Genomic DNA, 141513 nt, shown 5'->3' on the forward strand with positions numbered 1-141513 from the left:
CCAACAAAGAAAGCTCATTATTTGAGAGGACTGCTGTTGGAAAAAGAACTAATAGTGATACAGTGACGTCAAAACAGCAGAGAGCTCCGGCAATATTTCCCTGCCACTTTAAAGTTATGCCACAAAAATTTTTTTTTACCAAAAAAAAGGAATAAATTATGTTATCCAATCAGAAACTTTTGTTCCCCTTGTACTTTTCCTCACTTGTTCACATTGAAACTCCATAGTGAGGCCAGATTTAAGAAGTGCATGATTAGTTGCTGTTCTTTAGGCTTCCTGAGCTGTACATCGCTGCAACTTCTCGTTAATCACCATGGGCTTCAGGCCTGCTTTTCTGATTGATACGCTCTTTTCTCCAGTTTTTCAATTCATCTTTTCAATGTCCCAAATGTTTTAGCTCGGACATTTTTTTCACTTGAAGATGGTTGACTGAACAGTGGTGTTGTTTTATAAACCTGCTCTAAACCTCTCCACAACTTTCTTCCCGATCTGTCTGCTGTTATTTCTTAGTCTTCGTGATCCTGGATGTTCGCTGCCGTTCACTGACGAACCTCTTCGACATCTGAATTTATACTGAGGCTGCAAACAGATGGACTATTAAATGATCTGGTTACTTCTGAAGGTAACAAATGTATTGGTCTTATTCAGGGAAAAGGGACTTGGATACAAATGCAGGCTGCTCTTCTTGTTTTCTAATAAAGTAAATAAATAAAAACCATATCTACTTTTTACTTGATTTTACAATTATTTGCTGTTTTCTGTTGGTTTATCTCATAAAAACCCAATAAAATACATCCAAGTACGCGGTTTGCAATGTGACATAAAACCTCAATGGTAAGTAGGCGTAAGTGGTGGATTTTCCCAAGGAAACTTTCTAACTGTAAACTGATATTTATAAATAGCAAACCACGCAAAAACACATTCTAATAATCAAATTAAGCGATTACTAAAGATGTGAGCTATAGGTTTCACTAGTAACACAACTGTACAAAAGATTTTAGACTTTGCTCAGAACCAGGGGCTAGTTATGATGCACGCTGCAGCACAGCCACACACACAAACCCCCATTTCTGTTTCTTTCTTTCTGTTATCATGGCCTGCTGTGAGGCTAAAACATGAAATCCATTGCAGTATGTTACATAAATTCCCCATTCTAAGCCCACTGTTATTGCTATGCCCTAGAGCTGCTGCTAAAGCTGAAACTGCAGCTGGATAAAGTTGGAAAAAATACTTCCAATTCATATAAACGAAATCATGTGTTTGGCCTTAAATTAGAAACATTACTGCATATTTTGGGGAGCAAAGGAGAAACTCTGCAGCTACATGGGAAATAAGTATAAAACCTGAGGCAATTAACATTCCAACACAATATTTAATTTTATTTATTTATTTATTTGTTTTTGTAAAGGAGTCTGTTTTGCTCAGCTCTGTACCTCAGCCATCTCAGCACTTTCTATGACATTTTACAGCTGCAACCATTTTCTGATTCTGCAAGATATATACGTGTTTCCGGAGAGAAGACGACCAAGTAGCCATCTCCCAATTCACTGGATGAGAAGCCAACTTGAGCAAATTTAAACCACAGGATCTTACAAGGAATATTGTTGTTTCTAAACGTTATAGAACTTACATGCTAAAAAATGTAGAAACATAGCCTGGAAAGTAAGTAATTTTAATATGTAAAATACTTATTTTGTCGTATTAGAACCTTCTGGTATGTTATCTTCGGTTTTCGAGTGGTGACCACATCACAAAGCAGCACTGAATGGGGAAGAAGCTTATAGATTTTACCCATTAATAAAAATCTGCAAAAACTGGTATGATTATTATTCAGCCCTCTTTCTACAAAACTTATGGAAAAACATTAGTTTCAGCCAATTGCCGTCAGAACTTACCTATTTGGCTGTTTGTGATAACTCTCAGTATAAATCCAGCTGTTCTGTGCAGATGTTGTGTTAGAAAACATCAGTGAACAGAAAGAATTGGGAGCACACAATCCCCTCTGGAAAACACGGTGGTGGCAGTATCATGCTTTCCTTTAGCAAGTATCAAAAAGCTGGTCAAAGTTGTTGGAAAGAGGCTAAATACAGGGCGGGCCTAGCAGAAAATATCTTACATTAGTCCAATTGAAAAGCTGTGGCAAAAACTGAACATGTTTCCTGAAACTCTGCATCCAACCTGCCAGATCTTCAGCTATTTTGCAAGAGAGAATGGGCAAAAAAATAAATAAGTTTCTAGATGTAAAAAGTCATTAGAAATGGATTCTACAGAAAAATGCTCAGAATAAATAGCTAATCTATGAGCATCTCTGCCATGTTTTTTACTTAGTACAGCCACAAAAAATTTAAATTACACTTAATGTTTTCATCTTTTAGTCTCAAACTCCTAATGTTGAACTCAATAGTCGACCACCCCACAAGCTTCTTCTGGGAGAAAACATCTATATGTTTCCCCTATCATCATTTTTTATTTTCCTCACACTGGCAGCTTCTACAACTCCAGTGTGGGATTTTTACTGGGACGCAGCTAATCAATACTGAGGAATGTGACACTGTAAAAAGGCCCGGTGATGCTGGTGTCTACAGATTTACAGCAATACAAGGTCAGCTGCTCAGATTGAGTTCAGAAAATATTCTGCTTTCTGGCAACATGCATTTTCTCTTAGGTCACTGCAAAAAAAAGTTCACAGTGGTTTTCAAATGTGAAACGTTAAGGATTTTTTTTTAAATGTGACAAATAATGGTACATTCGAGCAAACCAATGGGGTCAGCAATGAGCCGTCACAGGACCCGTAATTCAACCAGCGCCGGTTTCATAGTGATGCGACACTGAGCAGTGATTATAGTCGACTTTTATCTTTACATACCCTCAAGACTTTCATAGTTCAGAGGAGGAAATTGTGTTTTAAGGCTGGAAGTCTCTCTGTAGTCAAACATGGTTTTGATTTGTCTTTCTTTTTTTTTTTTTTTTTTTTTTTAGCAATTCTGTTAGGAGTTCAGAAATGCCTCTTGTCTCCTGGAACTCAACTGACTTTTCTAAACCACTTTAAAATCTTTCTACAATATTCAGCAGCTTTCATTGCATTAATTATTTGCATTTCCATGGATGCCTAAACGAGCCCAAGGCTGCTCACTGTTGGACCGTGGAAGTTTTATTAAAATGGTTACCTCATTAGTAAAGGAGTTTATAACATTTGGCCATTAATAGCCATTACCAAAGGATGCGCTCTCTTTAACAACTACATGTCTAACATAGCCACCAACACTCAAACTATAAACAATGGAAGAATATATTCGACCTTTTTTCTCATGTAAGTTTTAAACTGACACTGTCTTAACCTCCTTTATCGGCTGATGCATTGCAAGTTCAATACATTCAACTTGCAATAAACTGTACTGTACAACAGACAACCACAAGCTCAATAAATCCATGTAAACAAACTGGGAGGAGTTCAGACCCTGAGGAGCAAAGTCAATCACCGGTCAGCAGTAATGTCTCCCTAAAAGTCCACATCAGTGCTACGACCGGATGAAACCACAAAGTGTGGATCAGCTTTGCAGACCTCCGTTCCAGTTTGCCACACGCGCTGGCGTTCTTTTTACGGGTGAAAACTTCATCTGGAAATGTTTCAGGGTGAAGAATCCGCAGCAGCTTTCCTGGTGAGGAAGGGTGAGATTCAATCGCTTCTATTTTTACAGACTAATATGGCGGATTGCCCTTCATAACCTTCCTTGCAATACCTTCAGTCTGCTTGTATCCCACAAGACGTTAAAATAAACAGTCTAGAGGTCACTGCTTGTTTTAGATTTTACCCTGCTTCCCAAAGACTAATACTTTTTTTTTCCCCTTATCCTTCCTGGCCAATTCTGTGCTTTTATTACTCAGGCACTTACACTCAGATCCCACCTACTTAATGACAGCAAATCCCCCAGCCTACTTCTTTGTAACGCTTGCTGCAGTTTGGGAAACTCACAGTGCAGCGTGGGGAAAAAATAAATAAAAAATCCTCATAAATCTGTCACTCTCTCGTCTTACTACATCCGTCCCCTGTCCCCCTCCCACAGGCATCTGGATGCTCTGGCAGTCAATTATACCCCCTCACCTTCACAATGAGCCGTGCTCCATCACTGCACGGGAGGCAGCACAAACCCGTATCTGTATCTGATCTTTATCCTTTGTCAGCAGCATGAAGGGTGGAGCTGTCAACTCGCAGCTCCTGTTAGCAGGGTGAGTGGAGTGGACGGTCCTAAAGCACTTTAGTAACACACCGTTTGACTTAACATATCAATATGGACTGTTCAGACTGAGTAATACATTACCCTGATTTCTTCTTCTAATATGTGCTGCTGTGTAAGTGAGTCCACTCGACAGTCGTATCCACCAGTAGTCAGGCCAATGCAAGGATTCCCACCAACATCCTCTTGACCCAATTATTCAGCTCCAACTCCAAGCAAATTCTCTAGATTGTCGGCGTGTGTTAAAGTAACCATCATCCTGTGGCATGGAGGGTGCCAGAGGGGGTACTGGCCCTCGTTGAAGTATCATGGGCCACAGTGACTTTCTTCTTTCATCAACAGTGGGTGGAATTTTAATGCTGCAATCAGACCAAACGCGTTTTGCACATCTGACACTGCGCGTTTTCAGATTTCGAGCGTTCGGCTTGTGTCCGGTGGAATGTCAACCAGTCGGAGAGACTCCACTATGCAGCCTGCAGTTGGAGCACTGTCAAGAGATGCAGGCACCGATACGGTCAGCAGGTTGTCAAACTTGGCCTTAAGGAGATTAAAGTTGCGCTGAAAGCTACCTTCGTCACCGCGCATCTCCTCTAGGTAGTGGAAATCATCAAACTCAGAACGCCTCTGAATTATCTTAATTGCTAAATACCCAAAATATTTGGTCATGCATTCTTGTTTTTGTTATTTTAGTCATTGCCAGCAGTTTATAAACCTCCACTGCGAACTTGAGATGAACCGAACACACAAACAGAATTCTCAATATTTATCTGCTCCTTTCCTCCTTTATTTTTCAGAGATCTGGGTTTACCAAACATAAGTCGTCTGAAGGTCTGTGCAGCATTACTGCAACCGGCGTTGTGCCAGTTTTAGAGAAACATTTTCTGCCTTGTCCCCTCCCCGTCCCTCTGAGTCATCCACTTTACTCCGTTAGTGTCCCAAGCACACGCCTCCTCAGGAGGTCCATTTTGTCATTGGCCAAAGCTTCTCTGACTGCCCTGAAGAAGCTGTGGTAGTGGCTTGTGTTGTGCATCATGAGGAGGACTCCAGCCAGCAGCTCATTGGTCACCAGCAGGTGGTGCACGTACGCCCTCTGGTGGTTCCTGCAGCAGTAGCAGCCACACCCTTCCACCAGGGGCCTGAAGTCGTCCTGGTGCCTGGACAGAAGTTCATCGAAAGCTCGAGCCGAGTCGAATTTTACAAGCAATGAGCGTAAATGTAGATCAAACACATCAAAGCGGAGAGTGTGTGAAACCCTGTGGGGTTCTCGCAAATCCCTCTACAAACCTTTTGTCTTTGAGATCCATCTCGAAGCGCGTCATGTGTGTTTGATCGTCACAATTAAGATCTCCGTTCGGCTGCATCTCCCCCGCTGCGTGATGCTCTTCATCAGCCACTGCCAAAACACACATGCACCTTATTAATTCCAACAGAAGCCATTCAAGCTATAATCTTACCCTGTGGCAGAAAATAATTCCCTATGCACACAACCACCAGCCTAAATAAATGCCAATTACGCTCTGACCTACAGTGAGGCCACGCTGAGCCTTTTATTTTCTCCCCTCTCCACATTAGAAATGCTAACTGGTTATGTTGTGCATACTAAACTTTGCTTTATGCAGATAGGTTCTCCCTTTGGGTTTACTCCAACTGAGTGAGACGGACTGAAGAAGAGCTCGAGGGATGGTGAGACAAAGGAAGAATGAGGAAAAGTTAAGCACAGGATTACAAACTGAAATCTACAGTCAATACAGCTGCAAAATGGATTCAAGTTGAACATGAAATAAGCAAAAAAGGTTAAACAAACAAAAAAAAAATCATATAATTGGGTCTGTCTGCGAAATACAGCTGGTGAGGTAATAACCATGAGAACAAAACTCAAGCAACGATAGCAAAATGCAAAGCAGGGAGATGTCACCTGTGCTGAGGATAAGTCATGCATTACAAATATGGAGAACAGCAGCAGATTCAGAAACCAACGGGGGGAACATGACGAGTCTGAAGACTTGAAATCAAATAAAGACGACTTATTTTTGGGGGGGGGTTTTTTGCTTTGTGCCAGAAAACCGAGAAGTGAGCATCATCTTTCCATCCATCCTCTACGATTAAGCTGGCTATGAAACATAATAAGAAGTAAACACTTGGAAACAAAGAGATAGGAGCTACACTTTCTCTCACAAATTTGAATACTTTGTCTTTATCATACCTTTAATGACAACCGACTTCTTGTTCAGTTAAATTTGTATTTGTAGCATCCCATCAAGGGTGAAGTGTGACGCTATCTGCAGAAAATAAACCAAGGTTGCCGTTTTAAGCTGCAGTGCTGTCACGCCAAGTCTTCCGGTTGTTGGTTTAGAGACGGTGAGTGTCAAAGCTCGCAGATGTCCAGCAGACAGCTGACCCAACAAGCCAGCTGCTTTGTAGCACAGAACCATCTGGAGAGTCCCCAGCAGATACTGCGCGCTTGGCAGAAGTTTATACACCGATTCTGCACTAAATGAAACACCTGTCACTGTCATAAGCAAATTTTACCTAATCATGTCAAAGAAGCATTTAAAACAGAGTCAGGAACTGTAATTGTAACTAAATACATTCAATTTAAATGTTTGCATTTGGGCCAAAAACTGCAAATGTTAAGTTATCCATTAGGTTTTTTTCTTCTTAAATAGATTAATTTTATTTTTCCCAAAAAATTGATTGTAAAAGTTTGAAATTAAGGAAGCATTTTCAAATAAAACTAATTTTGGAACTGGATACAGAAACTGAATAAGTGCGCGCTTGAACACCTGAAGTTGTGAGGGTTTGCAAACTTAACAGGTTGTAGCAGATTTTTTATCTTCTTTCTTCTCAAATACTTTTTTTTATGTTCAGGATAAATTATACATTTTTGCATTAAAACAAATCTGACATTTTAACAGGGCTGTGTAAACTTTCGAGAGCCACTGTAGCTCTAATACAGCTCTATCTTTTTTTAATAATTTCTCTGAGCACTGCATGATCTGACCTTTGGCTGAATCTGTAGGGACAGACACTCCTGGGAAGTTTGTAAAAGTAAAAAAAAAAGTCTTAAATGTCTTCCTCTTTTGAATATTCATTCTTGTTGCAGAACAAGGACAGGATGTCTAGACCTGGCCTTACAATCCTTCAGAGATTGATACACAGCAACAAATGTTTCCCTAAGTGGCTTTCATGGGGTGATTTAATTGGCTTCGCCTGACTGCTGCTTTCCTACTTAGTCCTATACAAATACGTTAGTTTTTAACTTTCTCTCTTGACTTTTGCTCAATGAAAACATTTAGACCAATAAAAATCAAGGAACTCCGTGCATCTTCTAACAAACAAAACAGGTATAGTGCAGCTGAAGGAGCTCACTAATAATTTTTCAGCTTTGTTGTGCAAACTTTACGGAGATTACCGTTTCGGAATCAACATCACAACATCTCGGATGACGACACAAAGCATTAATCGCAAAGTTTGCACAACAAGGCTGGAGAATGATCAGAGAGGTTCAGCAACAATTAGTTGCAACAATGACTATATGCGTAATGATAAACAAAAGTTAGAGTTAGTTCATTCAACAGAAGCTAACTAATAAAAAGTGGACACAATATATTTCACTGGACATTTGCTTGGATTTGTGTTTTTTATCAATAAAAGATAAGCAGCTGTAGCCACTGGCTGACAGGCAGGCAGGTGGACAGAAGATTCAGTAGAACCACTTGAACATGGTCAATGTTGTCGTCTAGGAACGTTTTACAATTTTTTTTTTTTTGTGAGTGCAAGAAAGAAAAAAAGATAGACAATAAAAGAGGAAGTTCGGAAAATTGAGAATAACCCATGAAAACCAGAAGAGGGTCGAAAAGGAAGCAAGGGGTAAACGAGTAAAAGATTGGACGTGTCAGGAGGATCCTGGCAGGAGGGTGAGCACGTATTCACCCCTTCCCAGGCGGCGTCATAATTGGCTGAGGGAGGGGAGTCACAGTTTCTCCTTGGAGTCGACACTATTACCACTCTCACCTCAACTGAACTCCATTATGCACCGTGTACAGAATCGATTACTCTCTTTTTGACACTACATGCCAAACTCTGTCAGGGGAGTTTAACGCAACTTTTTAATTAACCACAAAGTCGAGAGTCAGACCAGTTCAGCGCAGCTCTTCAAGCACGGCTCCTTCTGCTCCACTTCTTCACTTCCTCAACAAGGACAACAATCACTGTGACAGGGTCGCGCCTAATTGTTACCTCGCTTGAAGTCGTTCAGGAGATATATTATTGATTTTTTTTTTCTCCCCACCTGCTCTATCTCCCCATTATCCACTGAGTTAACTAATCTAACACTGATTTCCACACACTGCTGTGCATGCATAATTTTAGGGCCATTATGTGGATCTGATCACTAAATCCACTCATCAGGAGGAAAAACGGCTGTCGGATGAGGCTGTGCTCTTCACCAGACTGAGACTAAATGAGGGGCTGTTTGTGTACCGACAACCCTCTGCAGGGCCTTTAAACTAAACCACTTAGGTCTAATTGAACATGGTGTAATTCCCTGCTCAGAGGCGTGAGAAGAATGTTTCTTTGCATTTCCGTAAGAACCAAGAGTGTTCACCCTCTGCTTTTTTTTTTTATTAAACACCAGAGGCTCCTCCTATGGAAATTAAAGAAACCCTGCTAGGTTCATGAATCCATCATGAGTTTAGTTTTATCAGCTCAGTGCAACTTTGTGCAATTAAAAACATCAAAGCTGATTACTGTGCTTTTAAATGTGCCAACATCACCAATATTTCCTTGTATATTAGCATATTTCCTTACTGCAATCTCATCTCGGCTCTCCATTTGCATGTCTTTTATGAATTAAATTAAAGCTAAATAAACCATTTTATTTTATGCAGGAGGAATTAAATTTCCCATGACATCCAAATTCCATTAAAGAGTCATTGTAATCAGAGAAATGGGGAAAAGTTCAAACTTTTCAATGACCTCAGTTTGCTCCAGGCACATACTATCACAAGCTGCTGACATCAAATGCCAGCATTTTTGCATCTTTCCAGCAGTCTCACTTTCCCGATCCTAGTTTCATTAAAAAAAAGTGTCACCTTTTTGCTTTGGGCAAGGTGTTTTTAACCTGAAAAAGATCATTAGCATATAGAAAAGAACAACTAAGAAAATAAAAAAATAAAAACTATAAATGCAGCAGAGTTTGAAAACATCTTAAAGTGAGTGGCATTTACAGTGCGCTGCTTAATGAGTACAAGACAGCAGCTGTGTGGGAAATCTGAGTCCTGCAGGGGATGAAACGAGACTTTTACAACAGAGGTTAATGGAAATTAGATGAAAATCATACACTAAACACTCAAAAGTGTGCATTCTTTTCCATTTTGTAACACAAAAAGTTTTGAATTATTATTATGAAGAAGGAAAAAATATATAGCTTTGACAACTTTTACTCACAAAAATTTTAAAATTATATAGTCCGTTTGTTTTCAGTTCCTAATAAAAATCCACCACAGCTAACTGCAAAGGACAATCTAAGTAGTAAGTAAGAGGCGCATTGCAAAACGAAGGAACACAGGTGTCCTTCGTCCTCCACCTAATTTAAAAATTAAAAATAAAAATGACTTTGTAAAAATAAAACTGTTGAAGGCTGGAGTGAAGGTTTAACCTTCCAGCAGGACAATAATCCCAAACATACAACCAGAGCTACAGTAAGGGTTTAGTTTGACACATATTAATGTGTTAAAATGGTCTACTTAAAGTCCAGGTTAAAATTAGAACTTTTAAATTATCATTCGCAGAAGCTCCCTCACAGATACTTATGCAGCTTGAAACAAATTCTCACCAGTGAAAGGATGAATATTTCAGACTCTAGATTTTCAGCTTGTAGGGCTTTCCAGCTAAAAAAAAAAAAAAGTAAAGACTACATGGGCTGACCTCATACACATAAAGCATTCTTATTTTTATTTGTAAGAAGTTGTGAAAACATCCTTCTACGTTAGGATAATATGCTACTTAGTGTTGGCTTACGCCATAAAATTCAATAAAACACACTTAAGTTTGTCAAGGTGACAAAATGTGGAAAAGATCTATTTTACACACAACATGTTTCTTGATCTCCACTGACAAAGATGATCATGGTGCATTACTGAAGTGAATAAACATCTAAAAAGTTTTTTTTTTTTTTTTTTTTTTTACTAATAGGAATTAATCAAGGGTAATAAATAGAGGAAGTCTGCAAAACAAAGAGATAAAACTTTGAGTCTGTCGCAGAGTTAAAGTTTGACAGATTTTCACCACACCTGTCAGGCGGGCTCTACCTGCGCTCTCCGGGTCCGGTGTGACGTCGAAGCGGAAGCAGAGAGCGCAGCCCCGCTCCGTCGCCTGGAAAGGGAAGAAGCCCTCGAAAAGGTCTACGCCTGCTTCGACGCACGCCAGCACCTCGTCGGGTCGCCCCACGCCCTGCAGCAACCTGAGTCACATGCAAACACAGAGACCACAAACACGGAGACACAAAAACAGCAGCAAGTGTTAAAACATTAATGCAACACGTCTGAGAAACAAAGGCGAGTGACGTGCCACAAACATCTGCAGGATTCCTTTCACCACATCAGCCTGCGCTCCTCTTGTGTGTTTTGAGCTCTCCGTAAAACCGGCTGCCTCTCACTCTCTGCCTTGCAGGCATCAAGGTCAAGCCCAATTTAGCATCCGATAATGACTCCACTCCACTTTCTGGCTGGAAGCTGCACCTGCCTCCAGCATGAAGAACCAGCAGGGGGGATGCCCCATGGTGTTCCAGATCAGCCAATGAAGCAGAGCTCTCAGGGAGCCCCTGGTGACAGATTATTGTTGCTCGCAGCTCTGCCGCAACGCTCAGGGCCTCTAGCAGCAAGCACAACTCCTCCACGACTTCCAGAGCTCACGTGAAACCGACTTCTTCAGAGGCAGGGAAGTTTCCAACATGCTAATTTGGTCCAGAACACAACTGTTTCCAAACAAAGTTTTGTCCTCGTGTCGTCGAAAGGCACAGCAGTCTATTTGAATATCTTCAAAAGAATCTGGTTTTTTTTTTTGTTGTTTTTTTTTTTTAAACAAAAGGCAGCTAGTAAAATGATCATCATGTCAAAGTTTCTTTTTTATCACAACATCCATCTGGTAGCTGTGGTTTGCTGACTCATGGCTGATTTATGGTTGCACATTTGCATCTGTCGGCGCAGCTCTATGACCTTGCGGAGTGAAGGATTAAAGGAGGTTTGTCCAAAGCAAAGGCTACCGAGAGAGAGGCGCGATGACAGTCCATCAACAAACTAACAGCACGTAGCCTCTGGCTGGATCAGCCAATATTCTGGGCCTTCTGCAGCAGCCGGGTCAAACTCAGGCAATTTCCAGCATCTATGAATGCTTAAGGCGATGCAAATCGTTGGAGAAACAAGAGAGTACTTTTAAGAGTGGCATATGTAGAAAAAAAAAACAAAACACTTTTCTGTGTTTGAGAACATACATTTGAAAGTTAGAATCCCTTAGCAATTCATAATTAAAGCCAAATGCTGCCACTTTTTAAAGCCTCTAGGTTTGGAAACATCCCACACAGTGAAGAAGTTCAAATTTGAGCTGGAAAAATGCAGAAAAAGAAGACCTGTGCCATCGTTTCACTTCCAACCATGCCAGACTGACACCCCTGCCTAGGTAAGGATGTTTAAAAAAGACTCAGAATAAATTTGCATTTCATTCCAGCGGCATAATCTCACTCTGAGGAAATCTAGGAAAATACAACCTTTAATTGGTGTAAAACTTTGCAATTTAACTTTTTCAAGTTTAACATCTTTGTAACAAGTTTATGCTCTCTTCAAAACGGGGAGGAAAAATATAACTGGATATGTGAATACAACTATAACAAGGATCTAGTATATTTATTTTTGCCACTATGCATAATGGGAGAAACAGCATGCAGTAAAGTAAATTTCAAAAACTTTTTATTAGACAAGTGACTTTTTTTTTTAGTGCCAAATTTGAAACTGCAAAACAACGAAGACGTAAGCTATTGTGCCGCTCCAACAGGCAGGATTGCCACTAATTGTGAAAATCTGTGACGCCGGTCACAGATTTTGTCTTCCATAATGAGGATGGAAATTAAGATTCCACGAAGGTTCTGCTGGAGAGCATTTGGACACTATCTAGCGAGTACGCTAAATCACATTTGAGGTGATGGAAATGGAAAGAGAGACAAAGAAAGTAAGAGATAATGGAGAATGTGGAGATAAATCGTGAAAAGCACAGCTGTGCTTATTGTGACAAGCTTTTCAAACAGGCTGGGCCCATTGTTATGAGAAATAGGTTGAATCTGCAGGAGATTCTTGACGAGAAGTGAACCAAAGACCCCCACTTTCTTGGTTAATTGTTTAGTTGTTTCAATAGTTTGATGATGTTGAAATTTAGTTGTCTATAAAAATGTAAAAAAAAAAAAAAGTTTTTTTGTTTATTTCAGGTCATTTCATCTCTGGTTCCAGAATACATTTACATGCATGTGAGAATTAAAAAAACAAAACAAAACAAAAAAAACCCGCATAAAGCCTTTTTATCAACATTAGTTTGTGTTATTTCAAAGTTAGTGAAGTTTTGCTACAGCTCCAGAACAAATATTAGCCACAGCACAGCAAGCAGGAATCATTTTGTGGAGGAATGCAACTTCCTTTTCATCACATTGAAGCACCACAGTTATAATACGATCCTCTGCAGATAGCAAGATGTACTTTGATGCGAATGCTGGTGATAAACTCTCTGCATAGGGATCTAACTGAATACATATCCTTCAGATGATGCTGCCACACAGAAATATTCCACTTTATCAAATGTCAAAGCATGAATCTTCTACAGTCTTTCAAGCAAAGTGGATTTCAATGGAGAAATGCGGTGTGGTGTAAGATCATAAGATCATTCCTTATATAAAGAAAAGAGAGTCAAATTGCATAAATATCTGAATGTTAGGCTTAAAATCTTAGAAAAAATAAGTGAAAGGAGCTGTGGTGTAATATTTAAATTTATTTCAACAAGAATGAGGCTTACAGTTGGATTTCCACTGAAAAGCTGAAATGTAGATGCAGCTGTGTGATTTTGGTTTGCTTTGTGATGTAATGATGGGAGTTTTGCAAGTCAGCCAGATTTTTCACAACAGATCTTATTCTGCAATTATTCCTTCATTGCCTTTTCCATCAAAAAGCTTCCTTCTGGGACAAATTTCAGAAACATTTAATCTTCCCTATCTTTGGATTCTGTTCCTAAAACTGATTTATTGTGTGTTCAATATGTTCTTGTTACCCTTTTCCACTGTCAGTTCCTTCATTGTAGGCCAGAGTATGTTGAACAAGGAACTGGAATTTCAATAGCTAGCTGAAATCCATCATCAGTACCTAAAACTCTGTTATAAAAGGAAGTGAGGGGTAAAAGCATAATTTAAGAGCTCAGTAAATAAGTTAAGTTAAATTTAAATTATTTGGTACATTATTGTTCATTATTAAAGTATGTCTTAAATCTACACCACAACTGACTCGAAGAAGGTCTTGAATCTAATTTGCTGAAACTTGTAAAAAACCTTTTCAGTGGTGTTGGATTAGAAAAATCTTGTGCATCCAAACGCCTCCAAATTCCCACAACGACTACACCCCCAAAATGATTATAGATAAGCCATATGAGAGTGCCTCCATGCTGTAATCCTGCTGTTTGGTCTGAACCACGCCACCTGTTTCTTTAAAAACTCACAAGATGTTATTAACCTTTGAACAAGCTCTGTATGTGATACGTTTGCTTTAAGACTGAGCTGTGACACCTGACAGGCTGAAGGAGCAGGATGACGCCGAAGCTGAGCCGCCGGGTTCCATTTAGAATCGATAAAAGCAGGAGATTAGCTGACAGGGCGAGATCAGCCAACTGGGAGTCGCATTGTGAAAAACCTTATTAGTTTAAACAAAATAATCAGAAAAAATAAACTCCGTGAAAAAAAGATATTTGATGTAAGAGTCACTATCAAAACTTTAAACCAGAGTTTGAATGACTTAAGTATTAAATGATTTGTAATCTGGTAAAGTAAGAAACGTTCCATATTTTGCCAGATCAAATCCACAAATCTAAATGAATTTTATTTGGATTTTCTGTGATAGAAAATCGACACACGGCAGCAGATCTTTGTGGGGTGGAAGTAAAATTATTTATACATTATTTATATGTTATTTTCAATATAAAAAAAACATCTGAAAAGTGTGGTGTGCTTTTTAATGCAGCCATTTTTAAATTCCCTTAAATTAAATCTGATGAAAACCAAATGACTTTTTAAATAAACTAACTGTGATTGCTTTAACCTCAGTAATAAACAATCTGTTCTGTGATGGCTTTGAAGATTTGTCAGGAAATATTAATTAAATAACTATGTGATGACGGCCAGGTAACACAGTGACAGCAGACAGCTCAGGAAGAATGACATAACATTTAAATCAGAATTAGTTATAAAACAATATGTCAAGAACATAATAAAAGGACTAATCCTTTTAAGAGGTTATCTTAAATTGTAATGTCTATTTAACTAAACATTTTTAGCCATCCTTTTATGTTTGACTAAACCATTTTTTTCAAGAATAAAACAAACGCAACAACACATAAACACATACTACACTGAAAAAGATAACACATGCCAATACTTTCTCTGGTTGCAAGGGGCTGTGCCCATCTCAGACCTTTTCAATCCCTCATCTAAAAGTCCAAACTTAAATTTCTCAATCTGAGAAAATCTTTAAACTTTATGCTCACAAACACTCAAAATCAAATCTTGACTGAGGATGAGCTATTGTGAGAAGAAAAATTGCCAACAACGTTATTCTCTAGCATACCCCCAAAGGCTTGCATCTGTAAACACAATGGATGTAGGTTCTTTCAAAGCATTAATCCCAGGGGAGCTAACTACAAAAAAAACTCTCTGCATCTTTTCATTTGTGAACATTTTGAAAATCACTTATTTTGCTTTAGCTTTCTGTCGGCCTGCCAAATAAAATCTCAATAAAACCACATTGAGGTTTCTGGTTCAAGTTCATGGGGCATAAATACTCTAAGGCACTATAGGAAAATTGTTGGTTTGTTGTTACATACAGACAACACAAAATCATCCCCAGCACTTTTCAGGGCACGTTTTTATGTTGCTTTCTTTTTTTTTCTTAGGTGAGTTTTACAGTTTTCAATCAATTATTTTTACTTAAACCCTAAAAACTTGTTAAGATTTCCTGGGGAAATAAGAACCTGGTATCAAGAGTTTCACCTGGGTTTGTCCTCAGGCAGCTCCTCAGTGACAGCAGCGATGAGCTGGCTCCTCAGGGCCTGATCCATGGCACCGGTCTGGAAGCCATCCAGGCAGAATCCCGCTACGGGCCTTTTGGCCGTCTCCCTGGCCGAGCACAGCCTCTCTTCCAAGATGTCTCCTCCCTCCACTACCCCAAACACACTGACTCCATCCAACTCCTGACAAGAAGAAAGACACACTTGTGATCACACGCTGAGACGAGATTCAGAGAGACAGAGGAAGAGAAAGAAAATATAAGAGGAAAAACACTAATTGTTTTTTAACCAATGAGCATGATGCATGAAAAACTTGAAGGTAAAATTATTTTTTTCTTCTTAAGGGGGAAAAAATAAAGAGGTTTTTCTCTGCCAGACTCCATTTCGATTTTGATTACTCAACAAGCAGTTGCACATCACGAGGAGAACAGACACACTGGAGGGTTTGGGAAATTTGGCAGCAATCTCACAGCTCACTGGGTATACGCAAGATAAAAAATTACCTGCAGTAACTCAGTTCTCTTTGCTCGACATGATTTCTCACTTTATTGTGTCAAGGAACATTTGCTTGGCAGTCAGGAAAAAAAACAAGATAAAGATGGAAAAACTTTGAAAAATGACATTAAAACAGACAAAAATGGAAAAGCTTTGGTAAACATGGAGATCGGAGAGAATCTCCATTTATTAGGAGGAAAAAGTAGAATCTGATCAGTCGCTCTTAGTGTTGCAGGCTCGCACATCTGCTGACAATGTATTCACCCTAATCTTGCCTGTTTCTCCAGCAGAAGCTCGGCTGCGAGGCTGTGCCAAGCGACAGCCACCGAACAATCAATCCATGTCTGATGTTTTTAACTTCGCGCTTGACTGACTCCAAAAGATAGCGTGCGTCAGTTGAATGTGTTTGTGTACCTGTGATTTCTGATGCACCAGCAGACACTCGTCCAAATGAGCGAGAGATCGGTCCACCGACTTTCGAACCCTTTTCCGCGAGGTGCCGGTCTGCCAGGTCTCCCCGTCTGCCATCGCCTGGTACCAGTCTGGCTGCACCATCCTCTGGAGGGCCATGAACTTAGCCACTGTCAGCTCTATCCGCCCACCGCTGCCCCAAACCGACACCGTCTAATGGTGGATAATTACATTCAAAGCCCGAACGTGTTTCTGTTTGGCACCTCAGTGAGATACAACCTCTTCCGGGAGACGCAGCTCACCTTGTTGGTGGTGTGGCCTGTCGGGCGGTGGGCTGCAGAGTCGTGGAGTGAGCAGTACAACACTGTATCATGGAGACCTAAAGAAAAACAGCAGAACCATAGAAGTAACTCAATGAGGACAAACTTCAAATCCCACAGCCTGCGGCGGCTGAGCCCGGAGCAAGCTGGCGAAGGGACGTGCTCCATTAGCGCATGTTAATGTGACGACTTGTACAGCTATCAGCAGAGCCAGCTGCAGCAGAAGATCAGAAGGTGAGAAAACAAAAGGGCTCTAATTATTATTTCTAGTAATTAAATCAGTACTCTTCCTTTCTGCAGCTTTAGAGACAACACCAAAGTAATCCCTGACAGTTTATATTAAACGAAGCAGTGATTACGTTTCTAATTTTAAATGTGGATGTCAGGGTGCGGATTGAGCTCAGCGCCATGGCGACGGAGGAGCCACAACGTCAAATAGGGTCACACTTCTAGCAGATTTAAGGCAAAGTATTAATGAGAAATTAACTACTTTTAGTCAAACTTAAAAGAGTTAATTAGATTGCAAATGTTCCACTCAGATAATTTGTTAGAGGCATCAGATATGAGGTTTCTATGAGGTTTTGTCATATTTTATATGTACAAATTTAACACTTCTTGGTCTTTTTATAATACAAGGAAGGAAGATGGAAGGAAGAACAGAATGAATTGACGTAGGACACAAGGAAGTAATGAAGGAAGGAACAACAAAATAAAGGAATGAAATAAGGACAAGCAAAGAAAGATGGATGGACAGAAAGAAAGAGACATGGAGAAGGCATGGAAGGTTGGTAGAGAGAACAAACAGAAGGAAAGACACATGCAACATAAATGAGGACATGTGGAAGGAAAGACAGAGGTGAATGAGAGTAAGGATGGAACAGGGGGCACAAGGAGGAATGAAAGGAATAAAAAAGGAATGAAGGAAGGAAGGTTTAAGAAAGAGAGACAGGTTAGGCAAATGGACACAATGGGAAAGGGTGCATAAGGACAGAGGAAATTGTTGATTACATTAGGTCTAACAAGGTAGAGAAGGACTTGTGTAGAAGGTTATTTGACAGCCTCAATAAAGTTGAACCATCCTTCCATCCTTCTACATCAGAACAAAGTTGTTTTTCCCACAACAAGACAAATGCAGTAAACAAGAACATATAAATTGAAATGCCTCTGCTTATGCCTTGCAGGACTGTGAGGGGCTGGTGCCTATCTCAAGCATCAGATGAGGATAATTAATTCACACTACATTTCATATCGCATATTAATCACATGAAGCCAGATGAGGAAAGTGTTCTCCCCAACCACAAGTGTGCTTTGGGTAAAGCATATACCTTCCGACATGTGGGAAAGTCTCCGGGTTATTCCCTGAACACCTACCAAAATGTCCTGTTGTTACTGTTTTTTGTCAACATATGTAAAAACTCAAAAGTGGAAAAATATACATGGAAAGCTAAATAAAATCAATTCAGTCTCATAAATTCAGTTTCTTGGCCCTCCTCTCCGGTTTTTTTGTTTGTTTTTTTTAAAAATAAAACCCAGTTTAATTTCCTGATTACCTCCAATGGTATAACCATTAGTAAAGGCAGTAATGAAAACAAAATTAAATGTGATTTGTACCTGCAAACGTCTTAAATCCGCCTTTAAACTCATCCAGCACTTCTTGGTGCTCTGCACTGAAGAGAGATGATGATCAGCTTTAAGGAAGCAATCGGGATGCGAAATGGAGAGTGTGTGTGGGTTCCAGCTTACATGTTGGATAGAGTGACCTGAGTGACAGTGGGGAGGCTGCTGAGAGTGTGCAGGGTGTCCTGGGTGAGGTGCGGAACTGTGCCAAGGTGCGTGTACAGAAGACATCCTGGAATGTCCAGACTGTGCTGCCCCATCCTTCCTATCTCCTTCAATTGACCTAAACGACATCTTCCCTGAACCACTTTGGACAACTCCAACTTCATCCTGCTGCCAGCCATCACTAGCAGCTCCTGAAAAAAAGCATGTAAAAATATTTCACGGAGCAACACTAGCACTTTGACACCACTGCCAAAGCATGGGGTTTAGCCACGTAGCTAGTTAGCTTTATCACACAAAAGTTACGACGCGAGAAACCCTTTTACTTACTTAATATGTTTAATTTAGCGGAATAGCGCGTTATAGTAGACAACATGCACACATAGTTATGCTCAAAGTACTATTATTTGCTTAATTTATAGACATATTTTCGGCTTACCGCTAAAAACTCGTGGGAACTACAAGTCGGGGAAATATAACGTCAGAAGAAATTATACGTCAGTACTTCCGCCATATTGTGAGTGGCATGTTCTCCTTGGAAATTGGGTTTTCTGAGTAAAAGAAACACTTTGCTTTGAGGTAGTTGTAAAAAAATCAGTTTTGTACCCAATTACGTGTATTCACTTTATTAGTAATAAAGGGCTAAAGTTTAACACAATGTGCAGAAAAAGTACTAGGATTTCTTTCAATTTTCCTATATGAAAATAAAAGAAAAACTAAATTAAATTGTGTTTTACTTATAAAAACTAAACATTATTCAGTTAATCTAATCTGTTTTGGTGCACGAGAGGTTCTTTAAAGTCAATGTTATAGATGTTAAATTTACCAAAGTCTCGTTAAATACTTTATTGATAGCATCCTTGCAAGTTTGCTGTAGTTTTGGTTTTCAGTATTTATATTATTTAATCAAAGTCTATTTATGGTGATCATTTGTGCTTCCTGCAGAAAGCAAATACTATAGCTTCCATCTTGTGACAGACTGGTGATCTGTTCAGAATATACTTGTATGTAAGATAATAAAAACACCTATACAGGTGTATAATTAGTACGAATAAATAGTTAAGCCTATTTATTCGTACTAATTAATTCCTCTAGCCACACGTAAAACACAGATTTAAAAATGCTTTATTTTCTTTACGTTTTCATAGGCGAACATCGTTGTCATGGGAACTTGTCAACGCCTCGAAAGCTTACTGGGACACGTAGTTTCGAACGTATTTGTGGTCACGACATTCAGCAAAAAATGATAAGTAGATGCACTCCATTACCCAGAATCCTTTGCCGTCCAAGTTTGTGTTAGTTATATTGACACGTTTACGGCGTTCGTGTTTTACTCTGTGGTAACTTTTCTGCTAATTTTTTGGCTTACCCAAATTTGGTATCGTACACGGTGGAAATAATAGACAAGTCCATAGTGGGATTTAGGATTATATCGTAATTTTATGCAGATGCATAAATAGTTGAGATGGCATCATCAGGGTTCAATTATCACCTGTTCAGGTGGAAAACACTCGGGTCTCCCAACAAGGTAAGCTTGACTTACACTTAAAGAGAGAGTACACATCTCCAAGATAAATATAGAAATTATTCTTAACAAAAATAAATCAAAAGTAGTGACTTAATATTTTTTTAAATATCAAATGACCAAGTAAAATAAACGTGTTTTCTTAATTTCAGATCTTTTACATCAGGCATAAAGATACAGTGCAGTGATACGGTTGAATATTCATAGTATGGGGATGCTTTAGTAGAGAGAAAGCTGGTGGGTATTAACTGGAAGATGGATGGAGCAAAATAAGAGGCAATCCCGATTGGAAACCAGTTAGATGCTTTTAAAAACTTTAGACTGCGGAAGAGTTTCCATTTCCAGCAGGACAATGACACTAAAAAAAACTGCAGAAACTACAATGGAATGGTTTTGTAGTTGTGCTCTGACCAAATATGAAAAAGCTGTAGGGGTAAGAATAGTTAGCAAGCCATTTTATGAAGATAAATGATACATGAAGGGTACACACATAGAGTATATGCATAGATGTGGCTTCTTCTAAGTGAATGGTAAATATCATCCAGGTCTGTTGTCAGATATTCACTCGCTTGCAGCTGTACACCCTTGCAGGTGGAGACTGAGATAGCTGAATTGCTACTGGTAAACCGCTCACCTTTTGAAGTCTGGGAAATGATTCCCGGGGTAATCTGCGGATTTAAGGCAATAGCTGAGCTTTCCTGTGAAATAATCTGCAGACATCAGGCCCTCGCCTCAGCCCACAATTTGCACACTGCATCAGTAGCTCAAGGTCCCACTGAGGGGATTTTCACAAAGGCAAAAGTGACAATGTGACGTGCATCTTTCCGTTCTGATTTTACCCAAAGGTATATCTTTATGTCCTTTAATAACAGAAACCTGTGAAGAAGGATGACATTAATGAATGGAGAAAGGTGAGACTTTACCATCTCTGGTAATATAAAGCAATTTGCTCTTAATGATATTTTAGACTTTCTTTATTTTTAGCTACATTAATGTGTCTTATTGCCCTTGTCTCTGTCCTCAGCGAGTGGAGATGGCCTCCGAGTTAGCCGTGTCTGAAGTCTTCTCCCACAGGAAACCTCAATCAGCAATAAATAGAGTGGCTGTACCTTTGGAAAGCTCTGAACAGTTGAGGGATCATGATGATGCTTACAGTGAAGGTAGGTCACCTCACTGAAAAAGATACCTTCTACTTTTAGGTTACTAACGTAAAATGTTTCTTTGTTTTCAATCAGGTGTAATCATTAAGTAATGTGGATGCTGACAGATGAACTCTTTTACTGCACCTTTCTATCTTTTTATGATATCTATTAATAATGTAGAATAAACACAAAAGCTTCACAATTCTTAGATTAATGCCAGACTGTAACTTGAAAGTAATTCTCACAAATTTCACCTTTACTTTTTGTCCATAAATTTTGGTTACGGTTATGTTTAGGCAAATAGGAATCTTATGGAGAGCAATCTAATTTTTCAACATACATTTCTTACTTGATTTGCATGTTTTCTTGTGTTTTCCAAATTCAGATTGACCAGGAAAACAGGAAGTCATTCAGTCAGATTGGATTCAGTTCAGCTCATGGCCGCAGAAAGCCATTGGATACTACTTAAAATTGAAGCACTTTGAACAATTCTAAAACTAAAATAGAAATAAAAAAATTATTCAGTTACATTTAATTATTAAAATACGCTAAGGGTGTTGTTAAATATGGAAAAAGGAGACAAAGAGTCTTTTTGAAGAATACAAATTTATAAATGTGCCTCCTAGAGTTAAATTATACTATGCAGTATAATATTTAATTTGAATGCTTCTTAAAAATATATTATTATGGACAAGAGTTGTGAGGACTTAAATATAATTAAAGTTGTTGATGAAAACCCATGAATAACCTTAAAAAGAAGGATAAAAAAAGACTTTGGATTCCACTAAATATAGTTTCTTGTTTACAAACTAGAGAAAATTGGAGATAATTTCTACCCACTTAGGAATGTTGTAATAATAAAAAACATCTTATTATCCCAGCTTTTTCATTTTACATTGTGGCAGTTGAATCCTAAAGTAAGTTTCCATTTAGGAAAACCTGGTATAATCTTAGTTACAGCAGTCATGTGAACTGTTCACCAGTACACCAACAACATTACTAATTCCATCAATTTTTAAAAATCCAAGTGTCAGAAAGTTTGTCATTTCACTTGGCTCACAATCTGCTCTTTCTTGCAGCTCAGGCTCTTCTAGATGACTGGCTGAGTGATAAGTTACGGAAAGAGCTGGACATGGAGGATGACGATGAATTGAAGGACCGTGTTGGAAACGCACAACCTCCTGCCGCAGCTAGTGCCCAGCCTACTTACATCGATTACGAAAAGTTTGACGGTATTTTTTTAAAATTCTTATTCAGCAGGTCTAAAGATATAAATGTTACATTGTCGCCATACTGCAGCTATTAACTGGCACCAAGTGGATGGAAATCCTTTTCATTAGCTGAAAAGGGTAAGTTGTGAAAAGGTGAAGCTCATCTCTCAATCTTATTTCAGATCTTTATGACTGTCTGGTCGAAGAAGAAGAACAATTGGCTGTTGAGAGCTTCCTCCAAGATCTAATGAAGCAAGAGCTGCTGGACGGTGGATTGATGGCGGAGTTGACTTGCGATGATCGAGAAAAGCAGAAGAAGTTTAGAAATCCAGCAATCACCATGGAAGCGCGACATCAACAGGTTTGTGCCTGTGCATACGTTGCTGTGCACAAGTATTACTGATCCAGTGAACAGATTCACATTTTGTCACATCAGCCTATGTATTTCAATGGGATTTTATTTAAAAGGCTGGCACAGGGCGGTGCATAAATACTCCACTTCATAAACATGAAGTGGAAGGAGAAGAATATTTATGGTAATAGGGAAATGTGCATAGTTTGAAATTGGTATAATTGAAGCTGTTCTATAAGGGCCTTAGTGGTTTGTTAGAGGACATTAGTAGACAAGCAGCGTCATGAAGGTGGACAGGTCAGTGGGAAAATGTGTGGAGAGGTTTAGAGCAGGATTTGGTTATAAAACAATGTAACATCTGAAAATTGAAAAAAAAAATGATCAGAGGGAGCGTTAATCAGAAGTTTTAGTCATGAACTCCACAAATATGGCGATTATGAGAAAGTGACGAGAACAAAGTGTTGAAGGAAAGTAAGCTAAATTACGATTACGTTGAGACAAGAACTACAAATTCATGTTCAGAGTCGTTCTCTATCAAATCTGATAGCACTTGAGCTGTTTTGCAAAGAATAATAGGTAAAAAAGACATATTCTGGAGATGCATATTGAAAAAGACATGCAACTTTAACTTCGTGTTAAAGCTGCATCACAGATATACACAGACATGGACTCACGGACATGCACCTCTTTGTGTAAGTACAAATAAATGATTGTCGTTGCAACATAAAGTGTGAAAAGGTTCTAGTACTTTTCCATGGCACTGTAGGTTCAGTTCCTCAGCTTGAATTGCAGATATGCATGCTTTGAGTTGGATTGTGGCCACAAAGCCGCTGCTTGTTTCTGCTCAAGGTGCGAGAGAACAGGGCACGAAGGGAGGCTGAGAAACAGAGGAAGAGGAGAGAGAAGGAAGCTCAGCGGGACGCCTGGGAGGAGGCGAAGAAGAAGGAGCAAGAGGAGGAGAAGAGGAAGAATCAGCTGAAGCGCAGAGAGGAGGAGATGGTGCAGCAGGAGATGGCGAGACTGAGGCGACTGATGGAGGAAAAGAAGGCCTTGGAACATGCAGCTTGTCAGAAGTAGGTCATTACCTGATTGGATAATCTGTTTTGACTCTAATCCATTCTTATTAGCCATAACATAACATTCATGTATTAAAAATCCTTCCTGATTGATCTGATGTATTATTCAAATATCTCTGAAACTGAATTAAGGGTTTTCATTACCTGTAAGGCTTAATAATTAAACTTAACAGAGATAATTAGAAATAAATATCACTCTGTATGGAATGAATGTGTATGGGTTTTTATATTTTTGAACTGAAATTGGGTCCCCAAATTAAATTCTGCTTACATTTTTTTACTCTTTCCAATTTGAAAAAAAAAAATATTTACATGACCTTTTTATTCTGTGTTTTTGTTTTAAAATGTCATAGTGGAAAAAACTGAGCTTAACCTAATCACTTTCCAGAGCTGCTGCCTCTAAAGCTATGTTGTTTTAAAATTGCACAGCTTTGGATATTTCTAAATGAAATAGAATAAAACCTGTAGTAGAAAATTCCAGATTTTGCTGTAACTGAGAGTGGTGAGTATCTCTGTTTTATTTAATGTTCTGACAAATTCACATTTCTGCAACAAACTCTCGTTAAAAAATGAGTCTTTGGTCTCCATTTGGTTTCTAGAGAGAAAGAGAAACGGGTGCAGAGAGCAGTCAGAAGCCTTGAGCCAACCCCTGCACTTCCCTCAAAGCAGCTGCTGAAGGAGTTTAATCGACTGCAACAAGAACAGAAGATTCAGGCAAAGATTAACATGAGCAACCTCCAGGTTGGTGCATGCACTATGCAGTAGATGAGCTCACTGACCAGTCTGGGGTTTCGGATTGTAATTTCACCTGCAGACGTTAATTAGTCCAATTGTTGCAGTGTCTGCACAAGCATCTGTCTGGATGGCACTCAGTGGTGTTAAGGCGAAAGTTGCATGTGAGTAAGGCGGTGGCCCTCTGTGATTGGAGGACGCAGCTGAGAGCGTGGCGAGCGTGGCGAGCCGTGGTGTGGGCGGAGCGCAGTCGGCGAGAGGTGGCGAGAACAGAGGAGCAACTGCGAATAGAAAACAGGCAAGGAATGCTTAATGTCAAGGTTAAAGGATCTGTATTAACTTTTAATGTACCGATAAGTTGCACGATATACAGCTCTTTGCAAAAGTATTTTGGCCTCTTGAGCTTTTTTGTATTTTTTTTTTTTTTTAGATTCGGTTTTTTCATGTGTTTAAATTGATTTTAAAGTAAAGTGATACAAAGTGCACCTGCATTTTTGCTTCCTTTTGCTGTAATATCCACAAAACAAACAGCAACAAAGCAGATAACTTCCTAAACTTTTAGATACCTTGATTTAATAGTTTTAAAGATAAAATATGAGCAACTCTTCATGATCCTTCAGGCAATTCCAGCTGGCTGTGGAAAACGACCAGAGACGTTTGCTACGGCGATGTCTGAGTGAGTGGCAGCTCTGGAGCCAGAGGGCGAAGTCACAACGGGACCTTTTGGCCCGGCAGCAGGAAACCAAAGCTAAGATGGCTGCCTTGATCAATGCTGCAGCCACAGGCAAACTCACAGCCATAGAAACTCCTGCCAATTTACCAATATGTTTGGCCCAGGAGCCGCCGAGTAAAGAGGATACAGATGCCGAGGTGAGGGATGCAGCCTCCTTTATGGACTCAAAAACTACACGTTTAGAATAGAATAGAATAGAATTCAACTTTATTGTCATTGCACGTCACAAGTACAAAGCAACGAAATGTAGTTTGCATCTATCCAAAAGTGCTATACAGGGTATAAATATGTATTTACAGGTGTACAAAGGTGGTTATAAAAATAAAATGTTCAGTATAAATATAATATAATATAGATAAATATATGGGAGCTATATGCACATATACAGATTATGCAGATTATACAGAATATACAGAAATGTTAGGAATGGATTGTATATGTATTAGTAGATTTACAATACAAGATAGATACTGGCAAATAAGATTTACAGATTATGTATGAATGTGAGGACAGTCCGTATGTTATTGTTGTATGGGGGGATGGGGGGGGGTACAGTCCTTATAGTTGTTTCAGGAGGCATTCAGGAGCCTAACAACTGTAGGAAAGAAGCTGTTCCGATGCCTGGTGGTTCCGGTCCGTAGGCTTCTATAACGCCTCCCAGAGGGCAGGAGGGAGAAGAGTGTATGTGTGGGGTGAGTGAGGTCCTTGGTGATTTTCCCAGCCCTTTTCAGACACCTCTTCCTGAAGATGTCCTTGATGGCAGGGAGCGGTGCCCCGGCGATGTGCTGGGCAGTTTTCACCACCCTCTGCAGTGCCTTCCGGTCGGAGACAGAGCAGTTCCCATACCAAACTGTAATACAGTTGGTGAGGATGCTCTCGATGGTGCAGCGGTAAAAGTTTGTGATAATCTCTGAGGACAGATGGTTCTTCCTCAGGGTCCTCATGAAGAAGAGGCGCTGGTGCGCCTTCTTGATGAGTTTGGAGCAGCTGGTCGTCCAGGTCAGGTCCTCGGAGATGTGGACCCCCAGGAACTTAAAGCTGTCCACACACTCCACCTCTGTCCCCTTGATGTGGATGGGTGGGTGTAGGTCAGCGTTCCTCCTGAAGTCCACGATGAGCTCCTTGGTCTTCTCTGTGTTCAGCTGCAGGTTGTTTTTGTCGCACCACTCAGCCAGACAGTCCACCTCCTCCCTGTAGGCGGCCTCATCGTTGTCTCTGATGATGCCGGTCACCGTGGTGTCATCTGCAAACTTGATGATGGCGTTTGAGCCATGGACAGGTCTGCAGTCGTAGGTGAGGATGGAGTAGAGGAAGGGACAGCACAGCCTTGTGGCACTCCGGTGTTTATGATGATGGTGGATGAGAAGTGATTATCCAGCCGGACATGTTGGGGTCGACTGGTCAGGAAGTCGAGCAGCCAGTTCCACATGAGTGAACTGATGCCTAGGTCTGTGAGTTTGGTAACGAGTTGTGATGGAATGACAGTGTTAAATGCTGAACTAAAGTCTAAGAACAGCATTCTGGTGTAAGTGTTCTTGCTCTCCAGATGAGAAAGGACAGAGTGCAGCGCTATGGAGACTATGTCCTCTGTGCTCCTGTTCTACCTGTATGCAAATTGGTGGGGGTCCAGTGTGGGGGGGGAGACAAGATCTAAGGAGTGCTAGGACCAGCTGCTCCAAGCACTTGGTGATAATGGGGGTGAGGGCTACCGGGCGGTGGTCACTGAGTCTGGTTGGGTTGGAATTCTTGGGAATTGGGACGATGGAGGTAGACTTGAAGCAGGTCGGTACCACAGCGTACATCTTTGATGCTTTCCACTAAAAAGTACTCTATGATTTATTGTTGTTAAAAATGACTGTAGGATCACAAACATGACTAAAACATAAGCTGATCCCCAATGAGGCAACGCTGAAAGTCTTAAAAAAAAAAAGAGAGCGAAAAAAAAAGCAGGAAAATTTGTTTGTTTTTAAGACAAACTTCTGGGAAATAAACAAAGTAACAATATTACTCTGGAATATTTCTCTGCACATTTAGAACATGAAGCTTTCTAGCCACTGAAAAGAAATAAATCTCTGTAGCTGAAATATTTACTGCTCTCAATAGAGGATAGAGAATCAAATTAGCAGCAACAGAATAAAGTACAGCATTACTGTCTAATAAATAAAACAATAAGTTCTAATCCACAAAGACCAGAGACTTAACTTAAGATTGTCTTTTGCTCAAAGACGTTTGTTTTATCTAATAATGTAGATTTGTAATGGCAGTAAACCATCATTGTTGAATTTAACATAAATAAATGTCTTAAATGTCTCATTTTCTGTGAAGCAAACCTATATAAGTGCTTTACTTTGAACTGGAACTTAGACCATTTTTAGTCGATGGTTTCTGCATGTCTAACCTTGCCTTCGTTTGTCCATCATATATTCAATAGAAGGGCCGCCATGCAGCAGAGATTGAGGTCCTAGAAGCTTCTACGGGACATCAGAGTAAAAACTCTGTGGGTGACGCGGGCCAGCCTCTTCGGCCTTGGCAGGTGACCAGACGCCACACTGCGCCCACTGCAGAAGAGCTACACGACGCACGGCAAAGGGTGGCGGACAACAGGGTTCTCGGTAACAAACGCACGGCATCACCAGCTGGCAGGTTCGAAAACAGACACGCCGTCCAGAAGCAAATCATCACACAGCAGAGGAAACTCCTGAAGGAGCAGCAGGAGCAAATCACCCGGCTGAAGGAAAAGCAGATCTTTACGGGGTTGGAGTTAGAAATGGAGAAGGCTGCGCAGATTACTCAGCTGTCAGCGCTACAGGAAGCGAGGAGATGCAGCTTTGCCCCCGGGGAACACAGGTTGGCTCACTGAACATCATTAAAAATTTAAGCGACCTGAGATCACTTTCAAAGCCACACCAGTAAAGAGATTTCTACTGGCTTATGGTCAGTATAGAAACCCTTTAAAAGTGATTTTTAAACCATTTATACACAACTTTATAAGTTGACGGTTTTCTTAGGCATTGATAAATATCTGTACTTGTATGGTAGTGATTAAATCAACAAGAAGAAATCCAGAAACTCTCAGTGCTCCAGGACTGAGAAGGTGTTGATCAATAAAGAACACATTTTCAAGAAAGACCTCAATTTTGTGGCTCTCTAGATGAGCCAGATGTCCTCTGTAGTAAATGTTTAAGATCAGAGGACACCAAAGTTAAGCAAGCTGACCATAAGGAGAAATCAAAATGCAGATGGAATAAAGAATGATGCCAAATTCTTCAACTTCACTTCAAAAATTAACAGCTAGATGGTTGAACATATGTTTCACATGGAGAAGCAGCATTCAGTTTTTTAATGCTCCACTAATCTGGAACAAACTTTCTATAAATCACCTGAAATGCTGAGTTCCTGTAAGTCAAGGTTAGTAATCCACCTGTTTGTAATTGTCTTTGATTAATAACATCTGGAACATTTTTAGTTTTAGTCAAGATTGCAACTTTTCATCACTTCTCCATATTTTACCACTGCAATGTAATGTTTTGTTGTTGTTGTTTATTTACTGTGTTATGTTTTTGTCATGTAAAGCACTTTGAATTGCCTCGTTGATGAAATGTGCTAACCAGACACACTTGATGATTAAGATGATGACGAGTTGTATGCGACACAAAATATTGATGTGGATGTTTGCATCTCAGTCATTAAGCACGAGATAAATATTTGGGCTCAAAATGCGTAAATAACTTTGATTTTTAACATAGATACAATGTTTTAAACCTTTACAGATAAATCTGAGTTGGGTCTTGTTTTTTTGTTGTTTCAGTTTTTTTTTTTTTTTTTGAGAATTTAATGTGAAAAGAAACAAAGTATATTTTGTGAGATAAAACCTGTCGGTAGTTTCAGATTTATGGGCCAGTCTGGCAATTACTTCTCGCCGCTGGAACATTCCCTCCGCCGTCTGAAATTTGTCAAGCAACTATCAGAAAGATGTGAGCATGCAAACAAAAGTTGTGACAGGCTTTCTTTCTTCTGGCTGTTATCATCCCAGCTGCAGCGCTTCAAAGGCTACAGGGGAGCCGGATAGTCAGAACGCACCTTGCAGGAAACCTGTCAGGAAGCAGACGTGCGCCCATCCCCTCATCACAGGTCAGCCTGAAAGCTTAACAACAGGGAATGTTCACAGATGCGTTCAGTGTAAGGAGACGCAGGCAGTACAGTATATCTTGATCCAATCATTCTTTTCTCTTTTTCTGAAATTACAGTGATAAAATATATTTAGTATCGCAAAATATATGTTTTTTTTTTTTGTTTTTTCAGTTTTACTAAGTGTGTAAAGCTGCAAAACAAACGGTAACAACAAAGAAAATGTGCATTTTCACTTTGCTACTGGAAACTTAATTTCCACAAAGCTTTTTTGTCCTCTGGTTGCTTATTGTGTGCTTTTTGACTTTGTCGAAAATCTTGAATTACCAGTTAATGACGTAACCGCTAGCTGTACAACAGCACTGTTTGTTACTGTTTGGAATATATAACATTCAAACTTATCCATGGAGCTTCAGTAAGCTGAGAGGATGGGGTTAAAGAGTGGTAGGACAGTTTAACATTAATCCCAGATTGTTTCGTTGAGGCTATCGTTCAAAAGTCTAAAACTTTCTTGGCATTTTTAGAGAATTTAAGTCAATGGCTTCACTTAGCTGATTTTTTTTTTTCTTTTTTAAACACATACTTGAATGTAAAGACGTGCTATGCAACATGAACTACTTAGTCTGCATGTTTTTTTTTATCCAATAAAAAAACACTTAGACCCCACCTACTACAAATCTTCACCCTGAAGGTTCAGGATTTGAGTTTAAAAGTTTTTCCGCCTACCAGTGCCATCTGGGTTAGACTTCTACCCTGATAATCTTTTTTTCTTTTTTTTTTCCCCTGGTCGCTGCGGTTAAATCAAAGGAGACCCAGAAAAAAAAAATACCCCCGTTCTCTAAAAAGATTCCTGAAATAGAAAAACACCTAAATATACATACAAACTGATATATAGGGAGACTTAATGGTTCAACCTCAATAATGCTAGTTGCACCTTGATCGCGGTGAAAGTCAAAAGGAAAACCCCACAGGATCATTGCACCTTGCCTGTCACTGTTTGCGTTCTGCATACTTAAACCCAGTTTCGCTCTATTAATAGATAACATTCAAAAAGACGCAGATTGATGGAAAAACACCCACTCTCCTTTAATGGCACCATTTTTAATGTCACGCTGTTACTCTGTTGGAATCGTTCTCATCTCTAAATTTAACAGCATATGTTTTTAATTGGAGACAGAGAGGGGGGGGGATGAATCTAAATAACTAAGCACATCAAATGCAGAACCAAAAATGTTTAACGTAATGTTACCGCAAACTCTTCTTCCACCAGCTTCAGCACTTTTGACGCCAAACAAGATGGATCTTGCCTCATTTAAAAGTCCATCTTGTGACCAGATTCAGCAGATTGCTTTTATAGATTATAGATTCGTACCCTGATGGAAAATAAATGACCTTCACTTGAAGCTGCCTTGGTCTTCTCCCACTGCTGTCTGGCACCCGTCCGTGTCCCCTCTTAAGAGGATTAACCTTCCCAGGATGTCTATTGTGCAGCAGCTGACCTCCGAACTTCTCATGTCTTCATGCGTCTCATCCCAAGCACTGCTACTGTCTGCACACACAGTTGAAATGAAACGGAACAAAGAGAGCCTGTTTTATAAACACGCAGCAGGACAATACTATTTTATTACCAACAGACAGACTTTAAAAATGAAGGAGGGTTTCCTGAAAATTACCTTTTGGGGACCAAAACTATTAACTATTCTCCCTTTCACTAAAAAAAAAAAATCTATGTTCAAGTTGGTGGATTTACAAAAACATCAGGCTGTGCAACCTTGTCATATTAGGGTAACACTTTATTTGAAGGGGAGTGAATAAGACTGACATGACACTGTCATAAACATGACAACACCTGTCATGAACATGAATAAGCCTTCATGAATATTTATGACTGTTGTCATAAAGCGTCATTCTGTAAATTATGACACTTTTAATACAAAGTTGACATTATTCGAAATGTCTTTGTTATGACAACTTGACATTAACCAAGAAATCATTACTGATATAAATTTGTTATAAAAGTATTACTGATTGCACTTTAAAAATTAGGTAACTTTATGTTATTAAAGGTAAAGTTTAAACAGTAATGATTTCCTGGTTAATGTCAAGTTGTCATAACAAAGACATTTCGAATGATGTCAACTTTGTATTAAAAGTGTCATAATTTGCCGAATGACGCTTTATGACAACAGTCATAAATATTCATGAAGGCTTATTCATGTTCATGACAGGTGTTATGTCATGTTTATGAAAGTGTCATGACAGTCTTATTCAACCCCCTTCAAATAAAGTGTTACCCATATGAGTAATTATTTCTTGTCCAATAATTTCCTTTTAACACACTGTCTATCCTACTGCTTCTGATGTCAGATTACAACACAAAAACTCATAAACTACTCACACCATTTTCTTTCAGAGGTTGGAAAAATAAAGAAGAGATACCAGTAAATCATTGGATTGAAACAAGTAAATAAAAAAAATCTTCATTTGGCTCAAAAAGGATAAAAAACCAAGAAACTGATGTTTTTCCATGACACCTGCTCTCTCTCTCTCTCTCTCTCTCTCTCTCTCTCTCTCTCTCTCTCTCTCTCTCTCTCCAGTTGGTATAGTAGAGTCGCTTTCTCTTTCATTATTCCACATCTTTACTCAACTGCTGTGACTAAGTTTCAGACACAAACATACAATTATATGCATATTAATCTTGCAAACCCACACACACACACACACAACTGTTTATCTCCACTATGTGAAATGCCCTTGATACAATTTTTTCTTTTCTTCATTTTCTTGCTTAAAGTGATGTCATGCCTTCCTAAGAACCTCTATTGCTTTCAAGGTCTTTGCTGACCTACAGAATTCAGATTTTTCTTTTTACAAAAAAAAAAAAAAAGGATTTCCTTGGCCTTAAAAAACTGGAAACTCTCTTTTCCCTCTCCCGAGCCATGGAAGCCCGTGCTCGACAGCGTGCCGAACGAAGGCAGGAGATCGAGGAAATCAAGAGAAGGAAAGAAGAGGAAAAGTTGGTGAGACTGACAATCCTTCCAGAGTAACCATATTTCCATGCATTAATTGCACATATTTTAATGACTGAACCTTCAGGCTGAGATGAAAGCTGCCGAGGAACAAAGGCAGAGGGAGGAACAGGAGGAGAAACGCAAGGCAGCCGAAAAGAAGAGGGAGGAGAAGAGGCTGGAACGAGAGGTGAGAAGTATTTTTTTTGTTTTATTCACCTGATGCAAGTTTGTACAAGTTGCACACAAGATGTAAGTATTGCTTCCCTGCGTCCATCCAGAGAGAAGCAGAAAGACAAAGACAATTAAAAAGGCGTCAGGAGCTCATGAGACTGGCCCGTCAACACCATAACAAAACCTTGTTGTCGCATCGAGGCCTGGCGCCATGGAAACGCCTCATGCAGTTAAGACGTGAAAACATGGAGGTAACGTCTTGTGCAGTGCGGTGACGTTCAAAGCCAGCCTGTCTCAAACTCACAAACATAATAAACACAGAAAACACTTCATTCTGGCTCAGAGGAAGATTATACTTATCAGGCGGAATTTGTGACAGCAGAATGACAACAAAGCATAATATTAGCCATTTATTTAAATATTAAAAGGCCCATCTTGCTGTGGACATGTTAAAATACCTAATACTCTTGCATCATCCTGTATGTTCATAACATACAAGTAGAAGCAAAACGAGTGACTTTCAAACCCATCCATACTCTGAGCATCCACATTTTGTCACGTTGCCGTCACAAGTTGCCGTCTAGTGTTTTGGGATTTGATGTAATTAACCATCACTAAGTAGTGCATAATTGCCACACAGAAGTGAAATTACTTTGTTTTATTTTATGCAATATAATAAATGAAAGCACAGAATGTATTTGTATTCATTCCCCTTATAGTTCAATTGTAAGCCGTTCTATTTATTTTGGACAAAAAAGAACACATGCAGGGTTTTGTTTGTAGATGTGCAACGACGGTTAGAGGCACACCTTTAAAAGACGAGCAGCTGTAATTGAAGCCAAATGTAATTTCAAAAGGTATTGATTTACAAGGCTTAATACAAAAGTGCAGCCTTCTTTTCAGATCTCTGGTTGCGCAAAAAAAGTATTTAGCAAGAGAAAACACTTCATGATTATGTACTGCTCAGTATTAGTGTATCACATAAAATCCTAATAAAATGCTCTAAGGTTTGCTGTAAAGGGACAAAAATTTCTGGATTTGAATACTTTTGTAATTCACTGTGGTGATCATACAGTGCTCCAGCATCTTAACCTCTCCTATGTTGCTTAGATAAGCTCAGACGTGTCTGAGTACATCAATCTGTATGAGAAACATAACCACACAGTTTAATTTATGTAAATATTTTTAATGCAATAAACATTAATCGTAAAGGAACAACAATCTGTCCTATATTGCTTTGTTTCGGAAATTATAGGGTATCACTAATTTATCTCCGCTCATTTTTTTCCCAGCTGGCCGAGAGTCATCACAACCTCTTCCTGCTGAAGCAGTGCACCCTGGGATGGCTACAGTATGCAAGAGACACCCAGCGTGAGAGGGTGGCCTGTGCTGACCAACTGCAGAAGCATTTTTTGCTGCGTTGGAGTTTAAACTGCTGGAAAAGAGTGAGTATACTCCTTTTATGAACGGTATACATTACCGGTATGCATAGCCTATAAACTTGCAACCAAAATTTATTTTATTTAGATCCAACCTGGCAGAGCAGCAGTTTCGAGATAAAAAAGCAAGTAAAAATTCAAATGAAAGCATAAGTTCAGCTGTTTTGTGACGCTTTCAGGGGAGAACATTTGTGAACAAACAGCACTAGGAAGGAGCACACCAGACATCAGAAGAAAAGTCATGAGAAATCCAGTTTACATTTTGCCACAATCCGTCTTATATACTCTCGAGCTTACAAAAATCGGTTTGCAAACTCTATTGCTGCATATATGATGGATAGAATAACGGGTAAACGGGATTTACCTGCTTTTTATTACCTCATCAGTCACAACATCCCTTATCTTGGTTTCAGCTGGTCGACCTGCGGATGATTCAGGAAGAGCGAGCCAAGCGTTTTTATCGGAGACGGACTCTGAGAAGGTTCCTGCTTGCGCTGCAGGACTATGTGACCCTGCAGAGGCTGGCGGAGTGGGACCGTCGAAAACTGGCTCAGGAACACCGGGACAGGTCTGCCTCGCCCGACGCTGCGTTTTGTTCTGATGTAGCCCCGATAAAAACGAACTCTTTGCTGCGTTTCTTTCGTGGGACAAAATGTATCAGCAATATCTAAAAACTTCTCCTTTAAACTGAAGTATATCTACTATTTTAAGACCTCTCACAATCTAAATGCATACTTAAAAACATATTCTATGAAATGTTTGATACTTTAGAGTTTTCTTCCTTTTTGTTTTTTAGTTGTTGTTTTTTTGGTTAGTAGATTATAGATAAAACAGAGTTTTTAGAACGTGCAGGCTTACAAAACCTTCGAGAACATGAAGACAATGCATTTCTTTGTCCTGGTGTCCCCCAGTGTTTATAGGTAGACTAGTAAATAAGAAAACATAAAAAGTGTTTTCATTGAATCTCTTTACACAAAGAAAGCTGCAGACATCTGAAATGAAATGTGGACTTGCCTGACAGAGCATGAAACACAAGAGAGAGAGGGTGTGATTGTAGAGGAGGCACTTTTCCTGGTAGAAACCAGTGTTTTTCCTCCGCAGCCTGCCAACAGGAGCGGATGAGGCCTCTTCAGGACAATGGGTTTTTTTTTTCTCAGCATATGTATTAAAGGTATATACAATGTCACTGAGGAAGACAGGCAAGGTCATATAAAACTGAGTCAAGCTGTAAAGACCTACAGTCACTTCCAGCTCTAAAAGCCTGGACGCATTTTTCTGGTTTCAGGTGAGTTGATGGATTTTTCTGTACTGCACAAACTAGAATCGTTTGATCAGGTGTCTAGAAAAGCTCTTCTCAATCTCAAATATTTTTCCAACTTTCCTGATGACCTTCTTAACTTACAACCATCCAACAACGTTCTGATAGCAGCTGCTGCTCTCCGAGAGAAGAAAGATGCAGCCTCTTATTTGTACTTTGCAAAAGTATTCACACTTGAACTTATTATGTTTTGTCACAAACATAAATCCATTTTTCTGAGATATTCTGGCAGACTAAGAATATTGATGGTAATCATTGCATAGTCTACATGAACCAATGGTGTGTTAAAATATTAACTGAAAGCAAAATATGTTTTTGATCCTCGTTTTTACAGATGTAAAAACGGATCTATGTAATATCTTTGTCAACCTCAAGGAATATTTTTAAGCGTCAGCTGCCTGGTCTGGGTTCTGCTAAATGACCGCAGGCTACAGGTGAAGCCCCAACAGCTGCCTAGCTGCCAAGCACCATGTGAAGACTAATTACATGTTGTCTAGCCAGCGGTCCCTCTGATCCACTTCGTTAATGCTCACTTGCTCCGTGTTCGTCTGTCCTTCCATCTGCTTGTGTTTTAGGCGCGTCCTGCAGAGGTGTTTCCAGGGCTGGAGGCAGTTTCCCACCACGCTGCGGAGGGAAAGGGAGAGAGAGGTGCGACGGCAGAAGCTGAGCAGGAAAGTGGCAGAGCTTCTGCCGGACTTCTGCTCCCGTCCATTAGGAGCGTCTGAGAGAGAAACCGTCTGAAGGCGACGAGCTGCAAATCCGGACAAAACCATCAAAGCGTTACTCCAGCAGTGTCGGGTGATAAAGAAAAGGCTCGGTCATTTCTCACTTTCATTTAATAAAATAAATAAAATCCATTCAAAATCCGCAGATGTACAACAGAGAAATTATTTAAATACAAAAGAGTTTATATTTTATTAGAAACTAAAGCGTAGTAAAAGTGGAAAGTTACCAAAAAAAAAAAAAAAAACTTCCCCAGACTCAAGCTGACAGTTGTGCATTTGATCGAATACATTATAGTGCTTTCATGTGGAAGTGCGACAACGTAATACAAAGCAGCTTAAATTATACAAATGCAATCATCTACCACAGTACCTAAATTAGCCTTGTGCCAAGACATTTCATTTGTCTGATATGAAAACCTAAGATGCAATTTGCAAGGCAAAGTGGAGACGAGTGGCGTCAGTCTTTGAGAAAGATAAATGAGGTTTGCAGAGTCTCACAAAGATGATTAAAGTTTTTCAAGTGGTTATGTTAGAAAATTCCTAAACTTCAAAGTATAGGATTAGGATTTTATGTAATAAACAAACACCTGCTATATAATTGTGAAATGGAAGAAAAATGATACATGATCAGTTATACAAACTGAATGCAGTTCTGAACTTTGGCTGGGCCATTGTGGCTCATGATTATGCTTTGACTGAAACCATCTCACTGTGGTTAAGGTAGCTGTCCTGCTGGAAGATGAACGCTGCCCCCGGACCCTAACAAACTTTCTTCTAGGATTGCCCTGAGCTGCCCCTGCACTGTAACACGAACAGCATTTTGGATGTAGAAAAAAAAAAGATTTAATTATGATCTCATCAGAAGTGCCCATTTTTCCACATTTTGAATCTTGATCTATAAAATAAGATCCAGAGTAATCTTTCTGAAAATGTCCTATTTCTTTGTTAGAGTTTAACTTTCTCCCAGTTGTCTGCCAAGGCACTGCAATGTAGCTGAGAGTCCGAGTCTGAAGGAAAACATTCGCAGTGATAGCTGTGTGTGTGAGACTAAGATGCCGTGGGTGGATTCGGCTGCATAGATGAGGTCCCGGTTGTCAGTCATTGTAACGGTGGTGAATTCACAGCATTGAGATGTGAAGTAGTTATCGCTAAATGTCAAAGAGCAACTCCAGAGCTGCAGAAACACCTTTGAGCAATGCTGACTGCTCGAGACCGAGAGCAAAACTACTGCCAGATGAAGTGGCAATGCTGCCACCCAGTGGTCAGAAGCTGTTTCTACCACCCTTATATTGTGTCTCACACCAGGTCTGTTGGAGACGAAAGCTTCAGTTTGTCTCCCATGGACATGAACTCAGTCCAGTTGCTCCAAAGACCTCGAGAGTGAACGCCGGTGTCCACGACGAGTCCCCAGCAGGCGCTGCGGGCGGTTTTCTCCCTCAGTGCGACTCGGGCTTCCCGCTCCGTCACGTTGTAGCTGATATTTATAACTTGCACTAGAAGGAGATGCAGGAGACCGCCGGTCACAATGCTGCAGTACCATGCGCAGGTGAAGCAGAGAGCAGAGCTAGAGAAAACAGGACAAAGCAGATATCTTAAGGTAAACCCAACACAGAAAACAAGACTGAGGGCCATAGAGTATTCTCTGTGCTAAATTTAGTGCACAAGGCATTCCACAGCCAAGTAAAGTGCAAAATATCCAAGATCTAACATTCAGAATAGGTGATTTAGCATTTATGTACCTGGTGATTGAAAGTGTCCCAGAAAACTAAGACTTTATTTTAACCGATAAAAACAGGGATAACTTGATTCTGAGAAATAATAAACAATAAAGAGAGAATTTAACAGGCTCATTAGTAGCTATGGAGTTTTACATTTTGGGAACGAAATAGGACAATGTTAATATTTGTTCTACAATCTCCAATCATCTACTGCATTAACTGAGAAAGCTGCAGTTTTTTAAATCCATTAGTACGACTGGAACTCCAGAAGAATGTCTTTTTGACCGATTTCAACCAAAATCAAGGTTAACACAGAACTGTTGCAATCTGTTGTTAACATTAAGAATCCTACACATTGGTTGGCTGTAATACAAGTGAAATTTCAGTGTACTGTTGTATATCACGTAAAATCCAGATACAATACACAAATGTTTCTGATTGTAAAGTGACACTATGTTCAAAAGGTATGAATATTTTTGCCTGCTATTATATATAAGTTCTGGCAAAACCTGTAACTCAAAATGGCAGTATATCACATAGATGAGATTTTAAAAAAATAAAATAAAATAAAATAGGGCCAAGTGTAACCTGTACTGGGTGTAAACTCCAGGGCAGTAGAGTAAGGCAGTGAGGACGTTCTGCTGGGGACACACACTCCGCAGCACCAGGCCGATGCCGTACAGGGACGTCAGCAGGAAGAAGACGAGAGTGAGCAGGAAGCTTACGTGATTGGCCTGGCCCACACAGTTGTTTATCCTGCCCCCCGGGGCAAACACAAGTACAGTAAAGACACACAGACAAATGAGCAATGAATGCAATATGAGCAGAAACACTAACTGGAGTGGGCTGGTGACTGTAAGGAAATGCTTTCCTTGGACTATTTCTAACTTAATAATAATGGGACTGAACAAATAGCAAGAAAACTAATTATACATTCAAATCATGTGTGCAATAATTCTACAATATACAGCTTTAGATGTTTCTGGAGGCAAAAATTGCATAAAATTATTGTGTAAAAATTGAATCTTTTCTTGGCAGAATCAATAGACCTCAATGAACATGGGTGATTTCTTGGTATCGAGCTTTTTTCTTTTTTTTTTTTCTTCTTCTTCTTAAGCAACATTTACAAATGTTCAACAGATTTGAGATCAGAAGCCAAACTGTATTAATGTAGGAACAACCAATTGTGTAACATTTCTCGCATCTGAAGCACACTGTTCCTATTAGAGGTAAGAAATTAAGTTGGGCTGTTCAAGAACAAGGCCCTTCTCCAAAACTTTTAGGTGAAACAGAAGTTTTCTGCTGCCTCCAGGAAGAAGCCAGATGCCTTATCAAAGATCTGGAGAGAGAGATCCAAGCCTTCATGCCATCACTGTGGGATTATTATAATTACTCAATTGCAGCAGCCTGTCTTTACACTGGTAAGCAAAGGCGTGACCACATATCATACTAGTTTCACTTCACTGGCTTCCAGTGTGCTATTTTTTTCTACTTGGTTCCTAAATATCTAGAGAGACTGGTACGCCAGTACTTCCTCGAATTGCTATTTTTCTTATAATCCCAACAGAAAGCTCAGATGAGCAAATTACTGCTGAAAATCTCTGAATTTTGGCTGAAGACTGGAAGTGAGAGAGCCTTCAGGGCTGCTGCTCCTGGACTCTGGAACAGCCTGATGATGTACATTAGACCATCTTCAACCCTTGAGAGTTTTACATCTGTTGTAAAGACTCATTATTTCTCCTTGGCTTTTCATTTACTTTAAGCATGACTCCTACAGTCTTTTTATTTATGTACTTTAGTATATACTATGCAGAGATTCTAGATGTATGCTGACTGGATGTGAACTTTGTACATTTGAGATTTGGGACAAACTGACTGACACCCACCAGACACAGTGGTGGTCCAGACGAAGCACACAGACGCCACAGATCCGACAATGTCCCGCCCTCGGCGGCTGCACAACCCTGCACACTGAACACCAGTTCCTGCGGCCACTTTCCTTCAACTCCAGCCCCTCTTGCTCCGAGGATCCGATCCGCTGGACTGCCGTCATTGATGCCTCCTGCATCCCCCCATTGAAGGAAGAGTCTTTGTCTGGCGGGGCGCTGTAATATGTCACCGTGCTGTGGACGGCCTGTTGATCCAGCCGAACGATGCCAGGATCTCTCTTGGTGTAGATAAGAGTCAGCAGGGTGAGGCCGACCCCTATGCTCACAGCCGCCAGCTCGCCCTCACCAACATCCCCACGTGGAAACACCTCTGAGACGAACAGGTAATACATGTACCCCAAGGAGAAGAGGGCCAGGCTGAGGAAGAAGAGTGTTCGTCCCTTCTTACGGTGGGTGAAGAAGTAGTACCACAACACAAGGCCGGGCAGAGCCGTCAGAACCAGCACACCGAGCAGGAAGTGGAAAGCAGCGAGGTGAAGCAGGGCAGGAAGGAGGACGAGAGGAGGAACGATGGACAGATCCAGTTTACGGGCTCCGCCCCAAAACCAGGGTACACGGATCCGGTCGGAGACGACTGCAGCCACATGCGACAACGATTCCGGTTTCTGAGGCTCTCTCTTTAGAAACCTAAAGAAACAAACAAAAACAAAGGGTAAAGTAACTTTTTTTACAGCCTCCATTAGGCTTGAATTTATCACAAATGGTTCAACATGTTTCCAAAAGAGTTAACAGCTCCAGCTTTTTTATTTGGCACACATCAATACATTCCTTTTCCTCCACTTCCTAACAAGTCTTCATGGACTTTTGGGCAAGAGATAAAGAAGAACGTGTAGCCATTTTGTTTGTCTGATTTCCTACAAACATTTCTGTAAAAGGGGTTTCCTTTTACAGAACCCACGGTTGGGTTGTGAGACCTTAAAGTATATCTTGGTATTTGTATGAAATGTTTTATGTTCTCAGATTTAAAACCTCTCAAGTTCTTACAGTAAAGAAATCACAACACAAATACTCTATCTTCAGTCCCGAGTAGCTTTTCTTCACATTTATCTCCTCCCACCTGTCACAGGCGTCGTCCAGGTCCTCGCAGTCGCAGCAGCAGGCTGCGACGTGGCTGCGCTCCCCGTGTCTGTTCACATATTCGCAGCAGCACAACACTTCCTCCTTCTCCTCCTCCTCTTTCAGCGCCCTCTTTGCTCGCTTCTTCATAGCCAGCGGCACTGCAACCTGTAGGATGTTTCAAAACGAAAAAAATATATATATTTACGGGTGTGTTGTTTTTGTCAGCAATGAGGGTATGTGTTGCCCCTTGAACTTATCCACATGTCTCTTTGCAAAATCAAACTTTAGTATGTTTTATTATTATAGTATGTTTCTACATAAATTGAGACACAGAAATCTTCAGCTCAGAGGGTGTAAAAGCTTCTTCCAGGCACTGTAGATGAAATCAGCAGTTATACTACGTGGAAAGTGGAAGATGAGCAACAGGAAGGGAAACACAATAAGTAAAAATGACTCCAAGCCCACTTTGCTGAAATAATCTCTTAATGCACCAGATTATCAAACACTTGCACATGTTTTAGACGATGAAGTGCTTCTGATCCCGTTTTTTTTTTTCTCTCTCCCCCCCACACATTGCTGCAAAGCCTCTGCTCAGTTGACCCGACCCGATCCATCTGATTTCCGCACATCTGCGACACATCTGTCATGTTTTAATGATGAGCCCTCCTCCCACCCTCTTCAGCCTCGTTTATAGTCCAGACGAATTTAAGCTGAGGTGTCGTGAGCATCTATAACAATCCCACAAGTGTGCAGCTAGATGGGATTAATCATCTGGATGAGTCTAACCTTTCCCTAAAGCGGGAGGTCCGGCTCTGTTGAGGAGGTCTGAATGAGCCTCTGAATGTGGGCAAAAACAATTAATAATCCGACCAACATGTCTAAAGGGGGTGCTGAAGTGAACTACTGAGCCTACAAGCATCTCCCTGCAAGCTCACAGGAAGGGTACTAAAAGAGGACAAGCTGGCTTACGCCCACTGATTAGTGGACCCGAGGCAGCATCAAACACCACATCTGCTCTCGTCTGCCAACAACGAAAGGATGACTAATGCAACAATTCATAGCATTACTGAGGCACACAGCAGTTGTCAGCCTGTCCTGCTGTGCTCTGACAGCTGCGGTTCTTTGAGTGCCTCTGCAGGTGGGATTAAGATTAGGAATCTCTGCAGTTGATAACACCCACGAATCTGCTGACTGTGTAACCATGAGACTCCCAACTCTGCAGCTGGGATCCTTCTGGTACCTTTTTAGTAAGTCAAAAACTCTTTATCTCTGAATGTAAAGCATGAGTCTTTAAGGATTACTGTCTCCAGCGGCCGTTGGGCGAGAGGCAGGGCACATTGTGGACAGTCCATCACAGAGCAAGACAGAGACGCATAACTATGCACACACTCTTACCAAAGGGAAAGTCAAAGAGGTTTACATGCATGACTTTATACTGTGGGAGGAGACTGGAGTTCCCAGTGAGAACCCGCTCTTGAAAGGGGGCAACACGCAAATGCCTTCTCGCCCCAAAGCAACAGTGCTAACCACTGCGACACCAAGCAGTGATCAAAAGAGCAACCTGTATCTTGACAATTAAACATCTGTATTTGTCATCAAGCCATAAACAAGCAAGTATTGAACAGATAAATTAACTCCCACATTTTAAAAGTGGCAATACTGCTAGCTCACCTGCTGCTTCATTATTACCATACTTAATTCCAGTCTCAAACATAGATGGGATGTAAAAGCTAAGTGTAAAATGATTAATTTTCCAAAATTTGTGTTTTCTATACTGTTTTATCTTTCAAGAGTTACACATCTCATTTCCTACAGAAATACATAGTAATCTTAGTGTATATAAACTTCTAAATGTGAAGAAAGCAGTAACTAAGAAAAAGAAAATGACGTGTGATCAATTTTTCAGTTTTGCTGGCCTTGCCAAGTAAAGATAATTTTGGTCTGACTTAACGTAGGACGGTATCAAAATTTATCTACGAGGAATTCACCTTTTTTTTTTTTCATGGCAACATGCTGTTTTAACCAGAGGCGGTTGTCAATGGGGCCTTCCCTGCTTCATCTGACCATCCCAACCGATTAAGGTTAGAAAATGAAATGTAGTGGGTTCAAACACCACAGCACATTGGTAGCTTTATATTCAACAGCAAACAGGGGATGCTAACTCTCCCCTCATGAACTCATGCATAAAACCAATACAATCCCTCTCTCCTTCTAATGCTACCCTAGGCAAATAACCACATCACTGGCTTTAACCATTAGAATGAAACTACTAGACCGTTTCATGACAGAAAAAGGAGAAAAATAAATAAGTCATTTTTACTTTGTTTCCCACAAAAGATTTTGTCAATAAATATGTCAAATTTGATATAGGTTGTCTGTTTTCTTTTATAGAAGAAAAAATGAGAAAGAAAGACAAGCTTATATTTCTAAACTTTTTAAATACTGTTTAAAAAAAGTTAAATTTAATTATTGCTCTTCAAACACATCACCCACGCAAGCTGACTTTACTTCATAAACATTATATGAAGTAAAGTCATATAAGTCTCATCATTCAAGACGATGACACTTGAATGTTGTGTTAGTGAATATGTAATGTATAAACACATTAAGGACGCCATAAAGTTTTATTAAGTCACTAAGTTACCTTAAAAGCAAAAATGAGACACTTCAAATGCAGTTTGCAGAGCTCAATAATGCCGAGAGCTTTATTTATTTAACTATTCTCATCATATAATGCAGCTTGTACGCACCAGCAAGTCTGTCCACCTGTATGCCCGAATAGAAACAGAAACGGGGGTAACACAGACATGAACACCGACCTGCTACATGCTGGTTTTTCCTTCCACCTCCATGGGAACATCGGCTCGGTCCTCCTCAGCGGAAGCCTCGGTGCTGGCAGCCGCGGTTCGTATCCGGTGTTTATTTCCGCTACACGAGACTCGGTGTGCGGCGCAGGGTACCAGGACACCGGTCCCTATTGAAGGTATTAAAGTGTCAGAGTCCACAAAGAGCTTCCATGGGGTTCTGCTTCCTGGTTCTGGCTTAGCTTTTGAGCGAAGTCCCCGGTGTGTGTGTGCAGCAGAGAGATGTTTCCTTTTCCTTCCTGGTGTCGAATGGAGCACTTTTCCCCGCCCAGAACTTCTACAGCCACATAATTACATATTACAGGCGGCATTTAGCTACATCGAACGTTTTTCTTTGCACACTTCAGCGTCTTGCATGTTTTGAAATTAGGTCTTGCATGTTTTGTTTCGAATTTAGTTCGAGAATACACCACCAGTGGCGGTTCTTATGTGAATACTGCCATGGGCTATTCCCTTTCTATCCAGCCACCTAATAAATCTGTTTGTGGAAATAATCTTTTCATGTTTAATTTGCTTTTGTTTAAATTTGTATAGACAGACAATTAGTTCAACTGTTTTAAGGAATCTATCTTGGAAATGTGCATTTAACAACAAAAAAACACAAATAGAATTGTCTGGAGACTGGGCATATTCAGCAAATTAGAATATTATTGAAAAGGCTAATTTATTAAAATTTTCTGAGTGAAAAACAATTACATATGCAGGGACTGATTTTCAAGCCTTTACTTCTGTTTATGATGATTTTCAGTTTAGAGACATGTTCAATAGTATATTTAACATCTGCTTAAAGTTTATTTTCAAAAGGTGCTTTAATCCAAATTTGTTTGATGAAACATTTTTGAATTTACTCCAGACTTCCAGTCATACTGGACTTGGCTAGTTGGTGGCATTCAGTGATTTGACACAAAAAAGCCCAATGAAGCTGCAGCACCCAGAAACTGCTTTCCACTATAGAGATCAATATGTGTGAAAAGACTTGTTATCCAGGTTCTATCATGCATCAATAAGTTTAGACATGTGGCTTTATACTGTAGTAGTATACCGTTATCTGCAAAATAGGGGTAAAACTGATTGCTTCTAGATTCAAAAGCATTTTGCTGCCATCTATTGCCTGATGCAGCCAAAGCATGTTATTCAAATAAAATACAAAAACTCTACTTAAATAAGACTATAACCATTTTCTTCTTTCACGACTGTAAATAAATTCCGGCAATGGGCTAAAGTCTGCCAAAAATATACATTTGTGACAATCTCAGCTAAGTTAAGCCTAAAAGCTTTTGCTCAACAAAAAGAATGTAAAAAAAAAAAAAACTAAATGCATTTATGCAGTCCATCTGAAAAAGTTTATTTTAATAAATGCACTTTTACTCATGTTTGCAATTCCCCTTCATGAGGGTGAACAATAAGCCTCAATCCACATTCTAGTAAAGATAATACATTTAACTGGCTTAATGGGAATATGCTGTAATTCAATCCTACTGTAGATGCCTTATTGTACTCTATTGTGTTTAGTCAAAAGGACTAAACACAAGGAGCAATATGTACTTTAGCCAAGAGGACACAGGCTTCTGGTCAATAATTAAAGACTCTCAGCTGTGTGTTGGTTCCGTGAAATGGAAAAAGATATCACGTTCCGTTTCATTGAATCATTTATTCTTTCCCATTTTAAGAACAATATGAAGTCCACCTAGCATCCAAGAATACCAGAGTCCAAAAAGAGTCCTTTCACTTTGAACACTTAACATCTGCAAATGAAGGGATAACTATACAAGACAGAGGAAAAAAATAAATCCTTTCAATATAAAAAGCAAAGATAGTTTAATATAAATACAGCCTGTGAAGGAGCAGATTGACACTGTGCTGTTCCTTTAACATTCAGGATAAAAACATTGTAAACAATAAACCTGGCTCAATTGTATTGTGCATCACCAACAACTGATTAAAAAAAAAAAAAAAAACAGAAAATAAATCTAAATTATACACAGTGATGAGCCTTGAAATATAAATTAAATGTATACAATAAACCAAACACCAGAGCCAAACTTTAATTTATGTTTACTAAAATTAAAATAAAACCTTCAAGTTTGGATGACAACAGTTTTGAGTTAAAGATTCAGAGATATTCACAAGACTTGTGCAAAAATTAAAATTCTTAAATAGTAATGCACGTACCAATACTAAAAACAAAAGTAAAATAAATATTTACACTCGTGGTACATTTCTGGGTAAAATGGAGGAATAATATGCCACTTAAAAAAAAAAAAAAAAAAAAACCCTGAAGAAGTTTGCACAATCTTTCCCCTCAATAGCAGCTGAGTTAAAAAAAAATAAAAATCATCCCGCGGTGCTGGCTTGCAACTCTGGCAACGCATGGCATGTCTGGAGTCTGGGGACGCCAGTGGAGCAACAAAGCTGTGGATACCAAGCCTCCTCTGAGGGAGTCTGCAGCAGCAGTCTGTTGCTCTTTTAGCACGGATGTGAACGCAGCTTCTTTCAGTGCAGTTGGGACGAGGATGAGGTCACTGCTGAGTTGCCGTTTGATTGGCCATAGCAAAATTCTGCTGGAGCACAACTAGAGAGGTACGGAGCTGTGGAGGAAAACATACGACCAAGTTTGTGAAGAAGGGGCTTCTTGTTTTTACGTCGATGTAGAGACAAGTAGATATACATAGAGACAGGAAAGCCAGTTGTTTGAGATGGGAAGATGGACCCATGTACAAAGCGATTCTAAAAACGATTGCAAAAAGACTTGAGATCGACCCGCCAGCAGAACACTAAACATACAGCCATTGAGAGCCAGGGAAGTTGATCTAAATTTTTTTAGATTTTATAACAATGTGAATCTGCCGACTTCTACAATGGGAAAATATATAGCACTAAATTCTTCGAAGCTATGACTCATTTATATTACTTTTAAAAACCCTTGTACCATTGGTTTCCTTCTGTTGATGTTCTATGCTGATGTTGCAAAATTGCTAACACCACAACGTCATATTCCCTTTAAAAATTAAAAATGTCTTACTTCGTTTTGTAAGTCACAATGGAGGGGCCAAAAAGGCTCTGGAGCATATTTATCTAGCAGAATGGCCTAGTCCAACTCCAGACCTAAATACAATTCATAATCTGTTGCAAGATTTGAAAACAGGGGTTTACAGAGATTCCCAATTTAATCTGACTGATTTTAAGGTCGAAAAAAATGCCAGAAAAAAAAATGCCTTGGCTGCTTTAGATTTGATTTCTGCACAACATTTTCTCTTTAAAAACAAAAACCTTTACATTATTTCACTTTCAATTACAGTAAACACATCTGCATCAGTCTACCACCCAACATCTCAATGCAATTTGTGGTTAGTTTTATGTTACACATTAGCAGTTCATATCTTACTTGTTCTAGGAGAAGAATGGAGTCCTGCAGGACAGTTTTTAGCAGCTGCATGTCCTCATTGGTCCTGAACCCTGGCAATGGCTTGGGACCATACTGTGGTCCAAAGCTGTCAGAAAGGGACCATTATTTTCCTGCATGCAATAATGAGGTGCACTCACTGAATGCAAACTCAACAGCATGTAACTTTAGACGAGAGCTGATGCAACACCTGTTGTTCAACCATATTCACTGAGACAGCATCTACATAGACTTAGTGCAGGGAACTGAGGTGAGCTGCTTATGCAGGAAAAGAACGCTGATGTTTTCCTGCATAAGCATCACATTCACAAACAACACTTCTCAGTTTTAGTCAACTATTGATTGTCCAACTATCCACAGAAATATGTCGATTAAAAGAAGACTGGTTATCAAACCTGGTTTCCATCCGCTCCCTGAGCCGATGCTTTGTCGTGAGGTACATGCGGTGAGCCACGTCCTCCATGGCCCACAGCTTGAAAAACAAGCCCAGATTGAGCACCATCAGGATCAGCAGACTGAAACCAGGAGAAAACACAGTTTATGTCACAAGAACAAAAGACTGTGGTATCAGATGATCGACGCAGAAACAAAAGGTTGTGACATTCGCAGGTTTGACAAGAATTGACTTTGCATGCTCGAGTTGGAAAGACGCAAATCCTCCCAAACAAAATAGAAAAGTCACAATATTCAGCTGCCTCTTTGGTTTATCAACTTACATTACACTCATGCTAACAACTATTGCAGTAGTGCTCCATCTCTGCAGGCCTGTGGTATCCATGGGGCCTGAAAGAACAAGATTTAAATAGGCTTAATTTTTTTGGCATACAGACATAAGTAGAATTTTGAATTAATAAGAAAACTTTGCACTGGTTTAATGTAACAGGATATGCTCTACTAAGGACAGGAAACGTTTTGCAACAGAACCGTGAGATAAATGTTGCCCCATTCTTCTGCTACAATGATGCAATGTCTTTTACATTTTTTCAAATTGGCTTCCCTCTTCAGAAACTGTATGCAAATGGCATCTGTTTGCCACCAACTTTGTCATGCAAAACACTACATGGTTATACCAACCTATATGGTAAAGAAAGTACAGTTGGGTAACTTTATTTTATGTCTAAAATATTTCAGTACCCATGTTTCCATCTCTGTGCTCAGAATCCTGTCCTGACTGCTTGCCGGGCTTTCCATGATCCAGTAGAGTCCGGCTGAACGTTCGCCTCCTCCTGCGGACCCCAGCTTTTCCAGACTCTCCGACTGCTTGGTTCATCTCTGACTCCTCTTCCAGCAGTTCAGCTTCTGTATCGCCACGAAGAACATATAGAAAAGGAAAGTTGGGCTAAGAAGTTATTTAAAAAGAACTACCCACTGTATTGTGAGCTAGTTTCTTGTTCAAGTTTTTTGCAGACTGTAGGCAAAATTCCCGTTAAACAACTCTGAATAATAACCATCCACAGATTCAAGAAGTTTTATCTGCAACTGTTAGTTTTTTTATGTTCATAATCATTAGCTTCATCCATCTTTTGCATGGATTTATAACATCAAACATACACTTTTTCACGTTACAACCACAAACTTCATATAAGAATTCTATGACGAAGAGCAACACAAAGAGACACACGTGTAATAAAAATTGTGTCATGTATTAGTCATCCACATTAACTCAGATATGGATGGGGAAAAGGCAGAGCAACAAACTGCCTAGAAGTTAATCAATAATAGCTGTAAATTACAGGGGACACAGCAAACATGTACAAGAACAAATGAAAGGAATAAAACCCATTACGGACAGCAACCGGCTTCAGATTGAGACAGGACATCAGCAGTAAATATAGAGCAAGGGTTGCAAATCAAAAGGTTTAGATCAAATTGTATTAATGTGTTAAAATGGTTAAATCAAAGTACAGACCCAAATCTAAATGAAAATTTAAAAAAAAAATTGAAGACGATCAGTGAACATGAATTTTCAATCTGAATCAGCTTGTGCAACTAAACAAGAATTTTCAAAGGAGAAAAAAAAACAAAAACATCTTCCGTCGACTATTAAGTACAGCTGTGTGTCGTTTTAGGCTGTTTTGCAACAAAATTACCCCAAAAAAATGTGTCTGCATGTGAAAACCATGCATCTCCTCTGCACCCCCATTCACAGTTGCACCATTTTGTGTTTATCTATTCCACAAAAACATAAAGCCGAGATTGCACAGCACACTGTGTTGTTCCTATTGCTAGATCGTTTTTAATTCTCCATAGCGATATGACTAATTCACACACAATAAATGATAATGAAGGTTTGCCGCTCCAGCTTTGTGTGACGTGCATTTAGAGCAGCTGATAAGAGTAACTGCAATATCAGCCCTGATATTCTTTGCCCTTCCTGCAGACACAGCAGTAATATGATTCAGCAGTGCTATATGTGTGCCGGAAGAAACTGTTCTCATCAGATAAAACATAAGATAAATCACGGAGTGACAACAAAAAGTAAAAAAGGACAAGCCCTTTTCTGCCTTTGCATCGTCCCAAAAAACTCACCCAGTTGTCTAAAATAATCTTCAATGCCAGTCCAGGAGTTTTTTGTAATGAAGGTTTTGATTAGACCAAATGTTGGTTTGCTGTACTTCACATCAGAGTACACCCTAACAAAACAAACAAACAAAAAGAAACAAAACAGAGACTTTTAGTTCAAATCCATTAACATTTAAATAAATGGTCTGCACATTAATTCATCACCTTAGTCGACACTTCCGTTTGGAGACTCGTATGATATAGTAGCGGTTCTGTGTGTAGAAGTGATCATGGTAGGGGACGTCATGAGTGTGCACCACGGCATCCACCCGGTAATACTGACCCTCCCTGGATTCTTTGGACAGAGTCTGGCGAGGTAAATGAAGCTCAAATAAGCCAAACAAAAAACATGTTTACACGTCTAGTCAACCATTCACACGGACAGAACCACACCTGGTTCTCTGTGGCGGTGGAGAACTTCCCAATCAGGGGGTTATTGATGGCTATAGTGTAGCTCAAAACCCGCTTGTCATTTCCTGAGTCGTCCTTCTGCCAAGCAGTAGAGCTCGGATCTGAAGACACAAAATGGGAAAACTTTATTAAAAAGCTTCCATGAACACGTTTTAATACGGGAGAAATTGATGTAAGGTCCTACTCGTTATGCTGCGGATTTCCATAAACCTTTGAGTGAAGCTGGAGTCTGTGAAGAGCAGCTCAAACAATTTGCTTGCGCTCATGTGGAAAACCTTGTTGAGGTACAGTCGCCCCGGTTCCTCGGATTTATCAATTCGATCCTCCACTGGTGGAGGCAAACACGAGAGCAACATAATGAACAAAAAAAAAAAAAAATAAACAATCCGCATCCCCATTATCCTCTTACCTTCTTCACTTGTTTCTGAGCCGCTTTGCTCCAACAAGTTCTCGTTGGCGTTGAGATCAAGGGACTGAGTGGAACGCTTGGAGAGCCTTTCTGCGGGATGACGCGCCAATGGAAGAGTCGGACTTCGGTGTAGGGACGGGGAGTTATGAGACTCAACCTGCAGGAAATGAATAGCATTCTAAGAGGATAATTTGAGTAAAGAAAATATTGAGTAATGTAGGAAAAGAAGATGATACCGTGTTGGTTGTCCTTGGTGAGCTCATGGGTGAAGGCATCTCCTCTCCTTGAGGTGTGGAGCTCTGCAACGGGACATGCTCCACCACTGGGAGATGGAGGCTGTTGGGCCGCTCTGGTCTCCCGAGACCTTCATCAGCGGCACTGATGAACTTCTGCTGCAGGCTAAAAAGAAGCAAACAAAAACAAAACATAAAAGATTAAAGCTGGCACCAAACTTTTCTGTAGAATCAACCTTCCTTTTTAGAACATGCTGCCATGGTCATGATTTCTATTTTATTTTATTTTTTTGCCATTCCCTTGTAAATTATCAATAAAGATATAAGCTATGCCTTCCCCAAAAACAGTTTATGCTCGTATTTGCCTCTTGTGACATCTTATGTCACAGGGACATTATAAGATGAAGACCTAAATCAGAGACATAGGTCTTCATCTTCTTTTCCCCTCTTTGCAATCAAATGGTTGCTGGTTATTTTGCTCCTTCGCCCTTTACAAGATAAATTCAGAGTAATATACAAATTCGTACTAGTAAAATTTTTGAAGGCAATCGCCACCATCTTCACCGTTTTTCTTCAGCTTCGTCAAACTCTGCCTTAAACATACGGTGCTAAACCCCGAACTACTGAGATGAAACTCGACTGCTTCAGAGTCCTGAAATCAGTGAAAGATCACTATAATATATTAAGCTGATCAGTTGGGCTTGGTTGATTCTTTTGCCTCTTGTGATGTCACACAGACATGCACAATGCAGGTTTATATCTTTTTATGCTTTTTTATTTATTTAATTTTTATCGTTTTTAAGGGAGTTATTTTGAAATCTATACCCCAAAATGTGCTTTAAAGGTCATCGTTTGTTGGCCAAAGAAAGAATGAAACCCTGTGGCATCTTTAAAGTCAGGGGAAAAAAAACCCAAAACAAACACGGTCAAGGTCCCAAGAGCTGAGGCCAAGTTACCTGGTCTGCCCAGTTGATTCTGTTAACACCTGTAAATTCTCCATCTCCTCATTGTTCAGGCCCAGATCATAGCCATAGTGCTGTTTGATCATCTGCCACAGCTCCGGGCACGTCAAAGTCTAAAATAAAGATAAATAAACATAAATTAGAAGCATGCAGAGGTCTCCTCCTCCTGCATTCTCTTGGTACCAGAAGGTGAGCACAAAAACAAGCAATTATGCAGCGGGTGTATAGCCTGGAGAACTCCATAAGGAATAATTTACAGTCTTATCTCCATGGGTGACAACCTACAAACACAATCATCCGTCAACTAGGTCAGTCAGGTTGCACTACTGTGTTCTCACTGCAAAAGCAGCTCGGATTACCCAATATCGTTTGGGGGGAAAAAGCCAAAAACAAACTTCAAACGTGAGGAGCTAGAAATGGACACAAATCTGCTCATTCAGCCTGATAAAGGAAAAAATAATTCCTTTATTTTAGCGTAGGCGTTAAAAACAAGCACAAAGTTCCAGTAAACCGGTTCGTCGGGGTTCTCCTACCTGTCAGAGAACATATCCCCCTGCCGCTGTGCGCTCCGACCGGGTTTTGAATGGCGTGTGACCTGAACGCACCAGCGCACATTCAGGAAGTCCGTAAAGACGCGCCGCCCAAACACCAGTTAGATATTTAATAGAAACCCTCCTCTTCTGCGCAGAGAGAGAAACCGAGATCCGAGCAGTAAGTCTTTGACGCCGAGCTGCGGCGAAGTCCGTTTAGTTGTCGACACAAATCTCTTGGCCACACCCAGATGGGGTCAATGAACTCAGGTTGTTGCACAGGTGTTTACCCGATTGCCGTCCCCACACTGTGAGAGGGGAACCGTTCAGGGAAGGAAAAAAAAAAAAAAAAAGGGCTGCAGCAGCAGAAATCAAATTAAAGGGCTGAAGTTCACTCTGACTGATCATAAAAATATACAAAAGGAGGTCACCCTAATGCAGAATGCCTTCTCTGTGCAGTTTATTCACAACCACGATAGGCCTAATAAAATTAGGCATACTCAGTTACTTCCGCCATATTTTATTAATTATTTTTAGATCCCAAAATTTTGTTCGGACAGTTTAGTTTTGATTCTGACTGACTTTCATGGAGGCCTATAACTGCATTTTACAGTGCCTTAAAAAAAAAAAAAAAAACTTCACTGCGCTTATTGGGCTCTCAACAGTAGGTTGAGACTTGTGATTAAAAAAAAAGAAATTGGGTTTCTAAAAAAAAAAAAAAAAAGTTTGGTTTTCCTATGTATTTTAAAAAAAATAAAATCCGTCTTATTTACTGTAGTATCCCCAAACAGAAAACAGATCTGATTCTAGGGCTCAGAGTTCCAAGTGTTTCTATGTGCTCCCATCTGTCACACTTTAGGTTTCTACCTGAGTCCACCTCTTAAAAGGGCTTTAGCCAACATGCAGTTGCAGTTTTTGTACAAATTGTGGTTTTTGAAGTGCAGAAGTAAACATGTCTATTTTGGGGGAACGAGATAGACCTGCTTTCCCATGTTACTTTAATCAATAACTGAGCCAAAGGTGAAAGCCTAGATCCTGTGGGTTCATTTTGTACTATACCCATGACTTCCATGAGTAAACTTCAAACCTTACCTCAACCTGTCGAACAGTAAACAAAAACTCAGTCTGTTGAACTAGTGCAAAAACCTTGCAGTTTGTCACTGATATCAGAGAGTCCATCTGTGGGACTTCTGTATCTGCATACAGAAATTTGCTTTCTAAATGGACATACTGGTCCTCAGGAAGGAGATTGGACGGTAGAAAATTGACTGCAAATGAATAGCAGTCATTCCTCCTATTGGAGCCCGACTGCTCCTCTGAAGAGTCTTACCTTGTCCAGCAGACTGTTCTGCCATATGCGGAAAACACTCAGATAGCTTTTCTCTCTTGCAGAGAAGGAAGCGAAGAAATACTGTGGATGAATGATGAACAACATTTACAATATATTTAGGATTATGTACTTTTCTTTTACATAAAGAAGGTCTAAATCAGGTCCTTTTTTTTGCTCAAATACCTTCTCGGTACGTGTGCAGATCTGGATGGCATTGGGGATCAGTCGAGCGGTTTTCTCTCTGGACATTGTGGTTATATCTTTGAGAGACAGTATAATCTGTAAATGCATATTAAATAAAGAAATGTTATGAAAACCACCAGTGAGTGCTTTGATAAGTGACGAGTAACTTGACCCATTTTAGAATCATGTTTTCTGCAAATGTAACTGATGCATACAATCTTTTTTTTTTTTCTTGGGAAAATAAATATGGAATCGCCACTCTCTGTCTGACCAAAAGCTATGACAATAAACCATTTTATTTACCAAGAGGAAACATTGGCTTTGTACAAATGTATCTTAAAATATGTAAACCAAAAACAATATTCCTCATTTTCAATGTGTGCTTTATAATACCAGAATGTTCTATAAAAGAAAAACAAAAAAACTTGTTTTTGCCTTGTTCTGCTTTTATTTGCTACGCATTCTCCCCAAAATCTAATTATTCTATAACCATTTCCTGAATCTTAGGTGTTTGGGTAATGTGGATTGTAACAAACAGCTGATCCGTTTAACACAAGCAAATATAGATACAGGAGACCAGATGTATTCAGTCTTCTGAAATCATTGCTCTAATAAACTATGTTGATAAGCAAACGTGACCCTATGAATCTCTACAGATAATCTGTGGGGCGGGTATTCTCTGCTTTGGTTCAACTTTATCAGATAAATTCTAATAAATAAACTAAAATAGAACTCTTTGTTTGTACTTATTGTTTTTACATTTATCAGCTTAATTATTAACCCATTTTTAAAGAAACTAAACTGCTCTTTTTAATTAATTATGTTAGAGCACAAGATGTTTTCCATTGTAACAGTTGTTTTTCACAGGTTCAAAAACAAAAGACAATTTATTTGTAATTTTTTTTTATCGATAAGAACAACAACATTGGGGATCATTATTGAAAGTTAAGACTCGTTTCCGGTTCCTCGTCCTTCCCCCTCGCCCCCTCGGTCTCATTACCTTTGTGCCACGAAACACATAGCTGTAGAAACAGATCCAGTTCTCTGAGAGGTAGAGGCGTCCCTGAAGGAGGATGTCCCGGTGGAGGGCACAGGGATAGTCTGAGGAGAAAACATACAGCAGACACCCAGTACAGACAAATAAGAACACCTGAAGTTTTATTTTAAAACTTTCAGCTTTATCTCAGGAACTTATTTCAAGACATTGTGGAATAAGCAGCTCAAATATTTGCAAATCTATCCAAAACTTGAGAACTAAAGTTCCCCCCCCCACCAAAATTAGCCTCTAAATATGATTTTTTTTAAAAAAATAATACTCTCTCTCCCCCCCCATCCTGAACTTACCTAAAATGAGTATTTCTGAGTCAGGCAGCTCCTTGAACAGCCTCTTAAACTCCTCCACCCTCTGTTTGTAGCTTGGCAGAGGAGACTGAGGCACAGCGAGACATGGACCCAGAGCATCGGAGCTCTGTTGTGGGAAATGGGAAGATTACAGGTTCAAATAAATTTAAAACTCAAAGTTTCAGAACATCTCTTCTGCGTCTGTGTCTGAAACGGATGATGCAGTTGAAAATACCGCAATACTGCATCCAAACCACTAGATGGCAGTGAAAGATCTTCATTGCATGTGTAATATTGTTAGTTTATTATTCTAAGCAACCTTTGTCCTCATGACTAAAGTCAGTCTGAGGAAAGTGTGTAATGATTTTGAAGATTTTCAGGTCTGTGCTCCAGGTTCTTGTTTGTTTTAAATTTTCCTTACATCTTCATCCGAGCTCAACTGGACGTCCAGCAGGGATCCCGTTTCATCCGTGATATCATCACTGCCCACTCCAGACCGGTTGGAAAGTTGGTCCATCGGCTCTGCTGGGCTGCTTGGAACAGAAATATCCAGGTTTACACTTAAAGACAATACAGTAACAGAATGGAATGCTATAAAAGTTGTCAAGAATAAACCATTCGAATCATCAAGACCTGTCAATGTTTCACATAAACCTGGTGTACAAGATTTTTACTCTAAATGGTTCCTCTATACATTACAATACTTATGAAACAAGTTTCCCCCTTTACTGTGGATGTTTCGCCACTCAGTTGCCTTTATAAACAAAAACAAGACCGAAATAATTTGGCTTTTTAGACAAGAATTTTACATAATTATAATAATATTGAACTGACAAACTTTTTAGATGGTGAAGGCACCTTTAGAACTGATTAAATCGGTGGTACGTCTGAACATTGCTCAGGTGTGAACAGCCCTTTTCAGCCACAAATTGAGATCCGGCCAAAGTCGTAATTCTCCACCAGGCTGTGTCAAAATATTGTCCATTATTGGGTGATTTTTACTTATCTAATTTATTTAGCATAAATGCATGTTTCCTTCTTCTTATACACCTATTCAACATAAAGGGATCCTAATGCTCCATTAACTGCATGTGCATTAAACCAATATAAACCTTAATGGGGTGCAAATAAATATATACTTTACATGATTCTTCTGTCCCCCCCACCCCCCACCCTTCTAATGCCACCCTGAGCAACTGCCCAACAAAACCTCCCTGGGCCTTTGTATTAATTTTATGCAAGTAGATGACGGCTAATGACAACCCAATCCACTCAACTCTGCAATCAGAAGCGCCTGACCTTACGTTTTAATGAGAAACATTAAAATTCGACTGATCAAAACAAGTTTGTCTTCAAAAGTGCCAAAGCGGTCAGCAAGTCTAACTTTAGAGGTCAAGAGGAAAATCGTAATGCGCCAGAGCTATTCAAAGAAGCTACAGAAGTCAGTATCATTCAAACAAAAACTGGTTTGTCTGGAGATCTATACTTAGGATAGGTTTAATCCCGCTTTTGAATAAACAACTTCATCACCTTTCCACACCACAGCAAAGTTAAAACCACCAGATCCGAGTCAAAATACAAAGCAGCCGTGTTCTCCGATAACAGCCATCATCAGCTGATCTGTAGGTATGTCAATCAGATAAAAGTCGCCCGCTGTTCCCCTTCACCTCCACGTGCCTACGTGTGGGTTATCCACGCCAGACCTGCAGGCATCGGTCACTTACCTAACACGGAGAGGACCCAGGGTTCCGGTTCTGTCTGGCCGAGGTTTAAAAAGTAGATTCGTTTGGTTCTGAAACCTCTGAGGTTGAGTCAAATGTGCTCCTCCTTCTGCTTGCTGCTTCAGCAGGTGCGTCTCATTCAGCCGGGAGGGGAAAAAACGCCTTGTGGGAGTTGACGCCTCACTGATGACGCTTTAAAATCAGCTAGTTGGGATCCAAACCTTTTATTAACTAGTCCTCTAGGAAAACAGGGTGATTGCTATATTACCAGGTGTTTGTGGTTTCGGAAATTATGCCCAATTTTAAGAGCAAATCAGAGTTGATTTAAGTGATTTCTTAAAAATAATTTTGAAATTATGGACATCCGTGTTTGTGTTTAAAAATCTAAACACTTGCAGTACACACCTTAAGTTAATCCAATTTAATTATGAATAGAGTCAGCTCTATATTTAACCCTCCTGTTGTCCTCCGGTTATTTTGACCGGAGGACAACAGGAGGGTTAGGAAAAAAAATGTCTTTGCTTTGCTGCTGCCATAGAGTTGACGTTCCAGTGCTACAGTCATGCAGAAATACCAGTTTAGCTGCATAGATACACACAATGAGGTTGAACAAAACACTCGACACCTTGTTTTTTTTTTCCCCCCCACAATGATTTAATTCTTTGAGTATTATGATGAAACAGTTGGACTTTCACGCAGCAAAGTACGTACACAGCACTACACAGCCTGAAATACAACCATAAAAACATCAACGAAATTTAAAAAAACAAAACAAAACAACAAAAAAAACAGCAGCAAAAACAACAGAAGAAATGCTGGCAATAAATAGACTGATCTTCTTAAATTTATATTCAATACTCTTCTGTGCAGATGGTCTGAATTACAACACATTAACTGAAAAAATCTTCAGGAAAAGCAACACAGCTACACAGAAATCATGTAAACAAAAAAGAAGTAATGCACACATATTTAACACATTCACATACACGCACACACACACACACACAGTCGGTGACCATGCAGAGGATCCAGAGTACGCCTGTATGAGGCGACAAATAATGAATACAGTACATCTTTCTCTTTTTCCCCCTCCACAATAAGTTTCACACATGTGCGCATACACACACACACACACTCGCACGTTCACCCACAGAGGATCACAGGGGAAGCACACGATGTCTGGGAATACACGGAGGTGGAATGTGCTCAGAGGTGGAGGAGTAGAGATGGAAAGACTGGAAGGGCAGCGTGAGCCTATTCCTCCAATGTGCGGAAGGCGTTCTGCATGTCCTCCAGAAGCTGCGCGTACTCAGCCTTAATCTTGGTCTCGCCGTCCTTAACCGGGTCCTACAAACACACACGCAGAAATCCAATCAAACAGTGAGAATTAGGGCTCCAATAAATCTCACATCTAGTAGCTACAAACTCTCATCGTTTTACATTCACTTTAAAATGAAAAACCTCGAACGTAAGGGTGGATGATAAATTGATTTAATTGAATTTTTGTTTTTTGATGATTTAATTTTTGGGAAATCTGGAATTTTATTTATTTTTTTCACCAATGCTGTCCTTGGGTTTCCATAGTTCAGAGTGATGTCACCACACTCAATGCCAACCATCTTGTTTGACAAGCATGTTTTACAGCTTGTATTTATCTGGACTTTGAATTCAGGCCAACTCTTCGATGCAGAATTAGACCCAAATTAGATTTTTTTTTTCCTAATTACAAAAATAAAGTCAAAATATTAAAATGTTACAAGAATACAGTAGTGATGTTAGGAGAAAGAAGCAGTAATTTTATGAAAAACAAAAGATAGAACATAAACTGAGGAATGTTGAGAATCTACATTAGTTATTCTTTGGTATAAGTCTTATAGATAATGCTTAATCTCTTCACACACGACCATCAAATTATTATCAGTAGGAGGAGGACTTCTAAATGATCACGCAAAAAAAAACTGTGTCTATTTCAAAGAAAGAGCAACATGAACTGATGTGGTCACGTCAAATCCTGATAAACTATTTTTCTCATTAAAACAAATTCCTTTTGGTAATTTTAAGGTGGGTTTTTTTCCTGGTAAAATTACATATTTATTTTTGATCCGGTATGAAATAAAAAAAATAAAAAAATTAAAAAAAATCAGAGATTTTATGTTTAAGCCTTATCGTCCAGCCCTATTCGAACATTCACTTTAAATGTATGCAAGACCCATAAACCTTCACAGCGAACCCAAATTCACCTTGAACTTCATGGAGCTAAGTCTGTAGAGGATTTCTCCCATGTGCTCCCTGATCATGGCCCAGGTGATCTTGTTGTCGCTCTGGGCTGTGGTCTCCACCGCATGCCGGGCCAAGTCATAAAAAGCTATCGTGTTGGACAGAATGCCCACTGTCTTGTAGAAGGGGCAGAACCTGAGGAAGTAAATTATTATTATTATTTATAATGGTCCTTTTACAGTGTGACAGAGGCAGTGCCAAATAGACAATACCCCTAGGGTGGCGTTTTACCTGTCATATGGGGTGTAACCGTTCTGCTGAAGGAAGTCATCTTTAAGCAGTTTGGCCACTTCTAGAGTGATTTTATCGGTTTCTGCCAATGAAGCCTATCAAAAGGAAATTCATCTTTAATTCATAGTGAACGCCACATGATTTAGGTGCTTCAACAAGCAAAAGCGGAATATATTTGGTGGACTTGCCTTTCCAACAAGCTGCACAATCTCGGCCAGGTCTTCTTCCTCCTGCAGGATCTCCTTTGCTTTGGTACGCAGCGGAACGAACTCCGGGAAGTGCTTGTCGTAATATTCGTCCAGAGCGCGAGTGTATTTACTGTAGCTGATCAGCCAGTTGACGGAGGGGAAGTGCTTCCTCTGAGCCAGCTTCTTATCCAGACCCCAGAACACCTGAGGAGGGGGATGACCCACGTACTCGGTGAAGCATCCACCACTGATAGAGCGGGTGCGTTTGAGAAAATGGACAGATGGGAGTGTAACTGCTTACCTGCACAATGCCAAGCGTGGCTGAAGTAACGGGATCAGAGAAGTCGCCACCAGGAGGTGACACACTGAGAACAGAGCAAACGATTTATTAAACCACTATCTTCCCCAACAAATAGGGTTGAAGTCCATACTTTCCCATACTTTTCCCATGCGCTCATCTACTTCTCAGAATGTCCAACATTTTGTGTTAATTTCAAAGTTTAAAAAGAAACCTTCCACGATGAATTTATGGCAGGTATGTAAAAAGCAGAGTTTGAATCTAATATCAGCACAAAATAAAAATGGAGGGACTGAAGACAGATAGAAATAAAGGACGCAGGGAAGGAAGTGAACTAGAACACAATGAAGGAATGACGGAAGTAAGGACAAAACAATGGAAAGTAGTAAGTATGTAAGACCCTAGGACAAAAAAGAAGGGAGGTAGCAAATATACAAATTAAGATGTGGGACACAACTAAGGAAGAAAGGAAGGGCAAAAGAAAAAGAAATAATGACAAGTGTTGAACTATATAAGGAAAGGAAGGCTACAAGGAAACAAAGGATGCAAGTTATAAGGAAAGTAGAAAGGACACAAAAAAGACAAATAGGCAAAAAGATAGGAATAGAGATAAGCCATCAGGAAGATGGATGGATATAAGTAAGGAAGACAAAAAGAGTGATAGAAGAAAGAACACAGGATACAGGGAAAGGAATGAAAGCAAGGGCATGAGAGAGTGAAGACTGAGAACAAAAAACGAAGAGAAGAAAGGCCATGAATAAGGCAGAACAGAGCAGATTAGAACAGAATAGAGTATTGGATGGGTAATAATGTGTGGAAATACAAATATACATTTTGCATTTACATCCACAGACCTGAAAAATACTTTCATTTCAATTCCATGCTCTTGCAGACTGTGCAGGAAACTTTGTCTCCCTCTAGTGACGCAAAGTTGTACTCACGCTCCAACAATACTGACGCTGCCCTCCCTCTCCGGGTTGCCCAGACACTTTACTCTTCCTGCACGCTCGTAGAAGGAGGCGAGTCGGGCGCCCAGGTAGGCCGGATATCCACTGTCTGAGGGTGGAAACAGAGGTTACAGCTGCATGCTGAGCGTTGTCCTACTTTTCTCCTATTCAGGTTCAAATACTGAAATGGAGCGGTGCAACGCTCCACTCTCTGCTTAATCTAACAAACTATTCATAAATCAAAAGCAAAAAGCGTGAGGAGTAAACTCCGCAAAGAGACCGAAAGTGCAGCAGCTGCAGCTGATAAATTTACATGGCTGACTCTTTAGGGAAAAATCCACCACATGCTTCGTTTGAGAAGTTAAATATGAGGAAGTGAAAACTAGAATTTCATAATTTTGTTAACAGAGGTCTGTTTCACAGTAGCAGATTTTTAGCTGGTGGTTCTCATATTAAACACTGCAACACATTGTGACAGTGGAAACGTTCCTTCCTTTAACAGACACAAAATGCCAGAATTATGTCTTTTAGCAAAACTAAGCTAGTCATTTGCATAGAAGGTGATTTTTAGTCCACCTTAGTCCAGAACGAACTCTGATGTTTTACATTTGTGTTGTTTTTGAATGTTTGCGTGGATTTTTGTTTCTAGCCACATTAAGAGAGCTGGTGAGTCTCCAAACTCACCAGCAGGCATTTCTGCCAAACGTCCAGAAATCTCCCTAAGAGCCTCGGCCCAACGTGAGGTGGAGTCGGCCATCATGCTCACGTTGTATCCCATGTCCCTGAAGTACTCGGACAACGTGATTCCTGCAGAAACAGATTAATTATGTGCTCAAAAGTAACAAAAACAAAACAAAAAAAACAAAAAAAAGTCAATGTATAATTGCTCCCAGCGTTTAGCGTGCCTGGAAAAAATATTCAAACCTGCTGTTGCCATAATGCAGCCACAAACTTTAGTGTGTTTTAATGAGATCAACACAAAGTAGTCGGTCTCATTAAAATCAACTGGTTTGGTTTCCACTTTAAAATTACTTCCATAATTTTAAAGTGGAACAAAACACTAGTTTTTAATTAGTACTTAAGGTCAGTGTCTGCTGAGTCCCTTGATATTTTTACAACTGTTTGTCCATTAATGGTCTCAACAACCTTCTTTTTTTGTGTTACTCTACCACATAAAGCAGTAAGACAAGTTCAAAGAGGTACGAATAATCTGGCGATGCACAGTATGAATTGGTGACGCAGTGTTGTCGTTGGCTTCACCTGTGTAGATGGAGGCCTCTCTGGCAGCAACAGGCATGTTGGAGGTGTTGGCCACCAGCGCCGTTCTCTTCATGATGCTCTCCGTCTTTCCATCCACCTCCATCGTTAGCTGATGATCAGACAATACTGTCAGTTGCATCGAGCATTGGGCTAACTTGCTTTCAAAAAGACATCTTGATAAAACCCCTTTAATCACCTCGGGGAAGTCTCGCAGTACTTCTGACATCTCGTTTCCGCGCTCCCCGCAGCCTACGTAGATGATGACGTCGCTGTTGGAGTACTTGGACAGAGACTGAGAGATGACGGTTTTTCCACAGCCAAAGGCTCCGGGGATGGCTGTGGTTCCTCCTTGCACGCATCTTCATACAGGAAGAGAAGACTTGGATTAAGAGAACATCTTCAGAACACCTTAAATCCTCTGAGGGAGGATGCAAAGCTTACGGGAAAAGGGCGTCCAGCACCCTCTGTCCGGTCAGCAGTGGGTGATTGGCAGGTAGCTTCTCTGTGACAGGCCTGACCTGTCTGACAGGCCACACCTGCACCATGGTAAACTTCTCCTTCACACCCTCAAACTCCAGCTCCATCACCACATCCTGATGCAAAGAGACAGAAAGCTAACCCAAAGCGAGGCCCAACGGATGCGAGGTAAAGAGTTGATTTGCCGAACTTACAGAGATGTCATAGTTTCCAGGTGGAGCCACATAGGTCACAGTGCCTCTGTTCTTGGGAGGAAGCATGATTTTGTGCTTGATAAGAGAGTTCTCAAAGACCATGCCGTAGATGTCCCCTCCTGTGATATGACTCCCAACCTGATGTTAAGACAAGGGAAGATCAATACAGAACAGATACCTCGTCTAAATGAGCTCAAGACGAAAGCCATACTCGCAGGCTCTTGCTGGGAGAAAACTCCCACTTCAGGTCTCGGTTGAGGGCGCCGATGTTGACTCCTCTGGGGATGTAGATGCTCTGTGTGATGTCATTGATGTCCTTTAAGGGTCGCTGGATACCATCAAAGATGGAGCCCATGATACCTGGACCCAACTCGACGGAGAGGGGCTTTCCTGTTCGCAGCACAGGGTCTCCCACCGACACGCCAGCTGAATTTTCACTCAGAAAAACCCACCAATGGTAAGAATGAGCATCTGTGTCCAAAATAAACTCTTTGACACAATCGTGCAACCTTTAAATATTGCTGCACGATATGGCTTAAAAATAAAATCTCTCATTAGTTCATACCAGATCCAATTTTAATCTTTTTTTCTTGCTTTCTTTATCTTAACAAAAAAGAAAATTCAAAAAACTCTCTTTTATTTCAATAAAAAAAATTACATCTTAACCTAGCCCTAATATTCTGTCTTTGAGTTAACAGGAATTCAAAGTTGAAATAAATAGAAACTGTAAAACATGCTTGTCAAACAAAATGTCAGCCTTGGGGGTGTTAATATCACTGTGAACAATGGAAACCCACGGAATACATTGATGACAAACATCCTAGTTTTCCAGAAATTAAATCGTCAAACACCAACAATTTGATTAAGCGACATAGGTAAAGAGTAAGGATACACGTCTCCTCGTAGACCTGGATGGTGGCCATGTCTCCCTCCAGCCTGATGATCTCCCCCACCAGCTCACTGTGTCCGACACGAACCAGCTCATACATGGCTGCTCCTGCCATGGCCGTGGCCGTCACCACTGGCAGACGCAATCAAGAGAAAAATATTATCTTTAACTAAAAGAAACCAGACAAGTGCCTCAACTCTGGAGGAGCAGCGGTGATCAAACGTTTACGTAGGGAAATTTGTGGATACAATAACTTTTGGTTTTGCTTTTAGCAAATGTGGAGTGACAGAAAGACAGTAATAAAAGGTTTGTTCCCTTAAGAACACAAGAGATATTTAAGCTTTTCGGATTGCACTTGATAGAGGCTGCAAATCAAATGTGACTAAATCTTTTTTTATAAACGAATCTGTGTATATGTGAGCCCATGGTGGCCGACCTGGTCCAGAGACGCCATGAACATATCCAAACTGGCTCTCTCGCTCCTCATCCCTGATCTTGGGCAGCTTGGACATGTCCATCTTCACTGGTTAGTATCCTGAGTCCTGACCAGAATAGACAAGAGGGGAGAAAAAAAAAAAAAACACATAAAAATGAATTACAAATCTATTGATTAAATTCATTCTGTCAAAACCAAAACAGATGCTGACCGTCAGAGGACTACCGTAACAAAATCATCCATCATCTGAGTACAATAACATTCAAAACAGTACATGTATTTAAAATAGAGCTATTTGGAGTCTCTTTTCACATTTGTGTAATTTCCAAAACTCCATAAACAACATTAATGGTTAAATCCTTTGCTGCACAAACTGTACAGCAAAGCAGCAGCAGCAGCAGCAGCTCAAGCTGTCAGCAGTCGTGACAAACCCATCCCCCAATGCAGCCGACTCCACAGTTACCTTCAGATGTACAACAAACTAATGCATGAATTAGTCCGTCTCAAAGCAAGTAGGCATTACAAGAAAGTGCAATTTTCTGCATCCAATGGCTGATGCTCTCCCTGTGTCCTTTTATGCCCTTCTTACTGATGTACACATCTATCTTCCTGCTTACGCCTGGCTGCTCCAACCATCTGGGCATGAGTAAAGCAGCGCCACCAAAAGGCCAGCGGAAGTACTGCGAGAATCAAACCAAGGGAGACGCTTTGTTTCTATGATTTCTAGTAGAAATAAACTGCACAACAAAATAAAAACTTACATCCAACGATGCTAATCAGCTAAGTTTTACATTTGGTCTAGCTTAAACTGAAATGGAGCCCATTAACAGAGTCGATCTATGTTGAAAATATTACTACCAGTATTCCAACAAATACTGCACGAGAGAGCATCTACTTAAATAGAAAAACAATGCAAACATACAGCATTAGGTCATCTGATTTCTTAATTTATTTTTCTCGACTGTATGGCTGGTTTAGAGCACGAAAGAAGAGAAAACAAAACACAGCAGCTAAGATGAACATATTCAAACAGAAGACTGACGTGGCAGCTGCTTAATGCATTTAGGCATCTTTACGAGCTCAGGTTAAAATGGAGCATCAGAAAGGGGAAGAAATGAGACTGATAACAGCGTGATTATTGGTGCCAGGTGAGCTGGTTTGAGTATTTCAGAAACTGCTTTTCTCACTGAACTATCTCTCGGGCTTCCAAAGAATGGCATGCAAGACGGAGATAAACAAATCAGTTGCATGATGGTTACTTCCAGCAAGATAATGTGCCATATCACAAAGATGATTTATTGGACATGAAAATAATTTAACTGTCTGGTCAGATTTTAATCAAGCAGAGCAACTTTGGGATGTGGTGAAATGGGAGATTTGGATTACTAATGTGGAGGAATTGTGTGATGCTGTCATGTCAATATGGACCAAAAAATACAAAACATTTTCAGCAGTTCTGAAGGCAAAAAGGGATCAAATATGATACTAAGCAAAGAATATCCAAAAAAAATGACCAGTGACTGTATATTTTAGTACATTTATATTGGTGCATTCAGGAAGACATGATACTCATTCCCATCAGAGCCCTAACGACACAGTGTACAAATAAAGTCTTTCATTGTAAATGTAGATCTACATTTAAAATAGTACTAAAGTCTCTATTGAAGGACCTTTTGGCCACATTTACATTACATGGCACATAGCCTTGTCGCACACTGTAATAAGCTTTTTATAGTGGCTGTCATTCAACTCACCAGTCTTTACAAATGAATTACAAATTCTGAATTATAAATTCTGATAAAACAATACTGGTCAAACCATTTTCTTTAGACATATGATCTATGAAACAAGACTTTAACCTTCACTTGATCATATGATTCTGGCACATGACTAGCTTCCCACTCTCTTTTAAGGAAGTGGAAAATGAGCATAGTGTCAGACTGGGAAGTACTTTTTTTTTAGCTATGTGGAAACTCTGGAGAAGCCGTGCCACCTGACAACACTTGATCTACACAAAATGATCATTATCCACAGTGAGTTGGATAATCAATAATTGTCTGTGACAAGAGGAAAATGTCTCCTGTTGTAAAATTTTGCATATTTGGAAAAGGGGGCCCTCTTGTTAAAAAGGCAAAGATAAAGTATAGATCGTATTTTCTGTCTCATGCTGTAGGCAAGAGACAGGGCAAAAATAAGCTCATGTTTGTTACATATATGCGTGATAGTCACGCAGAACATTTTAACATGGTGATGTTACCTGCAAAACCCTGCAAAGATAGCTAACTCCGATGATCCATGATTTCATTTTATCAAACCAGACTCCTGTGTAAACAGTAGAGATGTTAATGCTTAGAAAAATCCAGCGTCAATCTGATGCTTTATATCGAATTTAGATTTGAGCTTTGAATATGACTTCATGGATGTCGGACAGGTTTCCTCGAAAGGACTGTCTATATTTATTTGCACTGCAGGGAGCGGATATAATCCAGTCGTGAAATCAAAAATAAGAATATCTCTGAACTGAACTTGGTTCGTTACATTAAAACCAACGTTAACTAGAATGTAACTATAATTTAGTATCATACTAAATAATAAGACGCCTCTGTCGGCCTGGTTCAGAAAAAACTGCTACCCCTATCGTTTTGTCGCTACAGCAAAGCCAAGCGGTTTCATTTTAACACCCGAGCACAACAAACCTTATTTGTTACAAATAACAAAACCACTGAGCCCAGTATAAATATATAGATCTTGTTACCGTCTGATCGTGAAGTGGTCGTTAAATGTCTTGACTCGAAGGAAAAAAGCTGGCTACTGCGGTGCGTGACGGCAGACTGAGGTCAGCTGACTTCATTCACTCGCCTTTTAGTTTTTTTAACTATAAGGCCCTGGTAACTACCGCCATTTTGGATCCACCTCCGTGCAAGTAATGGGAATTACGTATCTTTTTTGAGATCCAGGTTATTTGGTTCAATTTACAAACAAGGCCGGATATTTTGGTATCTATGTGCTTTTTCATTCACTAATGCTTTTAGATGTTTTGATTGAACAAAGTTTTATCTTTTATTTTTTTTTGCACAAAAAACATATATTATTGAGATAAAACCCAGTTCCTTAAAACGAGATCTGGCTACAATTGTTCATTTTATGAACTGAAACACCAAGTCGAATCGGCCATGAACGGCACAGGGCCAACGCTCTTCAAACCGTGAGCGACTGTGGAAGTTCATTTCTGCACAAGATAAAATTATTAGTTTAAAACATACATATGATATTCAAATACATTATTAAGATGCACTAAGTTCATAAAAACAAACTATCGATTTTAAACTTGACTACTTTTAGGTTTTAAATTCAGAATTGATATACAGAGTTTAAAAAAAAAGACGAAACTAGTATTGGCAATTTTGACATTCAGTCACTAGTTTGGGGTTTGAAATCATTTAGATTTTCAAAGTTATGATGTTTCAACTCATAATTTCAGTTTATGACGTAATGTTATATATTACGATTATTATGACACTAAAATGGTAAGATTTCAAAAGTCATATATACGAGACCCAGCCCTAATTCTGTTTTACAAAATTAAACTGACAACTAAATATATAAAAATGTACATTCCTTTGTACATTTATTATAATTGCTTCATGCATTAGCTTGGTAAGTCTGGTGGTATAATTTGCAATAAATAAATAAATAAAAATTTCCCGATGTAATTAAGTGCCCCTATACTTCAGGAATATATCTCTTCACTAAATCGGAAATCAAATTTCATTACAAATTTTTGTGTCTGTGCTACAGTTTTTCAATTAGTAGATAGCAGTCATTGCTAGCTTAAATGTTACACCAAAACAATTTGATTTTCAAATAGAATTAGATATCTTAAGTTTTGTGTGTGGAGTTTACTTTATGTGAGACAATTTAATTTGCATTAACATAATAATTAGCAGCACTTTGTTTCATAAACCAAATTGTGTCTTAATACTTTTCATTTTTCATGCGAGACTTTACGATTAAAAGGCGGTTTTCATTTAACTTTGATTATTTACCCTGATTTTAGACTCGCAGGTTGGTTTTACACGCAAATCTTAAATTTACGAGGATGACTGCTCTAGATTTAATCTTTCCCATAAATAACTAGTAATTCTTAATGTTATCATATAGTTTGACTTATCGTTGTTTAATTATACTATCTCCTTCAGAACGGAACACAGCCTAACAGGCTAAATTCAGGACAAATCTTTCTAGTGACGTGAGGGGTTCAGGGTTGACAGTCTGCCGTGGTAGTGTGGCGGCTAAGCTAACTGAATCCTTCGCTACATGTGGAGGGTAGAACGGGAGGCATCCCTGACCCTTACTCTGTTAAATTTCTTAACTTGTACCCCAGACAACGCCTAAGTCAAGCCTAATCTCAAACAGGGATAATATCTGTGTAAAATGAAAGGGTGAGTCTAAGCTTTTTGAGTCACGAATATGTAGCTTAGCGCGACTAAAGTTTTTCATGCCTGTCTTTTTTTTCTTAAAAGGGAGGTGGGCATGGGGGAAGACGACGCAAACTAGCCAACTAAGCTGAATCTATACAAGTGTATGGGGGGATATGAACGACAAGACAGCTAGTGAAACTGCTCTGTTGCGGTTGTTTTTATCTTAAGCCGCTTTTCTGTTAGTCCACACCGCTAATATGCTAAGCTAACCAGTTAGGTGCTACTAGTGGGAGGCTGAGTCAGGGAAGCCTCAAAAGCGAAGCTAAGCTAAAAAGACAGGACGGGAATATCCTGATTTTCTATGATTGCTGCGTCCTTCTACTTTACAAAAGCAGACAAATCACTGAACTAGTTATTGGCATAAACTATACTAAATGCGTGTTCTAATTGGACAGTCACCAGTACGTTAACCCAACTTCAGCTTTTTTAGTGTAACTCGATCTGTCAAAGTATCAGGAATGAAGTTTGCATTTACATATTGTGGTGCTCTTAATTGTACTATTTGTGGCGAAATTTTCAAATGACACATGGACAAATTACGCTAAGCCTTGGTAATTAGGAAGACGGGATTAAATAAATGTTATTGAACATTCCTGTGAATAACACACGTGACCCTAGACCCTTTCTGCACTTGCAGAGGTCCTATAAATACTACACTGGAACCTTTACAGAGACAGTTCTGGGTTAGTGTCTCCTGATCATTAAGCAAACCTTGGAACCTTGATGTAATATATGCGATTCTAAATGAAGCTACCAGTCAGAATTTACTGTAAAAATCAAAACTATTCACTGTAGATGTAATTTGTCGCCTGTAACACAACATATTTGTGTCCATTTTTAAATGTGGTTATAAATCAAGATAAAAATATTCTCTCCTAAGTACAATTTTCTGTCCACACACACTTTATCGACATTACTTAAGTTTGCAGATCACAGTTCTTTTCTTAGCATTCTTTTTATGTCTTTATTAGTACGTTTTAAATAAAATACTCAACAAATATTTGGAAGCATATCTGTATTTTAAAATTAATTATACTGAGTTCAGCCAGAGAGGGTTAACAGAATACTTTAGATACTCGGAAGGGAAGAAAGAAATTGAGTTACATAATCATGTCGCTTCAAATTATGTCTTTTGTAGGTATGATCTATATAGCAAAATAAAATAAGACACAATCCTGCTACATGCACCTCTGTCAGCTATTTGACCGTTTTGCTCTTGTTCCAGTAGCCGGATCGAGCTGGGGGATGTTACGCCTCACAACATTAAGCAGCTGAAACGCCTGAACCAAGTCATCTTCCCTGTCAGCTACAACGACAAATTTTATAAAGATGTGCTGGAAGTTGGAGAGCTCGCAAAGCTAGGTAAGATATGTCTCAGCAGGTTGTCAGTAGGCAGTAGCTCAAAATCACCCTCTCCATAAAGCTTGTCAGCAGAAGAAAGCATGAAGTGCATTCAAATTTTTTCTGGTAGTCAGTTGTGTTGACTGTGGACATTAGAAAACCCAGTGGACAAACACCAGTGGATGACCATCAATAATGGGTAAATTCACTCTGGACCTGGAGCAACATGGATTCGGGGTCTCTCCACTCTTCATCCAGACTGGAACCTTGATTCCCAAATAAGATGCTAAATTTTCTTCAACGCCTTTTCCTTTCACTAAACTTTCTATGAATATACTTGGACACAGCAACTCGTGAACAACCAGCTTGTTCTAGAATGACATTCTGTGCTTACCTTTCTTGTGGACGGGTGTCAGTGGCTGTCCTCTGGACATCTGTCCAGTCAGCAGTCTTCCCCATGACTCCCCATGTAGCCCACTGACCCCTGAGTGAGAGGCCATTCAAAAGCTCAAGAAACCTTTGTGGGGATTTGAGTTAATTAACTGATTAGGGAGCAGTAGGGAGTAGCTTAAAGTCACTACTGCCATGAGTTCTCTCTGTTTAACGTTTTCACAATTTGAAACATTTCTGTCACTGAATTTTGGGTTTTCATTATATTTAAGCCACAACCATCAAAATTGCAAGAAATAAAAACTTCAAATATATCAACATGTGCAATGAGTTTCACTTTCTGAAGTGACTGACAAAAAAATCTTAAACCTTTTCACAATGTTGTACATTTTTGAGACCTATCTGCTTTCCTATAACTTCCTAAATGCATACTGTTTAGTGTCCATACCTGAGGCAGTAGAGTAGATTGTCTATCGTAATATAGTAATCCTTGCTTTTTTGTCTTCATGAATGTGTTTTCCTGCCTATTAAAATAGTATTAACATTGTTTTTTGGGTTTTTTTTTTTTTTGCCTTGCAGCATACTTCAATGACATTGCAGTGGGGGCTGTGTGCTGCAGAGTGGATCACTCTCAGAACCAGAAGAGGCTGTATATCATGACCCTTGGGTGTTTAGCACCCTATCGTAGACTTGGAATTGGTAAGAAGCTCTATTCATGTGTAAATGCTGCTGTGACTCATTTTGGTTTTCTGTATCATTTTTGTAAATTTGAATTTATGATTTTATACTAGGCACAAAGATGCTCAATCATGTGCTAAACATCTGCGAGAAGGATGGCACTTTTGACAACATTTACCTGTAAGTGTCTTAACACAGGAGAAGTTGAGGGTGTTTGTGATGTTTGACATTCAAACGTTTTTGACTGAGAATAGATGTACAAGGGATTTGACTGTCTTTACTTCTCCTTGCATTTGGTCTAAAGTGTTATCCCTTTCACAGTGATTCAAGCGTAATTAAAAAACAGATTCCTCCAAATGTGCTAACTGCATCTTTCTCATTCCACAGTCATGTGCAGATCAGCAATGAGTCAGCTATCGACTTCTATCAGAAATTTGGCTTTGAGATAATCGAAACAAAAAAGAATTACTACAAGAGGATAGAACCTGCAGATGCCCATGTGTTGCAGAAGAGCCTGCGCAGTTCATGTGCGCCACCCAGTGGGGAGCTTCAGAAAGTAGAGTAGGGGCGCACACAGCTTTTTTTGGGGGGACAAAGAAAGGCATGTGTGCCCATCGACGCAGAAACAGAACTGTGACAGATGCCCCACGGTCAACACATTCAACAGTTTCTTCAAAAGGATGCTAGAAAGAGAAAACAGTTTTCCAGTATAAAAATTGCTGCATTTATTTTACAAAGGTGATTTTTTTTTTTTTTCATATTTTATTGTTCCCCATTATTACATGCGGTTATTTGAAAAATGACAGAAAACTCTGTTATCCATAAATTGGTTTCCAACGATGAAATGCCAACACTGAACATTAGTAGACACGGTGACGGGGGATGGTGTTCTGTTTGCTAAATCGTTCTGTTTGTGTTTGAGTTGTTTTTATGTGGTTATCAAACCTGATGGGGACATATCTATATTTTTGGAAAAAAAGGAAGCGGTGAAAATGTTTGCCAGACCATCACTTAGCTGGTCAATTTGGAGTGTTAGCTGGAGCTGACCCGTTGAACAGATGAGACAGTTCTCTCGCTACCTGAACCCTGGGATTCACGGGAAGTGAACAAGACCAGTTTGTTCATGCATCCGGATGGGAGGAGCAGAAATGTTTCCCCTCAGTACGGACACGGGGGGAGGCTGAATGGTTTGGTTGTGGTGGAAAGATGTTGGCACCACTCTTGATTTCCAGAGAACTTTATTCTCTAGGTTTTTAATTTAATTCCCCTAAACTGTTTTTTTTTTTTTTTTTTTTTTTTTTTTTCCCCCACACTTACACAGCAAACGGCTCAGAGGTTCCCCTGGGTGTAAGACATAAAATTAGAAATGCTTAGTTTGGGGGGAGCCAAACAAGAAGTCTCAGTATTGGAGAGGTTCTGATAGGTGCATCCCCTCTCATTGACTTGTAGGGGATGTATCAGTAATTGACTAAATGGATTTGATTTGGCATTAGTAAATTTATTTGCTTAAGGTGGGTAAATATTGATTTCTTAGACACCTTTGGCTCCCAGACCTTACAAATAGCGATTTCTTCAAACTTAGGATGTTTTTGTTATTGCACCCTCATGAGTCTTTATGCCGTTCTGACAGTTTGGAGGTTTTGGTTGGATATAGACTCTTAACCCAGAAGAAGCTCTGACCCTGTGCATGCAAGGAGAGTTGTTCTCTCAACTGTAGTATACGCATGTTTTTGCTTTCTTTAAAAGATTTTATCTTTTCTGGAGCTCTATATTGTAAGACTTTTTAACGTCTAAATAAAGGAATTACTATTTGCAGTAAAGTTTTTTTTGTTTTTTTTCTCAGCTTGGTCGATTTCCTTTGCTTTGCAAATTGGATGTACCTCAGATCGATTTACAGATCATTGCAGAAGTGTCCTGTCTACACAGTTATGCAGTGTGGAAGAAAAAATGTACTCAAAAATCTAAAAAAAAACAAAACAAAAAAAAAACTTGGTGACAGGAAGTAAAATTTGAGCTGATATGGCTTTCCGAAATGGACAATGACCCAAATTGGATGTACCTCAGATCGATTTACAGATCATTGCAGAAGTATCCTGTCTACACAGTTATGCAGTGTGGAAGAAAAAATTTACTCAAAAATCTAAAAAAAAACTTGGTGACAGGAAGTAAAATTTGAGCTGATATGGCTTTCCGAAATGGACAATGACCCAAAGTGGTTACAAAGTGGGATAATGAGAACAGTGTCCATGTTTTGTAACAAAGTCCTGATATCTGTCTGGTTTGTGAGCGTAACAGCCTACAACCAAAACCGACTGTTAAACCAGTTCCATCTGGAGGAATGAGCTAGAATCCAGCAAACTATTGTGAGAAGCTTGTGGAAGGAAACCTAGAATGTTTATGTACACTTATAAATAAATATGGCATGGTATTTAGCTAATAGAAATAATTTTGATAACTTTAACTGATCTAAAACAAGTTTGGTCCGATTTAAATTCAGATAAGTATCTTAATTTGGTAAAAGTGTGCTTTGAACTGTAATAATATAGGAATTTTAAAAAGCATTTCTCCTCATACATATCTTTTTATTAGCCTACAACGTTTTCGTAGTATTTATGATATAACTTTATATTCTGAGAATATAAATATATATATATATATATATATATATATATATATATATATATATATATATATATATATATATATATATATTAACCCTTCACGATAGAGGAGGTACATATTTTACATGTATAAACTAATGGAGCCTCACTAGACACGAACTCATACAGTGAGATCGAGACTTCTTAGACTCGCGATTCCATTGGCTGTCTCGAAGGTACAACCCTCTTCTGCACGGATTTAGGTGTATCTAGATTGTTTTGAGAGATGAGCTGGATGCTATGCTAGCTTAGCTCCTAATGTCTAAGTTGTTCATGGAACATATGTTCACCACAATGCCGAAGTTAGAGGTTGGTAGAATTTACGTTTGTTGCACTACGCTTAGTTACATGGAACGTAAATTATTTCGTTTTTAATTTGTCCAATAATTATTTAGGTAACGGTAAGCTAAGATAGCTGTTGGCTAAACTAGCTTGTTTAAATGCTCAGGTTGATAGCTTTCTGCTATTTAAGTGACAGAACAGACGTTTGAACGTCATCTATTGTCGATGTGATTATGTTGAAGTAGAACATTTGTTTGAACAGTTTGTCAAAGAAGCTGTTTTTATGCAGAAGTTTAAATGTTATAGCATTTAGGTTTGCAGTAAAGCTAGGTTACTCTGCACTAGCATGTTAGCATCCAGTTGCTCTGGAGGAAGCCCAGATGTAACATAGGAGTTGTTAATATGTAGCCGTTGATGATTACAGCGTTTTTGTGTTGTGTGCAGGACGGGAGCAGACCGGACTTGAGGTCCAGTTGTTGAATGCGTTAACTGGCACGTTTCACCATTCAGGCAACTGTTAAAACAGGATGCCAGAGATGACTGAAACTCAGACACCTGGTCGAAAACCCAAGTAAGTATGCTTATATAAATATGAACATGTTAAGTTTAAAGAGAATGGGGATATTCAATACATGGACAACGCTTTGCTTAAATAGACAGGCTCCCCATTCTTTGGTCTTTTATTTTTTATTATTATTTTTTTTTTACAAAGAATATAAATATTGCACTGTCATTGATTCTGTTTTTCTTTTTTCTTTTTTACTTGTTTTTCTCTTAATATAAAAAAAGCGTTCCTCTTAAATCCTTTAGTTGAAAATTATCCTCCATTGTTTTATGATTTGTTGCTCAACAAATTGTTGATCATTTTATTTAAAACCATTAGATATGTCTTAAATCACAGTTATCACAGTATCAATGTTTGGTATATTGTAATGGCAAAGGATAACAATTACAAAAACAACTCAGAAGTGATTTGAACCAATCTGTAGTCTGTTTAAAAGTTCCTGAAAAACATTGACCATTTTTAAGTTGTTTTATTGCTTATTCATTTGTCTGTCAGTCCATGGACTATACCCGCTTATCCTTTATTAACCTTTATTAACAAAATAAAATGTAAACAAATGTCCATTGAGTTCTGTAGTGTGCCCTTTTTATTTGTTTCTCTTGATTAAAGTGAGTCATGACTTTAAAGCCAAAGTACAGGCTGATCTGGGATTGCTTTGTACAGATGCACCCCAAGTTCATATTCATCCTGATGATGATGGCATCCCCTTGCCTAACTTAAAAAAATTACTCCAAACATGTTTATAATAATTTATTCTTTTTTCTTTTGAAACAAATGGACCAAAATCATATTGCCCACCTATAACCTTTGTAAATGTTTTCAATGCATTATCAATTGTTCACTTTTTGCAGAAAGAAGAAAAACAAAGAATCTCATAATGCAGGTAACATCATATCTGCTACTTTTGAAACTTTTTAAAAACTGCTAATTAATAACAGTTGAGCTATAGGTCTTTTTTTTTACCTAAAATTTGATTGGATTATAAAACCTGCTTTCTCTTTGTGTTTGCATATAGTTGAGAGACACAGAAAGGAGAAAATTAATGCGGGGATTAATCGCATTGGAAATCTTCTGCCATGTTCTCAGGCACTTAAACAGGTAAATGGCTGCTTTTTATTGAATTACAGTCATCCATGTGTCTATCTAGTACAGTGTGTATTTTTTATTTTATGTCAATGTTCTGTTTTTAGAGTAAGAACATGATATTGGACCAAGCTTTTCGCTACATTACTGAGCTGAAGAAACAAAATGATACACTGCTTCTGGAAGGTGGTGATAAAGTCCAAGGTCAGGGTTTTTTTGTACTTTTTTTTTTTCATGAACTTTAAAAGGATCTTCTATTTATCCCACAACCCTCAATCAAGTCTATCAACTGCGAAGTGACAGGCTGCGCTTGAAGTTTTTTATTCATGCTAACAATAATTATAATAATCAAAATTATAACGCTATACATTGAGCCTTGTTTCTAAAAGTAGCATGTGGGACGGTGTCCGGCATCTTTTAGATGCATCTCTGGTCCAACATACCTGAGGCTGAATTACCGCCTTAGTATTCAGTTAAATTCTCCAGAGTCCTGCTAATGACTTCATTATTTGACTCTGGTGTGTTGAAGCAGAGGCATATGTAAAAGTTGCAGGGCACCCAACCTTGAGGGAGCAGGAAGAATTAATGGCTTATTTAGTCCTGCCCCTAAAAATTGCATCTATTAGAAAAAAGAAAACCACTGCACAGTTATGCTCCACTTGACGTTTATCAATCACCTAAGTATTTATTTAAAAATACAAATGCCTGCTTTGTCTTTATGCAGCTGAGGAGATCCGGAGACTACGGCGTCAGTTGGATGAACTGAGAAAGGAGAGCGCTCACTACATTGAGCTCCTCAAAGCTCATGATATTAGCCTTTTAGAGGACCCAACTATTCACTGGAAGGGAAAGCACCGCTGTGCCAAAGTGGCAAAAGTGACTCCTACCCATCAGCTCCCAAAGAGAATTGTTGTTTATTCCAATGGCAATGTGATCGGCCCTGCAGGGAAACAGGCAAGCCCGGGAAAGAAGTCCTCTGAAGCAGTTCAGCCACCATCTGATACCAGATTGCAAGTTAATGGAGCTCTACTGCAAGTCAGTACTTCTTCTACCACCCCTGCACTGCTCCCAGGCTCAACCACGACACCCTCTCCATCAAAATCAGGTCTGAGGATGTTGGAGCAGTGTGTGGTTGAAACACCTGCTGTAGGCCCTTCTTTGGCACCTTCTGTGTCTTACATAACCCTCCAGATCCCTGCAGCCACCACATCCCTGCTCCAGCAGGCGCAGCCCGATCCCCCGCCTCAGAGCATTCCCTTAGTAGCTAATTCAGCCTCGCCACATACCACTGAAAGCACTGCGCAGTCTGTGTCCACACGCACTACATCTACCCAGACCATAACCTCTACATCATCGGGGGGTTCCTCTTTGGGGACACCGGACACTGCCATGAGAACTGTAAGCTACACTGCAGTTCCTGCCAATCAAACTGTTCTTAGGGCTGGAGCTGCAGGCAGCACACAGACGACCTGGACAACATTGCAGATGGCAGGAAACACAGTGCAACCAGTTTGCCAAAGTTTGTCTACGCCAGAGGTTAGCAGTACCACCCAGACGGTCCAGCAGTTTGCAGTATGTCCTGTGGGCAGCAGACCCTCTGTTAATCCTGTTCAAATACAGCTGCAGCCACACGTGCCTGTACAGCAGGCACCTATCACAACTCATATCCCAGCTAATCCATTCAAAAGTACCCCTCAGCTACAAGCTGCAGTTCTAAATCGGACACAGCCTCAATGTGCGGTTGTACCCCAGTCAGCCATAGTGCCGCAACCAGCTGTGATCGCTCAGCCTCAGCCTGCAGTTCTGCAGCCAGCGTCGTTGGTTCCTCATCCTCCAACAGCCCTTATTCCACAGCCTCAGCAAACCCTGGTTCCTCAGCATCAAGCTGCTGTGCTACCCCTTCTGCAGACCATGCAGGTCCTGCAGGTCAACTCAGCCGGTGCTACCGCTGCAGCACCAGGTGTAACCACATCTCAGAGCACGAACAATCCAAGTGTTGTCATCCTGCAGCAGGCCAGTGCCTGCCCCACTCAGCAGGTTGTGAGAGAGGACATTTCGAATCAAACGCCTTGTCAGCATATAGTGATCATCCAAGCCCCCAGTCAGGCTGCGCCTGCCCCTCAGAGCTCCCAGCTGAGCATTGTTCCTCCCTCACTCCCTGCTGTTTCCACTCAAACACCAACCACAACCAGTTCAGTGACTGTCCCTCCTTTACAAAGTGTTGGGGGAAAGCAGCTCGTGCATATCCTGCCTCGTCCCACCCAGCCTGAGGTGAGCCATCCTCTGCAGGTCAGCCAGGGATGCTCCTCTTCACCAGTCTCCACAGCCCCACAAACAATCACTGTGAATGGCCAGGTGTTTGCTCTGAAGCCAGTGAAAACTTCTGATAAAGGTGGCTCCCAGATCGGTCCGAGCACCCTCCAACTGGTACAGCCCACCACCACTGAGGAGCCCACTACTAATGTGGCCCTCAACAGTTTAGGTGCCCTTAGCAGTCTCAACCAGAGCATATCTCAAGGCCTCCCTCTGTCTTGCCAGAGCAGTGGTCTGCTTACCCCTACATCATCAGTTGGTGTTACTGCACCTTCACCTGGATCTGCACCTGCACTACCTGCTCAGCAGCTACAGGTTCCGTTGGGGATAGCTGCCAGCACCTCTAAGCCTTCAGGAAAAAAGCCCCACATGGTTGTAAACACAAAGAGAGTGGTTGCTAAACGGACCAAATCTCCCAAAAAGAAAGAGCTCAGGACTGCACAACTAATTCCTCTCAAAAAATCTGCTAATGCTACTGCTAAAGATAGCCAGGCAGTTCAAGATAAAGCATCTCAAGTTTTACAGTCCTCAGCAAACGTCCAACCAATGGACACCACAATTTCAGAGTCACGAGATGCTGTAAGCTGTGTAGCATCGGGTCAGGACACACAGCAAATGATCGTGTGCAGTTCATCCACCAACTCTGTTGTATTTTGTCCGATGCAGGATAAAAGCTCTGTCTGTGCATCTCAGAGTAACTCGGCTGCACCAAAAATGTGTGTATGTGAAACGCCTATCAAGCCATCAAGTGGCTCAGCTTTAGCAATCAAGACTAAAATTACTCCAGTTTCTAACAGCAGCTCTGCTGTAACCAAACCTTTGGTGTCAGAGGTTAAACAAGTAACTGTTAAAACTACAACTACCATAATGCAAAGCCTGCCAGCTGCTGCTTCTTCTGTTGCTAAACAAAATAAACCCACAGTCACCTCTGCAGTTTCCAGTGACCCTCATGTAACTTCTGCTTCTGATTCTAGTTTGTGTTTGCCCCCAATCTGTATTCAGTCTACTGCATCAGTGACTCAGAATACCAACACAGTGCAACCTACTGTTCCCCAGAAATCAAAGATCCAAGATCAACCATCTTCTTCTCAGCCCACCACTTCATCCTCTTCTCAGCCCACCACTTCATCCTCTTCTCAGCCCACCACTTCATCTTCTTCTCAGCCCACCACTTCATCCTCTTCTCAGCCCACCACTTCATCCTCTTCTCAGCCCACCACTTCATCCTCTTCTCAGCCCACCACACCTGTCATCTCATCACGTATACCCACTGTTTCGGTTCCAGACGCCTCTATTGCAGTTTCCACATCAACTATAGAAATTAAGAAAAAGGCTAGTACTGCAAGAGCTCCTTCACAACAGACTGACGTGAACATTCCCCCACCTTCCTTGTCTCGTCCTGCAGAAGTCAAACCAACTCAGACAACAAGGATTGACAGGGACGCTCTGGAAGAGAGGCCTTCCACAGCAGCAAGAAAAGAAGGATTGGTTGGGGTGATGTCTGAAGCTCCCTTAAAGAAGGACTTTGCAGTGTCTCAACAAGTTTACACAAACCTGGATGACCAGGCAATGGAGCAGAATATTACGTCCAACAGGCAGACTGATTCTCCAATGACCACAGGGGGAGCTGGTGGTCGAGGATTCTCTGTTGCGTCGATGCTTCCTCAAGGCCATAGCATCGGTGTGTCTTCCGGCTCATTTGGATCATTTGCATTTACATCTGAACAAGCGGAGATGCTCGCGTTGGCGATGCTAGAACAAGATAGCCCAGAGAGAAGAAGTGGAGGATGCTCGGGGGACAACACTGCTTCAGCTACATGGGACTCCCCCAAAACCCCACCAGTGTCTTCCAGCAGAGACAGAGGCTCAGCTGGGCAGCCAGGCAAGATAACCAAACTGATGGACCAAGGTCCAGCTAAACACCATGATGTGTCTGTGAGTGGGCCAAACAGACATCTGCAAAATATTGCTTGCTCAAAATCTCAACCTCTCCCTCCAGGACAGTCTCAGAGTTCAACCCAAGGTGGGACAGCCGCTAGCCTCAGTGTTAACAATCTGATCAGATCCAGCTCCAGTCACCAACCCTATCCCAGTTCCCCCAGTCTGACCGCCCAACAGGGGTCAGTTCCTTCTCCAGCCGGGACATCTACTCATATGTCCCTACCCTCAAGCAATTCCATCTCAACCTGTTCAGGCACTGCCCAAGTAGCAGAGTATGCCGCCTTGAAAAATAATGCTATAAGAGGCCCTCCTGGAAGTGTGGTAGGTGAGCGACATGGGAAGATGATCTCCAAAAGACAAGCCCCAGAAGAAGCGATGTTAAATGCAGGAAAACGACCAAAGCCTTGCCCTCCGCCGGGTAACCCAGTGGGTCACATGGATGTGAAAGCACCAGACCACAGTCAGATGATGTTGGGACAGCTGCCGTCCACCTCTGCAGCTGTAATGACTAGGATTAATTCAGAAAATGGAGGCCCTCTTTTCTCATCAAACTCCTTCATGAGCCCAGTCGTGCGCCCCATTGATGGTCACTGCCCAGTTCAAGTTCCTCCTGAGCAGAACCAGGCAGGCGGGCTTCATCTGCCACAGGGTCACCCGCAGCATCCTGTTAGCCAGCCCAGTCAGCATCTGGGAGGAAACCTTTACATGAAACAGCAGCAACAAGAGCAGCAGAGACACCATTTATATCATCTGCAGCACCACCTGACTCAATCTGACCCTGCACAGCGCCACTCACTACACCAGAGGGCACTGCAGGAGCAGCAGCAGCAGCAACAACAACAACAGCAGCAGCAGCAGCAGCATGTCCAGAAGAAGCGGGGAATCGTCAGAGGGAATCAAACTGGCTCACCTGCTGGCTTGCAGCAGAAGCAGCAACATCACCTGGACAAGCCTGGAATTCATCAGCATTCCCATCAGCAGCAGTCACAGCATCCTCAGCAGTCCCACCAACAGCCTCAACAGCATCAACAACCAACACAGCACCAAGCGTCTCATCCACAACACCAACAACAGCAGCAGGCGCACCAGCAGCCTCCCCAGACTCAACATCAACAACAGCAGCAGCAGCTGCAGCAGCAGAACTCTCATCCCAGACATCCTCAGCATTTACAGCAACAGATTCAACAGCAGCACTTTAGGCATCAGGACAAGACATGTGAGGCCCAGTCAGTGGGATCCAGGGCCCATCACAACAGCCACCTGGCTCAGCAGGACCACCTCAAGGTGGGTATGGGTAACATGTTACTAATGTATAGTTTATGATCATTTGTTTGAATCTGAATGAGAAATACTGCTAAAGTTCATCCTCTAAGTTATGAACCTTGCTTTTGATTAGTAGCACCTGCTCATTTAAGATGAGCAGGTGCTCTTTCTTTTGCTGTCTTCCCTTAGCACTTTTGCTCTTGTCTTTTGTTCACTCTTTCTTTTGCAATTTATTTCAACCTTTCTTTCTTTCTTTCTTTCTTTTGAAGCAGGGAACTTTTACTATTAAAAATGTAAAGGAATCCTGGAATTGGCCGACTGAAATCATTTTTATTTATGATTTCTTGTAGTTTGCAGAATTTCATCCTTTTTACATATTTACTGAGGAATATAAAGATTTTTGTGTCTAACTTGTCGTTCTGCTGCAGTCTGGTCAGGACCATAATGCTATGCAGAGGATGATGAGCTCTAGAAGCTTAGAGCAGCAGCTCATCTCTCCTCCTACCAACACGGTGTCGCGTTCATCTGAGCTGGCCTGTGCTCCGTCTCGACAGGAGCGTCACCGCGTGTCGAACTACTCTGCAGAGGCGCTCATCGGTAAAAGCTCCACTAGCGGGGATCAGCAGCAACGCATGGCTCTCCATCTCCAGCCCGGTCGAGGTGCCACCCAAGAGCAACCAGACCTCCACAGCTACCTGGACACATCGCGAGGGAAGGCTGGCATTGTTCACAACCCTCAGAACCGCCTTTCATCTGACCATTCTACATCTGCTGACCAACGCATATCTGAGTGTCAGTCCTTCAAGGCAATGGCTGGTGGAGGGGGAACGCATCAGCTCGGCAGTTTTGAAGCTCAGGTCTCTCGTGGGAGTGACATGGCCCCCAAGTCGGTACCCCCCTCTCAGCGGGGCCCTCAGGGACAGCAGCAGGGAGGATTCAGGATGAGTGTTGGCCCCACTGCAGACGTAAGAAATCGTGGCAGCTACAGTGGACCCCATCCCGGCCCTCAGGGAGTCCAAGTTGGTCCTGCGCTGCCTCGGGAACAGGAAGCCTGCCACCAGAGTTTCATGCAAAGCCTCCTCTCTCCACACCTTCCTGAGCAGAGCAACCATCAGCGAGCAGTTCAGTGTTGCCCCCCAGTGACCATGGAGTACAGCTGCATGCCTGGAAGTTCATCAGGAGACATCCAGGCCAAATCCTCCAGTCCGAGCGTGCCTCAGTCCCAGAAGGCCCCAGCTATGCGACTCACAGAGGCCAACAAGGGCCACATTTCTCAGGTCAGCAGTAATATGCACGTAGGGCCCGGCGTCCGAGCAGGTCTGCCCCACCCTCCAACCCCCCACAGCAGCTCTGAGCCCGGCCGCTCCTCTGCCATCCTCAGGCCCCCCGTTGCTGTCAGCCAGCATTCCCGACATATACCCAGAGACGCTCATCCCGTCAAACTGAGACATCGATCGGGAGCACAGAGACCCACCAACCCTTTTGAGGCAGAGGGCCACCTACCTCTGCCCTCGGGGGGAGGGGTCCTGCTGGGTCGGACTCAGCCTGGAGGAGAGAACCGCCGCACCACCATTGTGTGCTTGATGGCAGACAGTGCACAGGTTCCCAATGACAACAATCTTGTTGCTGACCAACACCTGGCTCAGAACTTTGGGTTCCCCTTTATTTCAGAGGGAGGGATGAACCCTCCTCCCCCGATTAATGCAAACTCTACTTTTATCCCTCCGGTGAGCCAACCCAGCACCTCTCGCACACCGTCCCTCCTCCCCGTGGAGCCCCAGAACACTTTACCCTCCTTTTACCCCTCGTACTCTCCAGCTGCCCATCCCAGCCTCCCCAGTGATGTTGCCCTCCAGTACTTCCCCAACCAAATGTTTACAAGCCCGAGCGCCGACAAGGCCAACGCTCCTCCTCTCAACAACAGATTCAGCTCCATCCTCTCCCCAACGCGGCCAGTGGGGTTTGGTCAAGCCAGTTTCCCTTTGCTTCCTGATATGCCTCCCATGCCGTCGTCTGGAATAACGCCTCACATCTCCAACTTCAGCCTCACCTCGCTGTTCCCCGAAATCGCCACTGGCATGCCCTCGGATGGCTCATCCATGCAGATGTCCCCTCTGCTGTCCCTGACCAACACATCATCAGCTGACTCAAGCAAGCAACCCAATCGTCCGGCCCACAACATCAGCCACATCCTGGGCCATGATGGCAGTTCAGCTGTGTGATGAGTTTTAGTTTAATGCCTTTTTGGACTGTTGTTCAAGAGCAAACAATTGCATTGTCTGTTTGAAATGTGTAGTTTGGGGATTTGTTGTTTACATGTCCACTCAGTTTGTTTTGTTTTGCTTTTCTCTCTTTTTGACATGCCTAATGTCATAGTAATCATTTAAAATTTCCATAAGGCTTTTGGATTTTATGGAAATAAGTCCCGAATGCTCCTTTTCGAAATGTTGGTTAAACTGGTTCTGAAGAAAATATAAAAGTTTAGAACTTGAATTTCGGGTCAAAAGGAAACCTTCTGCACAGTTACTAATTTAATTTACTAACTTATCAGGTTGTACTGTACAGATTTTTTGAAGAGCTATTTTGTAAATACCAATATTTCATATCAAAGTTGCTAGATTATGTATTTGTAAATACAAAATTGATAAATAAAATTTATAAGCATAACATTGTCATTTCCGTGAGTTGTTTTTTCTTGTTTTCAGAATCCAGTTTATTTTACAGAATTAGTATTCAAAAAAACATTTTAACTCACCTGAGTAGGCAGGAAGACTCTCCAGCAGTGATCTGCATCACAGCAGTTATGAATTAGCTTTTGAAAAAGACGCTGCTTCAAAGGCAGTGAAGAGGAGGCCCAGGATAATCTAATGTTCATATGAACAATCCTTTGCGTCATCTCTAGATGTTTGCTTTAGCTAGCATACTTATTGATAACTCTAGTATTTTGCCTAACTTTAGCTTTTGTATACCATTTCAAACATGCTAATGTTATAAGGATAACTGTCATTTCTCTGCCTTTTTTTTCTTGCTAACATGTTAGCATATTAGCTGCTGTCAACATAGATTATCTGTTATGCTAACATGCCATTTGTAGCTTATTAGAGAACACCAACACATAGATCTGAATGTTGTATGACACAAGTATATCAGGCATTGAGCATAACACCCAACAGCAGATAATGCATACACTTATTTACAGCATAACGCTAGCTTGTTTGTTGTTTATCCTTTTTCCACGGCAAATCATTTTAATAAAATGATTGTGTTGAGCATTACACACCAAGTGGCCAGTATATTATAGCCGAAACACCAGCTAATGACTCGAAGCTAGACAAAAGAAACAAAACACCCATAATTATTTTATAAGCTTTTTATTTACATGCAATTGTGCTCCAGCATGTGCAGAAAACAGCCTGCACTCTTTAGGGAGTGTAGATTCAGGATCTCCTTCATTTTGATCACTTTTATGTAATACTTTTTCCACTGACCTGTCAGGAAGGAATAATACTAACACCTGTCACAGCTTCCACACCTGGCAGTCTTTTGGTAACCAGCGAACAAGTAAACAGAAGTGGCTGCAGAGTAAAGTTCAGCTTATCGATGACTGTTATTTTCCAGAATCTCTCCCATTCAGTGATGATTTTTTTTTAAAAATACCATAAACTCCAACAAATAAATAACTATACACAATATATAATCTCATGTACACTACTGAAAACAATGATTTTAAATTGCATACACTTGTTAATAGTTTGTTAATGAAGAGCAAAGTACATTACGTTACAGCTGTACACAGTTTTCGGTTCTTGAGAACGTGATGACAGCACCTCATAATTACAGCATCTGATTGGAGAAATGGTCCCTTTGTTTCTGGTCTGCATAAAGCTAAACACAATGAACATTTAGGAAGGGGTGATGTCTGCGAAGTGAGGAAGGAATGGACGGGTGAGGTCTGGACGTGGAAGTGCCAAATAAATGGAAGTCGCTCTGGAAATGCAGACTCCCTTTGTCAAGGATGTAGAGTGAGCAGATATATGAATTAATCATGTTTTTATATGAAAATACCCATATATACAGTATAATAACACAATTATATGTACAAAAGCATAAATATATAAATATTCTAATACAAAAATAAATATATTCTCTTTTTTTTTTCCTCTGTTCACTAAGAGTCTGTTATGCATCTGTGGTGTCTGACGTCCCTACGTTCTCAGAGGACACTTCATTCGGGAGGATGTTTACTTCCTGTATTGTATCTTGGGATCGTTGCATTGTGGTTGTGGAATAAGAGGAGGTGAAAACACCGTCGTCCTCAAGTGACAAAAGACGGAGAGGTTCCTGTTCTGCAGGAATGAAAGAGCAGGTAAAAATATTTTTAAGATTTCTACATTGGGCAGAATGATGCTCAAATCTCAAAAGGGTTATTTGCAACATTTGTTCCTTCCATATTAGAAGAATCCACACTTACTTTGATTGATGTTTGGCGTGCCGTCACCAAACCCACCACCGCCTCCTGCTTCCTGTGAGCTGAGAAATTCATGGGAAGACGCCAGAAGCTGATGAGTGGAGTCGTCAGGAGAACAGTGGCTCCGTTCCTGATGATCCGCCTCCCTGAGAAAAATATACATTTTCAATGATAGCAGAAGGTTTTTATTTTTAGCTTTACTTAATGAAATGCCATTCGTATAATTCAATAATTATTAACCTGCTGGAGTACTGGTAAAGAGGCAGATGTCCATTTGCCTGTGGGAGAAGCGTGTTGCACTCCAAGTCACAATCCACTTCATCCTGCAAAGTAAGACAACATAAAGGTTTTTATTCAACAATAAAAGAACAAAACATTATTAGTAGTAGCAGAACTGTTATAAAGTTTGTTAGTCAGCAACGCAAAAAGAACAGGAACTATTGCCAAATGTTTTTTGCGAAAAAAAAAAAAAAAAGGAAAACATCTTTCTGTCCCACCCAAGTGAACAAACCTAGCCAGAATTTAAAATTAGCAAAAGCTTTGAGTTTATTGTCTGGATTGAGATGCAACATTTAGTTATTTAATGAATGTGCTTTTTGGATGAAAAAAAAAGGCTTACAAGTATTTCTAGTTTAAAATTAAGCTAATCTCAACCAGTTTTTACAAATGCATTTGTAAAAACATTTTCTTAACTGTTCTCACCAGTATGTTGACACTGGCCTTTAAATGTGCAGTTTTTTGTTGTTGTTTTTTTTACACAGCTCCTGAAATTCTATTACTGATTTTTGTTCCAGTGTACCACATGTCACTTCAGTCAAAGTGTTTTCACCTGCTGCAGTCCTGGAAGGCAGTGCTGAGCTTTTCCGTTCTGGATGTACTCTCCATTTGCGGGGTAAACGCTGCGTGAAGGAGTCATGTGAGAGTCCAGGGGGCAGTGTCCAACCAGGGCCAGTCCCTGCAGAGGAACCATGGTGTACTGACACGCCGACACCGGAGCAGCCACAGTTGGGAAGCATAAGTCTGACGCTTGCTCTGCAGGTAATGGAGTAATGAATTAGGACACGTGCAAAGGCAACAGCCTGTCATCAAAAACCTGAGGATCTCTGGGGAAAACTCACTCTGCTTGGCCCAGGCTCTCCAGAGACAGAACGGGATGAAGGCGACAATGATGAAGACAAAGGCTCCTAGGACAATACCAACGATGAGGTAGGGGAGGTCGCCAGGCCGTGGCACCAGCACGCCGGGGGCTTCAGCCTCTGGATCTGTAGGCTCCGGAGCCCGAGGTCGCGGGTTATTAAGTCGGGCTGAGGAAAAAAATAAATAGAAAAGGCTTAGGAAGATCTTAGTCAGATAACGACATGTTCACGAAAATCCAACAAACATCTTCTGTAAATGCTCTCACCTTTAGTTTCAAGGATTACTACGTTGCCAAACTCGCTCTCGCCCTTTTCGTTGAAGCTCTGCATCTTGATGTCGTACGCCGTTTCCGGCTGCAGGTCCGTGATCGAATGCCAGTACCGGTCCCCCTCCACCACATCCTTCTTGTAGTCGCTGTCATTATCGCTGTCCGTTGGGCGGTAGTAGATGTAGAAACCATAGATGGGCGTGTTGTTCACAGGATCATACTATAGTGAGGAGGTAACGATCACAATGAGCTTTATATCAAACCCAGTTTCCCCGATGTTTTTTTAAGTACATTTGCAGACTTAAATTGGCAAAGTTCAGACATTTCAAACCCTCCCCCGACTGTCAAAAATGTCTTTGGACACGTACCGTCCACTTCAGGATGATCGTGGTCTCATTGATGGCTTCGTTGTAAGTGATGTAAGGGCCATCAACGGGACGCTCGTGGGTTTTCCCACCCACCACAGTGTAGGCCTTGGAGGGGGCGCTGGGTGGACTGGAACCGATTACGTTCACGGCGACCACACGAAACTTATAGGACGTGCCTACAGGGGAGAGGAACGAACATTCGCAATCAGCGGCCCCAGGCTACTCAGACACTTAAAAGGCAGAGTGAAGCAGTTTTATGTTTTCTTTCTCAGAGCAAATGTTATGTTAATTGTAACCTAGTTATGTTTTGATTAATGTCAGCAATCACTGAAATGGCTTTAACTATACTCATTATGGTGATAAATTTACCGACCGAGGAACTTGTAATTACGCAGGGCATCATCGTCATAATTGCATGGAACGACATCCGATAACTCCCCTCCTCCAAACCAACCTTTCTCCAGGCCCGTGATTTCCACAGACAGCCTGGATGGGGGAATGTTCTCCACCGCCGTCACCCAGTCCTCCCCGGGCCTCTTCACCTTCTTGTACTCCACCCGAAATGACTGAATGGGGAAGCCGCGGTTGCCGCGAGGAATCCAAGTCACGTACGCCGAGGTCTCCGTAGCCATGGAGACGGTGGGCTTATCGGGAGCTTCGGGAGCTGCGGAGAGCAGGGTAGGGCGGGGTCAAATATGTAGCGACAATATGGAAATAAATCACAGCACAACAATGCAGCCTCAAAGTGCTCAACTTACTGAGAGCTCATCCTTCAGACAGAAATGCAAGAGAGAAAACTGTTAGAGGAGAGGGTTAGTAGCTGAGGTTAGTCCTAGTTTAGGCCTTTGATGCCATTAGTTGCTGTTAATCAGGGATTTGTTGCGTTCGCAGGTAGAAGGCTTACGAGAGAGGCTTGGTGAAGGGACAGCTGGGGTTTTTGGTGGGTCGTTGGACGCTCCTTTACGCACTGAAGACAGAAAAAAACAAAACTGTTTAGTGCTACAGATATTTTCTTAAGTCGTCTTAAGAAATAATGCAGATTTAATTTCTTTTTGTTGTGAACTATGGGTTTAAAAAGTTTGAAATCGATGACAGTGCCTCATAAAAAGGGTTCATGCACTTTGAAATTTCACACAATTTGTCTCACAAAACCACAAATGACACAAAAAAGTGCAGAGCTGTTATGTGGAAACAATAGGATACACGGTTTTCCAACCGTTTTCACGGAAACAATAAAATCTACATATTTAGACCCTTATCCAAGACATCCCAAAATAAAATCAACTGCAGTCAATTAACTTCAGAAGTCTGCCTCTGTGTTGTTTAATCCGAGAATAAATCTCACGGTTCTGTGAAGACCTTAGAGGTTAGCTGGAGAATATTAGTGAACAAACATAATCATGAAGACCAAGGAACATAGCAGACAGGTCAGAGGTCAAATTGTGAAGAAATGTAGACCTTCTATACCGTTCAAACCAGGCTTGAAAATCTCAGAGCACTGTTCAATCCATCTAAAAACGGAAACCTGCAGGAAACTGCAAATTTGCCAAGAGATGGCTGTTCATCTAAACTGACAGGTCAGGCAAGCAGAGACCAATAATCAGTGAAGCAGCCAAGAGGCTCAAAGTAACCCTGTGAAATGAACAGATCCACAGCTCAAGCGGCAGAATCTGTGAACACAGTGTATTATAAGGCTGGCGGGCCGCCACGCTTTACTTGTGCCCCCACCAGGCTTAGCATTGCTCATTTATTTTATTTTATTTTTTTAATTTTTCTTTTATGTTGGCCTTTTTTTTAAGTCTTTATAGTTGGTGTTCAGATATTAATCTTCCAATTTTCCAATGACACGTGATTATCGAGTGAATTTTTTTCACATTCTCCAACAATTTTCAACTCAGAAACACAACGGGCCACTGGATGAATGACTGCCGGGCGCCCCAACCGCCAGGCTTAGCAAGTTTTCTGGGGGGAAACATTGCAACATCATGACTCAAGTATGAACACAAGGAACAAGCAGAAGGAGGAGCTCAGTCAGATGATACCCATATTGAATTTTTAGGCCAACATGCCATTCCTTTGGTATAACATTGTAGTTCCGGCAAGGTTAGAAACCTTAGAAAGTTTAGGCAAATATTCCCCACTTCTGATTGGAAAGGTCCCCCCACCCCCCAAAAAAAATATTTTTTTACTCAAGAAAGAATTACATGGGATTGAAAATATGCCAATAAGGTATGACATGTGTCTCTCATACCTTTGCCAGTCCTGAAGGTCATCATGGCCGGCTGTCCCAAACCAGCACAATTCTTTGCAGCCATCTCTACTTCATACAAGCTGTCTGGCTGCAGTTTGGTTAGAATCAGCTTATGGAGGGAACCTGAGATACTTCGAGTGATCCACTCAGCAAGAGGGGGTCCCTCCTAGAAGTAAAAAAAGGACTTGGTCAGAGAGAAAAGAGGAAGAGGTGCCATGTAGATTTAGTTTAGTAAGAGCCCTCGTTACCTTTCTGTATTTGATCACGTACTCCAGCACAGGGGACCCTCGTTCATGCCGAGGCCTCCAGGTCAGCTCATAGTAGTCGGCCTTGCCTGTTCGAGGCTGGCTGAGAATAATGGGGGCTTCTGCAGGTAATATTTGTCCCGGTAACGAGGAGCAGTCCAGAGGCAGCGTGGCTCCGGCGGTCCCAGGCCTTACAGGAGGCTGCTCCTTCAGCACTTTATCAGGACTGAGGGGGCGAAAATTAGGGGGCAGCCTTCCCCGAGATGAAATCCCTAACAGAACAAAGAAAAACACACACCCTATCAAATCTGAAGGCTTCCAGATACAGAGAGAAACCTCGCTGCGGAGCACCAATTTACAGCAGCTTACCGGTCGATACCGTGATGAGGCGAGCAGAGGCCTGCGAACTGCCCAGCCCGTTCTCCGCCATGCACTGGTACAGGCCATCGTCCTGAGAGCTCACGTTGGAGATGCGCAGCGCCCGCGAGGTGAGGCGGTGGCGGGAGGACTGAGCGAGGGGTCGGGCGTTGTGGAGCCACGTCACTGAGGGAGTGGGCTTTCCTCGGGCCTGACAGATGATCCGCACAGTTTCTCCGAACGCAACCTCCTGCTGCTGCAGCTCTATGGTCACCAGAGGAGGCTCTGCAGGAGGAATGGTACACATGAGGGTTAAGAGTCTGTGGGTTTTATATAAGACACCTTAGAGCGGAAAGAAAAGGATATTTGGTTTTCCGCATTTTGCATTTTCAAAAACCTGAAAGAATTTTCATGTATTTAGTTCCTTACTCCGATACCCCAAAATGAAACCCGAGGGGACATAGCAAATATATGGACGAAGGTGTTCCCATCACATGAGTCCAGAATTGAACGTTTTTTAGTCTGTGTGCAAATCACTGAAACACAGTGGTGGCTACATTATGCTACAGGGGGTTTTTCTTCACCGAGTAAAAGAAAGCTGGTCAGAGGTGTCTGGAAAGTCAATATGGAAATAAAACCCGTTAAAGTCTCCAAAGATGTGGGTGAAAAGTTTACTGCCCAGACCCTAAACATGCAGCCAGAGCTGCAATGGACAGGTTTAGATCAAAGAGTATTCATGTGTTAGAATGGCTAAGTCAAAGCCCAGACCAAAATATAATTGGGAGTCTGTGGCAAGAAGGAAAAAAGTGACGCTCTTCATCTCATCCAACTAGGCTTGAGCTGTATTGCAAAAACCAAAGGGGCTTTTGCAATTGTTTCTGCAATTTTTAGGTTTTATGTAGTAAAAAAAAAATTAAAATAATCTTTCCATTCACTTCACGGTTAAGTTCCACCTTGCATTGGTCCAGAGCATAAAATTACGACGAAGCACGCCGAAGTTTGCATCCGTTATGCAACAAAACATGAAAAAGTTCAAGGGGTGCAAATAGTTTTGCAAGTCACCGTACATATTAAAAGGTTTATGTGTGCAGAGTGAGCCTAGACTCACTAGTTGATGGTTGGCTGCTTGTGAATGGGGGGTAAAGACAGAACTCATTACAGCTACAGCAGCGCTCTTGACTTTAATTAGAGCCAGCTGCAGAGAGACAAGCTCACAACACATTAACACAAACATGCACGCACGCACACGCACACTAAATCACTGTAAAAACAGCCATCCATAACCTAGACACGTTCAATCAAGTGCAGCTATAGAATAAAGAGCCCTGTCTCCAGCCTGTCTTCTACGCCTCTGCACACACACACACAACTCTGTCTTGCTGCTTCGCCAAGCAGGAGACAAAATAATAATTCCCAAACTCATGACCCAGACAAAAAAATACAGCCAAATTAGCGAGAGACTCGGAATGCAATAAATCATCTGCTCACCAAACACTTGAACGTCGTAGAGCACGGTGGCGGATCGGTCCGAGACCACGCCGTTGTCCGCTCTGCAGACGTACGTGCCCGAGTCGCCCTCGCTCACGGCGTCGATCAGCAGGTTGCTCAGCAGAAAGCGCGTGTTGTTGTGAGAGCGCAGGTCCAGCCCGTCCTTCGCCCACGTGACCTGCGGGGTGGGGATGCCGCTGGCCACGCACTCCAGCACCAGCCGCTGGCCTTTGGTCACCATGATGGATCGGGGCGCCGGCGGGTAGATGATGCGAGCCGCTTCGGACGTGGAGCCTGGAAGAGAGACGGAGAGAGTCGAGATACGGACGATGAAACTGGGAGAGAGATGAAACAGATGCTGAATTAAAACATCTACGCATTTTAATCTTTGACTATTGTAAAATAGGAACTCTACCACCGTGCTGTTGTTACTGTGTTCTTATGGTCATAAGTTTAGATTGTTTTGCCTTGATGTCGATGTTCAGAACCGAGACTCACGGCGAATGCGCAGGCGATCTGTGGATCTGGACGTTTTGACCTCCTGAGTGACAGGATTGTAAGCGGCACACTTGTACGGCCCCTCGTCGTCCTGGGTGGCGTTGGCTATCTGCAGGTTCCCTGATGGCATGATGAGGTAGTTTCCTAAAATAAAATAAAAAGGAGAAAATACATGCTGGATGAGAGAAGCCCAACAGACAAAGAATGAGATCTACTTCAGTGGATCCAAAACCTAAAAAGGGCTCCTGATCTGGCTTTACTTCTGTTTTTAAACCATTGCATATGTCATCAAGTAGACATAAAATGCAAAAATCTCCAATTATTCAGTTTGATCATATGTCATTTGCTGAAAACTTTATATGATCCCCACCCATTTGCATTTATTGTGCTTTTGCTCCCCATTTTTGCAAAATGGACCTGATCATGATGTCTAAACCAAAACCTAATGATGGGAGTCCTGGAACCACACTTTATCGCAGTAAGCTATGAGAACATACTTTATCATTAAGATCTTTTATGCATGATTGGATGTCATACGGTTAACGGCTGCTTTTCGTTTCAGAATGTTGGTTATGAAACAATCTTAACCCAGAAGCAGAAACGTGTGATTCACATCCAGTGCTGGTTAAAGTGCAAAACAAAAAACAATAAAAACTAAAGAGCATAGCAAGGTTGCCAACTCTCACTCTCCTGGAGTGATGAGAGTTCTTCCATTTCTCACTCTGCCCAGATAAATCTCACTGCAAATGTGGAAAGCTGAGGACAGCTGTTTATGATTGAGTCAACACAGTTAGTCAGTCAGTTCTCTTTAGAGTCCTGACTACCCTCTGCGCATGTTTGCAGTCTTTGGTGTCGTTTCCTCAGGATGGCTAAGAGTTGATACTTCCTCTCTGTCCCTGAAAACCTGCAAGTCCTCCCAACTATAGCCCTCCAATCACCTCCTTAGTTTTTATGTGAAAGAGAGAGAAGTTGTTTTTTTTGTTTTTTTCACTTCATCACCAAACTTTAGTTACACTGAAATATTTAACGGTGAAGTTGCCTATATGCGTGGCAGCAGCACAGTCAGTTAAGAGTGCTTGGGGGGGAAAAAAAATCTGTTCCTGAAGGCATCCTGGGAGGATTACCAGAATTAGAGAGAAAGAGAGCATATCAAAATATTCACCCAAACAATCGCATTACTTTGCCAAAATAAACCAAACCTTGTTAAGCTGTTTCCATAGCAACATAATACTGATACAAGCTAATTTAATTGCATCAGTAGCATTGTAGATTTTACAATAACGACCTCACCTGCAGCCCCTGTTTCAGTCCAACAAAAAAATTTAAAAGGCACTGAGAAACAACATTTTTCCAAAAACAGTGAATGTGTCATCCTGAAACGATCCCAGGCTGCACTTACAACACATTTCAGTGTGGAAGTTGTTACTAAGGGAAGAAGAATATGTTCCCTGTTATCAACTCTTAGTTACCCAACTTATTGCAGTAAAGTTTCTCTGTTTAATCCCTTCGTCATGGAAATTTGGATTTTAGAAATGTTGGCAGTCTTTTGCAATTCCCACACGTCAACATTAATCATGTCATCTCTGTTTGAGCCGTGTAACAGACTGCTCTCTGTCGCAGCGCCTCATAAATAATGAAAAGTCGCAGGGAGCTTCTTAAAGCTTCTGAACAATTGCGATGGTTGGGGAAAAAAAAAAGATTTCATAATCCAACGCAAAGAAAGGAAAATCTAAGCTTTTTCACCCAAACGTTAAATTTGTATATCTGAATATTGTGTGATGGCCTCAATTCTATTTTTTTTACTTGAATGTATAGTCTGTTTTGTAAAGGAGACGTGCTGCATGTCTTTATTTCTACAGATACATTTGTCCCAAAATGTTAAGATTCCCAGAACGAGACAACCCTCTTGCTGAAAACGAACCGCTTTTGACAGATCTGGTCCTTCGGTGTATTGCGCGTTCAACTCAAATGTTGGCAACTCTGGGCACAGCAAAGTATTTTTATCCACTCACGACTACTGTATTCGATATCTCGCAACAGTTATGACAAAATGTGTGACTAGCAACCACCTTTAGCAACAGTTTGATTTATGGAGGTGTTTGGCAGAGTTAATTTACTCTGTGGTCAGGGTTTGTTTACTTGGCCTCTAGAGTCATTAAAGGCACAAAGGCAGCTGAAAATACATTGGGGCACTTTGGAATAAGAGGATGACAAAGAAGAGAAGCTAAATGAAAATAAGAACAACAACAACAACAAAAAAAAAAAGTCCACGTTGCAAAACTTTGGTTTGTAACATGAGCCCTCAGAGCCATTCCATTAAAAGGCTGCACTATCCCAACAGGCCACATAGTGGCGCCCTCGATTCTGAGTCAGAACAATCCGCCAGCTTTCGACAATGTGGAATTCATTTCCTCGCAGATAAGAGGCAGATATCAGTACCTACGGCTCCCAGGCATCATCAGCATACCAGTGACAAACCACTGGAGCTTTTTTCTTTTCTTTCAGGAGACTCAGAAGTAAAACCATTTGAAAAATAAACAACTACATTCCCACGTTGCGACATTCCCCAGATAACGGCCTTATCGCAGGCATTACGGAGCGGTCAGAGGGGAGGATTACAGCATTCCTGTAAATAATGGAGACAGTTTAGGAATTGAAATGGGACGCGGGACGAGAACGAGGAGCGTTACCTTTGGACGTCTCCAGCCACTCCTGTTTGACGCTGTAGCGGACCTGAGCTTTGGGCTGACTCTCCGGGAGGTGACACTCGATGACGGCCGTGTTGCCCTCGTCGACTTCTATCTCCTGCTGGATGTCGGGCTCGAAATCCCGAAGCTCTGCAACAAGCACACAGAATGACGAAAACGGTCAGAAAGCTGCGCGACTGCTTCGTTTCAGCAGCTAAGCGCACCGAATAAAACTCATCAAGCTGCACATGTACAGTCAGTCCTCAGCTTTCGAAGCAGAGAAACCACAATATTTTGAGCAATAATAACTGCGCTGTCTCCGTGCTGAGTGTCTGTCACAGCAGCTTCACTCTGCTGTGTTGCAACCACATTGTTTCTCTTCTTCCCCACTGTGTGATCCAGTTAAACTTGCTGGAATTTCATAAAAAATGATTTTTTTGTTGTTTTTTTAAATCACTCCAGTTTCTTGTTTTTTTCTTGTAATCAAAATAGTTTCATTCAAAAGCCAAAAAAGGGGGTCTCTGTACTACCCGAGGAGGTCTCATCAATCCTCCCCGACATCAGCTCGGGACTGGAACTGATTCGGAGCCTGTGGGAAACGTGGGAGCGGGATTACTGGAGCCATGTGCTGCGATGCGACCGTGTTCCTGCAGACACAGAGTCTGCGCGGCCTAGATGATCATCTGACCCCGTGACCCTCCTCCCCTCCTTTAAAAAACCCCAGGCTGAGCGGCCCAGAGGGCTGAGCAGGACGGGTCAAAGGTGAAAGAGTAGAGTTACAGGGGCAGATTTCCAGTTTGGGCTTCGAGAGGAAGCGGCGAAGCCCTGCTCTTAAGAGGCCGGAACCAAACAGAACCCCAGAAAGCAAAAGCCGAGGGAAGAAAAAGAGGGCAGGGAGAAGCTTTGGAGTGGGAGGGAGAGCAGGAGAAATTCGTCAAGGAGGAGTTCAAGAGTGAAATGAAAGATAAATAAAACTTCTTGTGGAGCGTAATTAAACGTCTACCAGTTTTTTGTTGATTTATTCTTAACAAACACAGGCTCTCAGTTCTGTCCAGAGGTGCTATAACTCCTGTGTTGTTCTTGGACCGGTCACACACTTTAGCACAAAAGAAAAGGGGGGAGGAGGGAGGCTGCAAAAGAGAGAGAGAGGAAAAAAAGAGCAGCTGATCAGATTTATACACGGCTCTGACTCAATAAGCAAATCTCAATCAGGGCTTTGGTTTCCACCACGATGTAGTCAGATCACTGGCGCAAACACGTCCACGGCAGATTAATCTGCCATTCGTGCTGGATGTGAACCCCCTGCCAGCATCTGGAGGAGCTTTGATGGGAGAAATGAGGGAGGCAGATCAGGGTACACACACACACATTCAACAGCTCCATCTCAAGACTCTGTCAGCGCCGATTCTGAAAGATGAGAATCCAAGCCAGGGCATGCAAAGCTTTAGTGGTGTGTGTGTGTGTGGCGCTCCATTTGCTAAATCAATCGGGTGCTGTTTTTACAGCCCCAGCCTTCGCATCTACCCATCCTCCTCTTTCTCTACCCCCCCCCACCCCTCACCCCATTTACACCTCTGAACCCTCCGTTCAACTCCCCCCTCCCGCATTCTTCACCGAAACAACCTTTCAGAATACCTTTCAGGTGTGCGCGCGCGTGCGAGACCTTTTTTTGTGCGAGCGAGCATCCCTGCACGCACAGAGGATTGATTGTATGCATAAAGTGAAGCAGACCTCCCACACCAGGGCAGCTTGGCAGGGCCCACAAAAAATATTTCAAGAAGAGACAGTGTATTCATCATTTTTATGCGCAGCAGCAGGAGGCCTGTCTGTGTTTTTGCGTCTGAATCCGAACATGTTTGTGCAACGTGTTGTGCAGATATACGGCGGGGCTTGATTGTCAGCGCAGGAATTTGAGCGAGCAGCTTTTAAAGTACTGCCAAAGAGAGACAGAGAGAGAGAAAAAAAGAGGGTTGGGGTGGATTTGGATGGTGCAGAGGGTCTGGAATCAACCTAGACTGATGGTAAAAAACATGTGCGTACAGCTCAGAGGGCTCAGGAGGAGAGGAAAGCACGTACAGGCTCCCCATGGAGCGATTCCTTAGGAGATCTGGGGGTGGCCAAGGAGAACCTTTATTAAATTAGAGACGTTTTTTTTTTGTTTTGTTTGTTTGTTTTTTTCAGAAGCCAGCTCCACATCTGGATGTTCCAGGATGATTTATACACATTCAAATGTTAATGCCTGTGTACAACGCCTTGCAGGAGTATTTATGCACCTATGGCGCTTTTGGAGAGGTTTAAAGCACATCTCTCGGAGCACTTATCGCAACACTCATTGTCTCAACATGGAAAGAGCACGCAATGCTCACTGAAAAAGAGGTGGCGGTATCATGCTGTGGGGGGATGTTTTTTGCAGGTTATGTGTCAGGTTAGATGGAGAAAATCAGCCAAACGAAATAGGCAACATTTTTAGACTCAAAAGGGGAAAAGATGATGAACCCTGAAAGATCTGCAGCTGAGCGGGCTGGAAACAATGCATACCACAAGTTTTACATTTCAATTTGAGAAGAGAATCAAAAGCCCAGGAGTCATTTTCCTTATGCTTCGTAATTATACCGTCGTTTCTGTTGGTCATAAACTCCCCATAAAATACATTAACGTCTGTGTTTGTTAGGAAATAAATGTGAAAACATTTTGCGAGGCGCCAGAGATGCTGTGCTGGAAAGAGGAAAGATGAAGAGATCAGTGCTGCAGATGACAAAAAAAACAAAAAAAACAGGGGAAGGTAAAGAGCAATGAAAACAAGGAGGAGGAGAGAAAGTGACAGGGAGTGAAAATGTGCAGAGAGAGAGAGAGAGATGTGTGAGAGTGTGAGTGTGACGTCTCGTCTCATCTCCTGTCAGGGTCTTGTCTCGACTGGCCTAAAAACACCCAGAGCTTCCCAAGTTGAGGCAACTTCACACATCAATCACATCTGTGCATGTAAAACAATACTGTTAACAGCAGCCCTGCCTAAACCCATATCCTCCGCCAACCCCAGTCCCTACCCACACACACACACACACACACCAGTCTTATCTCCCTCCAGCCCTCTTCCCAATAATGGGGCCGTAATTTCTGACCAGGCCTGCTGTCAGGCCCTGTGGAGTGGAATGTGGAGTTGAGAGGAGCAAAAAAAAAAAAAAAAAAGGAGCCACTGAAGGTAGAGGGCCCCCACGGTGAGCGCCGGTCCCTTCTTTTCCCCCCTGCTCAGACCGGCCCCCGGCCCCAGGGTCCCCTCCATTCCTGAAGCTCATGTTTCACAGTTTCAGGCCTTCTCTCAGTCCCATGATCCATATCAAATATAAGAGTGCAGACTTGGTGCAGCCAAGCGCTGAAAGCATGAGGAGTCATTTATTTTAACTAATAGATCAATATGACTCACTATCAAAGCAGCTGCTTTTGTCCAACTGAACACACGAGCGTTGTAGTTCTCATCCGATTTTCAGCGCAAGAAGAAAAACGTCAGATAGTTTTAGCCCTCAGTAGAGCCCAGATTCAAACAGGCTATAACCGCTGGAAAAGTACAGAGTTTACAATGTATTGATAAAACTTTTAAGCAAACAAATACCACCTCCTCACTGTTTTTGTTCTACTCGAGGAAAATCAACTTGAGGGAGCCTTTTGGATACTCTGACTAAACCATAAAGAGGCCTGCGTGTTTATTTGTTACGGTTTTGTGTGGGCGACTACTCACTGGCAGCGGTGACGTTAGCAGGCACGCTCGCCAGAGAACCAGCGCCGGTGCTGGCCACACACTGGTATCTGCCCAGCGTCCGGTTGGTCAGAGCGGGGATGAGGAGGCTGCCCGGGACCAGCACCACGCCCAGATCGCCGCTCGACAGCTGCTCGCCGTTCAGACACCAGCCGAGCTTGGCCGAGGCGGGATGGGCGCTGCAGCGCAACACGACGCTGCCTCCCAGCTTCTGCACCACAGACACGGGCTCCTCGGTGAACACCGGCACCTCATCTGAAGAGACGAATATACAAAAGCGCCGAGATCAGGGTTAAGAGCAGAACAGCGTGTGAAACCTACACAGCAAAAACACAAGATCTTACCAAGTATTCTAGTCTAGTTTCTCTTGCAAATATGCTAGCACACTTGAAAATGAGACTATGCTAACTTACAGAAAACTTTTCAGCGAAAATAGCTAAATAATCTGCCAGTGCAAACTAGTACCTTCCTTATCAATATTGAAGAAGTTTTGACTCTTACATTGTTGAACAGCTACTTGTAAGTTAGTTTCATCTTATTTTAAGCATACTAACATATTTCCACTAGAAACTAGTCAAAAATACTTCGTAAGATTTGGTGTTTTTGCGTTACACAAGATTCGTACATGGGCTGCACAGTGGCGCAGATTCACACACATTTTCCTGCCATGTTCTCAGCCCTTCTGAGGACATTTATAAGTATAAATACAAAAAGAGTATAACGAATGCACTAAACAGTAGTCAGTTTTCAAATGTCCCAGCTGGAAAGCACAGAGACAGGAAGGAAAAAAGAGGAATACTGAGAATATACATGAATTTTGTACAAATGGACCAGATGAATGGAAGATTAATTAAGAGAACTTTCTTTCTCTCCATCTACCTACTTATCCATATAGATGCACTATTAAACTTTACATCTACATCAAATTTGGTGTAGATGTTGGTGTACTACCTACTAATCAAACTAAATCGACTAATAACAAATAATTCAATCAACTACCTTCACTGATTAATTTGATTAATGAGGAACCGACTCCAGCTTTCTATACAAAGCTTCTTTTCATCTCCAGTTTCGCTCATGGTGGCGATCCAAGCCCGTCCAAATTACCTCCTTATTCAAATCTATTTCAAATAAACTGCTGCTGCCAGACATATAAAACAGTTCACTCCCTGTGTTGAAGCCAGAAAACGTCCTGGCACGACTTATCATGCACCAGGTGTTTAGAAAAACTAAATGTACTGGGCACTTGGAACGGGAGGCTACACGGAGTACCGTCCAATGAGAGGAGGTCGGAAATGGCACGGAGCGGTGTTATTATGATTAATAAAACTACAGAATAGTGGAAGAAATCTAAAATCTAACATTCTTTTAAAGCATATTCAATGGATATTGGTGAAAAAAGTCTATTATTTCAGTAAATATATTTAAATGTGTTTATTCCTGTCCATTGTGATGATTACAATTTACAGGGAATGTAAAATAATCTGTTTCTTATGAAACTTTACTTTTACATAAGATCAATAATAAAAAAAAAACTTTCAATACACAATAACTGTGTCGCAGTCATTTTTCAGCCTACAATTTCTAAGTGTTGTATCCAAACATATTAATAGATGAGTGGAAAGAGAAAGTGTGGCAGACATAAACTGAAAGTAGTGGATAGCTTTGATTGTAATTTACTGAGAAAGAATTGAATTAACTATAAATCATGAGGACAGAAATGGAAAAAAATAAGGGGTTCAAGTTAAGACCCTGCATGCAGTAATTATGTACAACAAGTGAGTTTTAGTTTAATTAAATTACTGAAATAGATGGACTTTCAGTCGTTTTTGAACTCACAAGTGGTTGAAGCGCCGCTCTGCAGGCAGCACAGCAGAACTGCACCCAGAGCACAAAACACTGGAGCTTTTCTCTTTTTCATCCAAGGAGTCCAGTCTTGCTTTCCAGACATTTTCCATGCACTGTGCCCTGAAAAACACAACAGATAATGATTAGAGGGTCATTTACATACTTAGCGCAGTGAAAACAAACAGCCTAAGCACAGTTAATCTGACTGGCTCACACAGAAACACCAACACCTGCGCCAAAAAAACACACGATTCGACTGGGAGACAAACAACGCTCACCAAAAAAGGCAGCCCCTGAACTCATACATGCACTCCTCTGTCAGCTCGGATCTAGGTTGTGTACGCGCGAACAAAAACAGGCAGCCATTAACACAACCCAGGTGAGGTGGCTGCACTCTGCAGCACCCTCAGCAGCCAAAACTCCAGACACAAATAAAGCCTTTCTTTTCTCTCAACCCCCATTCCTCCGCCTGCACCCGCACTCCAGCCTGCACTCATCAAAGGGGCGCCCTCATTCAGCGGGCCGTAACCTGAGCCCGCCGCCTTCCCGCTCAGGTGTAACCGATACAGGTAGAGGGGCTTAGACGGAGGAAGGAGGGAGGGAAGAGGAGAAGGGGAAAACACATAGGCAGCATTCAGGAGCTGGGACAAAGAGCAACTAATGAGAGGCAGGACAGAAGAAGGGGATGTGGGAGGGGGGAATGTACATCCCAGCAGTGATGAGTGTGTTGAAGGTAGAGGAGTGCTATTTTATCCCCCAGAACAGAATATATTGAAAGTAATAGCCGGTATACGAACAGCTAACACACTGAGGAGAGCTTTTCTCTCCACTGTCGTCTTAGCCAAGTTTCCTGAATTCTTTCCTGTCAGGTTAAACTAACAACTTCCCGTCAGGATGAGGAGGGTGGTCCTCCAAAAGTGAACTTCTCTTTCTCCCCCTTTTACTCCTACAAACATACGATTGCATGCCTCTGAACACACTCAGCTGTCCTGCAGTAGTGGAAGCAGAACACAACTTTCACATTTATCCTATTAGAGCAGGAGGAACGATTAATGGCGCTCTCTCGCACACAAATACAGACTTGTGTTACGGGCTTAGGATGGCTTGGGGTTGGGGATTGGGGGGGGGGAGGGCAAAGAAGGAGAAACAGTTAGTGGAAACTCTTACAGCGCACCTCCATCATCTAATGGGAGCCGTAAAAAACGTTTTGCTGCCAGGCACATTTATTGAAAATGAGCAGAGGAGGCTAATGGAAAAACAGCTCCCAATGTCTGCAACTGCTAAACCAGACCACACATTGCTCTGCAGAAACCTGAATGTGTAAACAACTCCAAATGATGAATTCAGATGAAAACAGCAGCAGCAAGCCATTCGCATGAAAACACAATGTGCGGTGCTGCAAGTTACTGTAACTTTCAACAGACGTTTTTTTTTTTTTTTTTTTTTCTCTCAATACACATTGAAATAAATTTGGGGGTTTTTTCCGTGTCAGTTTGGATGCAGCATCACAAGTACCTAGCCAGTAGAAACAGGCCCCTTTGCCCTAACTGTAATACTCTGGTGTAAAAGGCAGAAAACATGTGATCTTCTGTTTATTTCTTGAAATCAATCATGGTGGACTCGCATGCTGCTGAGAGAAGAGTGCTGAAATAGAAGGCGAGGACTCCTGAAATGAGCAATTATTAGGCAGGCTTTTACACGAAGCAGATTCTGTGAGTCAGACTTCATGAGTGGCCCAAATGCTTTCAGTTTGAGTAGATTTTAGTACTGCTTTCCTTCCCCATCCGATGTAATTTATAGTGTGTTGATATGGATTGTAATTTTATTTAATTTTTTTTTTTTACTTCTTACAAGTCTGACAGTCCCAAGAGTTTCCCCCCCCCCCCCCCCAACTTTCAATGACAAGGGGACCATACCAAAGCCAAAATCTGGCATGACCACCGGGTGGGTAAAAACTGCATAAAGTTAATTGCAGGGTGTGCAATTAATTGCAATTGATCACATTTTAATTAAAAACTATAAATCAACAAAATAAACTACATTGTCAATTCAAAAACCCTTTTTGCTGCCAAACTACTGAATAAATAGACAAGTGAGCACGAAAACAAAGATATTTATTGTTTATTCTCTTAAATAGGTTATTCATCCATCAGGCAAAGTCCTATTCTACCCATTCAGATTTCAAATGTCTCAGGAACCCCTGATCATTCGTGCAACTTCTTTGAAAAAACTCTTTAAAATTTTTTAACTGTGGACCCAACAATGGCGTTGGGAACATCTTTGCTTGCTGCTGTTTGTTTGTTGCAGATGTTTTGCATTAAGATGGTATTTTAGGCTTGAATAAACCAGTGATAGGCCAACTCCTTTTTGTCCAACATCCTATCAGATCGTTTTGAGGCAGGAATTGGAATAGAAACAGAAACACTGATCCGTAGCGAGCCAACAGTAGCAGCTTTGTCATACGTTGCTGCTATTCACAGATGTTGCTTGTGTGTCAGCTTTAAGGGCGTACCAGAAACAACACGCAAGTACAAAGGTTCCACGCAGAACTTTTGTAGGCTAAAAAATAAATAAATAAATAAATAAATAGTTCTGATCTAACAATAAATCATTGAAATGCAACATACATTCAATTACATGTCAGTGAATAGCTAGTTGCTAAAGTCATCTCTGGACAAAACACAGCTTTAGCAATATTAGCTTGTTCTGCTAATAGCAATTATCCTGGAAGAATTGACTTTTATAGACAACATAACTATATTCTGTTGGTTTTTATTTTATTTTAGATGACAATTAGCTCTGCATTTAAAAAAAAAAATCCATTCAGACACTGAAGTCTTTATCAATCTTCTCAAAACCTGGTGGTTATCTCGAGGAGTTTTTGTTTTATCATCATCATTTCACAGACTAACAGACTAATAGTATCACAATGACCAGAAACAAAATAACTATGGTGCCTTCTGTAACCTCTGGAGGAAGCCTCGCAAATTTGTTCCTTCTCATTCACTCTCTTGTCCACAGAGAGGCCCATCGGTAGCGGGTTTACTCTGTAAACAAACAGCAAACTGCTTGGATCCAGGAGGCAGCAGAGCTGAAGGCCTGTGGCTTCTGTGGCTGTTTGCATTATGGACACAACTCAGGACAGCTGGCTGCACATGTGTATCGAGCACCTGTCACAGTTGCGAGAGTCAATACCTGTAAACCACACTGAGCGACCAGCCAAGCGGACACACAACGGGTTACGCCGCCCCGCTTTGAAACCGCTTACCTGTTCGGTTTGTTGCAAAATCGGCAGACGGACGACATGACATGAGCAGAGACAGAGATAATGCTTTGTTGTGTCAGCGGTTTTGAGTAGGCCCCTCGTCGTATATCATCGGTCCCTAAAAGGCAGCCCTGTTCCTCTGAGCCTGTCTGTCTGATTCATTAGTCAGCTGGGTCCTCTGTTTGCTTTGCCTCAAGATGAAAAGTTGGCCTGACATCTATGTCCAAGTTTTTCCATCCATCGCTCCCAGAGAGGTTACAGACGTAGAGGCAGATGGAGCCTCCTACGCATCAGGGTGACTGATAAAACACAGAGCATCCACCCGGACAGCTCCACTAAATTAGCAGCTCGGCTTGTGTTTGCATACCGAGACCTTTTTGTTTTAGCCTCAACACAAGAAACACCGCAGCATGGCGAACTTCTAAAATACAGTCTTGCATTGCAGGTATAAAACAGCTTGAGCTTTCCAAATTAGGCAGTTCAAGGAGAAAATGGCATTTCTGTAACCACATTAAAAGATAGAGTAAAGAATTTCTTAGAATCAAGCAACTAAAACAGACCGCTTCCGCTTGATTTATGGGTATTTTTTCTGTCTGGAGAACAGAGAACAGTTAGAGCAGACATCAGGCCTAAAGACGTTCATGAAAGGCGACAAAGAACAAAAAAACAAAAGTTATATAACTTCAGCTTCTCATAGAGCTGCTTTGATGGCTGTAGAGTAGCTCGATGGAAAGAAAACACATTCCTAACATTACAAGTCGTGGATCTTCATTAAGAGCAGTTAGTTTATTGTGGTGGCAGCTTGTTTCATGTTAAATAAACACCTTTAATTACAAAAGTATCCATTCAGCCAGAATAATTGTGCAGTCTCCAATTTTTGCCAATAAAATGCTTTTATTTGAGAAGCCAGCTCTGGTACGGTTATTAATGCCTGCTAAATGTGGTTGGGTTTTTAGGTGAAACAGCCGTTTCATAACCATCATATAAGGCTTACACCAACACCATTTAATCAACTCTCAAACCATTGGAACCATTTTTATTGGTGGTTATTTATGAAACAGCAGATGATTGTGGAGGTAGGAGGCAGTGAGTCACCAGTGATCTTTCCTGTCAAGCATGTACTGAGACCAGAACGTGTTAAATGTTTCTGGCCAGAATGACTTTTATAAAAGTGAAGAGGTTTAAAAAGCAAAATCTCCCACTTTGTGTTTTACACAGGGAGGCTATGGGTGGCGTACTGTACTCTTAAATGATCCAGCTGTTTCCAGCCAACCAAGACATGGATTACTTTGGTTTATTGGTACTGAGGACTATCAAGATTATTAGAAGCTTTAGTTTCAGAACCTCTACAACATTTTCTGTTTTTTAGACCTCTCCTAAGATTTAAATTTATTCATGTACAGTAAGATGTTAGAGAAAGAACCAGTGTGAAACAGCATCCCTACTTACCCTACTGGCCATTCAGCAGGATGAAAGCAAACTACAACACAACACTCTCTCCTTCCATTAAAGAAAATCAAGTTCAGTTGTTTGGAAATGTTTCTGCTCTTGAAAAACATGAAGTGAAAATGTTTAATAAAGAGAGAGAGAGAGAGAGAGAGAGAACAAGCGCCAACAGATTGCCCTACTTATTATTTGCCGATATAAGCTTATTAAACTTCAGTTAGGACAAGGATAATATTCTGTGCAATAAGCTCTTGATAACTAATACAAAATGTAAATATTTTAGCTATGCGAGTTAATACCTGGAGAAGCGGGGCTTTGACTGAAGGTAGTCATATCTTGAGAATCTCATTCTGACACAATCCTGGTCATAAAATAGCATTTGCATAGAAAATTATCTCATCATTGGAGTTAAAATATTTGCTTTGCTCTTGGAAAAGCTGTTGGCCACATCTCCAAGACCAACCGATCTACATCTAGACCAAATAACGGGTACTACGAGAGTCATCTAATCAAGGCAGAAAACTTATAAACTTGCTTCATAAATTCTGGTCTTTCCTTAAGGCTTAATTTTTCTTGTGAAGGCTGTTGCCTCGTGCTTCAAGAGCTAAAACATAATCACATACAGGGCAAGGCATAAATATTTTACAAGATAAAAAAAAAAAACCCTCAGAACAGCAACGTTTCAACATGTGGTGTAACTTAATGAGATATAAATACTTGTCTCAACAAACATACCCCAAAACAGGAACAACTAAGAGACAATGCAACACAGTATCTGTGGTGCACAGGCATGTATCATGACCATAGCTATGCAAGTGCCTTATAAGATGATGAGCAGGAGAGTCACTTGACAGAAGTTCATTGTGAGCGTGCTAAGTAAAGACAGCGAGGGACCCTGTCCTCTCGGGCCACTGCCAGTCCCATTGTCCCCCTGCCTCCGTGGATAAATTCATTTTGACAACCCTGCTAATTGGATAAAACCAGACTGGAGCCTCCTCCCTGAGCTCTCACATTCCATCTGCTTTCTGGCATGGAGAAGGCACGCAGGAGGGAGGGAGGAGGTGAAGTGCTCGCAGGGTAGTAACTCCAGAGGAGTTGAGCTGTTGAATATTTATCACCTCCCCAAATTTGCCCCCCCTTCCTGCAGTTTTACGTCTTTTTACCCTCCATGCCCCCTCCCAACATTTCACTCTGGAGGTTCTCCAAACACCACAAAGCTCCCCCCCTCTAGATAAACACATGCGGTGTCAAGTGTGAGGAGTGCCGGGGGTTCAACTGCCCCCGCTCAAGCCCTAGGCCCACAATGCCGAGCCGCATAGCTGCCATGCGGGAGGCCGGTTGCCCCTGGCGACGCTAACAGGCAGAACGCACCTTAATAGAGTGGAGAGTCATTGTAAAGCAGTGAGCCGGTGCACGGACAAAGACCCCGCAGACCCCTGGAGAAAAGGGAGACGCTGCTCTGAAGGGCCCGGGGAAGAGCTGATGGGCCCTGCTCAATGACCAAAGAGAGAGGACGGGGGGAGGATGCGTGGCAGAGAGGTTAGAGAGTGGAGAGTCTGTGGAGGCAGGAGGGAAGAACAGGGGGGTGGTCAATGCCTTTATCGATTGATGTGAAATGGTAAAAAAGGAGTTCATGAAAGCAGCGGCAGTGGGGGCGGTGACTGGGAAAGCCGAACAGCAACTTAAATTAATATAGAGGACGTCGACTGGCAGGCGAGCGGGAGGAGAGAGCAGAGCCTCGTCAATGAGAGGGAGTGTTTGTGAGAGTGTCCCAACATATTTTCCCCTTACTCCGTCAATCTGGTCGCTGGCCTCTCGGTCGCCGCCTGGGATTTGTGCCGAGCGGCGCGCGATGAGACGAGTGGTGAGGTAGCTTAACAAACCAGCACTCTGCCCGATTTACCATCGACCTCATTAACGGGAGATGGACATGCAACACAAACAACAAGAAGCCCTTCTCTGAATTTAACCACCCATGAGTTCTCCATCAATCAGCACATTCTCAACAAATCTGTGGCGCAAACATTTCATTTTGCAATTCTGTCACAGCAAACATCTAATTATATTACAATAAATACTGCTGCTGTGAGCAAACTTCACTGTGGGCTGATCTTGGCGTGTTCTTTCGTCCAATCAAAAGTTCCATAGATCATCTGTCAAAGCTGGTATTATGAACAACTGTGCTACTAGCCACAAACTCGGCCTTTAGTAATGCACTAGTTCTGGTGCTAGAACAATCCTGGGGTAAAAGTACTACGCTCCAAGATAATCCCTTCAAATTACCTTTTTAACTCCTTAACCCTCTTTATAAATTTAGACAAGGATTTTTGGTGAGGCTCTGAGCTTTCTTTTTTTTTTTTTACTTACGTACCATCTACTCACTGTGTGTGGTGGTGAGACACACACAGTAAGCCAGCATTAATTCTTAAACCTGTTCTGAACATTGCTCTTTTTGTAGAAATGGGGAAAATATGATGTGAGTAACTTTTCCTTTTTCCAAAATCAAGATGGGCAATTAAAGTTAACATTTTTCTGAATTTTTTGTTATTTTCAAAGTTATGATACTGCAATAACAGACAAAATCATTTTGGGGCTTTGCTATGGGTGCCAATAATAGTTGGGGGCACTTTAAGTGACGTATAGTGATGGCATGAAAAAGTCAAACATGATTCCTGTTTAGTTGGTCAGCGGCACACTGTGGTGAACATTGCCAAAGCTCCTAACTTGTATCTTTGTGGGTATGAATGTTTCAGCTACTTAAACATTACAAAAACTAAACAAATGTTGGTCAGAGCCTTAAAGAAATGAGCCACATCATTTATTTTTCTAACATTGTCATTTTAAAAATGGGTAGGATGATAAAATGAAGCTGTATAATGATAGAAATGACAGTGGGTCGTATAGATAACTTCTGTTGGCACTGGAGGACAGACTGATCATTTCTGTAGAGTGTGTATTCAGAAGGGATTTTGTGATCTTTTTGTGTTACTTTTTCATGCTTTTAGGCAGAAATTTAAAACAATAAAATAAAATAAACACTTTAATCCACATACTTGTTCTTTTCAACCCACTGTTTGGTAGCCTTATCATTAGATAGTAATGCTAGAACCCGTTTAGTATTAATTTCGGCCCTTTATAGCCTAACCCAGTATGCAGTTGGGTAGATTTTGCCTCTGAAGGTAGTGAAAAAATTTAAAGCCATGCATGTATGGGTTGCATATGTCAGCAGGATGAGCCATTCCTAACTATTCCTGGAAAATGTGTTGGTTAGCACAGAGTTAACATTTGGTAAACAGAGTATCATTCAAATTATTTGATTGTTTCATTAATTTGCTAGTCATAACCCATGTAGACAAACTTCAGTTTTTGTTTTTTTTGAGTTTCCTCTGTCACCTCTGGAGACACACTGCTCAAAAAGAAAGTAGTCATAAGCTTCCAATTTTCCTTTAATCAGCTCAGATTAGTAAGTCACTCTAAATAAAAATCAAATTTTGTTTTAAAGGATAACCTTATAATTCCTTCAATTTATGCTGCATTCATTACTTCCACCTCTGTCAAAGTACCTGGCTGATGATAAATTACAAATCTGTATGAATGAGAATAATCCTAATCAGTGCTTCGCTGCTGACCCAAAATGTAGCCATTGATAAGCTAGTTGTTATCTTGCCAAAAGTTGGTATACATTTACTTCATCGTCAGTTTATTGCACAAGTATAATATACCATCAGCATACATGCATTATAGATCTACAAACCTACTAAAAAGATGCCTTAACTGGGAAAAAGCTAAAATGTAATTTCACATAATTTTTTCACAAATCAGCCATTTTGCTTCAGAGTGAAAATACTATTGTCTCTCCCTGCTCTTGTTTTATATTCCACACCAGAAAAGACTTTGTCAGGGAACAAACAGATCCTATGTCGATTCCCAGTTATCGTCCCATTCCCCCCGGAGCGCTCCACAGGCAGAAGGGAACCTTATGGAGTCTAATTTGGCAAGAAAATACTGCTCAACAGGTGGAGAGGGGATCAGTCCAAATCCAACCCCACACCCACTCGAAACACCCCCGTTCTCATGCCATAAAATTACACATCAAAAGCATCCCTAATGAGGCTGAGAATGCATCCCTCCCCCCTCCAAAATGCGCTCTCTTAAAGACCCACACACATATTTATCCCTATGCTTTACAAAGTATTAACAAGCTGTTTGCCCGTCCAAGCGCTCCTTTACACCCACCCCTGCATCCAATCCGGCACTAACGAGCTACAGAGCGCATGGAGGATTAAGGGATGGGATCTGGACATTACTGCGTTGTGGAGGAAGGCGGCGTTCTAATCAATTAGGCACAGTGCCATTTGCATAATTTAGATAACGAGGCCGAATTAGCCGCGCAGAGCTAATTATGATGCCATGGTGAGCACATCCACCCACATTCCTAGGCTTGGGATAGTGATGCCAATATGCCCAGTGGGGCCATGGGAACAGGACGGGATCATCACGGCCACCCAGACCTGATGGGAGGTGAGGAAGAAGAGAAGGAGGAAGGACTGTTTGAAAGAGAGAAAGACAACAAAGAAGAAAGTGATGGCCAGGGTGACAGTTTTTACCATCTGGGAGCAAAAGATGAAGGATTTTTTGTAACTTTTGACAAAAAATTGAGTCATGTCTGCCACCATGTGACTTTTCTAGTAAAGTTTAGGCTTTGCTTGTAGGTTCTGGATATGAAGATGTTTGCTTGAGGGTTGACATCCTGTTGTATATCATATGTTTGAAACTCTTTAAATTTATTTTTCAAAAGCAATTCAACAGGTACATGGTCTAGAATATTTGACTGATACACCAAGCCCACTTTCTGCCTGAACCTGGATTTGTAGTTTTCTGGATTCTCCCAATCTTGATGGAAATACCTGATACAAGAAAGCAGCCATTGGGACTAATCCTTTTCATTTGTGGATAGCAGACATTATGTCCACAATACAAATGCAAAGACTCCACAAAGGCTCTACAGACACTTTTCTGAGTATCTAGAATCTTTTTCTATAGCACTTTTCCAAACCCAGATAAACCCAGCTGGACTCCAATCTTAAAGACTCTTCCTTCAGCTAACACTTTATTAGATGTGTTTATTGATGATAATTGATGTGTCTGGTTTTCTGTTGCTTTTTTGCATGTGCGGATAACTGTGCATATGTGTGACTGAAATGCTTTGACCCCAGGCCCAGATGATTTTCTGTGTGTCAAATGTGTTTAAGGAGCCATGAATAAAAACTGAAGGAGCAACATGTAGCTACTGGTGTGATGTGAGGCGACTGGCCTGCTTTGGACTGAATAATTTCACAAACCCTTTACAAAACAATTTTAAAATTGTTACCAAACCTTTCTGTGGAGACACAGAACATTTTTAGTGCACATTTAAGACAACAAACCTGGACCAAACCCTTCTTAAAGATACACTTATTGAAATATTTTATTCGTAAAGCTAAAAGACTAGTGCCGTCAGGCTCCCGTGAACCCAAAAGTTGAGCATCTCCCTCAACTCATGAGCTGGATGTGTCACTACACCCCTAACGCTCACATATTTCATTTAACTACCACCATTCTGTGACACACGAACAAGCGATCACACCATTACATGGTAAAAGTATATTCACAGAGGCGCAAAAACATGCAGACCTGAGGAAGTTTTTCCAACACCAAATGTCAACAGGCAAAAACACAGGCTACCACTTATCCTCAAGCCAGAGAGATAAAATACTGCAGGCCAATGTGGGCTTTTATAGCTGCCTATACTGTACACGCAGCCTGCTCCCTGTGTGTTCCTGCAACATCGAGAGGGAGGGAGAGTGGGTATTGGATGGGTTAAAGGGGCCCCCAAACTCTTTTGGCAGCTCATGCATCAGAGTGAATGGAACCAATTATAAATCAAGAGCAATTTCTCCCCATTATTCAGCAGGAACCCAGAGAAGATGGGGGTGGGGGGAGGAAAGGGGAGAGCGAGAGTTTGCCTGGCCCTAAAACTCTCAGTGGGAGACGAAGGAAAGAAGAGAAAAGCAGAGCGGATGAAAAATTATATGAAAAACAGATATGGGGAGACATCAGGAGGGAGAGATAAGGCAAAGACAGGCTGTGCAGCTGTATGGAACAGCCAAAGGAGAAAGTTATAGCAACAACAGATACAGGGTTAGGGAGAAGAAGCAGGAAATTGAAGAAAAGGCCATGGGGCGTCAGCAGTGTCTGACATGGCGCAGCTGAGTTTGGCTGTAGGTTTTGAAGTGAGAGCTGGTGGATCTGAAACGGTTTAGTGGAGAGGACAAACAGCTGGAAGAAGAAGAAGAAGAAGAAGAAAAAAAAACAGCTTTAGGTTTCAGGAGCTGGGTTTGCGACGCGCTGGAGAGCTACCACTTGTCCCATCACTCAGAGCCGCCCGCAGATGTCCACAATCCCTCCTCTAGAAATATCAGAAACTAAAACGTTAACCGACACACACACAACTTTTTTACAAGCAGACGGAGCCATTCTGTCGATGGAAAATTCCAGCTCTGATAACCTCAGGGGCCCAATAAGTAAGTGATCTGGTGCCCAGTGATTTATTCTGTTGAATCATGTCTTCTCCTGCCAGTCTGACATTCTTCAATGATGACTTTTCTTGCAACACAATAAATCTGATTACTGGTTAAAGACCTGGAACACGAACAAAATTCCCCTTAGATGTCTTTTTGATGCTTTTTATTGTTGCTGGAGAAAGGAAAACAATGTGCAGTTAATATTCCTGGAGGACAGCTTGCTGTCAGACAGGCAAGCCTCCTAAAAAACGACTGAAAATTTCCCAAATACACGCAACTGCGAGGCTTGAAGTGTGAGCGCAGACCTCAAGTCTGTGTGCAAATGATCTATTAGAGCGTCTGGGTTGCTTTTGGCTCGTAATAACGCCCCCCTAATCTTTGTCCAAATATCTGCTTTGCACACACTGAATTATTTGTCTACACACACAGAGAGCTTTCTTAGTGGAGTCTGGAGTTGATCAATGATCTAACGATGCAAACACAGCACTCGAAAACTGCGTGTTTGCCTGTTTGTCTGTAGAAGGGAGCCCGGAGGAAGGCTAGAATAACTTCATTATCCAATCAAGAGCGCCTTAAGTTTTGCTTGAAGCAGTGAAACTAATGAAGTTAACTCCAAAGGTTCAGAATAATCACCATCAAGATGTTAATTCAAGTGTGATTTAGAGATGCACCAATCAGAGATTTTACAGCCAGTTTCGAAGCACGATTTCGTAAAGATCTAAATTGTCACGCGAGTTGAGTCTGATTCTGTTTTTTGCTAAGAATACCTGTAAACATCTTTTTTCATATTTTATTCACAAACTGAAAACTACCCAAACAATAGCGCGAAAGAAAATAAAACACCAATTTTTCCTAAAAGCCAGCCCAAGGCAGCAGAGCTGTCTGTCTCTCTGCTTCACTGGAAATCTACAAATAAAGTAAGACCTTGCAGGTTAGAAGACAGAGGTGTTTATAAATTAAACCCCAATAAAAGGAACTGGAGCATATCTCATTTGCCTCTTTTCAAAACAGATCATTGCTTCCCAACTCTTCTTTTTCTATTGGTACATATCACAAGATACAAAACGTACACTAGTAAATGAAAACACTGACCAATCAAACGTTAGAACAATCATAAGTCTGATTGTTGTACCATTCATTTTATTTTATTTTTATTTTTTTTTGCAAATATATACAATTATTAATCGGGTCATTGTGTTCAAACAAAAAGCATTTATATTCAGAAAAGAGCTGACGTCGCACCGCGTTTCTGAGGGACAGCATTCAATGTTACACAGCCCTGCTGTTAAACAGGAGTTTTCAGTAATTTTAGTAACAAAGGCAACATTGTTAATGCTCCCTTTTTAAACAGCTTTAAGCGTCTCATATTGGCAAGATCTGCATGGTTGGCATTACTAACCATAGACATAAATTTCCCTGTGTATTCCTTGCAAAGTTGGAGGATTTTTACCCCTACCTACCTATCAGATACAGTTAACAGGTCCAATCCAACATTGTTAGAAAACGTTCCTATTCCTGTATGAGGTTGTCATAAACCATGACTTGGCTTTTATCGTCTTATATTATCAATTTGTATAATTTGTGTGCTTTTCCCGTTACAGATTGTGCTTTAACTATAGAGTTAGTAGTTCCCTTCCTTTAAGGATAGACTTGTGAACAGTTATGAAAGAGTTACGTAAAAGTTATAGCATATATATAAAAATTAGGATTCTTCTGAGCAGAATAATCACATGGGGACCAGAATATGACAATTTTACTTGTAACTGGCAAGTCCAGTTTGACGAACACCATTCAACTTCTTGAGTGTGGAAGATTTTACTGAAGAGAGAAATCTCAACTAGCTATTTTCAGAATCAGTGTGATGTTTAAAAAAAGAAGCCAGAAAATGCACAGACAGCTCAATGAGGCTTTCGAAAGGAAGACAACTGTCAACTGTTCATTAATGCAGCTACTTTTTAGCAGAGGTGAGATTTAATCAGGAAGCAGAAAGTTGAATATTTCATAGCGAGGTTGTTCAGAAGAATAATTTTCCATCTGTGCTACAATATGTTAGAAAATGCTGGAAGCCTTTTAGACATCTCACGGTTAAACAATCTGCAAATAAATGATTCTTCGGCTCCTTTCCCGACATACCTTTCATTCTCCCACTATCTTAATTGTTTCAACTACAGTCCTCTCAACTCTGTTCAAACTTTCTCCTTCACTATTCCCTCCATTTTCACATCGCATTCCTCCATGCCCCCCTCTGTGGGTCTGGCTGGCAGTAAGGATCAAGAGAAGAGAGGTATGCAGCCCCAGGGGGAGGGGGCCGCGGACCCCTGGCCACCTGCCAGCCCAGGTGTCCCTCTTAGGTTATCCAATGTCCGACTGGACACAGGAACTCCCTCTTGGGGGCCCAAACCTTCAATCTGTCAGCGCCACAGGGACTAATGCACTGTATGTCAACAAGCCGACATTATGATCAGCAGAGGATGAAGCAGCCATATTTGGCAACGGCTGCCTTCGTAAAAGCTGCATCAACTCAGAATGAAGGAACAAACTGCTGCCAAATCATTTTCTCTTCTCCCTCAAAAAGAAAAGTCTTCCTTTAACACTTTAATCTCAAAACAACCGCAAAGGTGAGAGCGGCTGTGGATCAAAACAACAAGTGAGGCATTCCATTGCAGAGAAATGGTTCTGATTGGACGACCAACACGTGCGCACATGTGCGGCTAAAAGGCCCACAGATTCGGCCTGCAGGCTGCTATGACAGCATAAGCATACTTGCTGTCAGAAAGATGAAAGTACGCCCTCAGGAAGGATTTTTTTTTTCCCTTCCTCTTTTGTCAATTTATGCCAATGTCACACCCACTAGTAATAACAATGCCGCTTTCCAGCGCCAGAGTCCAAACTGCTGCATGCCAAACGTGAGATGCAGGCGCCAACAGAAAACCTTCTGGTCCCGCCGGCTGTTTCTTATCTGAAAAATAATCTTAAAACACAGACTTTATAGACTTTGATTTACATCCAGATGTGGAAGCACACCAGACAAACTAAATCCACTTGTTTCTTTAGTGACTCAAAGATCTGTGATATGTGTGAAAGCGCTGCTCGAGTTACAGTCACTGGCATCAAGGTAAACCAATATTTCAGGCAGCTGCAGTATCAAAAATGCTCAGGTTTTTGCATTCGGAGCAGAATGACATCACACTTGTCGTACCCCAGTCTATGGCTGAACACTGCCAGTCAGCTGACTGAAAGAAGACTTCCTATTCTTCTCTGCCAATTGAAGGAAAGATGTTTAGCTAAAGATTGGATGGAGTGAACCCACTTTAAGCCACTTGTATTGTATGGCTATGCAACTTGCCACCAAAAGCACCAGTGTTCTGTGGTTGTTGTAAGCAGTTCAGCTAAAAAGAAGTTATAGCTGTTATGTGAAAAAAAATAACTTCAAGTTAGTCATTTTTACAAGAAAATTAAATTTTACGTAATATATTTTTTAGAAACTTTACAAGATGTCTCCTTTTCTAAGGGTCAAATAGATTTTGTGGCTCTGTTTTAAATGTATTTCTTTGTAGAAATTCCTTAAAAGGCTCTCAAGGTTAAAAAAAAAGTTGCTGACATCTAAAGTAGTCTTAACTATTTGCCCTAGGTAGATCATTTTATAAATGTTACTTTGAATCAAAGTAAAATCTGAGATGCCGTAATGTTGTTACATCAGGTCAACACACCCATGAGAATCTCCTGCAAGTTAATTTTCAGAACTACATTCAAAGAGTTAGATTCATATTGTTCAGTCTAGTCTGGATGATAGGAATTTCTGGTATAAAACCTCACTACAATGCCAAACTACAACTTTCTTTTTCCTGATTGCCATCAGCCATTGCTTGAGTAAGAAAACCAGATCGTCTTAGCTTGATATCATGATTATAGGTCAGAAAAGGTTGAGCAAAAGCAAGTAATCCTAGGACTGGGGATATATTTACTAAAATATTTGTCAGCATTGCTTGAAAGGGTTGGAACCACAAGGGGGGAAAAAAAGACCTACTTTTGCTGATTAGGTTAACATGAGTCAAAAGTTGCCTTAGTAGCCAAGAAAAACTCTTTAAGTCATCCTAATAAATCTACTTTCACAGTGGCTTGGGAAGTGTAATGGCACTGGAGTTGATTAGGAGCTTATGGCACTCCTACTTAATCAAAAAGGCCAAAGTAGTGTGAGAAAACAGGCAGATAATCAGACTGGAATCATTTAGTTCCAACTTTGATCCGCCCGCCTGTCAGAGATGATCAGCAAAAACAACAAGAGCCCAACGAGCGAACAACAAGGCCCCCTTCTTTTAACTGAGACCAATTAATTCGCTTATAGGCCCGGCGCCTAATTGGGGGAGGCCAGGCCATTCGTTTCGACTTTTAATCCAAGTGACACTGATTCAGCGGGAACAATCGGGCCCTCTTGTCCGATGCCATGTCCGTCACTGAATTACAGAGGTCCCCCTCCATGTAAAGAGGCCGCGGAGGCTAAATGTAATCCAAATCACAAAACGACACCTGGGGTTGGAAACTTGAGCCCCCGCGGCTGTTCCAGCAGGCCTTCTCCACCTCCTGCTCTTCCTGGCCAACACTCATTAGCAGCCTGGAGGACTGACAAGCATTTTTCTCATTATTTCAGACCTGAATGAGAGGATGATATCAGGACAGACTCTCCTGACAGCACCTACATTCCCGTAAGGCAGCTCCAGCGGCTGCCTCTTTACTAGAAGCTTTTAATAGGGTCATTCTGACAGCAGGACTTTAGGGTGAGGAGAATATACTCAGGTGGGCTTGTTTTGTTGTATGGGCAGCTGCACTGACAGGAGACCAAACTGATGAGAATAAACCTAATTTTAGGCATGCAATATCACCAAAATGAACAGTATAGAAACTGCTTTTAAAAGATATGCAAAATTTCAAGGTAAATTAAAATGGGTGCTTCACCTTTCTTATGTCAAAACGCCACTCTTTTCCAAACTCAAATGTGTCACTGTACTCATTTTTAAGTATAAACACAATAGTTCACTTTGGAATTAGAGGAAAACTTTTATGATGGTTAAGATTTAAGTATGGAACCTGGAAAAACTAGTCGAAAAGATAACTATAAGGATGAAAAGATGTATAGACGGGTGACTAACAGGCAAATAAATGGACAAATAAATAGTCAGGCTCATTTATATAGAGGAAAAAGCATAGAAATACAAATAGTTTTCCCTGTCTATGCTTATCCAGACATTGAAAACAGCTACCGTCTATAAAAATGTTATCTTTTTTTCTGACTTCTTGCAACCCCGTCATTCATTTTCTGTTTTCTACGACAGAAAGACGAAACAAACGAGCTCCTTCACACTCAGCACCCCTTCAGTCTGCTCCCTTTGGATATCATGGGGATAAATGCGGCTCTGCTCCCCAGGTTTTGTTTTGCCCTTACCCTATGGAAACGACTATAGGCTGCGGCCTGCAAACCCTGCACACATTTCCCAACCAAAAAGACACTAATGCGCGTTAAAAACACAACTCCTAGAGTCTGCAACGTGTCACTCTGCAATCTTAGCTCTGCTTTAACGTGTATTGTGTTGCAATACATCGCAGGAGTTTAGAGGAAAAAGTTTGGATAACACTAGCGCAGGCTTATCGTCCAATCAACAACAAGCTAAGCCCGACAACAAAGTTAATTCCACTTATAATAAGCAAATCTGACGCCGACGAACACGTCGTACACGAAGATCCAAACACCAACGGCGTCAATGAAGACAGTTTGGGAGAGGTTTACGTGATTTTCTAAAAGAGCAAAACAAAACAAATGCGGCTATCAAAAGCACACACTTTATGATCTAGAAAGTTGGAAGAGTTTCTCGGTGGATAAAGAAGCAGATCGTTCCTTAAGTCACGATAACAACTGGAAACACGCACCGAGGTAGAGGAATTTATTGATAGATTAGTAGTAGATGCTCCCAGGCAGCGTAGCGCCACAACAGCACGGACCGCATGAAGCCATAAACTCACCAAATCTGGCTGTAGCTTTGCGGTTCTCACGATCCTTCTCCTGGCTTCTCCTCTGAGTTGTAGTTCTCCCTCAAAAATAAAAAAAAAAATAAAAAAAAATAGACACTTTTCTTCTTCTTCTTCCCTTTCTAAAGCTTCGCTGCTTTAGTAATTTACTGCGATGCCACCGACATTTTCTTCCTTCGGCTCCCCAAGTTCTCACATTGAAAGGCCGTTTTTGGATGACTGAGCTCTCAAACAATTCCTCCCTTTTGGAACGCCTTTTCGGGTCCTCCCACTTCCCAAGCAAGGAGGAGGGATCTGAACAATGGGGACTGGCTCCCAAAAAAAGGAAAAAAAAAATCCCTGAGCTGGGTACTGCACTGTCGATTTTCCACCAATTTCACTATACGTTAGGGCTTTCCAGAGACAGTCTGCCTGGAACTGGAACATAGAGAGTCTTGTGTGTAATTAAAGAAATATAAAACTAAAAGAAAAAAAACGTATTTGAGTTTAAGTGAGTTTGGGTGGAAAAAGAGCGCCCCCCCATCCCCCTTCCCTCCTTCTATTCCCCCACCTGATTTGGTATTCCATGATCCCCTCCGAAGTTGTATTGACCCCCTTCCATTGAGGCCTGCAGGCCCTCAGGCGCAGCTGTGTACTGTGCTGTCCTGGTGTTGTGTTGTTGTGGTGCGGACCACTCACAGCACAGTGATCACAGCCTAAACTCACCCCCTCCCTCTGTGCTCTCACTGGAGATCTCTTCCACACTTCAGTCAGCACACTTTAAATGAGGGGTCCAGTTCATTAATAACTGGGTATTCCTGGATCACAGGGTTTGATTGTGGGGGGGGGGGTGTTGGAGGGAAGAATGCAGGGACTCCCACCATGACCAACCACTTGTTGCCCCTTGATCAGATGAGTGCTGAGCACAAACCTTCACCGTTTTGCTTTCTAAAACCTGCTTGGTTAAAAACAAATCCATCCAGTTGTATACCTAGACAATTCTTACTAGGTGGCTGGGTGGGATAGTACCTACTGCAGGTGGTCCACAGACAAGATAAGAGTACATCCTGGCAAAGATTTTATGAAGTGGGGTTTGTGGGCAGAAAGGGGTTGCACAAGCTGCAAACCAAAAAAAGACCCTTACTTGTCAGTGAAGAAGTTGTCTACGGCCTCTGTGAATGTGGTGTCGATAACAAGTTTGAGCCTTCTGATAGAGTGACTGGATTGGATTCCCATCCACTCTTGCTGAAAGGTAACAGTGCTAAACAGCTAAAGAACTGCCATTCATAAAAACAACCCTATTCAGGTTAGTTTTGCTAACTCTTGTTTGTACCAAGGTTCAAACGTGGACTGATCCAGTCCTGGATTATTTCACAGTGGGTTTGTAGGTTTGCAACCTAAAAATATAGTGACTAATGTATAACTTTAAGGTGATACATTGGATCATTTGAGTTTCTCTGATGGCGTCATCCCAAATAATTATGGTGCATCTTGGTTGAACCTAGAAGTCAGATTTGAGTGGGAGGGTTGCCATGGATCCCTGCAATCACTCTTCAATATGGCTGCTGTGCATATGAAGTGTAATAGTTAGTTGAAAACTATTTATGAGTACTTGTGACATTTTCATTAACATAGGTTGATATTTTAATTCATTTACAGTCATTTGCGAAAATGACGGATTTTCTAGAACAGAACAAACAGCTAGCATTAGCTGCTAACTACTTAGCAGTTAAAAGGCTGAAGTTATTTTAAGTAAATAAATGTGTTTTCTAGTTCGAATTAAACTCATTAACACCATACAATGGTGTTAACATTCTTATAAAAACATAATTTTACCATTTTAGAGGTTTTCAAATCATCCTGAGATTAAAATTTACTTGTTGCATAGGCATACGAAACTATGGTTACCTTTTGTCTAAGCAATGTAAATTTGTAGAAGAGAATTAACATGTCCTTGCATAATTCACTAGTGATGAAAATCCTTTTGAAAAGAGGTGGCAACCAAACCAGTTCTTGCTTTTAATGTTTCTGTTAAGCTAAATTAGAACAATTCCAAATTAAAGCTAAGTGTCCAAATATAAATAACGAACAAACTGTGCAAACTGAGAACCACTGTTTGAGTTAAAGTATCCCAGTTGTATTAGCAGCATTGTATGTGTGTGATTTTATGTTTCGTCAGCTGATAAGCATCTTCTAAATATTTAATTGTCAACATGTTTCCTCACTGATTGTGGCCTTTAACTGTTGTGCTGCAGTTTTGTCAGCTCCTTACAGGCTCTGTCAGTGTTTTGGTGTTGCTGTTGAAGAGGACTGGCTTCTTCACACTAGCGCCACCTTGCACCAAGCTGAAGAGTGAATGGAAAAAAAAGAAAAAGAAAAAAAAGGGGACTACCCACTCTGATTTAGGAAAAAAAAAAAAAAAAAAACTCACACCCCTCTCTGACTCCCCCCATCTATCCATGCTGGGCAGAATGAATTAACCCAAGGACAAAAGGCTTTGTGGGTCGGCCATGAAAGGGCCATTAACCATACTGCATCCCCCTGAGGCCCTGCCCGCAGGACACCGCCTCCCAGAATGCCCCTCTCTCAGCAGGCCGCAATCCCAGCATGCACCGCTCCCCTTCAGCACTAACCTCCGTTGCCCCAGAGCTGCATTATAGAGCCTTGCACAGATTGTCATGTAGATGATTATAAATGTTGTTATGGAAGTGATGGAGGGTGAGAGGAGTGTCAGCTGAGTGTGAGCATGTGGTGTGATTTGTGCGTCTTGCCAACAAAGAACCTGACCGAGTGAGGAGCACCGGGCGAGTTTAGTTTTCTGTCAGGTGGGAATTTATCCGCTCTGCCTCTCTGTTAAGAGGGTACATTGTTAATCATTGTGTGTTTATGTGTGTGTGCAGTAGAAGTGAGCTCTCCACTGCACAACATCATCCCATCTTCAACCGTGGTCACCGCATTGTTTAACTGGGCCCCATGACAACGACCTGAGCTCTCCCTCAGTCTCTGTATCTGCTGACCTCAGCAGCTGTGTAACTTCCTCACTGAGACAAAAAAACAGAATGCATCACCCAAGAACACACTGCTCCAGAACGTCGTGGCGTAAAAGTGTGTAAAATCAGCACACTCGTACGCCTAAGACCACTAGTTGAGGCATATTGGCTCTGCAGTTAATGATTTTGGTGGGGTTTTTTAAGATACTCAAAGCGAGAGTATAAGAAAGTACAAGCACACTGATGTCATACCCAAGGAGCCAATATGTCCAGAAGCGCAGTGCCTTGGAAAAGTATTTCTACCTTATGAGATTTTTCCCCATTTTCTCAAGGCACAACCACAAATTTTATTGTAGTTTAACGAGATTTTATGTGATAGCCCAACACAAATTTGCCTGCCAAAGATCTTTCATGGTTAAATGACAAAAATAATATACGAATTACATTAAATGTAACTAGGTATTTTATTATGTTTCATTTATGGATCATATTGTTCTTTTCGTCTATAGAAATTCAACTTATTCATACTAAATATTAGTCACTGATGAAAGCTTTTTGAAGCACCACTGAAGTTTCGCTAAAACTAAAGAAAATGTTGAAGTAGTGATCTTCTGTTTAGAACATGAAGCCAGACTGTGTGGTTCAGTCACAGAGGAACCCATCCCGAACAAAGCCAGGAAACAGCAACAGATTGAAGGTTGTGAAGTGAGGAAGCACATCGCTAAATATACACAACAAGCACATCAGTGGTCACTGCAGAGCCTCCGCGAGACTTATCTGACTCTTCCCGGATGACCACAAAGGTCTGGCATGTTTGGATTTGTCTTTTCCGGGATGGAATGCACTGCTTTAAGCTCGATAAAAACTTCTGAAATGTCAGTTTTTTAGTGATTCAAACAAATGTAACTTAAAATTCATGTTGGTCGTCGTGTCAGCAACTCTCCACAAACTGTGTTTCTGTCTCGTGCCGCATTGCCAGAGCAACAGGATAAAGCCATGTTATTTTCTTAATCATGAATTTATCTGAATGCAAAAAATAAAGCAACATTAGATTGCATTATTACTCTACATAAAAAAGCACAGAGCTGTTGCTTTAAATCAGGATTACAAAAAAAACTACACACAAAAAAAACATTCATGGTTTTTTACAAGATTTATGGACCTTGCACAACAATTAAAGCTGAATTTACTCTGGCATTGTATCTGTCGTTCCAGCTCATTTTCAACAAATGAAACGGCGCCATCGCCTAAAGCTTTAATATCCAAGATGTCTTCCGTTTTACGTTTGCTATTCTGACATCAGGAGGAATCCAGTTGTAGAGTTTTTTCTAATGTTATTAATTTCCCTTAATCTTCTAGACATTTTGTCTCATTGCAATAACATAACTTCAACGTGTTTTATCAGGATTTTATGTGAAAGACCGTCACAAATTGGTGCATGCTAGCAAAGTAGAAGAAAAATAATCACTTTTCATGCCCTGCCACAGATTGTCACTTTGATTTTGGTATGGTATCCTGTTGCTGAAAAATCCAAGCTTTCCACAGCATGATGGTGCCACCACTATGGTTCTCTATGGTGATTCAGTGTGATGCATAGCATTGGTTTTCCACCTCTTATAATGCTAAATATCTCAACAAAAAAGTTTGTTTTTTGGTCTGTTTGTTCACCAGTGTTCTCCAACTGAGTTTAAATTACACACCGGTAGGGGTATAAAAATAAAACAGGCTAAATACACATCAGTTTTCATATTTATGTCGGAAATAGAATGTAGTTTGTGGTTGTGACATAACAAAATGTTGCCATTGCAAGGGCTGTAAATACTGTTGCGATGCAGAGCAAGTGTCTTAAAGCTCTTATGAGAGAACAGAAAGTTCTGTCAACCTTTCAAGTTCAACGGTGTTTGTAGTACCAGGGCTGCTGTTGGCTTGTTTTGGGGATTTTTTTTGCAATTCTAAAACATGACAGTGGTGCAGATGCGGGCTCTAGATGTGCCTGTACTTGCAAATAATTTTGCGCATGACAGTGGAGAGATTCAGTGAGATTGCTGTCATCCCACAAAGAGAATAGGGGCAGCTAGAATGAAGCTTTGTCCAACATCATCTGAAACGTGCCACAAAGTCGTGAGTTCGCTGCCAGTAAATACAGGAGGAATGATAACAGAAAGATATTTCTTTATTGTTTAATCATGAGGGTGTTGTAAGACCAAGAGAAATCAAAGTTGAAGTTTTTTTTTTAAGGAATTGCTTTCAGGCAAGATGATAACCACCTAAAAAAATAGGACAGATGTCACTGCATCTTCTGTCATGGTTCAAGTGCTATCAATATGCTAAACAATGAAAGCTACAGGTGTTTCCGTCTCATAAAGAAAAACTTCTTTCATCCGCAATACATTAGCGCTATGTATCTGGAAATCTAGAATCTCTGGTTTTTCGTAAAACGAGGAGAACAAATCCTAAAAAAACAGCCATTTCATTTCATTTGTTGATTGATAAAAAAGCTTTAAAACATTAAAATAAGGAGACCAAAGCGCATAGCAATAAATTCAGAACATTTGGAATGATTTCCATAATTGATAGTTCTAAACCTTAGAAAATCCTACCTTTTTCCTGATCAGAGAACACACCACACTGAGATAAAGATGAAGATTAATAGAGTTCAATATCAGAAGAAAGCGTAGGTCTGGACTGCAGATGAGGTTCACCCTCCAGCAGCAGGCCCGTAAATATCGTAGCTGTTGCACTACAAAGGAGCCGTTTAAATCAAAGCACATTCATCTGGTAAAATGGGCCAGTCAAAGCACAGACCTGAGTCCAGGGGCAAGACTTCAAAATTTATGTTCGCAGATGTTCTCCAGACAATTTGACTGAGTTTGAGAAACAGAATTGGGTAAATATTTCAGTCTAGATGAACAAATCTGGTAAAGGAACACAATAAGACTTACAATTAAACAGAAAGATGTTTGAACAATGAGTTGATTTTTTTTTCTTCCTCCCTCTTGACAATTATGGTTTCTCTTTTGTTTATCCTTCAGATGCAGGTTTGAGTAGCACTCTATAAGTCTGTGATTGTTTCTCATGCAGTAGATGTTACATATGTTTAAACTCTTTTAGTATTTCACTTGCCACAGCTGTAGAGGCTAAGCTCTGCCCTTGTGCTTCACCCCCACCACCCGCCTCCCTGAAAAAAAAAATAAAATCTCAAATTTCTCAGAACAACTGGAGCTGAAGAGATTTATGGCATCTTTTTTCTTTTAAGATGTCTTCTCCAGAAGCTTCTACTATGTACATGTGAACACACGCATACACAAAGGGAGAATTCTTTACTTTAGCTGTGCATTGCCGCCTCGGGAGCTTTTCATATCCGGAGATTTTATTGTACTTGTCCTATCTTAGTGATGTCTGTCTGTGTGTGTGGGGGTGTGTGTGTGTGTGTGTGTGTGTGCAATAGGCTATTATTGGTTCTCATTCCAGTGGGATTGTGCTGTTGAGACAGACATAAGGCTCAGGTGGGGTCGGACCTCAGGCTGAGTAACTGAGCATGTCATGTTCAGGAATGCGCTCCACGACTACTCTGATTAGATGCTGTTTTTCTTCTCAGAAGGTCTCCAATGATAACAAAAGACAGTAATTTCCTGCCTTATGTTAATTTCTCATTATACTTTATGCTGTGCTGAAACAGCAGCGAACGACGGTAACTGAAGGAAGCTTCCCCGACTTTTAGTTGATTGCAGAGAGCAGAAATCTGTAAAGCAGCTTTTGTTTTTAGCATTTCGTCTTTACCATGCAAAAAAGTTGCATCTGTGGCTTCGCTTCAGACGCAAAGGAGTTTACTTCTACAGAACGAAACCTGATGAAGACGCAAGTGGAGAAGCCGAAGGTGGATACAATTCGACAGCCCCATTTATTAGACCCAAAAAACTAGAAACTAAAACCCGCTAACAAACATCTTTAACCTGTTGTTTTTTCCAGTCACTGCAAACCCTCAAACTGGTGTGTTGCAACACGGAAAAAATGCTCTTACTGGGACAATCTGACAGCAGCCCAGCGGCCCCACTCCCACTGCCTTATCCGTTTTCAGGTTTTATCCCCGCAGCCATGTTAGGCAGTAAATATCGCCATGCTCTTTGTGGTACTAAAGCTTAAGTGGCCAGCAGTCTAAAAGCTGTGACTTTATATCCCCGCTGGAGTGAAGTGTGAGTTTTGACTCAAACTCCTAACCGTGTCCAGATGCAGCAGACGGTCCTAATTGGACCTGGAGCCAGTTAAATCCAGGACCCGTTCTGCTCAGCTCGTGTAACTGCTTTGGCCCCTGGTTTGGCCTAAACTGTCCTTACAGGCCTTCTTTTATCCAAACTACAAAAACTGCAGTGCCTTGCAACGTACACATTCAACATTTTTACTTTTCGTCACAGTGAAACCACAAACCTCAATGTATTTTGCAATTTTTATGAGAAAGACCTACACAAAGTAAGTAGCACGTATCGCCACGCTCAGTGTTGTTGCTGAGGACAGAGGCGTGACGGAGAGCGAAGTAGAGGATCTAATAACTGACAGACAACACGACCCAGAACACAGAAATATGTCAATATGGCATTAATGTAATGTGTTTTGTAGATACCCATAAACTTTGTCCCAATTCTGTCCAATGTCCAATGTTTGAACAAAATCATCCAAAGGAAAAACCACAAAAAACACCTAAACATCAGAAGTTTGATAATATATCAAGCTTAAATAATAATTTAAAAAAGTATCTGTATTTGCTTTGTATCGGATCAATACCAAAATATGCAGAATCGCACCCCTCTACTAATGATGGCACAGAATCTTGATTAAACAGAAAAAACACAAATAGCCCAAAAAATACAGAGCACAGACAAAAGTGATGAGAAAGCACAGGAAGCCATAACAATAAACTAGAAGCAATAAGACATGGCTTACTTTTTTATTCTTTTTTTTTTTTTTTACAAATAAACTTTAAAAAAGTGTGAAGTGTATTCATAATGAAATCAGTTTGTTGGAGTGAGTCTCTAAAAGCCCAGCACATCTGGATCCCAATATCTTTATCCATTGTTTTTTTGTTTGATGTTTTTTTTTTTTAGCTCAAAGTCAGTCAGGGTGGGTGAAAAGCATCTGTTTCCAAGTCTTACAGCACATTCTCTCTTGGATTTAGATCTGGGCTTTAAATAGGCCATTTCTTTTTAGCTCTGGCTGAATGTTGATGGCTTAAGTCATTTGCATCTATCTTCCTAAAAACTCTAAGTAACTGGAAGTCTGCAAAAGAAAATCCACAGCATGATGCTTCCACCACCAACAGATTCTCTTTGCGTCTTCTGCACGATTTGTGGAAAATTAGAATTTTAATGATTTTTGTTTAACAGTAGCTTTCTCCTATAAACGCCCTATTTCATTCCTTCATTCCACTGGATTTCATTTAGGGGTATCAGAGTGAATAATTTGATGAAAATTAATGGAATGTTTCATTTTACATTGTTTTTTGTATGTTAAATGCAAATTAGAAAACATTTACAGCTCTGCTTATAAAACAACAAAGTGTGGAAAAAGTTCCCACTTCGTAAGATCTATTCTTGTTTTCGCTCCCTGTTTGCTGTCAAAGGCATTCCTGTGAAGAACGGCCGGTCAGGAGTAGATGAAGGATTAAAAAACAGTAAAGTTAAGTTATTGACTCAAGCTGGTGTTGCTGAAAGGGTCGAAAGGTCGAGTGAAAGCAGAGGTCGGGGAGTGCGTGCTGTATATCAGGACCTTGGGAGGGAAGAGAGAACATCCAAAGAACTGTCATGGCAGAGTCCAACATTCCAGCTTTTATCAAACACCTGGTTTCATCATCCAAGTCCTCCCTGCATATGGTTTTATTTGGACCTGCCTCTCTATCACTCCCACATCACTACTCAGACGTCTCTTCTTGCTCCCATCATCCATCTTGGCTCTCGCTTCCCCTCCCTTATTTTGACTCCCTCCATCTTCCCCCTTCCCGTACTTCCCTCTGCCTCCTATCATCTATCTCCCATCCCTCCCTCTTTCTTTCCATTTCTCCATCTCCGACTTCCTGCTTTCCAGCCTGCCAGACGGTCATAATTAACGAGGAAAACGATAGTCCCCCTGGCCCTTGGGAGCTCTCTCTCTCTCTCTCTCTCTCTCTCTCTCTCTCTCTCTCTCTCTCTCTCTCTCTCTCTCTCTCTCTCTCTCTCTCTCTCCATTCGCTGCCTCATGAGAGAGAGAGAGGAGCTGCTCCCACTTCAGCTCCTGGCTCAGGCCTATATGGTCCCGCTCCACTCAAAGCGCCTCTATGTTCAGTGTCAGTATGATCTCACCCCCTTCAAAAAAAAAAAAAAACGACTAGCAGCGACTCCCAAACACAGGCTGCAAACATGGACTGGTCTACTATCCAAGAGAAACAACACACACCCTCACACACACATGTACGCAAGCCCTCGGCTGGCACCTTGTTTCTTTATTACTAATTCTGACAGGGAACAGGGAGGAAGTTACAGACTGAATCTGTGTTCAAGCGGTGCTTTTGTGTTTTTACGCAGTCCTACCCGGATCATATATTTACATGATGGCATGTGCTTGTGTGTCTTCAGTGCTCTCTTGTTTTGGCATGCCAACGCCTCTCTCCACCCTCAGTCAGCGCTGGAGGCTGATCCCAGTTCAGAGGGCAGGGAGCTGATAAGCAGTCCGCATTGATGCTATCTGTCAGTCAGAGCCAGAAGGGTGGAGCTCTGATTCGAGAGGTCAGGACTATCACCGGTCCCTTGACTCTCTCCCCCCACTTCCTTAGCCAAACAAACATGATGCTTTCGCTCACTAACGGGACATGAGAGTGCAGAGTTTGGCCACAACAACAAGAATGACACCTTCGAGGCGCCAAAACAAGCTGATCAGTGCCAACAAACTCTTTAATACTTGCAGCAATGAGTTGTGGATTTGAATTTCCAGCCAAATGCCTGCAAACAAGTTCCTATAAAATTTAAGATTTTTAATAAAGTTTCTCAAATTTATGATCAAAAGCATTTCATTTTAGTCATGAATTTAGTCATCTTATATTTTGTATGGACAACATATTTAATGTTAAATATGTAAATGATACAGAGCAGGACGCAGAGACATTTTCTAATTTTGTAAATCAGGAAATACTAATTTATTCTAAATCTGGATAAATAGTGGAAACATATATAGAAAACCACCAATGGCTATTTACATTTCTGTTTCTTTTAATTGATCAATGCCTTAAAACAGTTTTAAGAAAAAGTAAAACAAACAAACCAAAAGTTTTCATTGTAATATATAATTTACCATCCCTACAAGGCCAGTTCTTCTGATTGGTTAACTACTAGAAGTCTTACGAAATGAAGAGGTCAGATTTGTAAATTCGTCAGAACCGTACTGAAATTACTTTACATTTCCAACTAATGTCTGTGTCATGGCTTGGATTTAGAGGTATAAAAAGAGCTTGGCTAGATGCTACCAAATTGCTGTAAGCTTGTGATTTTATCTTGTGAAGTAAGTCTAAGTTGTTATTATAGGTCCTCTATATGGAAGTGAAGCATAACACAATGCTCTATCTATGTTTAAGACCCTTATTTTGAAATAAGGAGGGAAGTGGTTCTTAGGTTTCCCTTGTGTGGCAGAGCCAATCAATGCAGCTCTATAGCTGGGCTAGCTAGCAGCATTTTAAAGAACTAAGTTGTTTGTGTGGTATATTTTTCTGAAAGAGGGATAGACAAGTTAAGAACCATTTCTACATACTTTTAGAACGCTGTGACTGGCTAACCGTTAGCTGCCCGCTAACAATGCGTAACGACTTGTATGGCAACAACTTAGCCAATCAGCTAACTAAAGATCTTTGCTAATGAAATCTAACAATTCCAGTCTGCCCTGGTTGACTTTAAGAACTGCTTCCTTGTATTTTTACTATTTACCATATTTTATTGTCACCAAATTATCCTGAAATCAATTAATGTTCTCACACACAAGATACAATTATACTTCTCTGAAGGAGGGATCTGATCAAAAATATGTTAAATAAGATGAAAAAAAGGCTAAATAACAACCAAGGGGGATCTTCAGAAGAACTTTGATCAGTTTTTCTTGTCCCTTTTGTGACGTCACCAGAGGCACTTAAGAGTGGAAAGGAGGGCAAACTTGACTGAATGATGATTTTCAGCAAATAAATAAATAAATAAATAAAACTGAGCAAATAGTGACCATGGCATGTAATTCAGTTGACCCACTGTACACAAAAACAAAATAAGCTTAGCTTACTTTACTTTACATAAAACTCTTTAATACAGTTAAAGACTAGTTAATATTTTAAGCACAAATACACACTTAGCAGATGATTTAAGTGATATAAACCGTTTGCACTTTGAGGTGAATTAGCTTCATGCAAGCAGAACATTTAGTTACACTGGACAATGCAAAGGGTAAATAAAGCCAACCAGGCCAATGGACATAAAGACAAACAACTCCAGCCAATTCAATCCCTGCACATTGTGTGTACACATGTCCTTGTGTTTGCTCAGCCCTCAATCTGTGCAGGTAGGAGCACTGGGCCAGCGTTGGAGGGTCTGTGTGAGTGTGTGTGCACACACAGGCAGTGTAAATATTGTGTTGTGCTCTAGTAACAGCTCTTCCTCCGGCTCTGCAGTAGCAGCACGCTCGGCTGTTTATTTTCCTTCCTGACGGACGACTTCTTATCAAATAAGCAGACACTGCCTCAGAGCCTGATGTCCAACCACGCGCTCCCAGTAGATATCCCGCCCTCTTTTCATCTGGACCATCATACAGCCAATTCTCCGCTTGTATATAACAGAGAGAGAGAGCGCTAAATGAACCCTTCATGCGTCTGTCAGGCGCGGTGACAGTGACTGCTTTATACTTGAGTTTTGATGAGCTTCACAAGGCATGACACCATCAAGAAAACACCATTTACATGAAGGTGACCTGCATTTCTAGTGCAGCAGCTGTGTGTTGATCGTCATGAGGTGGGAAGGGATTTCTGCTCAAAATCCCAGGAGAAAGTAAGATTTTGAGGCAAAAAAAAAAAAAATAGGCAGAAAATGCCAATATTTGCCAATAAATGAGAAAACCTGTGAAGGAGTAGTTTGGATTAGTTGCTGTATTTCCATACCTGAAAAAAGCTAACATTATCTTGAAGAGTTTGTAGAAAAGTGGATAAGTTCTCAGATTAGCGAAAAGTTAGCAGTTCATCAAACTAACGCCATTTATTGGTGATTAAAAACAGATAATCAAACTAGAAAGATTTATATCTGAAATTTTCTACATCTCTGTAGAAGTTTGCTGTCAACTTTGCAGCTGATTTCTCATGTGAACAGCAATTTTCTTGCAACAAACAGTAATTTTCTTACCAATTTTAAAATAGTGGTAAATCTTAAATACTGCCAGAGATTTTATTTGTATCCAATACTTAAGCTACAGTTTGTCTTTTGATTATGATTCTACAATTACTAGCGTTTTGGTCACCACTGAAACCTTAAAGTTTACTTATTTCTCAATGTGCTGTAAACTAAACTAAACTAAACTAAACTAAAGGAGACCGTTAGCCGTAAAGGTCTGCCTGTTCGGATAATTCAAATAATTTCTGAATAACTGCGAAACTTTGAAAATCTCAGGAATGCACCACCAATCACAGATTCAACTATCAGCCTGTAACAAAATCCAAAAGTTTATCCCACTCTTGGCGGATCTACAACAAACTGATGATCAATTGATCATGCAGACTGATTCAAGCTGCAGCCTCTGCCAGCACAACTTTGGCGTAGTAACGGAGAGCATTCTCTATTTTCCACATCGTTCCCTTTTAAGCCTTTAAGATTCACGTACCTACAATAATAAGTAGCCTGAGTAACCTTTTAAGGGCATGATAAACATTTTCATGTTTATACAGTACAATATCTCTGAGAGTAACTTGTGTGAACCACCCAAGTTGAATTTCTTAGAAACTTAAAAGGACCAATAAAGCTAATTCACTGTCTTTCCCTTCCCTATGTGTAGATTTTCAGGTAGAGCACATCCTAACTGAAACCACCTGGCCATTATTACTGAACCCTCTCTCCTCCATCAGGCCTCCTCCTGCCCGTCTGTCTGAGAGACGAAGTGAAAAACAACGAGCTGCGCTGGTCCACGCATGGTTGTGATTATGTGTTTATATCCATATTTGCGAGTGCGTAGCAAAGGGACCATGTTCGTGAGTGTGGTGCTGACAACAGGGTTTGTGTACAAGCCCATGTGTGTGTGTGAGAGAGTGAAAGTGTGTACGAAGAGAGAGTTGTGAGAGTAAATAAACGCTGTGCAGCGGGAACTCACGTGGCGTTATTATCAGAACTCAGAGAAAAGACAAACTGTTTTTTTTCTCTGGTTTGATTCATACCACCCTCTACTGCCTCCCCCTTTTCTCCGCGACCCACCACAGCACACACACACACACACACACACACACACACGCACTCACGCAGAAAGACACAATCTCTCGACCCACCGCCCCAAAATTCAACACATGGCTTCCATCAGAGGATTATTTTTAGCGCTCACAGAGAAATCTGAATCATTTGTAGTTGTAATTATTTCAGCTTACAAGCTGAAGTTTGTTGTTGTAGCTCCATAATGTCATGAGTACAAACACATAGTCCGAACCTTTTAACTAATTTCTCTGCTTTTGGTGAAATCCCTACGTCCTTCATGAGCTTTAAGATTTGGTTAAACGGTTTCAACTGTTTTACTCAAAAAAGAAAAGTAAATCTGCCAGTATGAGTGAAAGTATTTTATTTATTAACTATAAACATTCAGTACTCTTTAAAATAATCCACATTTAATTACCTTTAAATATTGTGGTGAATCTTTAATCCAGATGCGATTTTTAAACATCCATATAAGAGCGAAAAAATGTCGGTTTGATGCAAATTTGCAACATTAGGTGTGTGTGGCTTGACAGTAACTAAGTAAATGTCACAGTTTCAGTTACATGTAATATTTTATGATGTTATTGCTAAAAGAGGGCTTTGAAAAGAAACTGCAACATATAGTATATCTACCATTACAATTTTTCACATAAAGCTTAACATCGGAAAAAGGAATTGGATGAAGCTGGGAGACATTTCTTAAATGATTGTTGATGTGTGTTGAATATGCATCAACAGGTAATTCCACTGCATTAAGAGTAGAAGTGGTCCGAAAGTGATTTATAACAATAATCTTTATATGATTGAAACTCTTAATATTATACAGCTTCAGCCTGGAGGTTGTTAATCTGCAAGGATAATTTATTACATTACTAGTCTCTCTGGAGTCCACTTCTGATTGGCCGATGAGATCGTCATGACGACTCCATCCCCTACCAAGTACCGGTGCGTTAAGTTCTGATACACACACACAGAGACCAGCCTATTTCTTCTTTTATTTATTTACTTGTTTATTGCGTTGTATGCTTTCCTATGTTTATCTAATTCAAAATTCATGTGGGTTTCCTGTTTTTGCATTTCCTTTCACCTGGTTCTAGACCAAGGTGAGGAACTGAAGCTGAACTGAGAGCCTTCCAAACTCAAATGAGTTTCACTTTTTACTCCAACAGGCTAAGCTAGACTGATAAAAGTTATCAAAATATCTGACTCTATCACAAAATGTGAGCCTGAGCCGACCACACTGACATGGTTAAATATTTTCACCCTATTTAATTTGATTTAAAAAAAATGTGACACTACTAATAAGGTCACATTTTTAAAATAAGAGCTATCTGAACTGATCTTTTGTTTCAGCTCTTTATTTAGCTGTTCACTGATAATTTTGTCAATCGGGTCATGTAGAAATGTTTAATTGGATTATTAAACATCATATGGTCACATTCTGGTTACATCTATCAAACTCTGTAAACATCTGCATTTCAGTCTAGCCTCTATAGTGCCCTCTTTACTCCCGAAAAGACATAAGTCACAGAATGTGGTGGAACAATAGGACTGAGCTCAGAGAGGCAAAATGTCTGACCCAGGAAGCAGGCGTGCACTTTTCTTTTTCAAATCCCTTTTTCTGTTTTATTCTGCTGTTTCTGGTTTGACACGCTGAGGGATCTGTTTTCAGGTTGAAGCGCTGAATTGCTTCTGTCAAACGGTTTTTCTACATTTGATGGTTGAAGTTGAAACTCAAATCGCCTTTCTTTAAGCTACAAAGACGTGGACACATCTGACCAAGGTTGATGTGGCTGCCATCGGCGGCAGTTATACAGTTTGGTTTAATTTGATGATTTTAAGTTGATGTAAAGTATTTTATGTTTATTATAAGTTGTGCAAAGGTTACAGGAGTGGAACCAACGTTTAATTTGTTGTTTCATTTAGGCACATATTTTTAGTTACACGCCGCACTCTGTAGAGGGCAGCATGCTTTATTATTTTCTTAATTGATGGAGAGATTTGGTGAGGCACCGAGGCTCCGGTAGCTGGATTGACAGAAGAGGCTTCAGGAGTTTCTGTATTAACCCTTTCAGGTTGAAGCGGCCAATGAGGTACGCATTTTTGTATTTTAGTTTTGTTTGTAAATGGAATGTTTATTTTAAGAATTTGTCAAGTTTGTTAGCCACGTGTTGAATGACGTAATGAGTCTGTTTTTGTAAGTCAAGACACTTTATTGTAAATGTTTTACCGTAGTTTTGTCTTTCTTTCTGTAAAATGTATTTTATGTCTTTTGTACAGTTCTCACGGCATAATTATTAAATGCCAGTAACTATCAAGAACGCCTTGTGTCCGTTTTCTGCCTGGAGGGAGTTATAGTTGAACTTTCAACTATATTAATATTTTCAATGTTCACCCTGTAGAAGAAAGTTTCCCTTCTTCTCCGAGGATCTTAGTTTGATTAATAATAAAGATTTCATAATTATTAGTTCCTTTTGTTCTTTTTGTCTTTGTATAATCCTTGACTTAAAGTTTAAACATTTTAGTGCTGATGAACGACCTCAATCTGAGAAATATAAATGAAACTCTTTACTTCTTCAAATTTGCAGCAAAAAATTGATTAAACTAGGAGGTGTAGAGGTTATCCGTCCAACACGTTTCCTGAAAATTTCAAGACTTGTGTATTGATAAGTTGATATGTACTTTATTAAACTTTACTGTAGTTTATCCACTGCTACACATAAACTGACCTCTCCAGCCCCCAAACAAAATGACTCTGGCAAAGCTGGTAAAACTCAAGCCCACTTTGGCTTAGTCTTCAGGCGCCTGCCACTTGATTGCAATCTTATCCCGTTTGCTTTGTGATCGGGGAATTTTTTTAAAACAGCCCAGATGCTCGGAGTGAGCCAGTCTTCTGCGGAATCACTTACTTTGATGATTCGCTGCAGCAAAAAAAAAAAAAAAATCCACAAAATAAAGTTTGGTTTGGAGACCACAGATCAAACACACACATCAACACACATGTACAGTATGCAAACTCACACACTCACAATTTGTGGTACACTGAGGCATTCTTTCTCCCTTCCCCTCTCTCACACATACATACACATCGAATTGCACTCATTAATCTGGGCAGACTCAGGAAACCGCTCCAGCGAGCTGGCTGGAGGCCCTGAGAGGGAGGTGGAAGGGTGGATAGGAGAAGAAGGAGGGCAAAAGGAGGAGGGGGGTGATCAAAGCAAGGACGAGAGCGGCGGACTCACTGAAAAGAAACAGCAGAGGAGGGAAGAAAAGAGAGAAGAAAGTTTTGAGAGGGAAGAAAAGAGAAAGGAAAATTTCCTTATGGGTCTTGAGTTCTGGGAATACAGGAAGAAGAAAGGATCTGAAACCTCTTGATTTAATGAACCTGGACGACAAAGAGTGTGTGATAGTGTTCTTGCTTCCATCCTAACCTTCAGCGTGAGTCAAAGGTGTGTGTGTGACTGTACAAATGACAAAACTCAGCTGAGAAAACACAGTTAGATTGTGCTCAAAACTTAGTAAATACACATGTGCACGGGCTCACGTATGCGCACACGCTTAGATAAATGTGCATTTTCCTCCAAAAAGGCTCCGCAGGGAGGGTCGACAGTCCTTAAGAAAATATTCCCCAAAGCACTAATTAGAAAAACGATGGTGCTCGTTAATAGCCAGATTCGGCCCCCTCCCCGCCCCACCTCCGCCTACGTGCACGCACACTACCACCCCACCCTCACTCCACCCCCTAAAGTCTGGCAGAAGTAAGAAAACACAAAAACAGAAAAGATTCTGGCAGTGGGAGAAGAGAGGCTTTCCACTGGCGGGCCTGGGTTTGACGCTCGATACCTACCGCAGCATGGCTCTGATTCCCTTTACAGCACTGAGCACCTCCCCTCTGCATCGAAACTCGACCCCTCGTCTCCTGCTGCAGCACACACCAACATACAAGGGTTCATGCAACAAAGGGGGAGCAACAAGACCCTGCTTTAAAACTTCTGGGTTTTTTTTCTTTTCTTTCTTTTTTTTTTTTTTTCTGGAAGCAATGTTTTTTGTAGGTTTACAAAATTTTATTTCAGAAAATAAATGAGAAATGGTAGGAGTTCCATTATAACCTTCCCTCTGTGCGCTACCCTCACAGCTCACCCCATTTAACTCTCATCATTAGAAAAGGCGGGGAATAACAGCCAGGGAGTTTGAATTAACTATTATACACAACAGTAGTGAGCAAATGCCCGATTGCAATATTTTTTTTTTCTATGTTGTTTTTCACAATGTTGCTTAATGCCATATAATTTTAGTAAAATGTTAAAAAGAGGCATTGGAATTCAAGTTAATTGTAGCTAGCATAAGTGGTGATAATGCTAGAGATATATACTGTAAATACTAGCTAATCTTAGCTAAAATGGTGAATAACTACAGGTAAGAAAGATATTAATGTTGCCTAACATTAATAGTGGTCAATGTTAGCTAATTTTATTAAATTAAATATACACCTAAATGCTAGCTGATATTAGCTAAAATGATTAGCAGTCAATGCTAACAATACTTATTAAAATAAGAAAACAATGTAAGCTAGAATAAATGGTTAAAATGGGAAAAAAAATTTACATACATGTGAAAGGTTCATATAATTGCAAGTTGATATGAGCTATGATGAGTTGTGATTAATGCCAGCTAAATTTACAGACTATCAAAAGTATATAAGGGAAATGTGTGGTTGAAAGCTTATGGGCCCCAAATGAAGGCTAATCTTGTGTGCATTTTATTGCTCTAATTTCTAGAACTTCATTTCAGTTGCGATAACAGGCATGGGAAAACAGAGAGAGGTTTTAATTACATTTTTATCCATTCCTGTACTAGTCACACGTCAGCAACAAATAGATAATAGTTCAGTTTGTGCTATACTATAATGAAGAACATTTGTCTTGTGATAAAACCAACATGGCATATAAATACGCTGTGGTGAGACAGAGTGGGAGGAAAAAAACAAGGGAGAGAAAATTACGATGGACGCCATGATCGACCAGCGTGGGGCTTGTGAAGGAGTTCTATTTCCACATTGCCAGACTGCGTTCAGCTCAGTGCAAATCAATTTGAAAGATATCTTGGGTATGTTGGCTGAACGAGTATCTGTCACAGCACACTGTGGCCAAAAACTCTGCAAATTACAACTTTGACCGGAGCCCAGTGGATGCTTCACTTTCAAGCTCAGCACAGCGCAAAACCATTGTTGTGAGACGAGCGCAAGCCACATGAGTTGGTTTCAGTGCACAACGCTGCCGGTGCCATTGTCAGTGAGAATTGGGACTCCGTCGAGCTGAAATTAGCCGCTTAGGTAGTCATGCTATCTGCTCTGGTATCAAGTTAGCAGTGTACTGTTTAACGGATATGTGGATCACAGCTATACAAATGTGGTGCCTTAATAAAAACAATGGGTGGTGCTCCTTTAGCTTGCACACCATGGCAGCCTCTGCTTTTTGTGACTTCACCACATAAATAAGGTAAAAGTATTGTGGCTATCTTTAAGCCAGCGCACTGGCAGTGTGCATCAGCACAAAGCGGACTCAGCTTATGGTCACTCAGAAACTTTCTCCGGCGTTTCAGTATGGTACGACGTTAAACAGTATGGTACGACGTTTTAAAAAGGTTTTGAAATCAGAACATTTCAGAACCTCTTTGAGAGTTGCTTCATAGCTGCTGGAGAACAAAAGTCGCCTACAACGGTAGCATAAGGACAACAGTTTCCCCATAAATCTCTATCAAGACAAACAAGGTGGCAGCTTTTATGAATCAATTTGTTTTCTCTTTGCGCTCATAGCTCTCTATCTCTTACGGACATTTCCTCCCTCCACCATAGCCCAGCCCAACCGCCTATTACTTAACCACACAGGCCCTTATTAAATGTATATATAGTCACGCTTCAGACCAAGAGACACTTTCTCACACAAAAACTCAAAGGAGCGAAAGGAGAGCCATACAACAAGTTCCTCCTGTGAAGACATGCGGCCTAAGGCACAGAGGGAAACTGAAGCCTGACCATGATCCAAAATGGCCTCAGCTTGTGTGGGCGGATGAGTACAGTCAAGTCCAAAATGCCTGCGTCTTGTTTCACGGTGTGCCTCCGTACCCCACCCTGCCGCTACCTCCCAATCAAAAGTGCGTGACTCCTCTCCAGCCCTCATTAGAAGCATCTCGTTTAGGGTACTGGTATTATTTTAGTGTTTGTAGTTCGTCATGGGAGTGTTTTTCCTGCGGCATGGCTCTCGCCGTGTGAGCGGAGAGAAGGGAGGAGGGATTGAAGAAGGCTTCGCAAACCTGGGTTAAGAGCGTAGAAACATGGAGTGTGATTCCAGATGTGCTTTTTACTGCTCTGGCTGGGATGACAGGGCTGTAAAGAACCTCTCTGGAGTAGCCTGCAGCGGGAGCAAGAAGGGTGGAGGAGGGGGAGGAAGAATGGGGGGGAGGCAAACGCTCGGTGACTTAAGCGCCTCAGGGTGAATTAAGGGAAAAGCCGGGGAAGAGTGACGGGCTGGGAGAGGAGGTCACGGTGGTGTTCAGGGGTTTGAGGAGAAGTTAAGTATTGCGCATTTTGCAAGGCCTCGGGGACTGCAAAGTTTGGGGTCTGGAAGGGTGAGGAAAGAGGGGAGAGGATGAGGGCATGGAGAGACTGAATAGATTTTCCTGGCATAAACGTCTGGCTCAGGTGTGCTGAGGGGAGTGTCTGGAACAGTCAGTCGACGATTATGGCTGTCATAGCAATGAGCTGAATTTGAGGGCCTGTGTCCAAGAGCGAAAAAGAGAAACAGACAGAACCGACTTCAAAGAAGAGGTCCAGCGAGCAACTGCTTATCATTAGTTCAGCTTCAACATTTTGAAACGGTTAGTCAAGTTCTTCCTATAGACCCTTAAACCCCCTGCAGCTTAGTGATAGTTCATTATGTACAAGAGAGAAAGAGAGAGAGAGAGAGAGAGAGAGAGAAGAATTCGGTTCTCCAAATTCAGACGACTCGCCCGCTTGAACTATTTTAAGGTCGCCTTTCAAGCTAAGCCAGGATTTCTCTGCTCCAGCATGATTTGAGTTTTACATCTGGAAAAAGTGTTACAGCTTTTGGACATTTTGACAGTTTGTCACAACCACTATCCTTTATGTATTTTGTAGGAATTTTACATGATAGACACACTCAAAGTGGTCCTTGTCTACAAAATGGAAGAAAGACGATGAGTTATTTTTTAGAAATAAACATCTTGTAAGTGTGCTGTGCATTTGAATTCAGCCTGCAGTAGTAAATGCTCTCTGTGAAATTGCACTTGTAAGCCTTTGTGCGTCTAAAGGCTGACATTTTGGCTCATTTATGTAATTATAGACACAATATGTAGGTATATTACCATGTATAATATACTTATATATAAACATTTCAACCGTAGTTCTGCATATGTTTTATGTTGTTGTCCTGCTGGAAGGTGAATCTCTAATTTTATTGTCTGTGACTAACAGCATGAAGCTTCTCCTCTCACCATATCTCACAGGGTTTAGAATGATGTGTGTGTTGGAAATGTTGGTTTTATTCACACACACAGCGCTTTGCATGAATGCTAAAACGTCCCAAGTTGAGTCTCCTTGAGTCAGAGCACATTGCTCGACATGTTTGCTGTGGCAAGCTTCAAAGAGAACCTCTTATTGCTTTTATTTAACGATGCCACTGTTCTATTATCATTTCGTCAAACAGATCCTCCCACCTGAGCTGTGGATCTCTGCAACTCCTCTGAAGTTAAAATAGGCTCCTCTTATGAGTATAGGCACAGAGTCTCTGTGTTTTGTTGGGCACTTGAACCATTTCAGATAACAGCACGGTAAACTTTGGGTGGGAGCTCTTCGTTTCCAGAAAATGGGTGAAGAGAGCCCCGTAAGATGTTCAAAGGTGCGGATTCTGTTTTATACCATAAAACTTCTCCACGACTTCTGTCTGTCTGCTGTGTTCCTTGGTCTTTATGATGCTTTTTGATGGCCACTGTTCTTGTTGTTGTGTTGTGGCTTTTGCATTTTTGCTTACTCTTCTGGGCTACCATGCAAACTCTTGGTAGAGAACCTCTGCAAAGAGGCTGGTCACATTAGATTTCATTCCGGGATGTCGTATCAAGAGGGCTGAATACAATTATTTGAAACACGTAAAAAAAAAAAACAATTTTCTCCACCGTTGGCTACTTTTTGTTGGCCCATAACATAAAAAATCTTCACAACAATACGATGAGGTTTGCGGCTGCGACGTGACAAAATGTGAAAGGGTTTAATGGGGCATGGATATTTGTTGCAGAAACAATGGCCACAGCAAAACAAATCATGACTTGAGGGGGGAAAAAAATAGCTGGAAGCGTCTTCTGGCACGAGCATTAAAATATATCAAAAACCATTTCAAAAAGATCTCTAAATTAAATCTTGGTATGTGTGTAGAAAATAGGCAAAGCTGTGACTAAAAGACAAAGGGCCAACTTCAAGGAGCATGGAAAGAAAATGAAATACTTGAGGAGACATCGAAGGGTGTGTGTGTGCACGTGTGTGTGAAATCTACTCTTACAATCCCTGCAGCTTGTTAGTCCTGCTCGTCAATATGGGCCTGTTTTATGGGCTCTGTTCAAAGACTGACGTGGCGTTTCATCTCATCTATACCTTCCTCGCCCAGACGTTTGGAAGAAGTGCAGAGACGTAAGTGGTTGTCGGAGGTAAGGGAATAGTTGCGGCATGAAAATATGAGCAAAATGTGCATCTTTTTTACAATAGAGTGTATTTTATTTGCTAAACACGATGAAATACAAGGCAACGTGTTCGTGGAGGAACAGAGAACAAGTGAAAAAGATGCGATATGTCTTTAACTGTCATCACTTTTATCCAGATACTAGCAAGAGTATTTCGTTTTTGTCTTCAAATCAGCAAAAATCAATCCATCCTCTGCAGTCATATGTTACAGATTTACCTTAAGTGTGGAAAAAGTCAGGCTGGATTCTTGCTACAATACTTATGTTGTTCACCCAAATAACCATCTTAGATAATTAAGTTTTAAAAGATCTCGCTTGTAAAGTCTGTGTCTGCAACAACATTTTATTTTATTTTTTGTTTTAAATGATCCCAGGTAACACTAAAACCAACTGTGGAAGTTAAGAGAGTCATAAATCACAGATGCCTGCTTGAAATACATCACACTGTGACTGCGTTCTCATTTTCATTACCTGCCGAAGTTAAAACTCCTGTTAACTTAATGTCTGCATCCACAGCAGCAAACTAAGTGTTCCTACCCCCTTAGCAGCCACAATATTTGAAGCGTTTGTTGGGATTTACTGGGTCTAACTGACACAAAGTTGTGCAAAGTGAAAGGAAACAGATGCACGATTAAGATTCAAAGTCTATAATCAAAAGTGTTTAGCTTTCCTTTTCCTGCAGTTACAACTACAGTTCTTTGCAAGCCGTTTTAACATATTAATATATGTTTGTTTTTTAACTATGATATGTTTATGTTTGTTGTCCTCCCTCTGGTCTCTGGTATATATATATCTAAAACACTCCAACCATAGTTGCTCTGAATTCAGTTTCATCCAACTTCATCCGGCTTCCATGTTCCCCTTCTGAAAAACATGCACAATTTCCCTTCCACTTTACAATAATACGCTGCTTTGCTCCCAATAAAATAAAGTAAAAGTTGAAGTTGCCAATTAAAGCTAGCATGCACACTTTGATGTCAGAAAAAAACAAACAGACATTAAACAAACTTTTATTCCCATTTTTTGGGGGGTTAGTTGTGCAGACTGAAATTCAGTTTTGATTGGCTCGCAGGGCCTGCTACAATGAGTCGCCCCTTTATTCTCGGTATGCATGCAACCTTGGCCCTCTAACTCTATAAGTCTCTTGTTCTGGCGTGTTTTTAGCCTTCGTGAATGCACAAGGCTCCAGTTGTGTATGTCTGAGTTGAATATCATTATCAGACGGACCGCGTGAGGCCAAACGTGCAAAGTATCACACCCCTGAACCAAGCTGCAGCTCTTTGCACATCTGCAGCTCAGGATAAACAGGCTCTTACCCTTACCCCGAATGTTTATGCTCACTGGGGTTTTCAGTACAAGTCTGGCAGCGTGGAAATGGAGAAGCATGCTGCTCATGTTCCTGCTCTTAATTGAAAGATTTTTGACTCACTATTTAGGACGTTAGGGGGGCTGAAGTGGGGGAATTTTTTTTTCCCCGGCATGCCGTACAAAGGATTGAAAAGTGATGGCTACAGGATGTGAAGAAGGAGACAAACGTAAAGCGGTTAAAACGTGCCACATCTCTCTACATTGTACTCAACGCACACCGTTTGAGTGTGACCACTCACTCGCCCCCGATCTCTTTTCCTTCCCTCTTAAACCCCCCACCCTCCAAAAACACACACACACACACTAGGCACGCCAGCACGTACCGGTCCGGAGAGCCAGGCTTTCTGAG

General features: G+C 41.0%; 8 protein-coding genes across 13 annotated transcripts; 3 read left to right on the top strand and 5 right to left on the bottom strand.

Moving 5' to 3' along the window:
* Positions 1–4997: 4997 nt before the first annotated feature.
* On the bottom strand, positions 4998–19079 carry qtrt2 (queuine tRNA-ribosyltransferase accessory subunit 2). 2 transcript variants are annotated; one of them, XM_088001361.1, is made up of 9 exons: positions 18987–19079; positions 18512–18741; positions 18380–18435; positions 16751–16827; positions 16452–16661; positions 15526–15725; positions 10547–10698; positions 5520–5628; positions 4998–5389 (listed from the first exon to the last, which is right to left on the bottom strand). In XM_088001361.1, the coding sequence occupies exons 2-9, from the start codon at positions 18727–18729 to the stop codon at positions 5155–5157; spliced, it is 1257 nt and encodes a 418-aa protein (XP_087857487.1). In that variant the 5' UTR covers positions 18730–18741; positions 18987–19079; the 3' UTR covers positions 4998–5154. The 2 variants fall into 2 exon arrangements, with proteins under 2 accessions (XP_087857487.1, XP_014831085.2); XM_014975599.2 differs by having other exon boundaries at positions 10529–10698.
* Positions 19080–19826: 747 nt separating this feature from the next.
* ccdc191 (coiled-coil domain containing 191) lies at positions 19827–36252 on the top strand. Its single transcript, XM_014975562.2, has 17 exons — positions 19827–20075; positions 20945–20983; positions 21097–21232; positions 22294–22446; positions 22608–22786; positions 23627–23850; positions 24453–24594; positions 24693–24883; positions 25206–25455; positions 27750–28165; positions 29352–29449; positions 32384–32466; positions 32543–32644; positions 32736–32879; positions 33921–34073; positions 34481–34635; positions 35961–36252. The coding sequence occupies exons 1-17, from the start codon at positions 20013–20015 to the stop codon at positions 36124–36126; spliced, it is 2694 nt and encodes an 897-aa protein (XP_014831048.2). The 5' UTR covers positions 19827–20012; the 3' UTR covers positions 36127–36252.
* zdhhc23b (zDHHC palmitoyltransferase 23b) lies at positions 36204–44045 on the bottom strand. 2 transcript variants are annotated; one of them, XM_014975623.2, is made up of 5 exons: positions 43656–44045; positions 40835–41001; positions 39715–40404; positions 38417–38584; positions 36204–37674 (listed from the first exon to the last, which is right to left on the bottom strand). In XM_014975623.2, exons 2-5 carry the CDS (start codon positions 40981–40983, stop codon positions 37407–37409), a joined length of 1275 nt encoding a protein of 424 aa, XP_014831109.2. In that variant the 5' UTR covers positions 40984–41001; positions 43656–44045; the 3' UTR covers positions 36204–37406. The 2 variants fall into 2 exon arrangements, with proteins under 2 accessions (XP_014831109.2, XP_087857445.1); XM_088001319.1 differs by lacking the exon at positions 43656–44045 and adding an exon at positions 43481–43626.
* Positions 44046–45331: 1286 nt separating this feature from the next.
* On the bottom strand, positions 45332–56970 carry gramd1c (GRAM domain containing 1c). 2 transcript variants are annotated; one of them, XM_014975538.2, is made up of 18 exons: positions 56789–56970; positions 55486–55597; positions 55068–55191; positions 54724–54824; positions 53724–53819; positions 53541–53621; positions 51675–51793; positions 50722–50884; positions 50486–50642; positions 50261–50404; positions 50059–50177; positions 49831–49973; positions 49633–49736; positions 48238–48402; positions 47820–47886; positions 47499–47618; positions 47086–47191; positions 45332–46288 (listed from the first exon to the last, which is right to left on the bottom strand). In XM_014975538.2, the coding sequence occupies exons 2-18, from the start codon at positions 55579–55581 to the stop codon at positions 46220–46222; spliced, it is 1974 nt and encodes a 657-aa protein (XP_014831024.2). In that variant the 5' UTR covers positions 55582–55597; positions 56789–56970; the 3' UTR covers positions 45332–46219. The 2 variants fall into 2 exon arrangements, with proteins under 2 accessions (XP_014831024.2, XP_014831031.2); XM_014975545.2 differs by having other exon boundaries at positions 55486–55594; positions 56789–56916.
* A 441-nt stretch (positions 56971–57411) lies between these two features.
* atp6v1ab (ATPase H+ transporting V1 subunit Ab) lies at positions 57412–66886 on the bottom strand. Of its 2 annotated transcripts, none has more exons than XM_014975523.2 (15): positions 66738–66886; positions 63983–64088; positions 63550–63678; positions 62869–63083; positions 62658–62795; positions 62428–62579; positions 62183–62345; positions 61987–62095; positions 61411–61533; positions 60721–60835; positions 59783–59846; positions 59482–59685; positions 59294–59388; positions 59026–59197; positions 57412–58132 (listed from the first exon to the last, which is right to left on the bottom strand). In XM_014975523.2, the coding sequence occupies exons 2-15, from the start codon at positions 64062–64064 to the stop codon at positions 58040–58042; spliced, it is 1854 nt and encodes a 617-aa protein (XP_014831009.1). In that variant the 5' UTR covers positions 64065–64088; positions 66738–66886; the 3' UTR covers positions 57412–58039. The 2 variants fall into 2 exon arrangements, with proteins under 2 accessions (XP_014831009.1, XP_087857725.1); XM_088001599.1 differs by having other exon boundaries at positions 63983–64081; positions 66738–66872.
* Positions 66887–68225: 1339 nt separating this feature from the next.
* naa50 (N-alpha-acetyltransferase 50, NatE catalytic subunit) lies at positions 68226–72692 on the top strand. 2 transcript variants are annotated; one of them, XM_014975491.2, is made up of 5 exons: positions 68226–68424; positions 69692–69825; positions 70774–70893; positions 70986–71052; positions 71260–72692. In XM_014975491.2, the coding sequence occupies exons 1-5, from the start codon at positions 68417–68419 to the stop codon at positions 71435–71437; spliced, it is 507 nt and encodes a 168-aa protein (XP_014830977.1). In that variant the 5' UTR covers positions 68226–68416; the 3' UTR covers positions 71438–72692. The 2 variants fall into 2 exon arrangements, with proteins under 2 accessions (XP_014830977.1, XP_014830971.1); XM_014975485.2 differs by having other exon boundaries at positions 68227–68424; positions 69689–69825.
* A 995-nt stretch (positions 72693–73687) lies between these two features.
* usf3 (upstream transcription factor family member 3) lies at positions 73688–83646 on the top strand. The gene is made up of 7 exons (XM_014975478.2): positions 73688–73841; positions 74259–74385; positions 75231–75262; positions 75395–75477; positions 75570–75666; positions 76187–81000; positions 81408–83646. Exons 2-7 carry the CDS (start codon positions 74342–74344, stop codon positions 83199–83201), a joined length of 6864 nt encoding a protein of 2287 aa, XP_014830964.2. The 5' UTR covers positions 73688–73841; positions 74259–74341; the 3' UTR covers positions 83202–83646.
* A 688-nt stretch (positions 83647–84334) lies between these two features.
* Positions 84335–118225, bottom strand: boc (BOC cell adhesion associated, oncogene regulated). The gene is made up of 18 exons (XM_014975467.2): positions 117635–118225; positions 100337–100465; positions 98480–98752; positions 94750–94896; positions 92060–92203; positions 91562–91855; positions 90086–90358; positions 89720–89988; positions 89472–89637; positions 88125–88187; positions 87675–87884; positions 87221–87396; positions 86850–87072; positions 86566–86751; positions 86277–86479; positions 85688–85770; positions 85451–85593; positions 84335–85325 (listed from the first exon to the last, which is right to left on the bottom strand). The coding sequence occupies exons 2-18, from the start codon at positions 100446–100448 to the stop codon at positions 85159–85161; spliced, it is 3132 nt and encodes a 1043-aa protein (XP_014830953.2). The 5' UTR covers positions 100449–100465; positions 117635–118225; the 3' UTR covers positions 84335–85158.
* Between the last annotated feature and the right edge of the window lie 23288 nt (positions 118226–141513).

This window comes from Poecilia mexicana, unplaced genomic scaffold, assembly GCF_051168715.1.
Source record: "Poecilia mexicana isolate PSO_F unplaced genomic scaffold, ASM5116871v1 scaffold_20, whole genome shotgun sequence".
NCBI classification, from domain to species: domain Eukaryota; kingdom Metazoa; phylum Chordata; class Actinopteri; order Cyprinodontiformes; family Poeciliidae; genus Poecilia; species Poecilia mexicana.

Bases quoted from the DNA above. Each gene is read 5' to 3' on its own strand.
- usf3 (XM_014975478.2), top strand. From the start codon at position 74,342: ATGCCAGAGATGACTGAAACTCAGACACCTGGTCGAAAACCCAA. The intron at 75,263-75,394 runs GTAACATCATAT...GTTTGCATATAG, and splicing joins CAAAGAATCTCATAATGCAG to TTGAGAGACACAGAAAGGAG. The intron at 75,478-75,569 runs GTAAATGGCTGC...TTCTGTTTTTAG, and splicing joins GTTCTCAGGCACTTAAACAG to AGTAAGAACATGATATTGGA.
- boc (XM_014975467.2), bottom strand. From the start codon at position 100,448: ATGTCTGGAAAGCAAGACTGGACTCCTTGGATGAAAAAGAGAAAAGCT. The intron at 89,638-89,719 runs GTAACGAGGGCT...TTTTACTTCTAG, and splicing joins ACGTGATCAAATACAGAAAG to GAGGGACCCCCTCTTGCTGA. The intron at 86,752-86,849 runs GTGAGAGCATTT...TTTTTTCCTCAG, and splicing joins AGTAATCCTTGAAACTAAAG to CCCGACTTAATAACCCGCGA.
- ccdc191 (XM_014975562.2), top strand. From the start codon at position 20,013: ATGGCATCATCAGGGTTCAATTATCACCTGTTCAGGTGGAAAACACTC. The intron at 20,076-20,944 runs GTAAGCTTGACT...CTTTAATAACAG, and splicing joins CACTCGGGTCTCCCAACAAG to AAACCTGTGAAGAAGGATGA. The intron at 29,450-32,383 runs GTCAGCCTGAAA...CCCTCTCCCGAG, and splicing joins CGCCCATCCCCTCATCACAG to CCATGGAAGCCCGTGCTCGA.
- gramd1c (XM_014975538.2), bottom strand. From the start codon at position 55,581: ATGGACCAACTTTCCAACCGGTCTGGAGTGGGCAGTGATGATATCACG. The intron at 50,643-50,721 runs GTATCATCTTCT...CATTTCCTGCAG, and splicing joins CACCAAGGACAACCAACACG to GTTGAGTCTCATAACTCCCC. The intron at 47,887-48,237 runs GTACTGAAATAT...TTGTTCTTTCAG, and splicing joins GCACAGAGATGGAAACATGG to GCCCCATGGATACCACAGGC.
- naa50 (XM_014975485.2), top strand. The intron at 70,894-70,985 runs GTAAGAAGCTCT...ATTTTATACTAG, and splicing joins CTATCGTAGACTTGGAATTG to GCACAAAGATGCTCAATCAT. The intron at 71,053-71,259 runs GTAAGTGTCTTA...CTCATTCCACAG, and splicing joins ACTTTTGACAACATTTACCT to TCATGTGCAGATCAGCAATG.
- atp6v1ab (XM_014975523.2), bottom strand. From the start codon at position 64,064: ATGGACATGTCCAAGCTGCCCAAGATCAGGGATGAGGAGCGAGAGAGC. The intron at 62,346-62,427 runs GTAAGCTTTGCA...TCCTGTATGAAG, and splicing joins GTGCTGGACGCCCTTTTCCC to ATGCGTGCAAGGAGGAACCA. The intron at 59,198-59,293 runs GTAAAACGCCAC...TTACTTCCTCAG, and splicing joins GGTTACACCCCATATGACAG to GTTCTGCCCCTTCTACAAGA.
- qtrt2 (XM_014975599.2), bottom strand. From the start codon at position 18,729: ATGGCTGGCAGCAGGATGAAGTTGGAGTTGTCCAAAGTGGTTCAGGGA. The intron at 16,662-16,750 runs GTGAGCTGCGTC...ATCCACCATTAG, and splicing joins CAGGCCACACCACCAACAAG to ACGGTGTCGGTTTGGGGCAG. The intron at 5,629-10,528 runs GTGTGGTGAAAA...GTGTTTTGGCAG, and splicing joins AGGTAGAGCCCGCCTGACAG to TGGCTGATGAAGAGCATCAC.
- zdhhc23b (XM_014975623.2), bottom strand. From the start codon at position 40,983: ATGAAGAAGCGAGCAAAGAGGGCGCTGAAAGAGGAGGAGGAGAAGGAG. The intron at 38,585-39,714 runs GTGGGTGTCAGT...CCCGGGGGGCAG, and splicing joins CTGGACCACCACTGTGTCTG to GATAAACAACTGTGTGGGCC. The intron at 37,675-38,416 runs GTTACACTTGGC...TGTTTTCTCTAG, and splicing joins GGAGTTTACACCCAGTACAG to CTCTGCTCTCTGCTTCACCT.